Here is a 121,896-nt window from a genome sequence, read left to right on the forward strand (position 1 = left end):
AGGCTATAGCAAGAGCTAGTGAACGGACGCTTTGAAGGAAAGACCTTAGAAACAGGACAGCTCCAATCACACCCCCACCAGTGCGTGGCCAGAGGGGAAGCAGTGCTGGATTCATTATTTAGCATCCACAAGCACCAGTGGTATATTATAAAATTAGTGCTGCAATTTGAAGAAAATTCTAAATTTAAAAGATTAATTAATGCAGCATCACTATTATCACTTTTGGTCCTGTTCCTTAACCTCTTATTGGTTCCGAACACAACTAGAGAACTTAATTTTAAAAAATCTACATTGTTTTAAGGATGCTTCCTCTTTATCTAAACATTGACTGACACACAATATGCACCATCTTCTCTTCCCTTTTGCTTCAATGTAGCATGAGCACCACGCCGGGGACTAGCCTGAAGATCGGGTCTGCAGGGACCCGTAGATACTGTGAGGGCGGCAGTAACGGTGACTGAGGCCTCCATCAGCGGCCTGCCCCACCCAGCCCGAGGCATTCTTCTAGCGGAGCCAGGAAGCCAGGGGACGCAAGACATCTGCAGGAAGGAGGCCTTGGAGTCCTGGTCCCTGCAGAGTCTTAAAAATAAGGAAAGGAGTTTTCATTACCAAGATATAGACTGCAGTTATATCTTCCCCAAAAGAGGACGAAGTCCAGGCCTGGACGGCGTGGCTCCACGGTTGAGTGTTGACCTATGACCCAGGAGGTCACAGTTCAATTCTGGTCAAGGGCACATGTCCAGGTTGCTGGTTCGAGCACCAGTAGGGGATGTGCAGGAGGCAGCTGATTAATGATTCTCTCTCATCGTTGATGTTTCTATCTCTCTCTCATTCTCCCTTCCTCTCTGAAATCAATACATATATATTTATTTTATTTTATTTTATTAATATATTTTATTGATATTTTACAGAAAGGAAGGGAGAGGGATAGAGAGTTAGAAACATCGATGAGAGAGAAACATCGACCAGCTGCCTCCTGCACACCTCCTACTGAGGATGTGCCCACAACCCAGGTACATGCCCTTGACCAGAATCGAACCTGGGACTGTTCAGTCCGCAGACCAACGCTCTATCCACCAAGCCAAACTGGTTAGGGCAATATATTTTAAAAAAAAAAAAGAGGAAGAAGTCCAGGACCCAAAGAGTTAGATCCCATGGAGAACCTAGCCACGAGCCGTCTAAGCCGAGCCATGGGAACACAGGGTGGTCCCTACCGTCTCCGACAGGTACCGCTGATGAGACCACAGCACAGGCGACCAGCCTCTCGGTCCTCCTAGGGGTGTGTCCTCTCTGGGCACAGGAGGCAGGACCTGTGCACTAAGACCTTCAATCCGAGGCACACACGCAGGGTTCCCCCATTTGTGCTGCCGCTGGACACCTGCCACTCAGAGGGTCACCCACAGACCAGCATCATCACCTGGGAGCTTGTGCGATGCAGACTCAGACCAAACCATCAAAGCACAATTGCACGGGCAGAGCTGAAGGAGCAAGGAAGACTTGACTCGAGGCTGTTGCAACACAGGAGAGCGATTTAGTCCCTGCACGGAGAGTATTTGAGCCCTGGGGGAGGCGTTGGAGGATGTGTGGGGAAGGCTGGTCATGTCATGGGACCATCTGTGTTGGCTGATCAGCACTTGCTGAAAATAGGCTCCTCCCCTTTCACAGAGACTAGGAAATAGGGGCGTGTCTTTCCTTCTTTCTTTCTTTATTACTGTTTGGCTTTATTTTATTTTTTAACTTTCTTTTTATTGTTGACACTATCACAGATGCCTCCCATGCCCCCCCTTTGCCCACCTCCTCCCAGCACCCCCTTCCCTCTGGCCCTTCACACTGTTGTCTGTGTCTATGCGTCATGTATAGATGTTCTTTGGCTAATCCCTTCACCTTCTTTCATCCAGCGCCGCCCCCCTCCCACTCCAACAGCTGTCAGTCTGTTCCATGCTTCCGTGCCTGTTTCTATGTTGTTCGTCAGTTTATTTTGTTCATAGGCTCCACCTTTAACTGAGATCAGAAGGTATTTGTCTTTCTGTCACGGGCTTATTTCACTCAGGGCATGATCTCTCTCAATGATGGCATTTCAAAGGGGTGCCCTCAGCTCCTCGGGAAAGCTGGTCCTGGGCATAAAACCGGCACGGGGCTGGGAGACTCGCATCTCGAGGGGCAGAGAAGACTGGGCAGGGCAAGCTCTGAGGCGGGCGGCGCCCACGGTGAGGAGGAGCTGTCTGAGGCTCGGTTGAGCTGAAGGGAATGCCAAGGCCACGCTGTCACCACTCACACCTCCTGTCAGCTCCATGCGGTGGCCCAAGAATCTGTGGGTTTGTTTGTTTGTTTGTTTGTTTGTTTGTTTGTTTGTTTGTTTGTTTAAATATGTCTTTGTTGTTGTTAATCCTCACCCAAGGATATTTTTCCGTTGGTTTACAGGGAGAGTGGAAGAGAGAGGGAGAGACAGAGAGAAACATCGATGTGAGAGAAACACATCGCTTGATTGCCTCCTGCACAAGCCCCAACCATGGCCCGGGCTGGGAAGGAGCCTGCAACCGAGGTACATGCCATTGACCAGAATCGAACCTGGGCCCCTTTGGTCTGCAGGCCAACGCTCTATCCACTGAGCCAAACCGGCCAGGGCAGGAATCTGTGTTTTAACGGCCCCAATGTTTCCGAAAGGTACCAAACTTCCAATTCTTAGACCCAAGTTGCTGGGCACCTGGTTATAAATGCGCTTAGCTCACAGGCGTCACTTTGATGAACTGGCTTCCCTATAAGGCAGTCCAGGGGGAGCTCGGCGGTGAAGCTCCTTGTCAAAGAACAAAATTCCATCATCTTATTAAGCGGTCCGTGCATCGCAGCATCCCATCCAGCAACGAGAGGGTGCGCAGAGGGCTGTGCGGAATGAGGGATTTTCGGGGCAGAAGAGTGGGCAGGACGGTTTCGGTTTCGGGTCAGGAGGACACCGCCTGGGGAGGAACGGGACCCGCACGCCTTCGCCCTGCAGGCGGCCTCACTATGCCGATCAGGGCGCCTCCGCTCGGCTGTTTCAGAGTCACGTTCTCGGGAGAGGTTGCACGCTGCAGCTACCCCTCGGTTTGCTGTCCTCATGGGGGCTGTTAGTTCGTTTTTAACACCCTATTAGCCTTAAGGAGGCACCGCCCAGCCAGGAACTCAGAGGAGCCCTGGTTTTTGCGTGTTTTGTGTTGTTTCAGTGAGAACCCACCAAGAAAATGCACCATCCTTCCGACAGGAACTTCCCTTCCCACGGGAACCCTGGAGGCCGGGCTTTGATAAGGCTGTTGCAGAAGACCAAAGAAAAACCAAGCGACGCTTTAGAGAAAAGGAGGGACACTGTTTTTTTACGCCGGCGGACTCAGGGAATAACTTTCCAAATCTGAGTAAAGTAACATGCAGGGGGCTTCTCTGTATATCTCCCTGTGGTCTTTGTCCCGCAAATATGGATTGTGCTTCCGGTCCTTTTCGCGGGCCTTGCAAGAAGGCCCCCAGGTGTTGGGGGTCTCCAGGCCATATCTGATGGTCTGCCCTGGCGCTGCGTTAATAACCCTCCCTCCGGGGCAGTGCACTGTTCACACTTTCATGGCCTCTGTAACAGGTTCTGCAAGGCCAGTATCTGGGGAGGAGGCAGTGACTCACTTATAGGTTATCAGGAGCGCACTGAGCTCGCTGGCCTGGATTCAGGTCGCTAGCCCCCCAGAGATCAGGGTTACAGGAATTAGCCTGTTAGCCTCCTCAAGGTGATGTTTCCTCAGGAGTGTTCTCTGTCGCTTTCAGTACGTTAAGGGTGTTGCTTTCCAAATGCTACGGGGACATGTTCTTTAAAGGCGCAGTAAGTCACAGGATGAGAAATAATTGAAACTCGCTTGCTGTACCTGAGTGGGCCGAGTCTTACCACAGGAAAGCCATCGGCTGACCATTAAAATGCTAACACAGGGCTCGCCCCCGCTGGGCACTCTTGCCAAACCCAAGGAGCAGCTGCAGCAGAATCCCCACAGCCTGGGCCGGACTTAACATAGAGCCACCATGGATTGAGCAGGGCTGCAGGTAACGCCGCAGAGCCGGCTGCCGATGGAAAATAACAGCAACAATAACAAAGGAACTGACTGCTATGATGCAGACAAAAACTGCACTTAATGTAGAAGCCATCGATTCATCAGAGCTGCAAAGAACACTACAGAAAAGCGCTTTTTGTAACTGTAATGAGGAGAAGGATGGTAACTAAGCATTGTGGTAATCGTTTTACAATACATGTGTAAGAAGTCATTATGCTGCATAGGTTAAGCTTATGCAGAGCTGTATGTCAATTTATATCTCAGTAAAACAGGGGAGGAACCATAAGAGATGTTTTGCCAATGAAAAGTAGCAATAACAATAATGAAAGAATTGACGGTTATGACACAAACCAAATTATTCTCAATGATCTGAGTGCAGTCAGCTCCATTGTTTAGAACTTACTGCAAAGAAAACCAGCATCTCGCCCGGGCTGGGTAGCTCAGTTGATTAGAGCGTCGTCCTGATGCACTGAGGTTGTGGGTTCAATCCCCAGTCAGGGAATATACAAGAATCAACCAATGAATGCAGAAATAAGAGGAACAAAAGGCCAATGTTTCTCTCTTTCCCTTCCCCTCTCTAAAATTGGTAAATAAAAATGCTTTTAAAAACCAGCACTTTGCCCGGCCAGTTTGCTAAATGGTTGAGCATCGACCTATGAACCAGGAGGTCATGGTTCAATTCCTGGTCAGGGTACATGCCCAGGTTGCGGGCTCAGTCTCCAGTGTGGCACATGCAGGAGGCAGCCAATCAGTGATTCTCTCTCATCATTGTTGTTTCTATCTCTCTCTCCCTCTCCCTTCCTCTCTGAAATCAATAAAAATATTTTTTAAAAACCAGCATCTTGGGTTCAGTCCCCTAAGGTTTTCTTTCTCAGAACCAAGCCTACAGGAGAAGCTGCAGGCACCACATATGAAGACTTGGGAAACCAGGAACATGACTGAGGCACATTAGCGGACTGATCTTACGAACTCGGGAGCTAAACTGAGCCCACTTCATATCCCGATTCAGCCACATGCTGGCTCCAGACCTTTGGCAAGTTATTTCAGTACTACCTGCCTCAGTGTCCTCATCTGCACAATGCAGATGTGAACAATGCCTGCCTCATAAAGTTATTGTGAGAGTTAAATGTGGTAACTACAGCAGTTAAACAATGCATCCTCAGAATGATTTTATGTGATGAATTATTAGTACCACTGTTACCATTAATCTCTCCAGACTCTACCCCTCCCTGGCCTCAGGCCCTCATTTGTCCTGTAACCCTGTCTTGGTTGCTGTCCCTCTACTTTGAACCTACTCTTGGGTTTTCTCCCCAGAGCCCTCCATCCCTGTCCCATCAGGTATCTCAGCTCCCACCTCACAGCCATGGGCCAGACCCAAGTGACCCCACCCCCACCTTTCCCAGGCAGGAAGGTCGATGTCTTCCTGCCAAACCTTCCTCCTACTGAGGGGAACTTGGGAGCATGGACCAATGTAAATCCCAACTCAGTTAAAAAAAATAGACATCAGTGTGTGTCGTGGGTAAGGCACCCTGCGGGCACTGTGTTGCTGCTCTTACATAGTTCTCTGCTCTGATATTTGATGGGAAGCACATCGATTTCCCCCACAAAGATGCCCACACCCTTGTCCCTGGAGTCTGTCAATACGTCCCCTTGCATGGCTGAGGGTCATTGCAGATGTGATCGGGTTAAGATGAGGTCAGACTGGATTGGGGTGGGCCCTAAATCAATGACTGGTGACCTCATGAAGAAATAGAAACTAGGAGACAGACACACACACAAAGGAAAAGGCCACGTGACAACAGAGACAGAGATTAGAGTGACCTATAAGCCAGCGAACACCAAGGATTGATGGCCACCACCCAGAGCTGGAGGGCAGGAAGGACGCTCCCCTGGAGCCTTCAGAGAGCACGTGGCCATGCCAACACCTTGATCTCAAATTGCCAGGCCCAGAACTGAGAGAACAAAGGTCTGTTCTAAGCCGCTCAGGTTGTGGTACTTGGCTATGGCCACCCTAGGGAGAAGCCACTTACCAACTCAGGGCTTTAGAGGATGTAAGTCCCTTAAGCTGTTCCAGCCGCAGCTAATTCAGGAAGGCGGCTCCAATGTCCACGTCTCCATGACCAAGAACAGCAGCAGGAACAGCTGTCCAAGTGCCCAAGTCATCCTAGAGCTAAGAAGAACCAATCTCTCTCTCTCTCTCTCTCTCTCTCTCTCTCTCTCTCTCTCTCTCTCTCTCTCTCATCAACATAAAGATATTAGGTGGGGTCATGAAAAAGGATAACACAATCATGCCGGTAAGAGAGAATTATTGAAAACAAAGGACTAAGGGACAGACAGATGGAAAAGAAGCCTGAAAGAATAGGAGAGAGGCCAGAATGCGATCCAGCTGAGAGCGGTGTCACGGAAGCCAACACGGAGCTTGAATCATAAATGAGTCAAGTTGGACCAGATCCCACCACCAATGCTGCCGAGAGTTAACGGAGTAAGAAAAAGACTTCGGTGACCTTGGCTTAGTTCTTGGTAAGCATATGCGTGAGTGAATGAAGCAGATGGGCAAAACCAATCATATGCTACATCCCTGTGACCCTGAAGAACCTCGTCAAAGTGTAAGGATTTCTCCCGTAGTCATTAGGTCCAGCTCTCTGGATCCGGTGTCATTAGCAGAGCTAGAAACTGTTTTCCTCTCCACCCAACCTCCAAAAGTCCTGCCCTTCAGAAATGCTTCCCCGTCACCTGGTACCAGGAAAATCCCCAGCTTGGTCCATGGAGTTATCTAGCCAGAATGGAGTGGACCCTCCTCTGGGTGCCCCCCCACCCTCTCTACCCCACTGTTGGATAACCGACCCCCCACCCCGACCCCACCGCACTAAAACCCTTTGCCTCAGCTGCTGGTGAGCAATTATGCCAAGAGCAGGAACCCTGTCTTTTTCAAACTCGTCTTCCCAACCCCCACCCTATGCCAGTTACATGCTCTACGACGCTTGAGTAGACACCATGAAAATCATATCTTTGCGACATCTGTATTTGAGCCATGGAAGCCCCAAAATGACCAACGTCCTGGCTGAACGGTATCCTGTGACATCATCTCTCCTAAACGTCATGTAACTCAGTGCTTCCCAATAATGTGTGAGTCTCCTGCGAGTCAGGCACGTGGAGTCTATGTGGTCACAGGGGGACAGAGAAGCAGGACACCGCAGCTGAACCGTCCGCAGAGCTGAGCTCAGGCGCTCCCCCCCCCCCCCCCCCCACACACACACTCCCACTGCGCCAGGCCCAGGAGAGAACCCAGACACGGTCGCCATCCAACAAACGACCGCAGGCTAATTGAATCAATAGTCCCAGCAAATTAGGTTTTGAAACGAAAGTACTTAAAGACCTTTATAAAAAACCAGGATACACTCCTATTGGGGATGACATCTGAGGACAATTTAGCAAATCGGGGCGAGTGAAGGAAGGAAGCAGCATTCCCGTCAGCTCCTAAGAAGCCAGCTGCCATTTGAAAATGCTAAACTGAACAGGTGAAGACCCTGCTGTCCCCCTGAGCTTTCGCCGGCGCAAGTGCTTTCCAGGTGGCTACCGACAACCACAGCAAGAGCACGTGTCTTCCTCCACTAAATCTGAGGGCGCAGGTTTCTGTTTGTCAAAAACTGTTATGAATACCCTGCTGCAGAGCCTCCCAGCTCCACAAAAAGAACAAAGAGTAAGTCAGAGTGATTGCCCTGCTGATTTCGGGCCAATGTCCTTGACTGTGGCCAGCCCCTTTGCTTTCCAGCTGTTACTTATTCATAACAAGGCAAGTAATGACAGCTGCCGTCGGCAGCTCACGGGATGCTGGGCACAGATTTAAAACTGTACACTCTTAAGCAAAGGCAATAAACTCTAGCGATGCCAACGGGCACACTTTCTCCATGTTTTCACCACTCTGAGGTCAGAATTGCTCATAGTCCTCCAATCACTGCCCTCCCCCTCCCACCACACAGTGTGTGGTCCTGCAGCCACCGTCAGCTAAGCTGCCTGGAGCGTGGCTGCTCACCGTCCTCCCTGCCGGCGGGTAAAACGCATTCTCCATCCTACTCTCCAGAGTGTGACTGCTGGTTAAACTGTCTTCAGAACAATGGCATGTGGGAGGGGAGGGTGTTCTGATCTTTCTGCTCCATTTTTTTATAAACCTAGTATTGCTCTGACAAATAAAAGTCTACCAATAAATAAAATTAGTGCATTAAAAACAAAGATGGCATGGGGGGCTGGATGAGAAGGGTGAAGGGATTAAGCAAAGAAAAAAAAGAAAGGCTCATGGCCACAGACAGCAGTATGTTGATTGCTGGAGGGAAGGAGATTGGGGGGAGGTTGGAGCAGGTAAAGGAGGGGAAAAATGGTGATGGAAGTGAGGCAGGATAGTGAGAAGCTAGGAAATTTCCTGGGCAAGTAGGAAGGGAAAACTGAGACAAGAAAACTAAACAAGGCCAATCTGTTTGGGCGGCTTGCAGCCAGCTTGTGAATCACAAGGCCTTGTCTTCCCCAGCCAAGGGCACTTGAGAGCAAATGGTATATACTCTCCTCCCGAACCAGAGGACACATAGCTTGCATCACCCTGGTCTGGGAAGTGGAGCACAAAGACCCAGGTAAGGCCATTTGTGCCAGCTAAACCCAAGGGCAGATGAAGTCAGGGAACAAATAACAAAACCCATTAAAGCCAGACAGACCTCAGATAACAGTAAAATAGACCAAAAAATAATTCCACACTCCCCCATACACTCATTTTGATGCATCCGCATGTACAAATGCACCTGGGAAGCTGAGGAACATTTTGCTGAAACCCTCCCCTAAGATTCTCACCTGCAGGGGAAAAAGGATAGAGAGCCCTCAGGACACAGACTCCATGTGAGCTCGCTCTAGAGTAGGCCATGCCCCCGCCCGGACATGAACGTGTTATTTCTTCCTAAATGCTAAGGGTCCCCATGACAGACTGCAGCCAGCAGAGCAGTGGGCAGTGGCAGCTGCACCCAGGCTCAGCCCCTGATCCTGTCCCCAAGGCCCCCTTTTCCCTGACTTCCCAGGGAGCTGAAACAGCCCCGCTGGGCGCTCTGCGGTTGCCCCTTCCGCCCTACACCCTCCTTGCTTCACTGCCCCCAGCTTCAGTGAACGCCCTCTCACCATTACCGGGACTCGCGCTGTGAAGTCTTTCCTGCACCAAGTCAAGAGCCACTCACTGCAGGCCAGCCTGAGGTGGACCCGCCGCGGCCAGGTGCCTGTCTGGTAGCAGGAGGAGGCTTGACCTGGGGTGGTGAGCACACAGGATATTTATAGATGAATTGGAATTGTACACCTGAAACCTATATAATTTTATTAACCAATGTCACCCCAATCAATTCAATTTAAAAAAAAACACAGATGACAATTCTGATTTCAAACAGGAAGGAACAGCCAGAAGCAAATGTCATGTCAGCAAAGCAAAACTTCATCATCAGCAGAAGGCTCACAGCACCCAAACATGAAGTGGGCCCGGGAGCGGGACTTGGAGAAACTCACGGAACACGGGGTCGCCTCGATCCTCGCTGCGCCCCTGCCAATACGCTCCCGGCAAGAGGGCCTCCTGTGCAGGTAGTCACCCCGAGTCTGCAAGCGACTCACAGGTGTCAGGCCCCGGCTGAAATGTTCCCGGACTATCTCCGCCCACTTTGCTGAGGTTTTCTTTTTCAGAATGATAACTGGGGTGCGGGAGGGGGTTATCTAAATGAGGCTAAGATGTCTTCTCCATTCGTGTGGTAGAAAAAGTCCAGAGAGGAGTCGTGCTGTGTTTAGCAGGCTCGCCTCCCCTGTGAGACCGACGGAGGGGGCTCCAGATGGTGGCGGGGACGCGAATTCAGTGAAATGTCACCCCCACGGCCACAGGCGCAGAATGAAGCTCAGGGCTCTGTCGCCCCTCTCTGGGCAGGGCTCTGTCTGCATGTGTGAGTAGTTTATCTTCACCCCAAGTGTGAACAGACAGCCCTCGACCCCAGGGGGCCCTGCAGACATCGTGCGCTCATCACCAAAACCCAGTCTCCACGGTGACAGGGCTGCCAACTCTGAGGACATTCAAAGGCTCTGAGGGGGAACGTCTAACTAATATATGGCTGTCCAGCCACTATGCTGCACACTTGACTCTAATGCGAAATAATAGTGAATGTAAAATAAAATAAAACTTTAAAAAATGTTTAATAAAATCTAAATTTTTTCTAAGCAATGGTAGTCCCATTAGAGTTACTGCACAGCACCCCAAAGGGACACTGGGCAGGGCCAACGTGTGTTTGCACGCTTCAGTTTTGATCTTTAAAAAAGAAACGTCTGGAAAAGAATCCAAAATAAAAGGCTGATGATGTCATACGTCTCCCAAAATGGAGACCTGCCTTACCCACATCTCCTCCACCTCTCGTCCCCGCCTCTCACGTTATTAAAATCTAACAAGAGCACTGACAAGGGGACTGGAATGCTAGTCGCCAAGGATACCTGACTGCTGACAACTGAACAAATCCCAAAGCGAAGTCCTCAGTTACATGACAAGCATTTTCTGAAGGGCAGCTCCGTTCCTTACAGCGACGTCATAGACAGGGCTCCTGAGCCTGAATTCCTGCCCCGTCTCCGGGGTGGAGGTAACAAATTGCCACGGACCGGGGGCGCAAAGCAAATGCTCTCACAGCTCTGATGTCAGAGTCTCCGCTGGGCCTCGCGGGGCCACCATCTGTCCCCGCTCCCGGCTGCATTCCCCGTTCTGTCCGGCCCCTCCTCTGCCTCCAAAGCCAGCAGCATCGCTCCTGCCCTCACCTGGCTGCCTTCGCCCGCTGCACCTCTGTAAGGCCCCTGTGGTGACAGGCAGGGCCGCTCAGACACCCCGGGTAATCTCCCCCGGGCAGGATGCCTGCTGAGCCTTCCGCAGTATGACACTCACAGGACGGGAGCTCTGCGGGGCCATATGCCGCTGACCGCTCCCCTCCAAGACCATGAGCGCCTCAGGGGCAAGGCTGCCTTAGACTCTGCTTTGGGGCCTTCCAGTGCCTGCCTGTAGCATTAACCGTGCTCACAAGTTTGCTGAATGAATGAGTGGAGGACCTACCGGCTCTTCCAGTTACTGCGTTACGTCTGGGTTTCCATGGCTCCTGCTTGCTCACTTTTTTATGCAAATCTACAACTTGCTTTATACCCTGTTTTGCATAATAGCTTTTAAACGATGAGGCATTTATTTTATCTTAGAGTTGCTGTCAAACTCTGGCTTCCCATGGTTTCAGAATGAAGATTTACTTTTTTCTATTTTCATCCATCTTCTTTGTTTTCCCAATCATCCTATAAATTTTCCCAAAACACCTGTCCCAGGGTCACCAGGCCCTAGTGGAGAATATGTGTCCCGGTCGTATGGCTTCGTCCAATCAGAATTACTCGGCATCGTATTTCCATTGCGAGTCGGTTTAATCATCCCTTCTGCTGGGAAAGTTCGGCTTTGGATAAATCAAAGCAGCATTTCGATGAGTCAAGGACAGACTAACTACCTGGGAGGAAAATTTCACTCTGCAAATATATTGCTTTCTGAGTCATACATAAGGGCCACAGACAGTATCTCTCGCCTTAATGAGAAATTCAGAATTTCACAAGGAAAAATGGCCCTGCCGACAGGGGAATCTTAGCTCATCTCACAGAATCCCTTTCTGAATATAATATTTTTCGTCATAAATGTGTCCTGGTTAACCCAAGGAGACTTGTGGTTTTTTATTTGTATGACCAAACATCTTAAACCTCACTGTTAACTACAAGTCCCTAAATCTACCTGTTTCTGCTGACACGAGAAGGGAAGCTGGGAGGCCCAGAATTCACATTTTTCTTGGCTTGGGCATTTCCCACCAGTGGCTGTCAAGTTGACGTTGCCAACTTTGATCACTTTGTTTGGACATGAGAATCTAAAAAGGACAACAGATGGCATTAGCTCATCCATCCTGTGAGTCTGGGCCGTAGACAGCAATGCATGAGGGAGGAAGGGAGGACAGCAGGAGCCAGGAGCAAGAAGAGGCTGGGAACAGTTTCAGAGAATAATGGAGACCACAATATGCATGGGGCGGAATGCACCCTCCAGAGCTGCCCACGGCAATATAGCCAGTCCTTGGACCCCAGCCACCATATTTGTAGGAAGCCCAGACCACGTGGGGAGGCCACATGGAGAATGTTCCAGCCAAGTGTCCCAGGCAGGGTTTCAGCCAAATCCAGCATCAACAACCAGATATGTGAGTGAGTGAGCAGTGAATGTGTGGACCTCAGAAGATTCCAGCCCTTGGGCTTCAAGCCGCCCCAGCTGCTGTTGAACGGGGTAAACACCACTATCCCCAGCAAGCCCTGCACAAATTTCAGATTCATGGTCAAAATACATGTTCATTTTCTTAAGCCTTTACGTTTGTGGGTAATTTGTTCCAAGCCAGAGTGAAAGCTCCTCTTGGAGGGAAAAGGTGCCCCTGTGTGGGGCCTTCAGCCTGAGGACCGCCAGCAGCCTCAGATGGCTCTGCTGTAGGGAGCACACTTGACCATCGGGGCTGTCGAGCCTCAACCTAGACATCGAAGGGAAGTAGAGTCTGTCCTGAGAGGCCCAACGGGAAACTGGCTCACTAGCTATGCTGAGTACATTCTGGGGAAACGCTGTGGTGCTTCCGAATGATGTGGCGTGCTTATGTCCCACACTCACGGGAATCGGGCCAGAAGGGACCACAGGACGGACAATCCTCATCCTCTCTGCTTGATTCAAGGCCAGAGCTCACACTCAGAGGCCACAAATAAATGTTTCCTGAGTAAAGGGACAAAGGAATGCTGCATAAATAGGCCACCATGTTCTCTCTTTTTTGAAGAGTTAGCATTTACTGAGCACACACCACAGGCCAAGCCTGTTCAAAGGGCTTTTCATCCAGCGTCTCTGACACAGCAACTCAAAGAGGTGAATATCATTATCATTTTTTTACTTTTTATTGATTTTATTGGGGTGACATTGGTTAATAAAATTATATAGGTTTCAAATGTAGATTGCATTGTGTGTTCACCACCCCAAGCCTAGGCCACCATTTTCTCCAAGATTGTACCATTGACTAGTCCAGTGAAAGAAAGTGTGTCCCCTCTCTTTAGTTTTCTTAATTAAATCTAGCTCGACTGCAAACTAGAATGTAACTCAAAGAAGAAGTCAGATCAAGTCTAAGTCTGATCTTAACTCTCCTGTTTATAATGTCTATAACCTTGGAAAATCCACTAACATCCCACAGAATGTGAATAACAGTGGGTGTGGGTATGGAATGTATTTAGCCAAGTGCCTGACACACAGAAAAATTTCAATGCTCATCAGTTAGATCAAGTGTCCAGTTTTTGGTTTTTTGCTTGTTTTTAATATTTTTGTTGATTTTTTTTTTAGAGAGAGAAACATCAATGTGAGAGCAGAACATCAATCGGCTGCCTCCTGCACGCCCCCTACTGGAGATCAAGCTCACAACCCGAGCATGTGCCCTGACTGGGAATCAAACTGGCAACCTTCTGGTGCACAGATGACACCCAACCAACTGAGCCACACCAGCCAGGGCGAGTGTTCAGTTGTTTAGATAGCAAGCTGTTCTCCTGCATGCCTTCAGGAGTCTGGGTTCTTACAAATGGCAGTTAGACTCTTTCTCTAAGTAGCTATACTATTTCCCAGAAAAGAAATACCATGCTCACTCTATAATTATTATTACACTTACAAAGTATAAGGACATTATTCTGAGTTTTAAATATTATTTTATACTAGAGACCCAGGGCATGGATTTGTGCACCAGTGGGGTCCCTCAGCCTGGCCTGCGCCCTCTCACAATCTGGGGCTCCTCAGGGGATGTCAGACTGCCGGTTTTGGCCCCATCCCCACAGGCCAAGGAGCCTGTGGGGGTCAGGCCGAAGGCTTGGGAGGAGCCGGAGCCCAGGCCAGGCACCACGCCCCTCCTGCTCATCCTGGCCCTGCTGCGCTTGCCACCGCTGCTGCCCGCTCAGTAGTGCTGCCACAGAGGCAGGAGAGGCTTGCACCGTCGGTCAGCTGAGCAGTGCTCTGGCTGTGGGAGCGCACTGACCACCAGGGGGCAGCTCCTGCGTTGAGTGTCTGCCCCTGGTGGTCAGTGTGTGTCATAGCGACCAGTCGACCAGTCATTCAGCCGCTTAGGCTTTTATATATATAGACTAGAGGCCTGATACACAAAAATCTGTGCACTCGGGGGGAAGGGGGTCCCTCAGTCCGGCCTGTGCCCTCTCGCAGTCTGGGACCCCTCGGGAGATAACGACCTGCTGGCTTAGGCCTGCTCCCGGGTGGCAGAGGGCAGGCCCAATCCCTAGGTGCAGCCCCTGATTGGGCTCAGAGCGGGGCCGATTGGGGAGTTGGGGCGCCGCCCCTGTCATGCACAGAGCAGGGCGGATCGGGAGGTTGTGATGCCACCCTCAGTCACGCTCAGGGTAGGGCCGATTGGGGGGTTGGGGCACCACCCCGTCACACTCAAGGCAGGGTCAATGGGAGGTTGCGGTGCCACCCCCTGTCACTACAGAGCAGGGCCAATCAGGGGGTTGGGGAGCTGCCCCCTGTCACTCACGGAGCAGGGCCCATCAGGGGGGTTGGGGCTCTGTACCCTGTCATGCACAGAGTAGGGCCGATAGGGGAGTTGGGGCACCACCCCCGTCACACACAGAGCAGGACGGATCAGGGGGTTGGGGTGCCGCACCCTGTCACACTCAGGGCAGGGCCGATGGGGAGGTTATGGCTCTACCCCATCACACACAGAGCAGGGCCCGTGGGGGGGCAGGGGGGGTTAGGGCGCCACCCTCTATCACCCACAGAGCAGGGCCAATCAGGGGGTTGGGGTGCCGCACCCTGTCACACTCAGGGCAGGGCCGATGGGGAGGTTATGGCTCTACCCTGTCACACACAGAGCAGGGCCGATCAGGGGGTTGGGGCACCGCACCCTGTCACACACAGAGCCGTAGGGCAATCAGGGGGTTGGGGAGCTCCCCACTATCAGGCACAGAGCAGGGCTGATCAGGGGGTTGGGGCGCCTTCCCCTGTCACGAACAGAGCAGGGCGGATAGGGAAGTTGTGGCCTCACCCCCTGTCACACACAGAGCCGCAGGGCGATCAGGGGGTTTGGGCGCTGCCCCCTGTCACACTGATCCCGGTGCCAGGAGGCCTCGCGGCTCCACTGATCCCGGTGCTGGGAGGCATATTACCCTTTTACTATATAGAATAGAGGCCTGGTGCACTGGTGGGGGCCAGCTGGTTTGCCCTGAAGGGTGTCCTGGATCAGGGTGGGGGTCCCACTTGGGTGCCTGGCTAGCCTGGGTGAGGGGCTGATGGCTGTTTGCAACTGGTCACACACCCTTCAGGGTGGGGGTCCCCACTGGGGTGCCTGGCCAGTCTGGGTGAGGGGCTGAGGGTCGTTTTCAGGCTGGCGGGTGACTGAAGTTCCCAACCGCTCCTTTTTTTCTTTTTCTTTTTTTATTCTGGGCCAGCTTTAGCTCTGAGGCTCCAGCTCTGAGGCCTCGGCTGCTGAAAGCAGGTATCTGGTTTGTTTGGGTTCTATAATAGAAACACTGTTTCAACTCCAGCTCTGAGATCCCGGCTGACTGAAAGCAGGTTTCTGGGGTTTTGTTTACCTTCTATATTTGAAACAATGTTTCAAACTGCAAGCTCAGAGGCCGGCAGCGGCAGGCAGGGAATGTTGGCTTCCTCCGTCACTGAAGCAAGCAAGCCTCATGTTAGCTTCAAGCTGCCTGGCTTCCGGCCGCCATCTTGGCTGGCAGTTAATTTGCATATTGCCCTGATTAGCCAATGGGAAAGGTAGCAGAGGTATGGCTAATTACCATGTTTCTCTTTTATTAGATAGGATAGAGAGGAAGGGAGAGCGATAGATAGAAACATCCATAATGAGGTATTTTTAATCTTCCAAATAACCACAGGAGCTAAGTCTCATGTTCATCCTTAATTTACAGATGAGGAAAACTGAGACATTGAATAACTTGCAAGGTCACACAGCTGATAAGTAGCAAAGACTCATTCCCAGGCTATCCGACCATAGTGCTGCTCTCAACCCACACTGTCCAGCTCCTCCTCATGACTTCTGTGGCGATGCCACCTGGTGTGACCAGTTACCCCGCACAGAACACATCTGGATTGTGTTTTCATGACTCAGGAGAAGAAAACAAGGTGTACCATCTTCAGACACCGGCCAACCCATTAGAAATAACACTCCTCCCTCTGTGCCTCAATCCAGTCAGGAAATGCCCAAAAGAAATTCAAGAAAGGAAAAAAACATTTAAAATGTTTGATCGCCTAGAAGTCTACATGGTTTAAGCGAGCCTCCAACTAAAAGTAATTGTTGGATCTGATTTTCAATTTCAAAGGAGTACGTTAGTTCCCTCCCGGCTACAGCCAAACCCAAAACTGCCCCACACTGTCCTGTTATCTTCAAACCGTTCCACTGAAAACAAACCAAAAACCTGCAAGAAAACAACTCCAAATGCCCTGCTGCTGTGACTCTAACTGCACCGGAGCAAAACTGCTCTCATCTATTTCAGAAAAGCAGTCTCTTCCCTAAGCACACAAAGTGGGAACAGGGCGGGTGCCAGGTAGGCAGCACACACTGGGTGGAATGAGGTTCCCAGCACACATGCAAGTCAGGCCCTGCTGGTTCTGGGGATCCACATGCAGAAACTCTCAGACGGTCCACCCAGGAAAGTGATGCAGGAGCCAGGGCCAGGGACGTGGGGAGCACACGAAGCAGTGGTACTGGTGGTGGTTGTTGTGGCTATAGTAGTGATAGTAGTAGTGGTAGTAACTGTGGTAGTAATGCTAGTGGTGCTAGTGGTGGTGGTAACGGCGGTAGTAATACTAGTGGTACTAGTGGTAGCAGTGGTGGTGGTAATGGCGGTAATTGTACTGGTCGCACTAGTGGTGGTAGTGGTAGTGGTAAAGGCAGTAGCAATACCAGTGGCACTAGTGGTGGTGGTAACAGCGGTAGTAATACCCATGGTACTAGTGGTGGTAGAGGTAGTGGTAACGGTGGTAGTAATACCAGTGGTACTAGTGGTGGTGGCAACAGTGGTAGTAATACTAGTGGTACAAGTGGTGGTGGTGGTGGTGGTGGTGGTGGTAATGGCAGTAACAGTGGTAGTAGTATTAGTGATGGTAGTTGTGGCGCTAACAGTGGTAGTAGTACTAGTGGTGGTAGTTGTGGCGCTAACAGTGGTAGTAGTACTAGTGGTGGTAGTTGTGGCGGTAACCATGGTAGTAGTACTAGTTGTGGTAGTTGTGGCGGTAACCGTGGTAGTAGTACTAGTGGTACTAGTGGTGGTAGTTGTGGCAGTAACAGTGGTAGAAGTACTAGTGGTGGTGGTGGTAGTTGTGGCGGTAACAGTGGTAGTAGTACTAGTGGTGGTAGTTGTGGCGGTAACAGTCGCAGTAGTATTAGTGGTGGTAGTTGTGGCGGTAACTGTGGTAGTACTAGTGGTGGTAGTTGTGGCGGTAACAGTGGTAGTAGTACTAGTGGTGGTAGTTGTGGCAGTAACAGTGGTGGTAGTACTAGTGGTGGTAGTTGTGGCAGTAACAGTGGTGGTAGTACTAGTGGTGGTAGTTGTGGCGGTAACAGTGGTAGTAGTACTAGTGGTGGTAGTTGTGGCAGTAACAGTGGTGGTAGTACTAGTGGTGGTAGTTGTGGCAGTAACAGTGGTGGTAGTACTAGTGGTGGTAGTTGTGGCAGTAACAGTGGTGGTAGTACTAGTGGTGGTAGTTGTGGCGGTAACATAGTAGTACTAGTGGTACTAGTGGTGGTAGTTGTGGCGGTAACAGTGGTGGTAGTACTAGTGGTACTAGTGGTGGTAGTTGTGGCGGTAACAGTGGTAGTAGTACTAGTGGTGGTAATTGTGGCGGTAACAGTGGTAGTAGTACTAGTGGTGGTAGTTGTGGCGGTAACAGTGGTAGTAGTACTAGTGGTGGTAATTGTGGCGGTAACAGTCATAGTAGTACTAGTGGTGGTAGTTGTGGCGGTAACCGTGGTAGTAGTACTAGTGGTGGCAGTTGTGGCGGTAACCATGGTAGTAGTACTAGTGGTGGTAGTTGTGGCGGTAACCGTGGTAGTAGTACTAGTGGTGGCAGTTGTGGCGGTAACAGTCGTAGTAGCACTAGTGGTACAGGGTAGCAGTAGTGGTGGTGACAGTAATGGGAAGACCAGTCAGCGCAGTGGCCCCGAACCCTTATACAGGCACAGGCTCCGCCCACCCCAGCACTGCCGCCAGGCACTCCGGACCCTGGGGAACTGCCTCCTCTCGCTGACTCAGCTCTCAGTCGCCTGAGGATTTCTGAATCTTGCTGACTTTCTCTCCGTGTCTCTGCCGGGCTTGTGGGCTGAACTGTCTCCCGGCAGAGCCTAGAACACGATGCAGACTAACAAACGCCATTCTGCCCTAGCGCGTTTGGCCCAGTGGATAGAGTCGGCCTGCGGACTGAAGGGCTCCGGTTCAATTCCTGATCAACCCCAGGTTGTGGGTTCGATCTCCAGTGTGGGGCGTGCAGGAGGCAGCTGGTCAATGATCCCCTCTCCTCCTTGATGTTTCTATCTCTCTCTCCCTCTCCCATCCTCTCTGAAATCAACACAAATATAGAAAAATAAGAGAGAGAAACATTCTTTTTTAACACGCAGTCTCCATTGCACGTGGAGAGCCCTCTGACACTCCCCATCCTACACCCCGCCTGTATGACTCCTTCGCAGGCCTCCCGATGGCACCAGAGACAGACTGGGAGGACCAGAAAGAAAAAGGAAACACCGTAATTTCAAGCCCCAATAAAAAATATTTTTAAAGCAAAAGGGTATATAATTACTAGGCTGTGAAGAGGGAAGAGAGGTTTATCTTAAATAGGCTGTGTGTATATGACACCACAAAAGACCATGGAAACCAACCCACCAACAGAAGTGCCGCGGCCGGTGCGGCTCAGTTGCTGGAACGCCGTCCTGTACACCAACGGGGCACATGCGGGAGGCAGCGAATTGGTGTTTCTCTCCTTCTCTCCCTTCCTCGCTCTAAAAAGTCAGTAAAATCTTTATTTTGAAAAAGCAATGGTTTTGTTGGAGGCATTTCGGTCAGTGCCTCCGCTGAGTTGTCTCTTTGACTTCAGTTCCGGATCAAGCGGAATCTCCCCATGCTGAGTTCTTCAGTGAACCCCACCCCCACCCCGAACCCCACACCCCACACCACCCCGACACCGCCCCGTGGTTGGCGGTCAGGGTCAGCAACCAGGCTCCCGCCACGCTTCGCTCTGACAGCTTCCTCACCCAGGACACAGGCGGAGGCAGGGCTCAATTCAGCACCAACGAGCAGATCCCAGGACAAAAAGGGCACGAAGTGCTGGGGCGATGAAATGTCCGGGGAGCCCACGCCCCGGCACAAACCTGATGGAGGCACAGCCACGGGAGCTCACTGGGTCTTCATCCCACCTAGGGCTTGGTGCCCTCTAGTGGCCACTGTCCTTTGGGGATTAAGTTTAACAGGAACAGCCTCAGGTCCTGTGGCTGCTGCCACCTCCTGGACAGGAGCCATAATACAACCACCTTCCCTTTTTACTGCCTGATGCGTAGAACATGAGCACAAAAGTACTGGGGACGTAGGACTCACTCTTTGTGTCTCCACGTCCCAAACGGAAGTGATCTGTCTTTCCTCAGGTGTGGCCCACCTCTCTGTCCAGACAAAAATGACACAAAGGGGCCCGGCCGGTCGCTCAGTGCCAGGAGGTCACCAGTTGGATTCCTGGTCAGGGCACATGCCTGGGTTGCAGGCTCCATCCCCAGTAGGGGGCGTGCAGGAAGCAGCCAATCAATGTTTCTCATCATCAATGTTTCTATCTCCCTCTCCCTTCCTCTCTGAAGTCAATAAAAATATAGTTTTAAAAATTGCACAAAGTTAAACAGGCAAAGAAGACTTATTCAAAACCATTGCAATAGTGGAGAGAGACCAGAACTCCACCTGAGCTTAACTCCACTGAGCCAAAGGGCAGGAGGGCGTTTTGTTTTGTTTTGTTTTGTTTTTTATCTGCTTTTATGGAAATTTTTTTAGAGAGAGAGAGTAAGGAAGAGGGAGAGAGAGAGTAACATCAATCTGAGAGAGAAACATCGATTGGCTGCCTCCCTCACGCACCCTGATCGGGGATCAAGCCCACAACCCAGTTATGTGTCCTGATTGGGAATAGAACCAGTGACCTTTCGGTACATGGGATGATGCTTCAACAAACTGTGCCCCACCAGCCAGGGGAGGGCAGGAGGGTGTTGAGATGCAGCAAAGAGGTTGGGGGAGATAGTCCATCTGTTTGCCAATTACCTTTTCCCAAAAGAAAAGTGGCCTGTATCCTCAGGACAGGAGGCAGTCCTTACCTGGAGCCAGATGCCCTCAGAAGGCAGGCCCCCACCCCCTGGGAAATCAAGATGGGGTGCTGCTCCCCCTTCCTCCCATGTTACATTTCAAAGAGATGGCTCCAGGCCCTTAAGACAGTCCTGGCTTAGAAACCAGCAACAGGCTTTGAAAAGATTTACATCTCAATTTACATCTCAACGGACAGAGGAAGAACTGACAAGTTTCTAAGTAGATACTCTGTGAAAGGAAAGTCGGGGGAAGAAGCAGGAAGGGTTCTGTCCAAAGCTGCCCGTCTGGTCACCTCCGACCCCTCTCGCAGGCTTTCCCAGACCAGACCAGACGGACTTGCCGCAGCCCCCACCCCGGAACGCGTGGCCGAGCCTGCGAGGGAGAGCGGGTCGCATACGCCCAAATGTGTGCCGTCTCCGCACGTCTCCGCGGGGCGTCCTTCACTTGCTCCTCTCACCTTTGCCAGCACAGCTCCTGACCAAAAGGGTGGGGAGTCCACCGTTTTCTTCCCGGGTCTCTCCTCGCCGCCTCTCTCCGGGCCTGGCGCTGTCGCAGGGAGAGGGAGAGGGAGAGGGAGAGGCTGGGACCCAGGTGTCAGGGCTCGGGCAGGTGCCGAGGAGACGGGGCCCTTCCCTCCGGCTCCTCCCACTGCTGTGTCCACCCACATGCTCTCTCTGCTCTGAATTTACACTGTTTCCTCACTTCTCATCGTCCCGTAAATACTCCCCTGCTTTTGTGCAGGGTATGCCCCGCCCCAGCGACGATGCTCTGCCCCACCTCCTTCACCTGACCTTCCAGCACCCCAAGTCCCGCCGGACCGGAACCGGACCGGAACCCTGCCCACATGCACCCACTCGCACTCAGCTCCTGTTGTGCTCGCCTCCACACCCACACACACTGCACATGCAGCACACGCTCGCACATGCCACACACACACATCTGCCCAGGCCCATACACACCCACACACACTGCACATGCTTGCACATGCCACACACACGCACACACATCTGCCCAGGCCCATACACACCCACACACACTGCACATGCAGCACACGCTCGCACATGCCACACACACACATCTGCCCAGGCCCATACACACCCACACACACTGCACACACTCGCACATGCCACACACCTGCGACAGCGCCATGTGTGGTGTGCCGAGTAGTCCGGCCCCGACCAGAGAGCACCCCCTGGCTTGCCCAGTGCAGATCTGCCCCTCCTCTTGCTGCCAGACTCCAGGCCTTGCAGCAGCAGGAAGAAGGAAGGGTCCTTGTAGTGCCAGACACTTGACAGGGCTCCAGGGCAGCTCAGGAGGGTCCTCGGACCACGTCAGAGAGATCAGACACTCATGACAGTCTGAGCACATTGTGGTCAAGGAGGGAGTAAGTCAGGAGGCAGCAGACCAAAGAGTGAGTGAATGTGTGTGTGTGTGTGTGTGTGTACACGCACGCATGTGCACACTTAGGCATGGATTATGGGTGCACATGTACGTGTGTGTGTGTGAGGAATTGTCAGGAGTGTGTTATGTGCACAGCTATGCATGCATGCACATGGGAGGAATGTGCGTGCGTGTGGGTGGGCTTGGGTGTGGGTGCATACATCTGTGTCATGGCCATGGGTGCATGTGTGTGTGCATGAAAGGCCAGGAAGGCAAAACAGGTGAGCCTCCGGGAGCACTTATTTTGGCCAGAAAACAATTGTCTGCAAGCAGTTTGGCCCACGGGGAATTGGTCAACACGGCAAGACACGGGCGGTGGGGGCTGGCCCTCGGGGTGGGAATGGCTGGGGGGTGGGGGGTCAATGGGGAGAAAGGAGACATACGTAAAACTTAAGACAATTGTAAAGAAGTTAATAACCCAGCCTCTGCTTTGTTGTTGTTGTCCTCACCCGAGGATATTTTTCCATTTATTTTCAGAGAGTGGAAGGGAGGGAGGGGGAGAGAGAGAGAAACATTGATGTGAGAGAGACACATCAACTGGTTGCCTCCCACACATGCTCCAACCAGGGGCAGAGAACAACCCTGCAACCCAGGTATGTGCCTTGATCGGGAATCAACCCCAGGACCCTTCAGTGTGTGGACCAACGCTCCAGCCACTGGGCCACAGAGACAGGGCCCACTCTGGTTTTCCGAGTGTCTTGGCTGGGATGAAAACTTGCATGCTGGTAGTTAAGTCAGGAAGTGGTCGGGCGCAGGAGTGAAGGACCAGGAGAAGGAAGAACAGCCCACACCAGGGGGTGTTACCATGTTGACCAGCGCCGCCGGGGCTGGTGCTCCATCCTGCTGGAACTTTCTGGGGAGAAACTCAAACGAGCCAGAGCCTGTACCGGCACTTCCCATTGGCTAACGGCACCTCCGGAGTCCCAGATTCCCTCTCCCCTCTGCACAGACATGAGTGCTTCGTGCATGAAACTGTGAGAGGGTCCCCAGGGCAGGAAGGCAGGGCACAGGGGACCCTTCACCTGCCATTCGCCATCGCTGTACCCGGCCTCAGAGGCCAGGCCTGGCGTGAGGTGTGTGCTCGGGGGTCTCTGCGGTATGATACCCCTCAGTCCTGCACGGGGCCAGGGCAGGTGAGACAGGGCTGCAGGGGTCGAAGCAGGCAGGAGGCTGCAGAGATGAGGCAGGGCCAGGAGCTGGTGCAACGAAAACCTGAGGGAGACACAGAGCGGGTGCTGGTCTTCTCCGGCACTTCCAGTGCCTCCTTGGGGTGGGGGTGGCATGTCCCCAACCTCCAGAGCAAGGGCCTTGCCCGGGGCTGTGTTCAAGGCAGTCTGTCGGTTAAACGCACTTTAGGAAAATAGAGATTAAGTTCTGGAAGACGGTGCAGTGTAGGGGAGAAGACACACGCTTAGCACACACCCCATGAGGTAAGGTCTTTGTGTCAGTGAATACACCCCGGCCTAGGAGCCCTGTTTGCCAAAGAAGCCGTATTAAACATGAGGACCTGTTACACCATCCATACGAGGGGTCATGAGGCTGTGCAGGTCCGGTGACCAGTGGCCTCCTAGTGGTTATTGGAGACAGGAAATGGCTATAATAAGCATTTTTTTCTGTTAATTCTCCTCCATGAAATAATTGATAACATGTCAAGTTTTTCCTTTCAGACATTCATCCTATCCGTGTTCTTAATAGAAAGATATTCTCAGCCTGCTCAACTGTGGCTCGCAGCAAAGCAATTATTTATTTTAAAATTTGCATTTAAGCCAAGCGGCATTGGAATTCATCAAGGCACCATCTCTGATATTACAAAACTGAGGGCAACACTATCTCAGCCCAGATCTGCGGAGCGATGCCTCACACGGATGACAGCCAACTTTACTGCACTGGCCACTGAGATACGATCGCTGACAACATTAACCAAAGACACACTCCGCGTGTGGCCTTGTCACCAGCGAAGTCGGCCTCGGGCCACAGGGAGCCGTCTGGGCACGTGTCTGTCTTGTTAGGTCACGGGGTTGGGGATTCTAAATAAAGCAGCAACGTGCACTTCCGACAGCACGGCTTACAACACGCCGCGCCAGCCTCGCAGAGGTCAGCGGGGAGGCCCTCGCTCTCCTTCAGCAAAGCCACTGCTTCCAGAACCGGCCAGAGTCCAAGAGCTCTCTGTAGCCCAGGGCGCACTCCCTGGGTGACCTTTAGTTAGCGGTAAAACGGAAGCCGACAAGCCAGAGAGGACGCAATGTCGCTGCGGGGCTGGGATCGGCACGCGGAGCCTGCAGAGCTGCCAATCGCCTTTATTGTTCAGTCGCTTCTATTTCAGCCGCAGCGCCTGCTGGGAGGCAGTTTGGAAATAACTTGGCCGGTGCGTTACTTTGTCAGGTTCTGCCCCGGCCGCCCTGCTTTGGCGCAGGCGCTCATTACTGCCCATTACTGGCCATTACTGCCCTGCACTTGGTCCCCAGCCCGCACTCCCCTCCAGCAGGCGGGGCTAGCCTGGGAGAGCGAGGTGGAGGGATTTCATTAAGACCACTGCCGTGTGCCCTGGCCGGTTTGGCTCAGTGGATAGAGCGTCAGCCTGCGGACTGCAGGGTCCCAGGTTCAATTCCAGTCAAGGGCACATGCCCAGGTTGCCAGCTTGATCCCCAGTAGGGGGCATGCAGGAGGCAGCTGATCAATGATTCTCTCTCATCTTTGATGTTTCTATCTCCTTCTCCCTCTCCCTTCCTCTCTGAAATCAATAAAAATATTTTTTTAAAAGACCACTGCTGCTGTTTTCCCTGGTAGCCAGGGCTACAATGAGGCAGCCCCAGCAGGACAGGCCCTGCGGTCAGCCTTGATCCAGGTCTGTGCCACCTGGGACGCACCACGGAGTTCTGGCTCCTGCGAGGTCCCTTTGGCTCCATTTCCACTTGAACTCCGGGACCCAGAAGGCAGCCGAGCAGTCCTCAGTGTAGGAAGGAGGAATGGCCCTGGGGCGAGGTGCCTGACCCCACCCGGGGCTCCTGTTCCCAGAGCGGTAGCCGGGCATTCAGGCAGCCACTTCTCGGCCTCTCAGCAGAACCTGTGTCCACCAGCCTTAGTCTGGGCTGCAAAATGCTAACATTGATGTTAGAATTAAACTAGAGGCCTGGTGTACGAAATAGTGCAGGAAGGGCGGGGTCCCTCAGCCGGGCCTGCACCCTCTCACAATCCGGAACCACTGGTTCCTAACCGCTGGCCTGCCTGCCTGCCTGCCTGATGTCCCTAACCACTCTGCCTGCCTGCCTGATTGCCCCTAACCACTCTGCCTGCCTGCCTGATTGCCCCTAACCACTCTGCCTGCCTACCTGATTGCCCCTAACCACTCTGCCTGCCTACCTGATTGCCCCTAACCACTCTGCCTGCCTACCTGATCGCCCCTAACCACTCTGTTTGCCTGCCTGATCACCTGAACCACTCTGCCTGCCTGATCACCCCTAACCGCCTCTGCCTCGGCCCCTGCCGCCGCAGCTTCGTCCAGAAGGACGTCCGGAAGGTTGTTTGGCTGTCCAGGCTAATTAGCACATTACGCTTTTATTATTATAGACATAAAACAGCGCTGAGTTTTCTGAAAGTCGTAAGGAGGGTATAAATAAATGTAAAGTAAATAAGTTTGCTAAGAAAAGTGCAAGCTTGCAGGAGGCATGGGTAACCTAATGTCGGAACAAACAGTCTCTGCGCGCACAGAAGGACCGGTTAATACAGCACAGGCCGAAGGCACACAGTCACCATTGGCGCCCCGTCGCTCACTAACAGAGCCTTGCATGTGCATGAACAGACGGCCGCTCGCTAAGCTCACAGCGCTCTGTGCAGACTCAGAGATGATGCCACTGTGTGTATGGATCTAGAACTCGGCACACAGTCCTCTGGCTCCACCCCATTGGCCTGAATAGAGTCTCAACTCTATGTACACACACCTCTGTCCACGCGACCATGCCCCGAAGGAGCTCACAACCTAGCTCAGACATGCACGCACTCCGGGAAAGTCAGAAACAGTAGCAAAGTCTGTTACTGGCTCAAGAAGCCAAAGCTAGCCCTGGTCGGGTGACTCAGCTGGTTGGGGTGTCATCCCGTAAACCAAAAGACGGTGGGTTCAATTCCAGGTCAAGGCACACACCCAGGTTACAGGTTCTATGCCCGGTCTGGTTGGAGCATGTACAAGAGGCAACTGAGGAAGCCATAAAAATTCTAGAAAAATCCAAAGGCAACAAAATCTCAGACATATGCCGAAGCAATTTCTTCGCCGATACAGCTCCTAGGGCATTGGAAACTAAAGAGAAAATGAACAAATGGAACTACATCAAAATAAAAAGCTTCTGCACAGCAAAAGAAACCATCAACAAAACAACAAGAAAGCCCACTGCATGGAAAAACATATTTGCCAATGTTATATCTGCTAAGGGCCTAATCTCCAAAATTTATAGGGAACTCATACAACTTAACAAAAGGAAGATAAACAATCCAATCAAAAAATGGGCAAAGGATCTAAATAGACACCTTTCAAAAGAGGACATTCAGAAAGCCAAGAGACATATGAAAACATGCTCAAAGTCACTAATCATCTGAGAGATGCAAATCAAAACAACAATGAGGTACCATCTCACACCTGTCAGACTGGCTATCATCAACAAATCAACAAACGACAAGTGCTGGAGAGGATGTGGAGAAAAAGGAACACTCATGCACTGCTGGTGGGAATGCAGACTGGTGCAGCCACTATGGAAGACAGTATGGAGTTTCCTCAAAAAACTGAAAATGGAACTCCCATTTGACCCTGTGATCCCACTTCTAGGAATATATCCCAAGAAACCAGAAACACCAATCAGAAAGGATATATGCACCCATATGTTCACAGCAGCACAATTCACCATAGCTAAGATCTGAAAACAGCCTAAGTGCCCATCAGTAGATGAATGGATTAGAAAACTGTGGTACATCTACACGATGGAATACTATGCTGCTGTAAAAAAGAAGGAACTCTTACCATTTGCAACAGCATGGATGGAACTGGAGAGCATTATGCTAAGTGAAATAAGCCAGTCAATGAAGGAAAAATACCACATGATCTCACTCATTCATGGAAAATAAAGACCATTATAAACTTATGAACAAAAATAGATACAGAGGCAGAGCTGCCTCATACAGATTGTCAAACTGCAGCGGGAAGGCCGGGGAGGGTTGGGGGGCAGGAGGGAGGGGGTAAGAGATCAACCGAAGGACTTATATGCATGCATATAAGCATAACCAATGGACATAAGACACTGGGGGGTAGGGGAGGCCAGGGGATTGTCAAGGGCGGGGGAAAAAAGGAGACATATGTAATACCCTTTGTAATACTTTAAGCAATAAAACTAAAAAAATAAATAAATAAATGAATAAAGAGGCAACTGATTGATGTTTCTCTCCCTCTCTCTCTCTCTCTCTCTCTCTTCCTCATCTCTCTCTAAATCAATAAACATATCCTCAGATGAGGATTAAAGAAGGAGGAGGAGGAGGAGGAAGAGGAGGAAGATGGGAGGAGGACAAGGAGGCAAAGCTATCACAGAGCTACATGTGTCTGTGGGTCATGTGGGGCCGCAGAGCAAGTGCCCTTGTTTCCAGAGGCGGGACGGTCACTCGGTTGGCACGGTCACTCGGTTGGCACGGTCACTCGGCCGCAGAAGGAGGAAGCCTTTACTCGGATGAAACCTTGAGAAAAATGGGAGGAGTTAAAGGGAGCAGCTGGGATGAGCCGTCAGACAGGGTGAAGACTAAACAGCATCCTTGGACCAGTCGGGTGTCAGGGTGTCCATGTGTGAGACCCACACCCAAAAAGTTTTTGAGGTGCCTTTTAACAAAAGACATAAACACAATGAAAAGCATTAAAATCAGGGTACACACACACAACCCCCCACACACATATCTGCAACGCCAGAGGGAGATGTGTATTGTGTGTGGGAGTTTGTATATGTGTATGTGGTCTGTATGTGACATGATATATGTGTATGAGATGCTGTGTGTGTGAGTGTGTGACATGGCTTATGTGTGTAGGTGGTGTGTGAATGTGTGTGTATGTATGTGGTGTGTATGTGTGACATGGTGTGTATGTAGATGGTGTGTGTGTATAGGTAGTGTGTGTGTGTGTATGACATGATGTATGTGTATATAGGTGTGTGTGAGAGATGGTGTGTGTGTGATTTACTGTAGGCTTACTGACTGATGACCTTGAGCTGGGAGGTGAAGGGTGCAGAGCTGGAAGCTAGGGGCTGCAGGGGAGGAGCTGGAGGGAGCAGCTGGCATGGACACCTGTGGAGGGAGGGACATGGCAAGGGCAAAGGCGTGGTCATTGGAGCATCTTCAGGCTCCACAAAGCCTCTAAGGTCCGCACAGGAGCCTGGAGTACAGTGTCCGCAGAGGTGCCCACAGAGGTGCCTTCAGGGATGCCTGCAGGGGTGCCCACAGAGGTGCCTGCAGGGGTGCCCACAGAGGTGCCTGCAGGGGTGCCCACAGAGGTGCCTGCAGGGGTGCCCACAGAGGTACCCACAGGGGTGCCCACAGAGGTGCCCGCAGGGGTGCCCACAGAGGTGCCCGCAGGGATGCCCGCAGGGGTGCCCACAGAGGTGCCTGCAGGGGTGCCCACAGAGGTGCCTGCAGGGGTGCCCACAGAGGTGCCTGCAGGGGTGCCTGCAGGGTGCATATAGCCAGGCCTCTGTGTCCCTGCATCACTGCAGGGGCTGCCAAGAAAAGGAGTGAGTCTGCAGTTGAGACAAGTGCTGACAGCCCTCCTGGCATCTGGGGCAGCAGGCCCTCGTGCAGGGAATCGGGTGGCCACTCCACAACCCGTAAAATAGACAAGACACACACCACCACCCCCTGTAATGAGACTCTCACAGGAAGTTCCCAGCATGTCCGATGTCACTGACCTTTAACCTACAAAAGGCACTCAAATGCTGATCAAGGTCACACAGCCTCATGGTGGGGGGTGGATTTTCTTTTCTTTCTTTTTTTAATTGATTTGAGAGAGAAAGAGACACTGACCTGCTGGTCCACTTATTGATACATTCATTGGCTGATTCTTACATGGCCCTGGCCGGGGTCAAACCCTCAGCCGTGGAGTATCAGGCGATGCCCACCATCTGAGCCGCCGGTCGGGCTACCCTGAGTTCTGAATGTCAAATCCACCGCACGTCCCTGGGGTAAATCCCTGACCACGAAGAACTCCGAGTGTAGATACATTTTTAATTCAGATTGCTGACTCTTGTTAGATTATGTGCATCCAGGTTCATGACGGCTAGTGGTCGGTGCCTCCTGTGTTGTCTGTCTCGGCTGTGGGTGCCACGCAGAGCTGAAGTGGTGCTGTGTCTTCCTTAGATGTGGGCAGAATTCACCAATAAGGCGACACAGCTTTCTTCACGTGAAGGTTTGTAATTACAAATGCAATTTGTTTTTAATCGATGCAGGGACATTCACTGCCTCCTCCTCCCTGAGTGTGTTCTGATAGTCTTGCCAGGAATTTGCCCGTTTTATCAAAGTTGAGGCATTCAGGACATAAGCTGTTCCTAATGTCCTCAGACCCTCTGGATGCTGCTGACCCCGCCGGGAGTCCTCGCTCAGCCCCGTGCTGTAGTCAGGCCTCGTCTTTATTTCCCAACCAGCGCTGCTAAGGAGACTTGCCAAGGGGGCTGATCCCTGAGAACTGACTTCCCCATCATTGATTTCCTCTATTGTTTATCTGCCTTCTGCTCATTAATTTCTATATTATTGTCCCCTTTCTCCTGCTTCATTTGTGTTTCGTTTGCTTTTCGTTGTTGCTGTGGTTGTTCATCCTCACCTGCAGATATATTCCCATTGACTTTTAGAGACAGTGGGAGGGAGAGAGGGAGGAGAGAGAGACACATCGATTGGTTGCCTCCCGCACACACCCCCACTGGGGCCTGATCGAACCTGCAACCCAGGTACAAGACCTTGGCAGGAATCGGACCCACGACCCCTCAGTGCACCGGCCGAGGCTCCCACCGCATGGGCCAGGGCTCTCTTCTCTCACTGGCTCGTGTGCGCGGAAAAGCCTGATGGGACGTGATCGCCGTGTTACACTGGGAGCGTCCGTTTGCCGCGCATCCCTGCCTCGTTCACAGTCCTGCGGCAGAAAAAGCTATGGCCTCCCCAAGGGGACGTTCCCTCTCAGGCCCAGGCTAACACGCTCCGTGTCGATTACCACCATGCGTGCTCTACGGCATGCAGCCTGCGCCTCCTGCGCCTCCACTCCGAGGCGTGTCCTGGTGACCTGCCTGTCGCCTTCCACCCAGGACACCCAGGCTTCCCTTAAACGTTTGTTGTAGGCAACTGTACATGTGAGGATGTTTGTTACAGGAAATCATGCCCGTTCTCTCAGCATCATGAACATCTGCCACAAAAATAAAATTAGCTGACTGCCTTGTTATAATTAACCCAGGCCCTTCGACCTAACCAATGTTTTAAAGAAATCACCTCTGAACGCGCTGAATACATTCCCTTGCGAGCTTGCAAAATATCTCGGCGGACGGGTCCTGAGCTCTCTTCTTGCCGCCTGGACAGTGAAGTTAACATGGAGGCTGAAGCGTTCGTTTCTGAAAGCCACGGATCTCCTTCCTCTCAGCCCAGCCTAGCGAACAGGCACCGGGGAAAGCACCTTGGCCGAGGGCCGCGACCCCTGTGGTGGGAGCTGTAGGTGCCCCGGGAGCTGCAGGCACTCCGGGAGCTACAGGGCTTTAGGACACACCGGCCATGTCCGTGTTCTCTGGTCTCTGCCGGGCTCGCCGGGGCGCACAGTGGGGCTGGCCTCTCTCCCTCCGTGCTGCTTGCCTGGCAGCGTCAGAAAGTCTTCTGGTGCCAAAAACCCCGAGGTTTCCTCTTTGCCATTAAGGGTGGCGTCCCAGGGATACTGAGCCTGGAGACAGCAGGCAGGCCCTGCTCGTGGAGATGAGAGGTTAGCTGGACACGCAGGCAGACAGGGCAAGGTCCAGTGGGAAACAAAGCCAGGTGGCACACAGGCAGGGCAGACACGTCAGTTTGAAAAGCCTAATCACAGGACCCAACCAAGCAGAAATAATCAAATGTTTCTGGACTCAAAGCCAGAGGCATGGGAAACCAAGGGAGGGCCTGCAGCAACAAGGTGTAGGAATACATAGGAACAGGGAGAGTCCCGCACAGGAACAGGAAAGGACACATAGACACAGGGAGAGTCCCGCACAGGAACAGAGAAAGGACACATAGACACAGGGAGAGTCCCGCACAGGAACAGAGACAGGACACATAGACACAGGGAGAGTCCCGCACAGGAACAGAGAAAGGACACATAGACACAGGGAGAGTCCCGCACAGGAACAGAGAAAGGACACATAGACACAGGGAGAGTCCCGCACAGGAACAGAGACAGGACACATAGACACAGGGAGAGTCCCGCACAGGAACAGAGAAAGGACACATAGACACAGGGAGAGTCCCGCACAGGAACAGGGAAAGGACACATAGACACAGGGAGAGTCCCGCACAGGAACAGGGAAAGGACACATAGACACAGGGAGAGTCCCGCACAGGAACAGAGACAGGACACATAGACACAGGGAGAGTCCCGCACAGGAACAGGAAAGGACACATAGACACAGGGAGAGTCCCGCACAGGAACAGAGACAGGACACATAGACACAGGGAGAGTCCCGCACAGGAACAGGGAAAGGACACATAGACACAGGGAGAGTCCCGCACAGGAACAGAGAAAGGACACATAGACACAGGGAGAGTCCCGCACAGGAACAGGAAAGGACACATAGACACAGGGAGAGTCCCGCACAGGAACAGAGAAAGGACACATAGACACAGGGAGAGTCCCACACAGGAACAGAGACAGGACACATAGACACAGGGAGAGTCCCGCACAGGAACAGGGAAAGGACACATAGACACAGGGAGAGTCCCGCACAGGAACAGGAAAGGACACATAGACACAGGGAGAGTCCCGCACAGGAACAGGGACAGGACACATAGACACAGGGAGAGTCCCGCACAGGAACAGGGAAAGGACACATAGACACAGGGAGAGTCCCGCACAGGAACAGGAAAGGACACATAGACACAGGGAGAGTCCCGCACAGGAACAGAGAAAGGACACATAGACACAGGGAGAGTCCCGCACAGGAACAGAGACAGGACACATAGACACAGGGAGAGTCCCGCACAGGAACAGGAAAGGACACATAGACACAGGGAGAGTTCAGGTCCATTGCTGGGTAAGAACAATTGAGGAAATCGATCAGGTGATGACAGGGATAGATATAGAGCAGACTTGTAGCAAATATCTGTCCCTAGACCGCAAGGCCTCACAGGCCGCCCATTACAGGGCACCCTCCCCGTGTGGGGAGTCCGAACCTGCTTGTAGGAAACTTTCCACACTTTTGCTTAAATCTTCTGGCTCTCAGAGCTCATTCTTCAGCGTCGAGAGACACCACCCCAGGAAAAGCCCTCAGCTCACCGCTCAGGTTATCAGAGAGGCGAGGGGCGGCATGAGGAGAAGCCTGCACCCCCTCTCTGCTCTCTGGGCGCCTTTGAGCTTCGAGAAGTCCCAGTACCTCGCCTTTTGCAGCCCCTTCTCGACGATGTCACAGGATGTGGTCGTGATGTGTTGCTTGTCACGGTGGCCCTTCTCGCTTCTGTTCCTCCTGCCTTTCTCGCTGCCTTTTCCTTCATCCACCATCAAGACCCACCCTGTGCTCGCAGGGCCCCGAAGTCTCTCCAGAGAGCCCCCCAGCTGACGGGTGTTTCTCTCCGCGTCCCTGCAGAGGGAGCATCTCCATCCACCTGGAGTTACTGGGCACCCCGAGGAGGCAGGCGCTGTCCAGCAGGCAGCTCGCTGAATCTCAAACAACCTTATCCAGTAGGCCTGTCACCGTCTCCATTCCACAGTGAAGAACGCGAGGCACCGAGCAGGGGAGACCGCACCCGGCCCAGGCCACACTGACACATGCCCATGGCCACCTGGTGCCGGCTGTTAGCACACGCGATTGTTGAAAACACTGCATTGACTGACAGGAGACGACAGGGGCGTGTGATGCTGCCTCGCCGCCACTCGTTTTCCTGGGACACTGTCACACGTGGGTTCCAGAGGCGCATCCGTCCTGTGGAGCAAGAACGGCTGCCCGCATTTCAGGCCTGCTGACGGCCTGCAGGCCAGCAGCCGGGTCCCGGTGCCTCAGGCTTCCTGTTACAGCGACAGGCCGTAGCGACAGGGACTTCGTTGTAGCCACGCACATGCTGACAGCTCACAGCTACTGAAATAGAGTAGCAAGGCCCTTCAGCCAGGCTGCTGACAGAGGTCACTGCCCGTCTGTCGGGGCACCGGCCTCGTGTGGTTAGAGTCGCTCAGAGTGTCCGACTGGCTACCCTGCCTCGTGAGTCCTGAGAACAGGGGACAGGCAGGTGTGGAAGAAAAAGTGCTGGAGAGGAGGGGGCAGCATGGGGCCAGAGGCAGGATGTCAGAATTGCTAATGGCACGAGGTTCAACACACTGCCTGTTACTCAGAATGGGCCAGAACTCGAGTTTTGGGGAATGATCACTCCCTGAAAGCGATGGTGTCCATGAGCTCTATTCCAGCTGGAGGCCCACGCCTGATCCGAGCCAGGCCTCCCGGAACCACCAGCACCTGAAGGAGGCCAGGCCCGGAGGCCCAGGAACCACCCATGGCCACCCCGCTCTGCGGGCAGCAAGGCTGTGCCCAGTGCCCAGCACCCAGCACTGGGTCCTCGGGCAAGGGCAAGCTGGGGAAACCCTCCCCCTTTCTCTACCACATCACCACAGCCCCCAGCCTGTCCTTCCAAGCCCTTTACCATGCTGCCCACAAGTTCTCCAAGTTCCTTCCTCCCCCCCCGACCCTGGCCACAGAGGGTGAGCCTGGCTCTCCTAGGGCCTGCCCAGCCCCCACCAATCCTCAGGAGCACTCAGGGCTCTGCACCACCTGAGTACCCGCCCCCCCTCCCCTCCATCCCACACCCACCTCCACCAGCTGGAAAGCCTCACTCAGCTGCCTGGGACAGGTCCCCCAGCCCCTAGGAGACACCCACACCTTCTCCGTCCTCCCGTCCCCACTTTCAGGTGCAGCAGCACAGAAGCCCCGTTCCCTGCCCCCACCACCTCTGCTCCCGCCCGCCCCTGTCCCTTGCTCTGTCCCTCCCCCAGAGTAGAAGTGGAAAGTCACTGAGACTCTGGTGGCCCTTTTTAGGGACATCGAGGAGATGCCCCGTGGGAACCACCCCTAAGGTGACCACAGGAGAGGGACACAGGTGATCTTTCTTTCACTCCCGACACACTCCACGGTGAGACGGGAAAGAACTGGCTGGTGGGACCCTGTGCACCTGGAAGCTGTGCGTGCTCAGAACCTCACCAGGTTTCCAGTGGAAACTCCGGACGCACCAAATTCCCGAGAGCTGCCAGGCGTCTTGTCTGGGAGCTGAATGTGCAGGTCCGTCTGGTCAGAGACTCAGACGTGCACCCTCCTCCACAGAGAGGCTGCTCCTTCCCTCGCTAGTGCCGGCTGCCAACCCCACCTCCCCCCACGGTCTGTCACAGCGGGGCGAGCCACGCCCTTCCCCTGGGCAGCTCTGGGTGCTCAGGCCAGGCTGGGAGGTCACAGCGTGTGTGAGAAATGGCAGCCTCAGCGGGCTCCGTGCCTCCCAGCATGAGGGCTCTGAGCTCAGAGCAGCTGGGCTGCTTCCCAGCGAGGCTGCTGGGTGGACTCGGGCTTTGCATCTGCCTCTCAGCTCTTGTTCCAAGAGGGTTTGACAGGCACACTCACTCTGAAGGTCAAATTGCAAAGGTTTGCTGTCACGGAATGCCATTTGCTCCTTACCACTCAGTGCAATGACAAGCTCTTACAACCCCTGACAGGGCCGATGCAGGTGACTGGCCCTCCGTTGCTTCAGATTTCAGCTCAGAACTGACCTCTGAGGGTTGGCAACGAGCCTTTGCAATCACACGGTGCTCCGTGTCACCCAGAGCCAGGGCGGTGGGCGGTGCTGGCGCGCCCTCTGGTGTCCGCCGCTGGGACAGGCGGCCTGCAAGCCTCCAGACACAGCCGCCCCTCCCTGGAAACCTAAGGAGTCAGAGTACAGGGAGGAGAGAGCAGGGAGGACCCACCATGGGGAGAGGTCGCATCTCAGCACTGGCGCTTTCCTTCCTCCTTTCCACTTCCCGCCACCCCAACAGCTCAGTTTACATCAGTGGTTCTCAACCTTCCTAATGCCGCGGCCCTTTAATACAGTTCCTCATGTTGTGGTGACCCCAACCATAAAATTATTTTCGTTGCTACTTCATAACTGTATTTTGCTACTGTTATGAATCGTCATGTAAATATCTGATATGCAGGATGTATTTTCATTGTTACCAATTGAACATAATTAAAGCATAGTGATTAATCACAAAAACAATATGTAATTATATATGTGTTTTCCGTTGGTCTTAGGCGACTCCTGTGAAAGGGTCGTTGGACTCCAAAGGGGTCGTGACCCACAGGTTGAGAACCGCTGGTTTACATCCTCCCTTTGGGGGGCAGGAAACTGGGGGGTCAGAGGTGAGGAAATACACTGAGGTTCGAACGGTTAACAAATGAGAACCCAGGACTTCAATCCCGGCCTCCAGCTCCTCAGCTCAGGGCTTTAACGCCTCTGGAACCGATGGGTGGAGGGGGCAGGCGTGAGCGGGTGGAGGGCAGAGTGCAGAGGGCCTTCCCGTGTGCTTACTGATGAAGGCAGCAGCACGCCTCCCGGTGAGCTGTGAACTCAGTGCCTGACCCGCCGTGTTTCTTTTTTTCTTTTTTAACATGTTTTATTGATTTTTAGAGAGAGGGGAAAGGAGGGGAAGAGAGAGAGAGAGAGTGAAACATCAATGTGAGAAACACCGACTGTCTGGCTCATCACACAACCCGTGGCATGTGCCTAGCCGGGGCCAGGCATCGCACCTGCAGCCTCTGAGAGCACAGGACGCTGCTCCCCCACCTGACGTGTGTTTCCATCGTCACTCCTGGACTGGCGTGGGGTGGGGAGGGGGGACCCCACTCCCTGCTGCACTTCCCTCAGCTGCTTCGGTTCACACAGGAGCCACCAGTGCCCTTAATGAAGACCTCACGCCTGGCCGGCTGACTTGCCACTGGCCCTGCCTCTGGCAATGGGCTCTTCTCTTCTCGCAAGGTCTTCATTTCTTCCTCATTGTCGGGATGTATTTGCTTCATTTGTCTTGTGAGGAAACATTTTAGGAAAGTAATCTCCAATCTTGGGCTGCAGTTAATTTAAAAGCTCCTCCTGGTTTATTAACGACATCATTTGTAACTTCAGTCATCCCCGCTCAGGCCAGCACGCGGGAGAGCACGCGCACACACACACACATCACTCAAGTCCCCCCTTGCTCTCTGCCTTCTGGTTAAAGACAATTCTTTCATCGCTGTCACTGTAACATCAGTTGACTTGAACAGCTCACCTGATAAACATCAGGATTCAAAACAGCAGGTGGTGGGCATGTCCATGTCCGTGAACTCCAGGCTGCACTGACTTTCGGCTCACAGGTGCTGGGAGACCCTCCCCCTGGCCCCAGCGGCTGCTGCCCCACCTCCTCCTGTCCACCTTCCCCAGGAGCTCCCAGCAGGTGTGTGACCAGAAATGCTCAGCCCAGCCCTAGCTAGTGCTCAGTGGTTAGAGCATCGGCCTGCAGACTGAGGGTCCCAGGTTCGATTCCAGTCAAGGGCATGTACCTTGGTTGCAGACTCGATCCTAGCCCCGGGGCACGTGCAGCAGTCAACCAATCGATGTATCTCTCTCACATCAATGTTTCTCTCTCTGTCTCTCCCCCTCCCTTCCCTTTCTCTTGAAATAAAATCAATGGAAAAGATATCCTCTGGTGAGGATTTTTTAATTTTAAAAATAAGGAAATACTCAGCCCCATTCTCCGCTGCTGTGTCTGGTCCCTCTTGTACCCCCTGAATACTAACCACAGGGCTGGGGCTCAAGCCCGCAAACACTGGCTGGAAATTAACTCTATGGCACTTAGCATGAAACGCTCATTTGTGTTATTAGCCAACATCCACAGAGTGTCCCCTAGGACTAGAACAACACTCTGGTCCCTCTCTGGTGCCGACTCCCAATCAGGGCCACAGCCTCCTTCAGATGATCCCGAGGCTGATCTGGGCTCAGCAATTACCCAGAACTCCCCGGTCCAGGCTAAGCCGAGAGGGAAGGTGGTCCGTCACGTGTTGTCAGTCAGAGATAGATGCAATCAGGGGTGTGCAGTAGGTGGGGTGGGGCCTGAGAGGGTTATTTTAAGGAACTGGCTCACGTGCGTGTGAGGACTGGCCAGTCTGAACCGTGAGGGTTGGGGGCGGTCGGAAACGCAGGAAGAGTTGATGTTTGGGTCTTGCGTGTGAAATCTGCATGGGAGGCTGGCAGGCTGGAGACTCAGGTGCATTCCATGTCAGTCTTGAGGCAGAATTCCTTTTCCCTCTTAAAAGTCTTCAACTGATTGGCTGAGGCCCAGCCACGTGCTCTCCTTCACTTAAAGTCAACGGGTGGCAGACGTTAACCACCTCCACAGAATACCTTCACCCTGACATCCTGGTGAGTGTCTGACCAAGTGCCTGGGCACCATCGCCGGGCCACAGGGACACGTGGACTCTGCCAGCACAGGTACCAGGGATGCTCCCCCGTTTTAGAAAGGCCGCCTCATCGAAGGTGCCAACCCCTCCCGTCACCCTCAGAGCACACTCAGGCCACTTCCCTCACAGGTTCCCGTGATGCCACTTCCTAACAGAACACAGAAGTAACAAGCTGATGCCCCATCATAGACTGTACAAGCCTTCGGGAATTTCCTAATTCCATCGGAAAGCTCCTTGGGGGCTACCTCTGCTTCCGGGGGGGGGGGGGGGGGGGGGGCTCCAGTCACCACTCTCACATTCTCAAGTGTCCCTGCCCCAATGCCTGAGAAAGGAGAGGTGGGAGGGGGACTTAAAGCAAAGGTGGAGGTTAATATCCAACAGGCACTATGAGTGGGATAAGCCGAAATCAATTGCTTTTCCATTAAAAGCCACAAGGCAACAGTCTAAGCAGGCCTTCCCCCGGGGCTGTGCACACAGCAACACCGAGCAAGAAGGCTTCAGGGGCGGTGTGGAGTCTGCACAGAAGAAAACGTTACAGAGTCCAACGCTACCACCAATTAGAATGGCAGAGAGCACCGGGTAAACGCAGATCGCCCACTTCCTCCACGCTCTCATCGTCTTAATCAGATGCACGCGCCCAGCCTCTCTAGTTAGTCCCTCGAACATCCGTTCTTAAGTCTTCATCGGATCCGGGTCAGTAGGACCCCCTTAGACACCCACAGGTGTCCCGTCCGGGCTGACCAGCTGGGAGCATCACCAAGCATCTCCATCTGCTTAGCTTTGTCGCTTGAACTCACAAACGTCGCCTAGAGTCTCATTTGCTCCATCAAGACTGCCCTGACCACTGGAGCCCACACAATCTCTGGTGGCATTGGCCCTGGGACCCCAGACCCAGGGCACCCCTGGGCACCTACACATCACTTTGTGTGGTGGAGCAAGTCTTCTCTCTGCATCAGAATTGCCCATGATTATAGCAGCAGCTGGGCCTTCCCATCATTCGGGTCAGAAAGTGCTCCAAGAACAGCCCACCATCATACAGACATCGACCAGGTCGGAAAGTCATGTCTCAGGCCCTGACCAGTTTGGCTCAGTGGATAGAGCGTCAGCCTGCGGACTGAAGGGTCCCAGGTTCGATTCCAGTCAAGGGCATGTACCTTGGTTGTTGGCACATCCCCAGTAGAGGGTGTGCAGGAGGCAGCAGCTGATCGATGTTTCTAACTCTCTATCCCTCTCTCTTCCTCTCTGTAAAAAATCAATAAAAAAAATGTTTTTTTAAAGAAAGTCATGTCTCAGCATGTGACTTGCAGGGAGGTGACAGAGCACGTTGAGGTAGGAGCCGATGGTCCCCCAGCGCCCGGGGTGATAGCTGAGTGTCAGCCCTAAGCTCTCCATGAGCAGGCATCTCGCCGCCCTGCTCGCCGTGTCCTCCTGGGGAAAGGATGGCGTCCTTCTCTCTGCTGTCCACCCCTTCAACACGCCACCGGGCTCGGTGAGAGTTTGCATGTGGTGGGCTATTCTAAGTGTAAAACTTAACACTTGGACCTATTAGACCTGCAATCAGAAGTAGGTTTGTGCCCTGCCAGTGTGGCTCAGTGGTTGCTGAGTGTTGACTCACGCACCAAGAGGTCACCGTTCGATTCCTGGTCAGGGCACATGGCCAGTAGGGGGCCTGCTTCTCTTCGTCCATGCTTCTCTCTACTCCTCTCCCTTCCTCTCTCTCTAAAATCAATAAAAACATTTTTTTAAAAGTAGGTTGTGTTGTATACCTTAAATGTATACAATGCTATTTGTCAATTATATCTCAACGAAGCTGGGGTCAGAAAGAAAGGCGGTAGTAAAATTTGGGGGGTGTCGGTTTGTGAGAATTGCAGGGCCCCGTCCAGCATCCTCTCGGGCTTGTTCTTGACTCCCTAGCCCTCTCCCGGCCCCTCCTGGGGCAGCCTGTCCCCACACCTCCCTCTATCAATCTCCCCACCCCGAATGCAACTCTGCCACAAAGGGGCTGCCAGTGCCCTCAGCCTCTGCACCTCGGGGAGGGCCACCTTGGGGCCTTAGGGGAGCACACGGCTCCGTCCCTGATGAGCCCACAGCTTAGCCTTCTCCCAGGGGCTGTCGGGAGAACTTCTCAGCCAGGACACCTCCAGCCTCTGGATTTAGCCAGGGATTTAGCCAGTACTCGGACGTTGCTAGAGTTATCAGAACACGTTGCCCTGGCCAGATGCTCTGCTGGGTAGGTTGGAGTGTCGGCCGGGCAGGGCACATACCCAGGTTGCAGGTTTGATCCCTGGTTGGGGTGCATGTGGGAGGCAACCAATCAATGTTTCTATGTTTCTTTCCCACATGGATGTTTCTCTCTCTCTCCCCAACCTTTCCCCTCTCTCTAAAATTAATAAACATATCCCGGATGAGTATTTCAAAAAAAACAACTTGAGGCAAGAAGGGCCAATCGCACAAACCCAGAGGGTGCGGCTTCTGCAGACCAGACTGAAGGGCTCCCCTGGGGTCTCCATGAGAGCTGTCTGCCCTCACACCCAGAGCCTTCATCTTGCAGCCTCCTCCGTCACCCCCACCGCTCATCTGCCCGCCAAACTCTACGTTGGGTCCTATGGCCCCCGACTCCCCTGGCTCACGCACCCTCATCTCACCAGGTGAAGAGAAGGAAAGGAGACGAAGAGACAGCCGAGAGCAACAGCACCGAGAGCCAGCAAAGGCAGTGACGTCCCTGCTTCACCCCCAAACTCCGCTTCACGGTGATGAGCAAATGGCATGAAGTGAACCTCACTGGAAACCGTATCGTCTGGTCACCCCACCAATCACAAACGGGAAGCAGGAGGAAAGGTCAGTCGAGGCCAGGGGATGTCTGCGGAGAAACTAGTCAGAATGCATCTGCGGGGAGCGCTAATGCAGCCAGCAGGCAACTAGGTCAACGGTGAGGGCCGATCCATCTGACCGGTTAATATTGAAAAGATAGCCAGCACCATGTTATTTAAATTTTCCTCATCCATCCTTAGGTTTATCAGTATTAATTTTTTTTTTAAATATATTTTATTGATTTTTTACAGAGAGGAAGGGAGAGAGATAGAGAGTTAGAAACATCGATGAGAGAGAAACATCGATCAGCTGCCTCCTGCACATCCCCTATGGGGATATGCCCGCAACCCAGGTACATGCCCTTGACCAGAATCGAACCCGGGACCCTTCAGCCCGCAGGCCGACGCCCTATCCACTGAGCCAAACCGGCTTCGGCGAGGTTTATCAGTATTAATTTTTTAACAGTAATTTAAAGCTATCAAATCAATTACCAATCAACCTTCTTTAACCAATTAAAAAATTTTCAATTTCTTAGTAGCAAACACTATTTCTTTCAATATGTTTTTATTATTTTTTAGAGAAAGAGGAAGTGAGAGGGAGAGAAACCTGACTGGCTGCCCCCTGCAGGCCTCCGACTGGGGATCGAGCCCGCAACCCAGACATGTGCCCTGACTGAGAATTGAATTGGTGACCTCTTGGTGCATGGGACGATGCCCAACCAACTGAGCCACACCGGCCAGGCTAGCCAATACTATTAATACATATATATATATGACTGTACACACACAAAGCCAGAAATAACCTGCACCCCAAGCTGAAAACAAGGGTAACCTGAATGCCAGCCTGCGGGAGTATACCTGCCTGCTTTGAGACATAGTGCAGGATAGAAAGAACTAGTATTTATTATTATTATTATTGATTTCAGAGAGGAAGGGAGAGAGATAGAAACATCAATGATGAGAGAGAATCATTGATCAGCTGCCTCCTGCATGCCCTCAGCTGGGGATCGAACCCACAACCTGGACATGTGCCCTTGACTGGAATCGAACCCGGGACTACTCAGTCCGAAGACCGACACTCTATCCATTGAGCCAAACCAGCCAGGGCAAGAACTAGTATTTTAACACAAGAACAATCCCTCCGTGACACCAATATCAAGCTATCATTTCTCTCCTCTCTTTTTTAAAATGTATTCCATCTGACCAAGTGGAATTGATGTAATTGCCAATTAAAGCCTCACGCAATTATTTTGCCAATCTATTTCTATTTAACAAGCCTGACAGTTACTTTTAAAGGAAACATTATGAAATATCCTTCATTTAAGCAAAGACTTTTTTCCCAGTAGATCTCCACTTGGGGTGTCACAGAAGCTGTGCACGCGATCACTCTCACAAGACTGTCTGGCACCATCGTCATGTTCACAGATTAGATAGAAGGAGGGACCGTAAAGAAGGATTTCATCGCGAAAGGCCTGCTGCTTCAGTCGAAAGGGGCTCATCATTCACCTCAGGGAGCTGCAGGTGCCGGCTGCTGCTCGGCAGCCCAGGCCCGCACGGCTTCTGCGGGCGTTTCTGCCACCAGCTCTGCTGTGGCCACACAAGGACGGGCACCACGTGGAGGGGCCCGCACACCAGGAGCAGGCGGACGGGAAGCCCACTGTCACCTCAAGTGCTGGGCTTCACACCATTAAAACTCTTACGGTCACGCTAGCGAGCACCCCAAGCGTGCAAACACCAGCCTCATCGGAGGCTACCCACACTCTGCACAGCACGCCCAGCCTGGGGAACCGGGCGGAGTCTCCTGTGACAGGAATGGAGTCCAGCGTTTGCTGGGCACCTACCATGGGCCGGGCACTGCGGAGATCAGTCCCCGGGTTCAAGGACCTCGTCCGTGAGGGACACAGGGCAGGACTGGGGAGGAGAGGCTGACTGTGGGAGGTGGGGCTGGGGGCGAGGGCGCAGGTGAGAGCGCTCGGGTGCAGGGAGCCCTTCGGGGGCTGGTCACTCGGGCGCTGCCCCCATCCTGCCCCGGAAACCACACAGGGACACTGAGAGAGCTTCTCACATCCCAGCGCGTTCGGCTGCAGGCTGGCTGCGGGGCGCGCGGGCCTGAGCCGGACGGTCTCGGGCCTGAGAGGATGGTTGGCAGCTCGCAGCTCGGGGGAGGCAGGTGCGGTGCGGGGCGGGGCTCTAACTCATGGATGATAAACGATTCCATCATGTCCGCAATGTGACAGGAAGAAAGGCCTAGTGATGTTTAGACTCTGCAACTACAGACTGATGCCTTTTTAAATATTTTCTTACTGGAAGCCCTGAAGACCCGTTAGCTCATGGACCTAACATCCTCTTTCCCCACGAAAACTATTTTTTAAAGCAGTTTTCACAAGTAGGCTCTCAGGACACAGTCGCTTTTTAACAAAGTGATAACGGCTGAAACTCCCCGCACACTCGCTGTGCCCCGTGTGGCTCTCGGCTCTCGCACTGACGACTCTTCCGCCTCGTTTGCCTTATCACATACGATGGAGTCAATGCACAGCGCAAACACATATTGGCAAAGCATCGTGAACAAAAATAATTCAACATAAAAACACCGACAGCAGCTCCCTACAAGACATTACATGCCAGGGGTTTGGGTGGAGGAGGACCTTTTACACCTTTCCCACCTGGCCACGCGCTGTCAGGAAATCACTTGACTCACGCCTCAGATGTGCCCCGCCCCCCCACGCGGGCTGTCGCCCACCTACTTCTCCAGGACAGGGGGGGCGGATGCGCCCCTGAGACCACACAGAGCCTCCTCCCCCCTCACTGTGTGCTTGAGCATGTCAGCCTGGAAGATGGGGATCGTGGCAGCACCCATTTCACAGGGGTGCTGCTAAGCTCAAACAAGGCCATGTGCAGCCGGCACGTCGTGAGCTCCCACAGGCGATGCTCAGGTTCTGGCCGTTCTGCACCTGCGTCTCTGGGTCACAGTTTTGCTCTCATCTCCAAGGCCCCATTCCACCCAGATGGTGCCCACCCCCAACTAGACCATCTGTCCAACGCCCTGAATTCTCCGTTTTCCAGTGGATTCAACCTCTACCGATGTCCACCTTGGTGACACAGTGATCGCTGAGAAGGGCTTCGTCTCTGTGACCACAGTCTCCCGACCTTGGGGCTTGAACCTCCAGTCCTCAGTCCCTCCACTCCCAGCCTCTCACTCCCTGTCCTCCCCACCCTCCTGGGCTTCAGGGGTTTTACCCAGAGAACCCGGCACCTGCCCTGCCCCCACCCACAGAGAACCCCACATCCCCCCTGCCCCCACCCACAGAGAACCCCACATCCCCCCTGCCCCCACCCACAGAGAACCCCACATCCCCCCTGCCCCCACCCACAGAGAACCCCACACCCTCCCTGCCCCCACCCACAGAGAACCCCACACCCTCCCTGCCCCCACCCACAGAGAACCCCACACCCTCCCTGCCCCCACCCACAGAGAACCCCACATCCCCCCTGCCCCCACCCACAGAGAACCCCACATCCCCCCTGCCCCCACCCACAGAGAACCCCACACCCTCCCTGCCCCCACCCACGGAGAACTCCACACCCTCCCTGCCCCCACCCACAGAGAACCCCACATCCCCCCTGCCCCCACCCACAGAGAACCCCACATCCCCCCTGCCCCCACCCACAGAGAACCCCACATCCCCCCTGCCCCCACCCACAGAGAACCCCACATCCCCCCTGCCCCCACCCACGGAGAACCCGGCACCTGCCCTGCCGCCACACCTGCTGGCAAACCCCAGCCCCAAGGTCAACTCACACTCCTCCCCTTCCCTTTGGAAGCTGGACAGGGAGAACCCCTGCCTGGTGGATCTGTCCCCTGTGAGCCCCTGGGGCCTCAGAGCTCCCCGTGCTCCAGGTGAGCCACCTCGCACCTCCTCGAAGACCCGGATGGAGGGCCAGCTACCCTGTCAGGAGCCTCCATCTCTCCCACTTGCAGTTTCCCCCGATGCTCCACACGTGCAGGAGCAAAATCCTAAGCCGCCTGCTCTCCCATCTGGTCCTGAGTAGAAATTCAATAAAGACAGAAGCTGATGCCCGGGGACCGATGCTGAGGGGTGTCCCCCAGGTGCCCGTGGAGAGCCCTGAGCGGCCCCACCTGCCGGCGGAAAGACTGACCGGCGACCAGGTGTGCAGTGAAAGCGCCGGTGACATTCTGGGCCCAGAGCCGAGTTTATGTCCACGTCTGTTAAGTAGCGCCCAGCAACTGCCACACCGTTAAGACGTGCAATGTTCTAAAAACCACTGGCTGACCATTTCAGAATGCTAACGTGTGCATTTGTTGAGTTATTTTTACAGAAAACTGTTCAGGGAGGCATTTTATTGCAGAAGGTGGATTTTACTCATTGACGTCGTCACATTATGATCTAATTCAATCTGGAGAAAAAGCATGTGCGGATTTCCTTAAGATTACCAGCCTGACTGGCATTCTTCCTTCTTACCGAGTGGCCAACCCCAGCCCCTCCCGCAGACAGTACCCGGCAGGCCGGTTGAAAGAAGCGACACATTAGCCTGGCAGGTACCTCAGCGGCGAGAGCGCCCTCCGGATGCACCGAGCAGCGGGTTCGACCCGGTCAGGGCACATACTAGAAGCAACCAAGGAGCGCATCAATAAGCAGAGCGACAAGTCAATGTCTCTCCCTTTCTCCTTTTCTCGCTCTCAAACCAATAAATAAAATCTCTGCCCGGCCGGCGTGGCTCAGGGGTCAAGCGTCGACCTAGGAACCAGGAGGTCACGGCTCGGTTCCCAGGCAGCGCACATGCCCAGGTCTCGGGCTCCATCCCCAGTGTGGGCCGTGCAGGAGGCAGCCGATCCGTGATTCTCTCTCCTCATAGTTGTTTCTATCGCTCTCTGACTTTTTCTTCCTCTCTGAAATCAATAAAAGTATATTTTAAAAAATAAACGAAATATTTTTAAAATGTACAACTCCAACCTGCTACCAGCAATAGGACCACTGCAGTCTTAGATAAGGAAACAGAGGGTAAGCAGTCACTTGCTTAAGGAGCCACCAGCACCCACACTTGGATCACCTACAGGCTGGCATCCCCTAGGGCCGTGGTCGGCAAACTGGCCCCTTGAGTGTGGCTCTTCCACAAAGTACCACGTGCGGGCGCGCACGTACAGTGAGATTGAAACTTCGTGGCCCATGCACATAAGTCGGTATTTTGTGGAAGAGCCACACTCAAGGGGCCAAAGAGCCGCATGTGGCTCGCGAGTCGCGGTTTGCGGAGCGGCAGTTTGCCGACAACTGCCCTAGGAGCTTTGAAAAACAGCTGCCTCCCTCCTCCTGCCTCATCTGACTCGCCTGGTCCCGGGGGACCAGCCAGGGCTGAGAGCCTGCACTGTGGTCACGTTCTAATCCCTCCACCAATCAATGTCATGTTTAGAACCAAATGCCCTGCTCAGCATCTGTAAGTTGGACAAACGTGAGTACAATCTCAGAGATAACCTTGTCCCCAACTTCAAGGGAAGCCTACAAGTCCTGTGGCCTAAGAACGCGTACGTCAGGTTCTACCTCAACCACTGCTGGTGGCACGGCCTCCTGAGCAGCGCCAAGGAGGAGCTGCCGGAGCTGGGAGGGGGGCGATGCCTCGGAGGCCGTGGCAGCTGCCGTCCACCGTGCATCAGCCAGGGCCTGGGGACAGGCACCCCACAAGGCACCTGAACAAGGAACACAGCACAGGGGTGGAAACGGTGAGAACGCAAAGGCTGGGGAGGCAAAGAGCCCCAAGGGCCCAGGGGCAGGCCTGGTCGCTGAACAGGACAGGATGTGGGGTGCACGTGGGTACCTGAGGCAGACAGCCCCACCCAGACCTCCTGTGACCAAGTGGCTGGAGGACCGTGAGAGACGAACAGCGGACAGCGCAGCGAGCCCAGAAGGAGCCAGGCCAGAGGGAAAGCAGGGGCTTGGTCTGTGTGGCCCAAGGAGGACCCCGTGGCTGAGACACCCCGGTGGGGGGCACAGGTGTGGGCGCTGACCCTTAGGAGGCGGTGGCCGGACCTCCTTCGGCGTGGGAAACCCGACCTCCCGTGCTCGGCGGAGAGCTGGCTGCACGAGTCCCCAACTTGTTCCTAAACGTCAGTAAAAAGCCCAATGCTTCTTTCCAAATGTTGAGAGAATAAAACATACTTCGTGTCTTGGAAGAAACACCATAAACACCAGTTTAAAAGTAAGGTAAATACTCTATGAACGGAATAAAACTAAACCTGTTAATTTAACAAATCCCTTTCAAGCCAGCTTGCTCCTGAGTACTGCTTACTGCAAGCGTAGTCATGGAAACCGCAGGTCCCTGCCCTACCCTGACCTCTGCCGGTGACCGTGCCCGTCCACGGCCGGCAGCCACCAGGGCGACATCCACATCGTTTAGATTTCCTTCCGCAAACTTGGTATCAACATCAGACCCCACAGACATGAAGCAAATCTCGGATGTTTAAGAAAAACATGGGTGAAGGAGAGCCAGGGGCGCCCAGCGCAGCGGGTACTTCACCGCGGCTTCCTTCAGGGCGCAGCGGTGTGGCGTCCCCTCCACAGCACAGCCCGAGGATCCCCGCGAGGACGTGAGCAGGTACGTTTTCTGGAGCAATTCTCACAGCACTCTAAGCTCCACGGCACTCCACTAGAGTGAGGTCAGCTCCTAGCAGACACGTGGCTACCTTCCATCTGGTGAGGTTAATGCCTGAGGCCAGGATGTGCCTCAGGGAACATGGATGACCACACTCCAGGGCACCAGCACCTGCCCAGGCCCAGGACCCGGCACCGCCCAGGCCCGGGACCCCAACACCTGCCCAGGCCCGGGACCCCAACACCCGCCCAGGCCCGGGACCCCAACACCCGCCCAGGCCCGGGACCTGGCACCGCCCAGGCCCGGGACCCCAACACCCACCCAGGCCTGGGGACCCGGCACCGCTCAGGCCCGGGACCCCAACACCCACCCAGGCCGGGGACCAGCCAGTTGTACCAAATACATAAAGGGCGAAGTGATAGGAAATAAAACACCGATTTGTATTTCAAGTTTATAATATTTATTTACAAAAATAGGCTGGGGGGGGGGGGCGGGGTTGAGGCCCCTGGGGAGGAGGCTGCTCTGTGCCACATTCTGGCTATTTTCCTAATGGTGAGTAGTCGCAGTTAAGCTCCTTCCAACATTCCCGCATCCCCAGAAGCTGGCTGGAGTGCAGGGCGTGAGGAGGGGGGGCACCGCGGCACGGGGGCTCCGCCTGGCGCAGGTGCCTTATGCCCCCCAACATCGGCATCACCGCTGACCCCGCTCTGCAGGGCCTGAAGGACAGCGGGCTGGCGAGGTGACCCACAGGCCAAGGGCCAGGCTGACGCTAGGACAGGACTCCGAACACGGGGCTGTGGCGGCAGATGCTGGGGCCGCGCTCCTCGTAGTCCCTCTTGGTGTGGCAGGCCTGCAGGAACGCGGGCTGTGCGGCCGAGAGTGAGTGTCCGAGGCCAACACAGCCCAAGTGCCCCTCTCCTCGCTGCCCTCCCCCCCACCCCCCACCCCCCCCACCTCGCCCCCCAACACCCCCCCCCACAGGCCTGCCCCTCCCGCATCCCCCCACCACAGGCCTGCCCCTCCCTCCACCTCTCCTCACCACCCTCCCTCCCCCACAGGCCTGCCCCTCCACCTCTCCTGGCCTGAGCAGCCACAGGGATCCTTTGTTAAAAGCCCCTCACAGCCTCTGTTTGGGACCAGCTGTGTGCTGCCCTGGGTTTAGCGACTCGTGACCTGTTCCGTGCTGACGAGGAAAGGCACTCAGGACTCGGACAGTCACGGAAAGGACGATGAACGCATGTGGGTTCCCTGACCACACAGCCCGTCACCCCCAATCACTGAGAACTGAAAGGACCGCACATTTCTGTCCCACAGGATTAGGGGGCGACAGTCTAGAGCAGACACACCAGCTGGCCTTCAGGACACGGGGGGGAGCAGTGCCGGCCGGCAGGGACTTACGGTGGAGGCGAGCATGGAGCCGCCGAACCACACGGCGAAGCGCTGCATGTGGTGCGTGATCACCTGCACCTCCACCGGCCTGGGCTGCAGGGAAGGGACACGGTCACCCGGGCACCAGCCTCTCCACAGACGGGCATGTGCCCCCCTCCCGTGGCACGGACCCTATGGTCAATCCCTCTGTGAGGCAGCAGCCACAGCTGCCTCAGAAAGGAGGTTCTCAGCCACTCCTGCTGTACCCCTCAAGCCCCCTCCGCCTCCTAGGCCAGTGATGGCGAACCTATGACACGCGTGTCAGAGGTAACATGCAAACTCATTTTTTTGGTTGATTTTTCTTTGTTAAATGGCATTTAAATATATAAAATAAATATTAAAAAAAAATATTTGTTTTATTATGGTTGCAAATATCAAAAAATTTCTATATGTGACACGGCAGAGTTAAGTTAGGGTTTTACAAAATGCTGACATGCCGAGCTCAAAAGGTTCCCCATCACTGTCCTAGGCCACTGCCCCCCAACCTCCGCCCCACACTCCGCTCACCCCCAGCCCAGCCCCCAGCCCAGGGTGGTACGGAGAACACAGCAGGCAAGTCTCTCAGAACACTAAGGGCATTTATAAAAGCAAACCATCGGCCCTGGCCGGTATGGATCAACGGTTAGAGCGTCGGCCCACAACCCGAAAGGTTTTGGGTTCAATTTCTGGTCAAGGGCATACAAGTACCTGTGTTGCAGGTTAGATAGGTCCCCAGCCCTGGCCGGGATGGTGCAGGAGGCAACCAATCAGTATGTCTCTCTCACACTGATGTGTCTCTCCCCTCCCCGCCCCCCTTGCGCCCCCCGCCCCAAAAGCAATAGAAAAATATCCTCAGGTGAGGATTTTTTAAAAGGCAAAAAACCCAAGCAACTAACTCAGTTCATTTTTTTACTGAACAAATTAGCTGTTCGAGTTTTGTAGGAATAATTCCAAGTAACACTAAGAGTCCCCAAAATGCTCTGAGGAATGACATTTGCCAACAATGACTCAGCAGGTGACATCTCCCATTCACCCTCCGCCCAAGCCCCTGTGACCCGCTGCTGGCTGTCCAGTGGAGGCGAAGGGCGTGGAGCGGCGCTAACTCCCTGCTCAGGGCCCACGTCAGGGCGCCAAGGCCCTCGGTGAAGAGAGCCCGTCGGACACGGGATGCCGGGGCTACGGGGGGCAGAGCTGCTAGCCACCGCGGCCCGGTCAGTCTGCTCACACTTGGAGTGAGTTCAGCAACAACCTCTACCCGTAACTTCCCAGTGTGGCTCAAAGGGGACTCGGACACCCTCTACCCGTAACTTCCCAGTGTGGCTCCGGGGGCACTCGGACAACCTCTACCCGTAACTTCCCAGTGTGGCTCAGGGGGGACTCGGACAACCTCTACCCGTAACTTCCCAGTGTGGCTCAGGGAGGACTCGGACAACCTCTACCCGTAACTTCCCAGTGTGGCTCAGGGGGGACTCGGACAACCTCTACCCGTAACTTCCCAGTGTGGCTCCGGGGGACTCGGGCAACCTCTACCCGTAACTTCCCAGTGTGGCTCAGGGGGGATTCGGACAACCTCTACCCGTAACTTCCCAGTGTGGCTCCGGGGGCACTCGGACAACCTCTACCCGTAACTTCCCAGTGTGGCTCAGGGAGGACTCGGACAACCTCTACCCGTAACTTCCCAGTGTGGCTCAGGGGGGATTCGGACAACCTCTACCCGTAACTTCCCAGTGTGTTTCAGGGGGGACTCGGACAACCTCTACCCGTAACTTCCCAGTGTGGCTCAGGGGGACTCGGACAACCTCTACCCGTAACTTCCCAGTGTGTTTCAGGGGGGACTCGGACAACCTCTACCATTAACTTCCCAGTGTGGCTCCGGGGGACTCGGACAACCTCTACCCGTAACTTACCAGTGTGGCTCAGGGGGACTCGGACAACCTCTACCCGTAACTTCCCAGTGTGGCTCAGGGGGACTCGGACAACCTCTACCCGTAACTTCCCAGTGTGGCTCAGGGGGACTCGGACAACCTCTACCATTAACTTCCCAGTGTGGCTCCGGGGGACTCGGACAACCTCTACCCGTAACTTCCCAGTGTGGCTCAGGGGGACTCGGACAACCTCTACCCGTAACTTCCCAGTGTGGCTCAGGGGGGATTCGGACAACCTCTACCCGTAACTTCCCAGTGTGGCTCAGGGGGACTCGGACAACCTCTACCCGTAACTTCCCAGTGTGGCTCAGGGGGACTCGGACAACCTCTACCCGTAACTTCCCAGTGTGGCTCAGGGGGACTCGGACAACCTCTACCCGTAACTTACCAGTGTGGCTCAGGGGGACTCAGACAACCTCTACCCGTAACTTCCCAGTGTGGCTCCGGGGGACTCGGACAACCTCTACCCGTAACTTCCCAGTGTGGCTCAGGGGGACTCGGACAACCTCTACCCGTAACTTCCCAGTGTGGCTCAGGGGGACTCAGACAACCTCTACCCGTAACTTCCCAGTGTGGCTCAGGGGGACTCGGACAACCTCTACCCATAACTTCCCAGTGTGACTCCGGGGGACTCGGGCAACCTCTACCCGTAACTTCCCAGTGTGGCTCCGGGGGACTCGGGCAACCTCTACCCGTAACTTCCCAGTGTGGCTCAGGGGGGATTCGGACAACCTCTACCCGTAACTTCCCAGTGTGGCTCCGGGGGCACTCGGACAACCTCTACCCGTAACTTCCCAGTGTGGCTCAGGGGGACTCGGACAACCTCTACCCGTAACTTCCCAGTGTGGCTCAGGGGGGGATTCGGACAACCTCTACCCGTAACTTCCCAGTGTGGCTCAGGGGGGATTCGGACACCTTTCACTTCCCGCTCCCCAGACAGCTGAGTCCTAGGCTCCGTGTGGTGGAGAGCCGAGTCAGCTGGGGCAGAATCGCCCTTCATCCCACGCCCGCCTGTCCCGGTCCCCACCTTTATTCTGCCGCCGCTGAGCTCTTGGCTGAGTCGCAGTCTGGCATCCACCACCCTTTTCAAGTCTCTCTGCAGCCGCCGTCCAAAGTCTCTGAACATTGTCGAACCTCCTGAAAGAACGACGTTCTAGAGGCAAAGCAGAGGTTTCCCGGGGTGAGTGGCCACCCACAAAAACCGCCAGGGGGACCAACAACTGGCAATGACAAGGCAGGGAAATGTGGACTGACTGGGCATCTGATAATTCTGTGGGATTAGCATCAATGCTTTTAGGTGCGATCATGGTATTACGGTTCTGGTTTTCTTAACGTGTCCTTATCTGCTAGACTAGAGACACTTTCTGAAATACTTTATGGATGGAATACAATGTCTGGGATGAGCTTAACAATAATCCATGAAGAAGGAATGTGTGGGTGACAGGTACTGGGGGGTCTATCAATGTCCTATTTTTATGTTTAAAAGTTTCCATAATAAACTAATATATTACTGTTAAAAAAAAAAAAAAAAACTGCCAGGGGCCCGACGACGGTGTGACCAACACATTTCAGCTGACGTGAGAAGACAAGCAGCGACCCAGGTCAATGCATACAAAGCGCCACTGCATCTCCCTCCTGCCACCCCTCCTGTCATTCCTCCGTCCTGACCCAGGGAAGCAGGAGGCAGCTCTGCCCCGCACCCACCCGCCCGCCGTGCACACGTGGAAGCTAGACAAGGACCAGGAGGGCAAAGCAACTGTGCACATCACCCGACTGCTGGTTGTCATGAAAACCTACGGCAAGTCGCACTGGGCCTAGTTTATCTGCCTTAATAATCACTGGGAAACAGGTCTTAAACACTCGTCCGATCAGGAGGGCGCTATGGAGAACGGTGTTTTCGGGTGAGACACCCTTGTGCCCGTGTCCCCTCTGTCACCCTGAGACTCCGCTAAGTAGTCACAACAGGACTCTCCCCAGAACCCTCCCAGGACCCTCCCCAGGACCCCCCCGGAACCCCCCCGGGGACCCTCCCCAGGACCCCCCCCCCGGGACCCTCCCCGGGACCCCCCCCCCCGGGACCCTCCACAAGGACCCTCCACAGGACCCTCCCCAGGACCCTCCCCAAGACCCTCACCAGGACCCTCCCCAGGGCCCTCCCCAGGACCCCCTCTGGAACTCCCCCCGGGACCCCCCCCGGGGCCCTCCCCAGGACCCTCCCCGGGACCCTCCCCAAGACTCTCCCCGGGACCCTCCCCAGGACCCTCCCCGGGACCCTCCCCAAGACTCTCTCCGGGACCCTCCCCAGGACCCTCCCCGGGACCCTCCCCAAGACTCTCCCCGGGACCCTCCCCAGGACCCTCCCCGGGACCCTCCCCAAGACTCTCTCCGGTACCCTCCCCAGGACCCTCCCCGGGACCCTCCCCGGGACCCTCCCCAAGACTCTCCCCGGGACCCTCCCCAGGACCCTCCCCAAGACTCTCTCCGGGACCCTCCCCAGGACCCTCCCCGGGACCCTCCCCGGGACCCTCCCCAAGACTCTCCCCGGGACCCTCCCCAGGACCCTCCCCGGGACCCTCCCCAAGACTCTCTCCGGGACCCTCCCCAGGACCCTCCCCAGGACCCTCCCCAAGACTCTCCCCGGGACCCTCCCCAGGACCCTCCCCGGGACCGTCCCCAAGACTGTCTCCGGGACCCTCCCCAGGACTCTCCCCGGGACCCTCCCCAGGACCCTCCCCGGGACCCTCCCCAGGACTCTCCCCGGGACTCTCCCCGGGGCCCTTCCCAGGACCCGCCCAGGGGGCAACCCCTCCTCAGAGAACATTAATAACAAACACACGCGACGCAGTGCCCAGGGATGGTGTTGCCACCAGGATGGTGATGCCCCAGGACCCTCCCCAGGGCCCTCCCCAGGACCTCCACAAGCACCCTCCCCAGGACCCTCCCGGGGGCGACCCCTCCTCAGAGAACATTAATAACAAACACACGCGACGCAGTGCCCAGGGATGGTGTCGCCACCAGGATGGTGATGGCCAGCCCTCCCGTGGGCACCAACGTCCAAACCTCGCTTGCTCTCTGGACACCGCAGGCACGGGCTGCTGCCTCGTCCATTTCTCGAGGGGCAGCCGTCTACAGACACCCCTCCCCACACAGACTGCCGCAGCTCCTTTGCGTGACAAACCGCACATGGAGGTCTTACCCGCAACACCCACCCAGGAGGGAGGTCACGGACAAGCGCTGCGGCACTCTGCTCCTCCCAGAGACAGCGCTAAGCAACAGCAGGAGGCTGCCCCCGCCCCCGCCAGCCCAGGGCCACCTGGCTACCCACGCTCACTGGCCGTGTGGCCGAAGGTGAGACCGCAGGGCCGAGTCCCTGACCGCCAGGGTGGCAATCGTTAATACAGGGGTGTCCTCACCCCGCCCCTTCTCAGGCCTCACCTGGGAACTCACACAAACTGCCATGCTTTTCCCACTACGAATCGCGAATGAAAAGCATCCTCGCTATTCTGGTCACTGTCCCTTAGGACAAGCCTCAACTGACATCCGCCCCCGCCCTAACTGCCGGTCAGACGGGCCTACTGTCTTCTGGGGGAGAGACCTCGGCTTACATCCAAGACCGGATCCAGAGCCCAGGAGGCAGGACGGCACCGGCCTGACATCAGCCATTTCTAAGGGTGCTTTGCTGAAATACTAGCTTTTATTTTCATTTCTTATATTGCACAGCAGACAACGCCTCCGAAACTTCTTTTCAGGCTAAAAAGACCAGGTCCCTGCTGCACAGCACTGAACAGAGGCCTGGGCCTCCTGACAGCCATGCGTCACGGCAGGAAGCCGGCTCTGCCCCCGAGCTCCCCTCCCTGTGACTGAGCGTCTTCCTCCCTAAATGACTGTCCCAGATACGGGGCTGCTTTTCACCGAAACCCTGAAAACCAAAACCATCACTGAGAATCTCAAAGCTGGCTGCTGTCGTTCGGAAGGGGGCCTGCAATTGTGGGGGCCTTAGTCAGGTAGAAAGGAAACATAAAGGTTTTAATTTTGCTGGCAAAGGTGTAATTTACTAAAGTGCTATAGGTCATTGGTAGCTTAGGGGGACATTTTTCTTCAGTTAATGGGTTTTACCTTATTGTACCTATTTTTACAGGTTTTTACCTATTTCAACTGTTATAAATTAAATCAATTTTTATCTTTTATGGCTCATAGTTTTTATGTCTTATGAAACTTTTGCCTAGATCAGTCATAAAAATATATATATATTTTCTTCTAGAGTTCTTTAGTTTTAGGCCTGACATTTAAATCTGTGATCCATTTTAGTCAGAAAAAAGGGCCCGCATGACTCCAAGATTCTCACAACCAGAGCAACCATGCCGTGTGGCTGGTGCCTGTGCTGGAGGCTCCCCCTGAACCCGCCGTGCGGCGGGTGCACCTGCTGGAGGCTCCCCCTGAACCCCATGCTGTGCGGCTGGTGCACCTGCTGGAGGCTCCCCCAGAACCCCATGCCGTACGGCTGGTGCACCTGCTGGAAGCTCCCCCTGAACCCCAAGCCGTGCGGCTGGTGCCTGTGCTGGAGGCTCCCCCTGAACCCCATGCCATGCGGCTGGTGCCTGTACTGGAGGCTCCCCCTGAACCCCATGCTGTGCGGCTGGTGCACCTGCTGGAGGCTCCCCCTGAACCCCATGCTGTGCGGCTGGTGCACCTGCTGGAGGCTCCCCCTGAACCTCATGCTGTGCGGCTGGTGCACCTGTTTGAGGCTCCCCCTGAACCCCATACTGTGCGGCTGGTGCACCTGCTGGAGGCTCCCCCTGAACCTCATACTGTGCGGCTGGTGCACCTGCTGGAGGCTCACCCTGAATCCCACTTGACAGACACGCAGGGCCCCCCACCGACCTCCTGGTGCCACTAACAAATCCCTGTGCTCACTGCAGAAACCACGTCCCCTGCCCACGGAGCGGGCTCCCCCTGACCAGCAGACCAAACGCTACCCGGGAAGAAGACAGCTCGCCCGACGCTCCTAGCAGCTGCCCCTGTATCGTGCTGTGAAAGGCTGTCTCTCTTTAGGGACAAGGCTTTCCTGCTCTGGAACTGAACCTGAAGACTGGGACTCAGCAAAGCCAGGGCAGCCGTTTCTAGGATGTGGTGCCAAGTCCTAGAGACGGGTGAGTCTCGGCTGCCTCCAAGCAGCCTGGCTGCAGGGGTGAGACTGTCCGCACGGCTCCTCTCCCCGACTGCGGGGACCTGGCTCTGCCCACCTCCCCTCACAGGCTGCTCACCTCCTCACCCAACAGCCACGGCCAGGTCTCAACCTCCCCTGCGTGACCTCTCGCATCGCCAGACGGGGCTGCGAACAACCTTCCATTGGCTTCTGGAGTTTTCTCTCTTTCTTCACTACTTCTTGGCTTCTGTGATGGTTCATTTTACACGTCAGCTTGGCCTGGCTATGGCCCCCAATTTAACTAACACGGCTCCAGGCGCTGCCGGGGTCTCTGTGGATGTGGTTAACATGAGTGTCCCTCCACAGCATCCGTGGGCCTCGGCCGAGAGCAGAGTTCCCGGGGCAGAAGGGATGGGCCTCAGACTGCGGTCGGCTCCTGCCCAAGTGCCGGCAGCCGCCTGCCCTGCGATTCAGGCCTGAGCAGGCTGACAGCGGGCCAGAGACGTACTAACCCTGAGACAGACACGGAGCAGAGGAGGGAGGAGGAGACGGAGACAGTGCGACGACCTCTGCCGCTGTGTCTCTGGAGAACCCACTGACGGTCTCTTCTCTGCCCGTTCCTAAAACCTGACCTTTCAGTCGGCACCACCGTCTTCCTGTCCTGTCCCTGTGACAGCCGCCGGCAGCCCTCCTTCCTGCAGCACGAGGAGGACCCAGACCTTCCTCCTCAACTCCGTCATGGCCAGACCTCGCGCCCAGGGATCCTCAATGGGCTCCTTTCTCTGCATGTCCTCGTTAGTGGCACCCCTCCTAGACGTGCGTGTAAGAACCCTGAACTTTCCCCCTATCAGCACATCACAAACACTGCCCAGCCTCTCCACATCTTCCTCCGAGTCTGCCGCCACCTCCCTCGTGGGCACTGTCCTGGGCCGCCCACAGAACTTGCTCCTGCCACTCTGGCTCCCACCCACTTCCGTGGTGCAGCTCACACACTTTCCTAGCCCTAAGTAGGATGTCACCTCCCTGCAAAAAACCCCGATGCCCTCAGTTTGGTAAAACCCAACTGCACGCAAGGCCCTCCCGGTGCACCCACCGCAGCTCTCTCTGAGTCCCACTGAGTACACGCAGCTGCCAGCACCCTCCTGTGCACACAGCCAGGCCCCACCCCACCATGCCCACTGAATGGAAGGCCCGCGGAGGCCATACTCCTTCCAGACCCACATGCTCTCCTCCCCTTCACCCAGGGGCGGAGACAGAGCCTTCCCTTTGACCAGGAAGCCCCACCGGCCGCCAGGACTCAGTGGATCTGAGCTGTCCCAATAGCCAGCAGCCACACATGGCCACTTCCGTTTAAATGTAAACAGCCCTGGCCAGGTAGCTCAGTTGGTTGGAGCATCACCTCCAGGCGCCAAGTTTGCAAGTTCGATCCTCAGTCAGGGCACATACAAAAATCAGCCAGTGCCCTGGCCGGTGTGGCTCAGTGACTAGAGCAGCCATGGGCAAACTACGGCCCGTTTGAAATGAATAAAACTAAAAAAAAAAAAAGACCGTACCCTTTTATGTAATGATGTTTACTTTGAATTTATATTATTTCACACAAACACTCCATCCATGCTTTTGTTCCGGCCCTCCGGTCCAGTTTAAGAACCCATTGTGGCCCTCGAGTCAAAAAGTTTGCCCACCCCTGGACTAGAGGGTCAGCCTGCATGCTGAAGGGTCTCAGGTTTGGTTCCCAGTGAAGCGCAAGTACCTGGGTTACAGGCCTAGTCACAGCGTGTGCAAGAGGCAACCAATCAATGTGCCTCTCTCACATCCATGTTTCTCTCTCTCTCTCTCTCTCTCTCTCTCTCCCCCCTACTCTAAAAATCAATGGAAAAAATATCCTCAGATGAGGGTTAACAAAAAAAAAAGAATTCACCAATGAATGCATACATAAGCAAAACAACAAATTGATGTTTCTCTGTATCTCTCTCTATATAAAAATCAATTTAAAACATTTTAAATACAAAAATTAAAAAAAACATAAAAGATTTTTAAATAAAATTTTAAAAATAAATTTAAAGTAAACAAAATTTTACAAGCAGTCCTGCAGTCACATGAGCCCCGTTCTGAGGGCTCAATGCCACGTGTGATCGTGGTGACGTAGTAACCAATAGAAGCACTGCATCACCGCCAGCACTGACCCGACGGCCTGCCCAGGCAGAGGAGACGCCACCTGCAGTCCCCCGTGCCATGTGGGCGCTGCCCGTGCCCTGGTGCCCACGGTGAGGCCAGCCTGGGCAGGTGTTCAGGAGCCTTTATTCAGTGTGGTCAATGGAACGCCATCAAGCCCTTCATCACTCCCTACAATGACCTTCTCCGCGCGGCAAGTCCCCATCGGCTGTTAGCGCCACTCTTCCCTCCCCAGAAACACACAGCCCTGCTGTGCGTGATGCTCCGCAGGAATAGTGGGGACAGGCGTGGAGGCGGCCTGGCACTGGGCCCGCCCCCCAGTGGTTCCTGCCTCCCGTGCCTGGCTCCACCAGAACAGACTTCTGAAACCTCTGCCTGCTCGCCTGCTCTGTCTGGGTTAAGGCCCCTCCCCCAGGCCCAGGCCCCTCCCCCTCTGCAGGCCAAGCCCGCAGACTCAGCTCAGTCTGCCCTTCTCTCGATTATCACACTTTGCATGGCTCACTTGAGTGACATGTGGCCGGTAGTGATTCCCATGAGAATTATTTCAGTATTATTTTTAGCTTTTTTTAAGGTCTAGAGGACAAGGACTATCTCTCCTACACACGTAAATCCTCTGCTTTGGCTATGATCGTGCTGTGGTCTGTCAGGTGCGCGGATATCTGAGGACCAGAACTCAGGAATGAAGACATGCAATTTGTCAGGGCCAGCCTGACAGGGTTGAGCCAGGCTGAGGCAGGGAGGTGGGAATTGAGAAAAGAAAAAAAAACAGGAAAGTGGGGTCGGGAAGACCCCAGTTCTCTTGATGAACTGAAGCGAGTTTATTAGCTATACAATCCTATTTATACACAACACACTGAATCGGGGGTCTGTCAAGAGGAATGTATTCTTTGTTCCTCTTAATCTCTAAGGGAGAGATATAGCAGAAGGACAAGTTCTCAGTACAGCATTATCTCAGTAAATAGTTACAGACTTCTTGGCAAGCTATGAAAGGCTGTTCTCATTCTACAAATGTTGCTCTCATTCTACTGATAACCGCCATCCAAACAAGTCTGGGAAAACTGTGTGGGTAAGGGTACCGGGCTTGCTAGCCCCTGCAGGTGCAAGGACCTTGCCAGCTTACATCTGGCCCCCAACAGCAATTCCACAACAAAGCAACGCAAAACTGGCCCTGCCGGCAAGTACAGCAGTAAAGCGACAACACCAAGACGAAGCCAGCTGCTACCAGTGCCGCCAGTTTAGCTGCACCTCACAGTCACCCGGAAGCTCCAAACACTGGGGTCCAGGCCCAGCCCGACCACACCAGCATCTCTGGGGGTGGGACCAGGCATGTGTCCACTCTGACACTCCTGAGGGTGATGCCCACAGGCAGCCAGGGCTCAAGCAGCACCTGCTCCTGGCAATGTCTTGGCCTTTGGGGATGTCATAGGCCTGTCACACACGAGCCCCTCCAGGCCCCGACCTCCCTACAAAGAGGCTGTAGGCAGCCTTCTTATCTATAGTCCAGAATGAAATGAAAATTAGGGTATGACTACTTTCTTTGAAAAATAAACTTCTGCTTTTCTCCAGATTCTAAAGTTCAAAGCCACCTTTTATTCTCACTCCTCCACCACCAGCCTGGGCAAGGTGCTAATTCACAACGAGGCATCAGCTGCCACCACAGGGCCCACCATGAGCCTCCTCTGACTCCCCAACCCTGACAACCCACACAAGGGTCCGGACGAGTCTGCAGATAGGAAGTCCTTGCTGGCCGGTCTCCCAAACAGCAGACCTAGGCACCATGGCGCTGGTCCGGAACTCCCCCCTGCTGGGTCTCCGGGGTCCCACTACAACCAATTTGGACACCACAGCTGCCGTAAGAGGCTGTGGGGACCACAGGGCAGCACGTGATGACAGGGGCAGGAACCAGTGCCCGCTCTCGTGGAGGGTGCCTCACCTGGCTGGTCAGGGCTCAGCAGGTATGCTGCGTCCCCTTGGCACTCATAACTTCCTCTGGGTCTGGACCATACTTCCTACTTCCTCCCTGATCCACTGAGTGCTTTGTCTTTGTTTTGTTTTGTTTTTATGCTTTTTTTATTGATTTAAGAGAGGAAGGGAGAGAGAGAGGGAGGGAGGGAGGGAGGAAGAGAGGGAGGGAGGGGGGAGAGAGAGAGAGAGAAAGAGAGAGAGAGAGAGAGAGAGAGAGAGAAACATCAATGATGAGAAAGAATCCTTGATTGGCTGCCTCCTGCACACACGCCCTCCACCCACTGGGGATAAAACTAGCAACCTGGGCATGTGCCTTGACCAGCAATCCAGCCATGACCTCCTGGTTCATAGGTCGATGCTCAACCACTGTATCACACCAGCCAGACCACTGAATGCTTTGTAAGCCCAGGCAGGTACCTGTGCCACAGACAAGCGTAGGCCTGGCAGGAAGAAGAACATCAGTAGCAGAGAAAGGAATGACAGTACCAGAGTGACAGGAGAGGGAGGGCAGGCCCTAGGACAGGTGAAGGCGCCACTCAGAGCAGAGGGCAGCGTGTTCTGCAGGACAGTGTCTCCCACAAGAAGAGGGTTCTAAACTCTAAAAATCCACCACCCCGAACACCTGTGCACGTCACAGAGGATCAGGTGGAGGTTCTTTCCATGACAGGCTCACACCCACTGGGAAGAGGAAGGCCATCCATCCACCTGTCAAAGGAGAAAACGCTCACCCCATCCTGAGCAACTCATAGCCACTGACAGAAATCCATGTCCAGGAGGACACAGGGAAGACCCTGGAGCGCACCTGCTCCTCACTCTCACGAACAAGAAGGCCCAGAGACCCACACCTGCTCCTCACTCTCACCAACAAGAAGGCCCAGAGACCCACACCTGCTCCTCGCTCTCACAGACAAGAAGACCCAGAGACCCACACCTGCTCCTCGCTCTCACAGACAAGAAGACCCAGAGGCCTACACCTGCTCCTCGCTCTCACAGACAAGAAGACCCAGAGGCCCACACCTGCTCCTCGCTCTCACAGACAAGAAGACCAGGAACCCACACCTGCTCCTCGCTCTCACAGACAAGAAGACCAGGAGCCCACACCTGCTCCTCGCTCTCACAGACAAGAAGGCCCAGAGACCCACACCTGCTCCTCGCTCTCACAGACAAGAAGGCCCAGAGACCCACACCTGCTCCTCGCTCTCACAGACAAGAAGGCCCAGAGACCCACACCTGCTCCTCGCTCTCACAGACAAGAAGACCAGGAACCCACACCTGCTCCTCGCTCTCACAGACAAGAAGACCCAGAGGCCTACACCTGCTCCTCACTCTCACAGACAAGAAGACCCAGAGGCCCACACCTGCTCCTCACTCTCACAGACAAGAAGACCCAGAGGCCTACACCTGCTCCTCACTCTCACGGACAAGAAGACCAGGAACCCACACCTGCTCCTCGCTCTCACAGACAAGAAGACCCAGAGGCCTACACCTGCTCCTCACTCTCACGGACAAGAAGACCCAGAGGCCCACACCTGCTCCTCGCTCTCACAGACAAGAAGACCCAGAGGCCTACACCTGCTCCTCACTCTCACGGACAAGAAGACCAGGAGCCCACACCTGCTCCTCGCTCTCACAGACAAGAAGACCCAGAGGCCTACACCTGCTCCTCACTCTCACGGACAAGAAGACCCAGAGGCCCACACCTGCTCCTCGCTCTCACGGACAAGAAGACCCAGAGGCCCACACCTGCTCCTCGCTCTCACGGACAAGAAGACCCAGAGGTCCACACCTGCTCCTCACTCTCATGGACAAGAAGACCCAGAGGTCCACACCTGCTCCTCGCTCTCACAGACAAGAAGACCCAGAGGCCCACACCTGCTCCTCGCTCTCACAGACAAGAAGACCAGGAGCCCACACCTGCTCCTCGCTCTCACAGACAAGAAGACCCAGAGGCCTACACCTGCTCCTCACTCTCACGGACAAGAAGACCCAGAGGCCTACACCTGCTCCTCACTCTCACGGACAAGAAGACCCAGAGGTCCACACCTGCTCCTCGCTCTCACAGACAAGAAGACCAGGAGCCCACACCTGCTCCTCACTCTCACAAACAAGAAGACCAGGAGCCCACACCTGCTCCTCACTCTCACGGACAAGAAGACCCAGAGGTCCACACCTGCTCCTCGCTCTCACGGACAAGAAGACCCAGAGGTCCACACCTGCTCCTCGCTCTCACAGACAAGAAGACCAGGAGCCCACACCTGCTCCTCGCTCTCATGGACAAGAAGACCCAGAGGCCCACACCTGCTCCTCACTCTCACGGACAAGAAGACCCAGAGGTCCACACCTGCTCCTCGCTCTCACAGACAAGACCCAGAGGCCCACACCTGCTCCTCGCTCTCACGGACAAGAAGACCAGGAACCCACACCTGCTCCTCTCTCTCACGGACAAGAAGACCCAGAGGCCCACACCTGCTCCTCGCTCTCACGCACAAGAAGACCCAGAGGCCCACACCTGCTCCTCGCTCTCACGGACAAGAAGACCAGGAACCCACACCTGCTCCTCTCTCTCACGGACAAGAAGACCAGGAGCCCACACCTGCTCCTCGCTCTCACGGACAAAAAGACCAGGAGCCCACACCTGCTCCTCGCTCTCACGGACAAGAAGACCAGGAGCCCACACCTGCTCTTCGCTCTCACGCACAAGAAGGCCAGGGGCCCACACCTGCTCCTCGCTCTCACGGACAAGAAGGCCAGGGGCCCACACCTGCTCCTCGCTCTCACGGACAAGAAGACCAGGAGCCCACACCTGCTCCTCGCTCTCACGGACAAAAAGACCAGGAGCCCACACCTGCTCCTCGCTCTCACGGACAAGAAGACCAGGAACCCACACCTGCTCCTCACTCTCACGGACAAGAAGACCAGGAGCCCACACCTGCTCCTCGCTCTCACGCACAAGAAGACCAGGGGCCCACACCTGCTCCTCGCTCTCACGGACAAGAAGACCCAGGGGCCCACACCTGCTCCTCGCTCTCACGGACAAGAAGACCAGGGGCCCACACCTGCTCCTCGCTCTCACGGACAAGAAGACCCAGAGGCCCACACCTGCTCCTCGCTCTCACGCACAAGAAGACCAGGGGCCCACACCTGCTCCTCGCTCTCACGGACAAGAAGACCCAGAGGCCCACACCTGCTCCTCACTCTCACGGACAAGAAAACTCAGCTAATGCTGAGACTTAGAAGTGGGGAAAACAAGGTGGACGGTTTTACTAAACCTCAATATCCAGTCTGTCTTCAGTTTTCCTTTCTTGTGGATATTGCTGGAGGACATTCAAGGATATGCAATAAACAAAAAAAGAATTATAATTATTTTCACCATAAATAGCTGTCTATATAGAAAAAATTTTTCCACTAATAAAAATAACAGTTTTTAACTATAAAACTTCAAACAATTTTAAAAGACAAAAAGTAGAAAGTAAAAGTTATCCATCTGCCACTCCCAAAGACATTTTATTTAAGAGGTTGGCATATGAAGAATCTGGTCAAGATGGCAGCATAGGTAAAGGTGGTACTCGTATCCTCGCACCACCACATCAAAATTGCAACTAAGTTACAGAACAACCATCATTGAAAACCACCTGAAATCTAGGTGAACAGAGTCCTATAACTAAGAATATAAAGAGGAAGCCACATCAAGTCTGGGGGTCACTGGTGGAACAGATGAAGCAGAGGATCAAATCAGCAATTTGGAAGATAAGAAAGCAGAAAATACCCAATCAGAACAGCAAAAGAAAAAAGAAGCAAAAAAAAATTAGGATAGTACAAAAAGCCTCTGGGATAACTTCAAGCAACCAACATTCCCATCATAGGAGTGCGAGGAGAAGAGCAAGTAACTAAAACCCCATGTGAAAAAAATGATGAGAAAAACTCCCCCTTCCTGGTGAAAGAAATAGACTTACAAGTCCAGGAAGCACAGAGAGTCCCAAACAAGATGAACCCAATGAGGTCCACACTAAGACATCTTAATTAAAATGCCAAAGGTTAAGGACAAAGAGAGAAACTTAAAAGCAGCAAGAGAAAAGCAGTTAATTATATACAAGGGAGCACCCATACAACTCTCAGCTGATTTCTCAATAGAAAGTTTGCACACCAGAAAGAATTGGCAAGAAATATTCAAAGTGATGAATAGCAAAATCACTCTACCCAGCAAAGCTATCACTGAAAATTGAAGGACAGATAAAGAGCTTCCCAGACAAAAAGAAAAGAGAAAAAAAACTAAAGGAGTTTCTCAACACAAAACCAGTATTACAAGAAATGTTAATAGGTCTTCTTTAAGAAGAAAAAAAGACCCAACATATGAATAATAAAATGACAATAAATACATGTCGATCAACAATTACTTTAAAAGCAAATGGATTAAATGCTCCAATCAAATGATATATGGAGGCTGAATGGATAAGAAAACAAGACCCTTATATATGCTGTCTATAAGAGACCCATTTCACATTAAAAGACACATACAACTAAAAGTAAAGGAATGGAAAAAATTATTTCATGAAAATGGAAACAAACAAAAGCTGGGGGGAGAACCAAGATGGCGGCATAGGTTAACACCGGAGTTTGCTGCTTTGAACAACTACTTCAAAAGTGAAACCAAAAAACGGAAGGGACATCACCCAGAACCACAGGAACGCTGGCTGAGTGGAAGTCCTACAACTAGGAGGAAAGAGAAACGCATACGGACACTCAGAGGAGGCGCAGAGCTGAAGTCAGATTCTGAGGTGCGGAGTGCGCGGAGCGGGCTGGCGACGGAGGGCGCGGTTGGCGTTTTCAATCGGGAGGGAGTCGCAGACTCTGAGCTCCAGATCCGGGCGAGTCTTTAGGGACCCAGACTCAAACGGGAGAAGCGGGACTGTCTGGCTTCGGTCAGAGCGAGTGCAGCTTTCTCTCTGAGCTTTGCAGCGGGTGCTGGGACTCAGAGAGGCAGAGCCCCTGGGGACAGGACTGAGAGCCGCCATAACTGCTCCCTCCGGCCCACCCTGTTGATCCTGTGCGACCCGCCCCGCCCAAGCCCTGCACACAGGCATTTGCCGGATAGCCTCAGGCAAACGCCAGATTAGCACCTCCCTAGAGGACAGAAGTTCTCTCACTGCTGACACAGCTGATTCTCATAGCCACTTGGCCTGGAGGTCAAACCCTCCCTGGAATTAGCTACAACAAACAAGATTTAACTATAAGACTGCGAACAAAGACCACTAGGGGGTGCACCAAGGAAGCATAACAAAATGCGGAGACAAAGAAACAGGACAAAATTGTCAATGGAAGATATAGAGTTCAGAACCACACTTTTAAGGTCTCTCAAGAACTGTTTAGAAGCCGCCAATAAACTTAATGAGATCTACAAGAAAACTAATAAGACCCTCGATCTTATATTGGGGAACCAACTAGAAATTAAGCATACACGGACTGAAATAACGAATATTATACAGACTCCCGACAGCAGACCAGAGGAGCGCAAGAATCAAGTCAATGATTTGAAATGCGAGGAAGCAAAAAACACCCAACCGGAAAAGCAAAATGAAAAAAGAATCCAAAAATGCGAGGATAGTGTAAGGAGCCTCTGGGACAGCTTCAAGCGTACCAACATCAGAATTATAGGGGTGCCAGAAGATGAGAGAGAGCAAGATATTGAAAACCTATTTGAAGAAATAATGACAGAAAACTTCCCCCACCTGGTGAAAGAAATGGACTTACAGGTCCAAGAAGCGCGGAGAACCCCAAACAAAAGGAATCCAAAGAGGACCACACCAAGACACATCATCATTAAAATGCCAAGAGCAAAAGATAAAGAGAGAATCTTAAAAACAGCAAGAGAAAGAAACTCAGTTACCTACAAGGGAATACCCATACGACTGTCAGCTGATTTCTCAACAGAAACTTTGCAGGCCAGAAGGGAGTGGCAAGAAATATTCAAAGTGATGAATACCAAGAACCTACAACCAAGATTACTTTATCCAGCAAAGCTATCATTCAGAATTGAAGGTCAGAGAAAGAGCTTCACAGATAAGGAAAAGCTAAAGGAGTTCATCACCACCAAACCAGGATTATATGAAATGCTGAAAGGTATCCTTTAAGAAGAGGAAGAGGAAGAAAAAGGTAAAGATACAAATTATGAACAACAAATATGCATCTATCAACAAGGGAATCTAAGAATCAAGTGAATAAATAATCTGATGAACAGAATGAACTGTTGATTATAATAGAATCAGGGACATAGAAAGGGAATGGACTGACTATTCCTGGGGGGGAAAGGGGTGTGGGAGATACGGGAAGAGACTGGACAAAAATCGTGCACCTATGGATGAGGACAGTGGGTGGGGAGTGAGGGCGGAGGGTGGGGCGGGAACTGGGAGGAGGGGAGTTATGGGGGGAAAAAAAAGAGGAACAAATGTAATAATCTGAACAATAAAGATTTAATTAAAAAAAAAAAAAAAAAAAAAAAAGCTGGGTAGCAATACTTATACCAGACAAAATAGACTAAAACAAAGCCTATATGACAAGAGACAAAGAAGGACCTAGTAATTCTACTTCTGGTTATTTATCCAAAGAAATCCAAAACACTAAATCCAAAAAACATGTGTCCATATGTTCACTGCAGCATTCTTTACAATAATCACATAGTTTGGAAGAAACTTAAATGTCCATCAGTAAATGAAAGAATAAAGAAGTAGTGCATATATATAATGGAATGAGACTCAGCCATAAGAAAGAACAAAATCTTACCATATGTGATGGCATGGATGGACCTAGAGCAGCCGTGGGCAAACTACGGCCCATGGGCCAGATCCGGCCCGTTTGAAATGAATAAAACTAAAAAAAAAAAAAAAAAAAAGACCATACCCTTTTATGTAATGATGTTTACTTTGAATTTATATTAGTTCACACAAACACTCCATCCATGCTTTTGTTCCAGCCCTCCGGTCCAGTTTAAGAACCCATTGTGGCCCTCGAGTCAAAAAGTTTGCCCACCCCTGACCTAGAGGGTATTACGCTAAGTAAAATAAGTCAGAGGAAGACAAAGGCCATATGATTTCACTTATATGTGGAATCTAAAAAAAAAACAAAATAAACGAACAAGCAGAAAAGAAACAAACTCATAGATACAGAGAATACTTTGACAGTTGCCAGGTGGGAGGGGGGCTGCAGGGATGGATGAAAAGGAAAAGGACTAAAAAAAAAAAAAAATCAAAGAATTGATATAATAAAAAAGTTTAACATATATCATTCAGAACCTTTGCTTCTATAAATATGCAAACTATATTTCTATATGAAGTGAAATACTATGTGCAAATTTTACAACCTGCTTTTCTAGCTATCAGTATATTCTCACAACTTTTCATTTGCATTTACACTGATTTACCTATTTCTTTTTAAAGGCTGTATAGTATTCCATCTTATAGATCAGGAGTGGGCAACGTCCGGCTCACGGGCTGCATAAGGCCTGCAAAATCAATCGGTCTGGTCCTGCCAAGGCATTAGGGGCAAGTTAATTAAATGTTTAACCAAATATGATAGGTTGATTTTTAAGTGGATAATTTTGTATGGCTCGTGAATTATGTTATAAATATCCAAATGGCCCCGGGCAGAAAAAAGGTTCCCTACCCATTATAGATGAAAAAATGTATTGGGCCCTCTTTACTGAGCCTGAGTCCCTCCTCTGTAAAATGCGGCTGCCTAGACCTGAGTAAGGGGAGACGCAGTCCTGAGGCTGGGATGAGGCATGACCCCCTCACGCAGAGGTTTAAATGCTCCAACGGCGGCTAACTGACCATCCCTTTCTGCTCTCAATATTTGGCAGTCAGCAATATTTCCTTTTATCCTGTAATTACATGGATTAGCATTTTCTCAAGTTCAAAAGTCCCTCCAAAGACTTTGGAAAAAAATATTACACGAGCATTTTCTAGTTGGTTGCTCTATCTGCTTCTGGCAACACCACACTGGCACTAAACCTAAATACGCATCAAACAAAAGCAGTAGAATTCATGGAAATCAGGGAGGAAGTACCACTTTTCTCTCAATCAACACATACAGTTAAAAGGGTCCAATTTAAAATAGCATAGCTTGCCAGATGAGAATTAAAGACACTAGAACTAATACTTCTGGTTTACTGAGTCATTCTTCCAAACATCTAAGGCATCCCCACTCCAAGAGAAAAAATTTGCCATTCCACTGGCCTTTAACAAATCCTGTAAGACAGGAGGTGGAACAGGAAAGTCTGCATATCGACGTTAATGACCTATCCTGAGGGTGGCAGCCAGTAGCTGTGGAATGAGCTCGGAGCTTACCCCAGCAGCTCCTACCTTGTACAGCGGACGGCGCACATCGATGGGACAGTTCTGTATCACTTCGTCAACAACATCCGAGATGGACTCCATGAAGTCTGGGTTGGCAAACTACATTTCACATAAACACAAAGGAAACATTACACACTTCTCTCAACAGGACAAAACAAGAGCACTTTTTAAAAAGTAACTTTAACAAATACAGAATTTACTATACCTTTAAGCACTTCACATGGGAATGAACAACACGTCAAGTGAATCCCATGTGACTGTGTGCACGGACTGATGACAACATACGTCCCCTCAAGAGATGAAATGTGGGGTTTGGTGAAGGAAAAATATGAAACAGTAACAAAAGCAGACCAGCCCTGCATCACAAATACAGTGAAACGTGTGGTAAGAGACTGTAAAAAGCACGTACATGATGTATGTGAAATAATGAAACACTATGAATATGAATGAGTACATCACTTATGAATACTAACTTATGAAAAAATTATCCAAGATACAGAAAATAAAAAAAAACATGGCCAATGAAAGGCCACTGTATGGTGGCTTTAAAATGTAACAACTGCCCTGGCCAGTGTGGCTCAGTGGTTGGTATGTCCTCCCATGTGATTCCCAGTCAGGGCACATGCCAAGTTGTGGGTCTGATCCCCAGTCAGGACACGCACAGGAAGCAACCAATCAATGTTTCTCTCTCACATTGATGTTTCTCTTTCTCTCTCTCTCTCTCTCTCTCTCTCCCTCTCTCTCTCTCTCTCTCCTCCCCTCCCTCCCTCCCTCTCCTTTCCTCTCTCTCTAGAGTCAATGAAAAACATATCCTTGGGTGAGGATTTTTTTTTTCTTAATGTAACAATGCCCTGGTTGTTTGGCTCAGTGGATAGTGTGTCGGCCTGCAGACTGAAAGGTCCCAGGTTCAATTCTGGTCAAGGGCACGTACCTCAGTTGCAGGCTCGATCCCCGGCCCTGGGTCTGTGCAGGAGGCAACCAGTCAATGCTTCTCTCTCTCTGTCTCACCCCCTCCTTTCCACTCTCTCTAAAAAATCAATGGGAAAATATCCTTGGGTGAGGATTAACCAAGGATAAAAAATTTTTAGCTTATTTAACTTAGGGAATTTAATCTGAGGAAACAGCATTGACATTCCATTTGAAACATGTGTTAAAAGTCGAAGGAAAGCCTAAATGTACACTATTGCTGGGAGGAAGTCACATCCAGCTGCTCACCAGCTGTTCCCTGGGCATGGGCAGCTTTATGTCTATTTCAATCACTGATATCAAGGGCATGAGTGGAGGAGTATGATATTATTAGATTACAATACTGGACACGTTTTGTGCCATTTCCCAATACAAAACAGTTTTATGCACATCTAAAAAAACAAGTAGCAGTTTGCAATCTTCCTAATAAATACAAACTGAATCAGGCAGGAAAATATACCAAAATATTTTAAGTGCATTTTATTTAGATTTTAAAATGCTGCCCCTTAATTACTGCTTCCACAAAAGTAATAATTTGTGACTCCCAGCTAAAATGACGATAGCTGTGATTCTTACAGACAGCCCTCAGACACAAGCCTTAACTAAGCACCAGCGGGGCCGCGGCAGGCAGGTGTCCTGGTTAGAAACTGGGTTAGGAAGGGCGATCACAAAAGATGGAAAGGAAACAGTTACATCATCCACTCTGATAGAGGCAACTTGCATGCGGTCCTGAGAGTAACTCATTTTCATATTAGTGTGCGATTCCTTTCAATTCCATTATCTCCTACTGCTCTTCAAACTTCTTCCGAACCACTCGTGGCATAATCAATGGTTCGCTATTTACAGATAATCAAGCCTATGGAGAGCAAGGGGCACAGTCAGTCACGCAGACAGACGGCCCAGGGGCTGTGACCGTCACAGGGCCTGTGCGCACCAGTGTCCTCACTTAGCCGCAGTCAGTGGCTGAGAATCAGCTTTACACACACGAGGTGGCAGTGTTCCTCCACATATGAAGTGCTTCAACGCCACAGGCAAGCACCTCACCTCGGGGTGGAAGAAAATCTCGGGGCCCAGGAACCGTTCGTAGCCCACATCCACCACGAACTTCTTCTGGTTGATGGCATTGATGCCTGTGTACTGCTTGATCCACTTCCGGGGGTCCAGGTCGTACTTGGCAAATTCCTTGACGATGTCAGGGCAAATGTAACAGTATTTCTCCTGCATGCACACACACAAAGACGTCACCAGGCATTAACAACCAACCCAGAGCCTCAGACAAACACCCAGTAACCCCAGCATTGAACACGCCCCTGGACTGAGTCCTGCCCACACCCCTAATGCCAAGCCTCACAGTCGTCATCCTTCACACAAGACATGACTACGCTTTGATGCTGGACCTGTGAAGCTGCTTGTTTCAAGGTGTCTACTAAGTATGTTGTCTCCATCACCTCTTTCTTTATTTCTCTTAGGCGCCCACACGGCACCTGCCCCGGGTACCCACTACCATGGCCCTGGACCAGCTGGCCTGCACTGCAGCCCCGCCCGCTGAATAAGGCAGACAACATGATGCCCGCCACAGCCACCGCCTCCTGTTACCCTCTGTGTAGTCTGACAGGACAGCGCGGCCATCAGCTGCACGGAGAGTCTTCACGCTGAGGCACGAGTGAACAGACACACAGATCCCGGCCCTGGGGCATGCGCTCTGGCCGAGAGTCCATAACAAGCAGGTGACACAGCAGGTTATGGGTGGTAGGGGCCATGGAAAAAGAAGAGGCAGACTTAGGCAGGACTGGACTATGGCTGCTGCTGCTGCACAAACGTGCCCGTGGCTTTCACCTTGAACCACGAGCCTAGACGTGCAATGTTTCCTCTGAATCTGGCGATGCTCAACTGGGCTCCTTGGGTGGGCACGTGTCCTTAGAGCTAACCTCTGTCAAGCTGCAGGTGGCACATAAGTACCAGCTTCCAAAAGTCAGCTTCCTGTGGGCAGACAGCAGAGGGGGGCACCATGTACACAAGGAGCGAGACTGACAGAGCGGCTATAGATCACCACGGAGACACTCAAGCCATGCCCACTCAGGAATACGCAGGGACCCAGAATGGCTTCGGTGTCTCCAGGTGATCTGCACCTGCTGGGTCCGTCCTACTCCCTGCATAGATGGTGCCCCCAACCCCAGGTGGGAAGGCAGCACATGGGCACTCGTACACATTTTGGAAGAACCTCTGAAGGTGTTTTCTGCTATGAAGTTTGAAGTTTCCTAGACTCCCTGAAACATATTCCAGTTTCATCCTTGACACTCTAACAGAATTGTGAGACTGGTGGGCAGGGTTTGTTTATACAAACTGTGTTCCCTGACAACAGAGAGTGAGCCATTCGACACAGTTAAATCTACCAAATGGAGACAGAAGCATCGAGCTGTCCTCAGAGGCCTGCTCAATTTCCAACGGCACCTCAACTGGCCTAGTGACAGCACGAAAGGCTTCAAGGGAAGGTGGGTGGCGTGTGCAGACCTAGACTCGAGTTCTGGACTCACGCTATGAGAACGGCGTGCCACAGTCCACACAGCCTCAGGCCTGCTCATGCCCGTAGGCCACGGCCATGGCAGTAACACGAGGCAGGCACTTCTGCTCCACACTCCCCAGGGCCTCTGCCTTCACAGAAACAAGTGAGGCGGGAACCAACGGCAGGGCCCACCGCCACCCAGCAGGGCCAGTGCAGCTGATGTCGAGAGCGTCACCAAAGGAGTCTCTTTTCTCCTGACCTCTGCAGTCTCGACAGCCAGCTCTAATTCAAGGTCAGGATAGGACCCCAGAAAGCCAGTGAGTAAAGCAAATGCCACTGTGAGGACCAGAACGCAACCTCCTGAGCCATGCCACTCAGGAATCTTGACTGAGAAAGGGAACACTCACGCTCACCAGCTCGACCCCTGAGTGTCAGAAACAAGAGGTTCCATTCTGATTGACATTTGTCACAGATATGGGGTGGCAAGAGAGCTTGGGTCAAATCTCCAATTTTTTTTTTTTTTTTTTCACTTAAAAAGGCAAGGAAAGGAAGAGGGGAATTCTTGGGAAGCATTTTAGTCTAAAAAGAAAGTCTATGATTCTTGGGTAAACTCTCCCCAGCTAGAAAGGGCTAAGTGTCCCGGTCTGCCCGGGGCTGTGCTGTGCAGTTAAGCGTGCCCATCCCGGGAAACCGTGGTCCAGGACAGCAGGGCAGCTGGCCACCTGGCTTGCCGGAGCCCTGACCTACACCAGTGCACCCTGTTGCTACCCAGAGTGCCATGCAAATGTGGGGCCATCTCTGATGCTTCCTGTCCTTCAACCAGCAGGGTTCCTGGGAACTAAGCCAAGGAAAGCAGTGGGGGAACGCCCCTCACTCCCCCTCAAGCTCAAAATGACAGGAGATGCTCAAGCTCATGGCACACCCACGCGAAATTCTTCTTCAAAAACAAACTAAATCCTTCTCTCTTCATCTACATCAGTGATGGCGAACCTTTTGAGCTCGGCATGTCAGCATTTTGAAAAACCCTAACTTAACTCGGGTGCCGTGTCACATATGGAAATTTTTTGATATTTGCAACCATAGTAAAACAAAGACTTATATTTTTTATATTTATTTTATATATTTAAATGCCATTTAACAAAGAAAAATCAACCAAAAAAATGGGTCATAGGTTCGCCATCACTGATCTACATAATAGTTATCCTTGCATTCCTAAGAATCTCTTGCATTTTTACTAGAAAAGTTCCCTTAAAAGGGTTTGTCAACTGAAATGGACACGGTAACAGACTAAACTGGTCAAGTGAACACTTAAATATGTCCTGACAAGCCATGCTCCTTCTTATCGAATTGATTTCATTTTAAAACTTCCTGTAACTTTTTTTAGCATGGTAACTAGAGTCCAGAAAATACAAGTGGACTGTGTTTCATGACTCTAGAGCCTGGAATGACTTGTTCTGAACGGCAGTTAAGAGGGTGCAAACCACACACAACAGGGATGGGAAACGAGTTTGACATTGGCCGATACCCAGGACCCCGGGCGTCACTGCTGCTGCTGCTAGTGCCTTGTCCAACCGTCCAACCGTCCAACCGTCCAACCGTGGAGGGAGCTGCAGGCGATCAGGTAACTGGAGGCCCTACCTAATCAGGCTCCAATTAAGTGAGGCTGCATCCGTAGCACAGGCTCAGTCTGGCCATCAAGCCATTCTCATCTACACTGGAGCCTCCACGGCTGATGTCCGAGGAAGGGCCTGAGCTGTCAGTCTTTCAGCCCTCAATGAACTCAGCGGTAAACAGATGAAGACCCACATTCACGGAGAGGAAGCAGGGAGAGGAAGCAGGTGGGCGCAGGGTGACGGCAGCGGGGAAGCGTGCAGCCCCATTTCTCCTCCACCCAAACCAGCCCATTCCCCGTCCGTTTTTACCTTAATGGCTTTTGCGGTCTCCAGTGACTGCTCAGGAGGGATTCCCACCTCCCTCTCCCTTAGCAGCTGTTGAATGAAATACGTAATATCTCTACCTGCAATCGGGATGTGTTTGATGCAGCTTCCGATTACATAACCTTCCGCCTGGGAAGAGAGGAGGCAGAAGACTGTGAGCAATCCCAGGGGCTCCTGCCCTGGCGGCCCTGACACACAATTACAGATCCCAACATGGCTCCGTGGGCGAGGTCCTTAAAGTGACTGCACTCCCAATCCCGTTACCATGACCTGGCCCCCCCATAAGCAGCCAGAACGGTGCTTTCATCAGGAACGTGCTCGGAAAACCACATTCCAAAAACAGATGCTGCGTGTCGGAACCGTGAATCCAACCTAACTGTTCCTTAACAGAAAGCGTTTTACCTGTAAGCTGCTAAGCCAACTATAAATCTACTTGTATTTAAGGATCTTAACATGCTTCACGCCAGGACCTCTGCCCACAGTACGGGGCAAATGACCCCTTGGGGTACAATACAGAGTCAGTGCAGTACGCAGCCCAGCACTAGCACTGTGAGGCCATTTACTAAGCACCCAATAGACAGCCCCAAGTGTGGGGCTAGGAGTGATTCTGTGGTTCCCTTAACACTGTGTGTCTCAGACCTGCTCACTGGGGGCCTTCCTGGACCATGGCACTGTCTGCTGGTGACAGGAACGGGCCATAGCCCAGCACCAGCCCCTCCCCAACCTTCCAGGGAAGCCACAGGCTGTGGCACACCCAGCTCGCCCGACAGGGACCGACAGTCAGAGTGTCCCTCCTACCACAGTGTCACAGACAAGGACGTGACACGCCAGTCCCCAGGACAGCCCTGCTTCCGTGCCCCACGCCTGGGAAACAGAGGGCCCGGCAGGGGGCCGCTGACTGCACTCTGTGGTGAGAGCCACCAGGCAGAGCCACGTGAAGGCGAGGACACGCTGCTGACCCCTCAGGTTTCTTCCTGATGTGCCTAACGTCTGGAAGTAAGAGAAGATGTGGCCTTCCCACAGTCTAAGTTATTTATAAAATATTTTAAGAAAGAGGAAAAAAGAGGGAGATAAAAGATATGTCCAAATTATTAAAATAGTAAAGATCAACTTACAGTCATAAGAATATCAGCTAACACAAACTATTCACAATTATTATACTCCATGCATCACATCTAACACTTTCTAGAAGTAATCCAGCCAGTGTTTACTAACATGAGCTTCGTCTCAGATTCAGAACACTCGACACCCCCGTCCAAGGACAGGCAGACAAGTGAATTAGGCTAGTCTCCAGGATGCGCTATTATATAGCTACTGTTTTCACAGAATACTCAGCCATAAGAAACACTATTAGGGGTAAGTCGGTAGGCAAGCTGTAAAGTTAGGGTTGTATTGTACAATCAGGACACAGAACCGGACACAGGACGCTCCAATTTCGCTGAGAACGTCGCACGTTGTGTCTAGGAAACGAGCTCAGGAGACTCCAAAGGCAACCAAAGCCACGGCGCGCCCTCTGGCTCAGCTCGCGGGCATCCCACTTCCTACTTTACATCTCTCCATTTCACCCTAATTCTGTGCAACACGTAATTTTCTGGGAAAACACTGAATTATGATACAGACAAAAATGTTAAAGCGACTTTCTCTGTGGTCCTCGACACCGAGAGAACCAGTTTTCCTTTCTCCTCCTCAACCGGAAACACGGGAGAGAGGGCAGCAGGCCCACGCGCCCAGCGGGTCCGTCTGCACTGGCCTCCGAGGGGAGGGCCTGGGAAGGGGCAGGCGCCGGGACCCTCGGTCAGCACTGCTCTCACGGCCAGGGCAGCAGCGCGGGCACGCCTCAGCAGCCCTACAGGAGCAAGGGGTGAGGCCAGCTGCGGGGCTGCCAGCACAGAGAACACCGGGAGGGCGCGTGCAGTCCTGCCCGTCCCTCCGGACCCTGCTGCGGAGGGCACCCGGCTGGGGGCACGTCCACCCTTTACCCTGTTCCTGGCGTTCTGACCCGGAAGGAATTAAAGCATGTGAGCATATCCTAGCTGCGACCTCCTGAAACGAAATGCTATTTCTCAATGAAAGTAAATGATTTGTTTTTTAAAAGCCCTAGTTTGTCTTTCCCAAAGGTGTTATACACACAGACACCTGTATATACAAACAGCGTGCTTGTAACAAACGTGGATAACCGGTAACGGGCTGCATCTGGGAGGAGGGCCTGGCGATCAGGAATGAGAGCCAGGCGACTCTCCCCTGGACACCCTCTCCAGAGAGTTTCCATTTCTTTTCAAAAACAACTTTAAACAATTCGTTTAAATAGTTTATGGAGGGTGGGGGGAGAAACAGAAGTCTCTTAGAGCCCCAATTAGGAATCACTGCTCTAATATTCTGAAATGTAAAACCAAAAAGCGGCACTGCAGACCACTCTGCAGACTGAAAGGTGCAACCCCTCCTCTCAGCTCTCACATAAACTCTCAAACCCCAGCAGCGCCTTGTCCGGAGCAGGAGCTGGTTAAAGCCACCCACGTCTTGTCCCGGAACAGAGAGATCCTCTGGGTGGCCCAGGCTCGGAAGGCGAGCAGGAAAAGCCCCCAGGGACCATGACCTCATGACCCCAGGGGCAAGGCAGAGTCCTGCTGACCCCACCCAATGGCTGCCGTTCGACAGCAGAAGCTGCCCCTGCACATTTAAAACTGCGACGGCCACGGATTTTTTTCTCCTCTTATTCCCTTGTCTAAATACAGCTACGACTTTAAAAGTGGTATTTTAAGCAGAAAAGCTTTTTTCCCTTTAATTGTTCCCTTACCTCCAATCAGGTGAGTCCTGCAAAGAGAAGCACTGACCAGTCTGCTTACCACTGGGATGGCGTGGGTGACCCCGTCCCCGCTGTCGATGATGATGCCTGTCAGCGTGCGCTCACCGACCTGCCGAGACGTCCACGACGCGGCCAAGGCCAGCACTGCCTGGACAGGACACGAGCCGTCAGCACGGGGAGCGGCCTCAGGTCCTCTGCGCGCTCATGCTCAGGTCAAGCAATCGGTCCTTCTCCCCGACTGCGGCTAACTCTCCCTCTCCCTCCTTCACCTCCCCCCAAAATTCAAATCCCAACCTGGACAAGGACCATGTGTACTTAAACTGGAGGACTCAAGTTTTCAATAAAATAAATCAATTTTTACCCCCAAAAAGCCAGTGAGGTCGGGATTTTACTATGGAGTCCGGGGGGGGTGTTTCTCACCCACCGTTCCCGGTGTGGGTCCACAGACAGCTGCAGTTCACTGGCCTCACACCGGATACTGGTTCCCCACCAGAGCCGTCTGCCCCCGGGACACTGGGGAGGCCTGGTGCCGTGTCTGTCACACTTGGGGAGACAAGGCGGGTGCTATTTCTAGGGGGTCAAGGCCAGAGGCTGCTAACCGTTCTGCTCTACACGGGAAGCCCCCGCACAGAGAACTGCCCGTCCTACCCTGAGCTGGGAACCCTGGTCTGAGATGAATGCGGAGTAGGGTGTGTGTAAGTATGTGTGTCTGTCCCTCTGTGTGTGTGTCTGTGTGTCTGTGAATGTGTGTGTGTCTGCGAATGTGTCTGTCCTGTGTCTGTGTGTCTGTGAATGTGTGTGTCTGTCCTTCTGTGTGTCTGTGTCTCCATGTGTTGTGTGTGTGTTGAGGGAAAGGAAAAAGGAAGAACACACAGCCCCATCTTGTAACAGAGAGCCTCTGGAATCACCATGCCGTCCTGTGGGAATCATAAAAATAACTTTGCTTTTACCTGAACTGCAATGTAGAGTCCTGGTACATTAAAAGATTCAAACATAATTTCTGCAAGATATTCTCTATTTTCTGGTGTGTTCAGCGGAGGTTCTGTCTGTAAGAAAGCAGTCACTGTGTTCAGTATTCGCCCAGATTTCATGTGATTGCATGATCATCAGGATGCTGTAGGTCCCTCCCTTTGCAGATGGCGAAACCAATGTGGTTCCTTAAGAAACCTGGCCCGGCCGGTGTGGCTCAGTGGTTGAGCTTCGACCTATGAACCTGGGGGTCGGGGCACATGCCCGGGTTGCAGGCCCAATCCCCAGCAGAGGGTGTGCAGGAGGCAGTAGATCCACGATTCTCTCTCATCATTGATGTTTCTGTCTCTCCCTCTCCCTTCCTCTCTGAAATCAATAAAAACGTATTTTTTTAAAAAAAGAAAGAAGAAACCTGACTGTGGGGCTCAGAACCTGGAAGATGCAAAGTAAAGACCTCTCTAAACAATGCTGCCCTTTGTGACCACCCAGACCAAGAACGAGTCAGTTAGGGAGAAGAAAGCTTGATCTTTGATAACATAACACCTGAACCGCCTGAGACTAACCTGCAGCAAGTTGCCACAGGCAAGAAACACTCAACCAAGACAGTGAGGCACCGGGAGATCACCAGGGACTTCAGATCTCAGAGGAAGGGCAGAGTTCTCCAGAGCACAGGCAGGCAGCCCTGCTTAGAGCAAGAGCCGATTAAGCGGGACAGCCGCAGACCTGCCAAACCCCCTGCCACCAGAGCCCAGAGCAAGCTCAGACAAACGCCTTTGCCTCCAGCTGCGAGGCAGAACCCCAGAGAGAAGCCGCTTCACCCACACTGCCCCCTTCCCCCTACCCCGGCCAAAACCACACACACAGCTAGTCCAGGAAGAACTCTCCTCATTCAAAGATGAGGAAAGAAACTAGGCAAAGATATAAAAAAAACTAAAGAAAAGGAGAAAAGTCACAGGAAAAACAAATGGCAGACAAAAGGCTCTTCCCCAGAAAAATATAAAAATAAAGCAGATAAAGATCAAAGACATTTCAAAAAATTCAAATATCTATCTATAATAATAAAAGCATAATATGCTAATTAGACCGGACATCCTTCTGGGCGTCCTTCCTTCCAGACAAAGCAGCAGAGGGTGGGGGCTGAGGCAGCGGCACCAGAGGCCCCCAGCTGTGGTGGCGGCGGGCGGGGGCCGGGGCCTAGGCCCGTGCATGAATTTCGTGCATCAGGTCTCTAGTTTTAAAATAATAGCCATGACCAAATAGGAGGAAATGACAGGATTACGGAAAGATAAAAAGAATAGCCTGGCCAGTATGGCTCAATGGTTCCTGGTCAGGGTACATGCCTGGGTTGAGGGTTCGATCCCCAGTAGGGTGTGTGCAGGAGGGAGCCGATCAATGATTCTCTCTCATCACTGATGTGGTTTTTTTTGGTTTTTTTAATCCTCACCCAGAGATACTTTTCCACTGATTTTTAGAGAGTGGAAGAGAGAAGGAAAGACAGAGAGAAATATCCATGTGAGAGAAACACATTGATTGGTTGCCTCCTGCATGTGCCCCAACCACAGGCTGGGGAGGAGCCTGCAACCGAGGTACATGCCCTTGACTGGAATTAAATCCGGAACCCTTCAATCCTCAGGCTGACACTCTATCCACTGACCCAAACCAGCTAGGGCATCGCTGATGTTTTTATCTCTCTCCCTCTCCTTCCCTCTCTGAAATCAATAAAAATATTTTTTTAAAAAATAATAAACCTGCTTTTTGCCATTCAGTGGTATGATGTGAATTTTTCCATGTCAATAAGTATGGGTATACATCACATATTTAAAGCTGCAAAAGAAAAAAAAAACAATAAATAAAAATTATCCAGGCCTTTTGGCCAAAAAAAAAAAGAAACTCACATCACCCTTTGTTATGGACTGGACTATGTCCCCAAAAATTCACATGTTGAACCCCCAAACCCAAGTGTGACTGTATTTGGAGATGGGGTTTCTAGGAAAGTAACTGAGGTTAACTGGTCACAGGATGGGGCCCTAATTGAACAGGATAATGTCTATTAGAAAAGGAAGACACCAGGCAGCTCTCTCTCACGTGAACAGAAGAAAGACCATGTGAGGCACAGAGGGAAGGTGGCCACCTACAAGCTGGGAAGACAGGCCTCTAGCAGCCAACCCTCACGGCACCTTGACCTTGGGCCTTAAGCCTCCAAGTTGAGAAAACAAGCGTGTGTGTGGAAGCCACGAGCTGGTGGTGCTTGTTATGGCAGTTCCAGCAGACACCTTAAAGTGGGAAAAGCACACCAGCCTTGGCCATTAGCATACCTACGTTTACCACCGAGACATAAGGGCTCACTCACAGTCTATACAGCAGGAAGCTACGACCCAAGAATTCTATATCTGACCACATTGTCAATCGAGTATGTTGCAAAAACAAGTCTCTTTAAACATTTGAGAACTTGGAGAAGTGGTTCCCATGAGCCCTGCATGAAGGAACTATTAGAAGATCAACGTGAGCCAAACAAGAAGAGTGCAGAAGTACAGAAAAAACTGACAATGCGCATGTAATCCAGTTAAGGTGTAAGTTTTTTCTTTTCTGAGAATCACAGTTACTGGACAGAATGCAAATGTCGTCAATTTAAACAGCAATAATATCAAATTGAGAGATGTAGACAAAAAAGAGGGAATATAAAGACACTGATATCCTCTTATGATGGAATCAAAAGGTTCTGCTTTAACCTAACAAAGTATCAGAGGCACTAACATACAGAAAGTCACCAATGTTAGTTTTAGAGTAAGTTCAGTGACAAACTCAATCACAAGCGGGTGGCAGAGGCAAGGACAAGGGACGAAACTGTGAGGATGAGCCAGTCTGGTCACTGATCACGGCAGGAAGTAATCATCGCTAAACAAACACAGGTCAATGTATTACTTGAAATTTGAGTTACATTTAAAAACAAATTATTAGTTATGCATATATGCATACAAGTTCTTTGATCTCTCCCCATCCCCACCTTCCCTCTGAGATTGGTCTGGAGTGGGGGGAAGGGGAAGGTGTGGGGGCAGGCTAGAAGGGGTCAATGGGGGGGAAAGTGGGACATATGTAATACTTTCAATAATAAAGATTTTTTAAAAACACAAGTTATTAGAAAGAATACACACCCAATGCAATGCAAAGAGAACACCAAGCCTGAGTGTTAACAAATTAATACATAAACAAAACACACTAAAAACAGAAAGCGTAACATAAAGCAAGTGGCTAAACTAAGAGCAGCCATAGCTGTCACAGCAGCACGCAGACCAATGGGTTGACTGGGGTCCGAAGACAGTGATCTCCTCTCTCCACCCCGGTTAGCTGGAAAGATGAAAAGAGTCTAAGTACTTACAGAGCACCTGGCGTTCAATGAAAGTGAGTTATTAGTACCAAAATCATCGCAAAGACCAGTGAGCAACTCTCCCACCACAGAGGAAGTTTCTCAACAAAGATCATGAAACAAAATCAAATCACACTACAAGCCAGAGACCCACCTAATCAAGGTGCCCACAGAGGTCAAAGTCAGCCCCTCCGGTCAGTAGGACAAGATCAGAAATGATCTAAAGCCCATCATGAGGAAGTAATTACATAAATTATGCCACTTCCATAAAACACAACACTTTACAGCAATGAAAAGGGTGAGCCCCATATATGCTGATATGAAACAAGCTCTGTGATAAACCGTTAAACAAGAGAAAGGTGTCTCCATACATTCCTTTTATAAGTTATTTTTAATTGATTTGAGAGAGAGAAACACTGATGTGAGAAACATTTATCAGTTGCTCCCTCCCACCACACCTTGATTGAACCCGCAACCTAGGCATGTGCCCTGACTGGGAATCGAACCACCTTTCAGTGACCTTTCAGTGCACGGGATGACGCCCAACCAACTGAGACACACCGGCCAGGGCTACTACATACATTCTTAAATATTCTTTTGGTGACAATTTTTAATTAAAACTTTTTCTAAATATAAGGGGGAAGGGGAGGGGCACTGTTGAGTAAGTACACGGTTTCGGTTTACACAGTGGAAAATTCCTGGACATCTGTTCCACAGCAATGTAAATACAGGTAATATGGCTGGACTTAAAAATGGAAGGAAGGAAAATTTCCTATTACTCTTTTTATCATGATTTTTTACCTATCTATATATATAAAAGCCTAAGTGACCGTCGCAACCCAAACAACCAAACGGACTACCAAACAGGCTGCATGGGGCGACCTGGCTGGCAGGGGGGGTTAGTGAGGGCTGACCAAAAGACTGAGCAGCAGGCTGTGTGGGGCGACCAGGCTGGCGGGGGGGCAGTGAGGAGCGACCAAACGACTGAACAGCAGGCTGTGTGGGGCGACCAAGCCGGCAAGAGGGGCAGTTGGGGGTGACCAGGCCAGTAGAGGGGGGCACTGAAGGGCAACCAGGCTGGTGGGGGGGGGCAGTTAGGGGTAACCAGGCTGCCGGGGTGGCAGTTGGGGGTGACCTGGCCGGCAGGGGGGAAGGTTGGGGGTGACCAGGCCAGCAGTGGGGGCAGTTAGGGGCGAACAGGCAGGCAGGCAGGTGAGCAGTTAGGAACCTATGGTCCCAGATTGTAAGAGGGATGTCCGACTGTCGGACATTCCCCGAGGGGTCCCGGATTGGAGAGGGTGCAGGCTGGGCTGAGGGGACCCCCGCCCCCTGCATGAATTTCAATGACCAGGCCTCTAGTTTTAAATAAAAAGTCAAGGTGTTCAATAGTATGTGCATTTTGTTACCATTTGTATAAAACAAAAGTATATGCGAAATCCATGTGCCTGCACACAATTATCTCTGCAAAGACCAACCATGAAGTGGTTAAGGGCTGGTAGCAGGGTGGGCAGGAGGCGTCAGAGCTGGGAACCCTTCTGCATCCTGCTCTGTGTGCTCATCTCAGCTGGCTATCACCTCACCGGGTGCTTTCGTTTAGGCTCTGTGTAGTAACTAAAGCAAAGTTCACAGTGCCCCACATAAGATTTGATCACTGTAATTAGAATCAGTCTATTCCCTGGATGGGTGAGAGAAAGCAGTCTTAAAACCTGGGGGAGAAATAAATGAAGTCGTACTCAAAAACAGGTTATAAATAAGGGGCCTCAAAGTCACATTACTCCCTTTAACGTGCCTCCTCAAGGGGTGAAACTGATGCCTGTGAAGTGCCCAGCACCTAGTTTGCACTATAAATGTTAGAAATCATTAGTTTAGATTTCTTTCATTTAAAATACATGTACTGGTCACAGTGTGTCTCTTAAGGTACCGCCTACCAATCTGGAAAATGGGCCTAGTAACTACCTCCCTCGGGGTCACTGGTGGGATGAAATAAACGAGTTAATGCATGTCAGGGGGGAGACGGTCGCACAGCAAATGCTCAATAAAAGCAAGCTGCAATGATCAATAATGAGTCTCAGACCAGAAGAAATAACCTGTATGAACTAAAGAAATCTACAAAGTTTTTTCTCACCTTAAATAAGAATCCAAGCACCTTAATAAGTTACCTTTATAAGCAAAGCATTTCAACTGAGTAGAGGGGGAAAGTAGCAAGAGGGAAAGGTTACAAAGGTATGAAAAGTATAGGTAGGTCTTGGCCGGGTGGCTCAGTTGAGTGTCATCCTGTGCGCCAAAAGGTTGAGGGTTCAATTCCCGGTCAGGGCACATACCTAGGTTGTGGGTTCAATCATACCTGTGGTCACACAGTATGGCAGGCACTACCCATTGCCTACCCCTGTCCATTCTCCCATCTGCCTTCCTGACTGACCACTGATCAGTCATAGGAGGCAGCGACAGGCCAGAAGATGAGCATATCCCTGAACTCCCTGTGGACAGGGATGGCTAAAGGACTAAGTTCTGGCCAGTAAGAAGCAAAAGCTGATGGATACGCCTTCTAGGAAAGCTCCTTCAAGGTCAAGGGCAGACTCAAGCAGTAGTCTCCTTTCTGCCCTTAACCCGCCCTTTCTTGGAACACAGCAGTGCTGACAGGAGCTGCAGCAGCCACCCTGTGATGATGAGACCCTTGGAATGGAAGCCTCATGCTAATCTCCACTGGCTATCACCGAGCCCGGTGCTGGCAGGAGCACAAGGTCCCTAACGACACTGGGAGTGCCAGACCAGCACTGGCCCCTACTACAAATTTAACAACAATAAAAGCCCTAACCATTTAAACTACTATTCTTTTTTTTTTTCTTTTTCTTTTTTTCAGAAAAGAAGAGAGAGGGAGAGAGAGGTAGAAACATCAATGATGATAGAGAATCATTGATTGGCTGCCTCCTGCACACCCCCAACTGGGGATCGAGCCCGCAACCCAGGCATATGCCCTTGACCGTAATCAAACCCGCAACCCTTGAGTCCACAGGCCGACGCTCTATCCACTGAGCCAAGCCGGCTAGGGCAAAACTACTATTCTTTATACTTCTATTACTTGCTACCAAAACACTCACCATCTGTGGAGATTCTACATTAAAATCCATATACTTCCATTTAAGGAATGCTTACAATATAATTAGGCTACCCTGCTTCTTGAATCAAAATCAGCATTATTAAGGGCATATCTTCATGGGTTCTGAGAACTTTAATCATAAATCCATTTCTTCCTCAATCCTCCACTTCTTCTATGTTTACTACCAGTAATTGTTCTTTTAGGATACCAACTTAAATAAAACTTCCCTAAACCATTATTTATGACAAACTCTAAATTGCAGGTATCATGTTTTCAAACATATTAAAACATCACAGGAACGCAAGCTGCATAAACATTTTTATTCATAAGAATGGTAAAATAGCCCTTGCTGGTTTGACTCCGTGGATAGAGTGTCAGCTTGCGGACTGAAGGGTCCCAGGTTCGATTCCAATAAAGGGTACATGCCCAGGTTGCAGCTCAATCCCCAGTAGGGGGCATGCAAGAGGCAGCCAATCAATGATTCTCTCGCATCATGTTTCTATCTCCCTCTCCCTTCCTCTCTGAAATCAATAAAAATATACACTTTTTTAAAATAATGGTAGAATATCATCTGGTATTGATTCTAAAATGAATAATGAGTCACTGTCATAAAAACCAATCCATAGTTCTGGGTTAAGCCAGCAAAATGTACACATGGACCTAATACTGCCCCACCTCAATCTCCTTTGTAACTGCAGCAAAGAAACCTTTTTAAAAACTATAGGCCTTGGGGTGGAGGAGGGGTGAGGGGCGAGCTGGAGAGGATCAATGGAGGAAAAAGGGGGACATATGTAATACTTTCAACAATAAAGAATTAAAATAAAAAGGAGAAGTGCTTTGTAATTGGGAAAGCTTTATGAATATACTAGACGCCTGGTGCACAAAATTCATGCATGGGTAGGGTCCCTAGGCCTGGCCGGAGATCAGAGCTGATCTGTGGGGCAACTAGCAGGGCGATCAGGGGGCCTCCACTGTCACCCACCTTGGCCGGCCTGTCGCCACCCACTTGCTGCCCCCCCCCCCCACCATCGCCAATCACAACCCTCTGCAGGAGGCAATTGGGGCATTGCCAGCCTGCTCGCTGCCCCCCAATCGCGCCACTGCCGCCAGTTGCCTCCCTCTGTGGAGTAATGGACAGGGCGATCAGGGGGCCCCCGCTGGCACCCACCTTGGCTGGCCTGGGGCCTGCGGGCTGGGGGCACCTCCTGCATTTAGCGTCTGCCCCCCGGTGGTCAGTGTGCATCATAGCAACCAGTTGTTCCACTGGTCGTTCCACCATTCAGTCGATCTGCATATTAAGCTTTTATTATATAGGATGATATGATCATGCCCCACATGGTAGAAAGAAAAAACAACCATACATCCTTGCCCGACCGGCATGGCTCAGTGGTTGAGTGTTGGCCCATGAACCAGGAGGTCATGATTTGATTCCCAGTCAAAGCACATGCCCAGGTTGCAGGCCCGATCCCCAGTGTGGGGTGTGCAGGAGGCAGCCGGTCAATGATTCTCTCTCATCATTGATGTTTCTATCTCTCTATCCCTCTCCCTTCCTCTCTGAAATCAATAAAAATGTATTTAAAAAAAAACAAAACTATAAATCCTCAAGGAAGGGAAGACAGGGAGGAGATGACAACACACTCAAGCAGCGGTTCTCAACCTGTGGGTCGCGACCCTTTTGAGGGTCAAACGACCCTTTCACAGGGGTCGCCTAAGACCATCGAAAAACACATATATAATTACATATTGTTTTGTGATTAATCACTATGCTTTAATTATGTTCAATTTGTAACCATGAAAATACATCCTGCATATCAGATATTTACATTATGATTCATAACAGTAGCAAAATTACAGTTATGAAGTAGCAACGAAAATAATTTTATGGTTGGGGGTCACCACAACCTGAGGAACTGTATTAAAGGGTCGCGGCATTAGGAAGGTTGAGGACCACTGCCCTAGAGGCTGGAAAGCACGCAGGCCACCAGAAACTAACTGAGCAAACCCAAGAAGTAGCCTTGGCTCGCTGGCCGCAACTAGACCGAGCAGGGCTGCACCCTCTCGAGAAGCAGCGAAGGACCATCCCTACATCAGGACACAATGCATGGAAGGTCCATTGTGCTGTGCACCTGACGGCACCGGATGTGCCCACATAACTAGCAGAACGTTGGTCCTGGGTGCGTCTGGGGTGCATCTGGTGAGCAGAGCATCCAGCAAACCTAGTGAAGAGCTGTCCCTTCACACGGGCGGCATCAGCCCCCAACTCACCAAGGACCGACTGGAACAAAAAGATGGAAGAAGGCTGATATTCCCTCTCTTTCTTCTTCTTTCTTGCTCGACTCATAGTCAAAATTTCCAAATCTCTTTTGAAGTTAAAACTCAATTTCTAAATTGGGGGGGGGGGGGGGGGAGATCGAGCAAAACAAAAGAAAAAAAGAGAGAAGACATGGACAACAGTGTGGTGATTGGGCGGGGGGTGGGGGGAAGTGGGCATAGAGGGAATAAATGGTGATGGAAAAAATAAAGAAAAATAAAACTCAATTTCTGTTCCCCAGCCCCACAATTCTCTGAAATCCGTTATTCTGGTTTAGACGTGGGCAATCCAGTGGCAGAGTGGTTCCCATTTGCTCTGCTCAGTCCACACAACCAATGTGAGCTGAGTCTCTGGACTGTGTGAAAAATGTGAGGCATGAGGAGCACCCCATTTGCTCTGATGTCTGTCACAGCAGTCAGAACGGACACCCTGTGGCTGTGAGGGGCACAGAATTTAGAACTCAGACTCATATGGAGAAGCCCTCATCTGACGCAGCAGTTTAGTAAATATCTTCAATGAACTTCAATGACTCGGCTGTAAATCTCTACACCGCTTTACTCCTGTCACTGCTGCAGTAGCCGGTGATAAGGGCAGACACCTGAGAGAAATGTATGTCTCTTGCCGAAATCGGTTTGGCTCAGTGGATAGAGCGTCGGCCTGCGGACTGAAGGGTCCCAGGTTCGATTCCGGTCAAGGGCATGTACCAGGGTTGCCGGCACATCCCCAGTAGGGGGTGTGCAGGAGGCAGCATATTGATATTTCTCTCTCATCGATGTTTCTAACTCTCTATTCCTCTCCTTTCTTCTCTGTAAAAAATCAATAAAATATATTTAAAAAAAAAAAAAAGAAATGTACGTCTCCACACTCCCTCAATCACACCACGCATTGAACCAACCTGCAGAATCCAAAACGCAACATATATAACTCAGTATTTTCTTATCTTTAATAAACTTGATTATTTTTGAACATTCACCGCAGATGTTCATTTTTAGCAAATGGACTTTAGCTTTTCCACATTCACACCAAACACTTCCAATTCTTTCCTGGCAAGTGATTTTAGCTACTGGCCTACATACGCCAGCTAAACCAGAAAAAAAAAAAGAATTAGGAGACACTTCCTGTGCATCTGCTCCACAGGCCTAGTGGATGATGTCCCTCAAGATGGAGTAAGAGGGACAACTCCTGGCACATGAGCAGAGCAGACAGAAGGAAGCAGATGGGCATGGTGCCCGCTCCTAAAATCCTGTCCAACAGGTAGCCATGTGATGCACTAGAGAAGGAAAAGTGCCAAACCTGACAGGTGGGAGTCTATGATTTGTTTTGGCTACAAAGACAAAGCCACTCAGACACACTGTCACTTCCTGGCTCCATTTACTTTACAGGAACCATTGGAGGGACACGGGAGGGACACACGGCAGCCTGGAAAGCACAGTGCTCAGCCTGGGCAGCCAAATGATGTAGGTTTTAATAGGCAGCTTATGTTACATGCAATTGCTCTCTATAAAGCATGAGTTTTGTACATGTAATTAATTTTAACTTAAAAAGAATATATCATGGAAGAAAACACATAATATTGAGTATAACAATTAGAACAGAATCCATAATCAAGACATAATTCTTCTCATTTCTCTGTAATTGTTTATTTTGTTTGAATAAGATTAAGTGGCATAATCAGGGCCCATAACCCTACTCAATTTTATTTTGCAGTAAGACTTAAACCACAGCAAAATAACATCTTGCCTCGGTTTCCTCTGTTGTAAGAAGCAAAAAATCACAGCCACCCAGTTACTTCACGGGGCTATCTAAGTACACAGCTAACTGTTTCCTTACCCAACCAATCCCTCCCTCCACCTCCCAGGCTGTTGGAGGCCTGTTTAGGTCCCTACCCTCCCAGGCCAGGTGATCAGAGAGGGTCCTCTCCCAGCCCCAGGGAGAGAATCCTGATTACTCTAAACCTGTCAAGGTAATTCCATCCCCAGGTTGGAATGGATGGTGGGCCAATCTGCTGGAAAGGTTTCTGGGAATCTTAAAAGGTGAGCCTCTCTGTGAAAGTACAGATACCAAGACATGGGAACCTGGCAGGCTGGGCCTCAGGGGAACCACACAGGAGGCCCAGCTGGCGCACTGGGTCGGCCCTCGCTTCTGTCACTGAGCGGCTGAGATGATCTGCCCTGGAACCACCCGACTCTAGGCTGCCTGTTTAGTGAGAAAATGAGCCCTTTCTGGCATTAGACATTTTTGCTGACCCTTCCATTATTTGCCCAAAAGAGCACCCTGATTCATATAAGTGGCTTTAGCAGAAATAAAGACTCCCCAGGGAAGACTATCTTGAGTTTAACCATTTGTACGCCATGAGTGTCGTACAGACGCAAGCAGCAGACGTTTATTAGTTAAATTCAAAATACCGTGGTGTGTGGGGATGGTTTCTGTTTTGGAGGCATGGCCATTAACTGGTTAAATGCAAGCACTTGGGAATTATCCCTCTTAGTTCCAGTTACTCACCATTAGGAAATAATGATCCTCAGGTTCAGCTCGAAGATATTTAAAAATCACATGTTCCATGAACCTTTCCATAAGATCCCAGTCTTCGATTATTCCGTGTCTTATTGGCCACTAACCCAAGAGAAACCAAGCATGTCAAGCCTCGGTTCACATCAGTGAGAGCAATTCTAACGACAAGGCTGGGGGAGACTGAGCAACTACAGAATCAAGGTCCCCTTTGCATGAAGTGAATGTTAGTCCCATAGAGAAAAGACAGACACCTTAACAGAAAGACTGTTATGTAATTGTTTATACTCTAACTCCACCCATTTCCAACGACAAAGAACGTCTTAACAGTGGAGTGGCAGGTGCAAAGTGCAGCTAATCCACCATACCATTCGACTGGGAGGTTTTGTTTTTTGGGGTTTTTTAGAACAAACGTCTAATTAAATAATTTTAGTGCTTCTCTTTAATTAATCAATCTGCAACTTTCCATATCTGACAGGTCATTTAGTCAACCTGGGATTTTCCATCTCAGCAGAACCTGCCTTCACATGCAATCCTGAGTCCAGATTGCGACCCAGGGCTCTGAAAATCCACCCGCTTCCCCACATCCAAAATAACAAAACCTCTTTGCAAACGTAAGGATAAAAACACATTCAACTCACAAGCACACTTTCTAGATAACCTGCCCTTCTGCGTGGTTCATTCTGCAGCTCGTCCTGGCTACTCCCTAAAGCCATTCCCGTCTGGGCTCACCTTGGTGGCGTATGTGGGTTTATCGATGGCTTCATCCCCAATGAAAAAGTCCAGGTCATCCACGCCCCTCAACACCTTCCTTTGTGCTTGGTCAACTACCTTTGCCGACTCTCTGATGGCAATACCTTAAAAAAAGCACAAATATTTCCATCACTATCCACATTTATTTAAATAATTAAGAAAGGGGTTCCAAATTTAGGGGGAGAACCAAGATGGCAGGGTAGGTAAACATTGGTACTTGTTGCCTCCCACAATCAAAATTACAACTAAAATACAGAACCATCATTCAGAACCACCTGAAATCTGGCTGAATGGAAGTCCTACAACTAGAAAAGTAAGGAAGAAAGCACACTGAGGCTGGAGGGCAAAGATGCAGAATTGGTCTGGTCCGACGCCCCATTTTTTTAATCGGGAGAGGTAGTGTGGCTGCAGAGGCCTCCCGTGAAGAGCAAGAGATCCCAGCCCTATACCAGACCCTCAATCCAGGTTCCAGAACTGGGAAGAGAAGTCCTCATAACTTCAGGCTGTAAAAACCAGCGGGGATTATGGCTAAGGAGACACAGGTGTTCCTCTTAACGGCACACAGACTTACACAGTCCACTTTCTCTGAGCTCCAGCACTGGGCATCGGCATTGGCGGAACCAGGGAAATATGGGAAGGTACTAGACTCTCTGGCATTGGGGCAGGAACTCAGGGGGTGGCTTTCTCCCAGATGGGGGTGCTTGCAGGGGTCATTGTTCCTGTGCTGGTACCTTCCCCTGTCCCAGAGCTAACTGGAAGCCATATCTAAGTTTCCATCAGCTTGGCTCACACTGTTCACCAGTTTCTGGTGATTCCCTGAGACCCCACCCCATCCAATTTGCAGCCCTACCCAAGATGTTTGCAGCAGCTTATCCATATGAATGGGCTCTCCTGGGTCAGGCTTGAGACTTTCCTAAAATCTCTAAAACAAGCAGCAGCTGGTGTCAGCCTGCCCCATACTACCAATAAGTGGCCCAACACTCCGCACTAGTACCAGCCTGCCTTGCTTCACACCTGGGCCTCACCTGGTCACTTGCAAGCCCAATACAAGTAGCAGCCACCTGCAGATCGTTCTGTAGCTCCTGCTGAGTGGCTCTAGGCCAGTGATGGCGAACCTTTTGAGCTCGGCATGCCAGCATTTTGAAAAACCCTAACTTAACTCTGGTGCCGTGTCACATATAGAAATTTTTTGATATTTGCAACTATAGTAAAACAAAGACTTATATTTTTGATATTTATCTTATATATTTAAATGCCATTTAACAAAGAAAAATCAACCAAAAAAATGAGTTCGTGTGTCACCTCTGACACGCGTGTCATAGGTTCGCCATCACTGCTCCAGGCAGTCACTGACTTTGCACCTCCCAGAGGCAGTGCACCCGGTGAACAGCTTCAGACCATACCAGATTACAACGCGACACATCCACAAGCAACACATCCACATTCAAGGGACAGACTCAGTGAGCACCAAAGCCCCAGTGAAGCAAGTCCTGCTTCACAGGAGCGTCTCCTGCACAGTAGCTCTTCCAGTATAGTCACAGCTGGTTCTCACAGCCAATTGGCCTGAAGGTCAATTCCTCCCAGTGATGCCAACAGCAATCAAGGCTCAACGACAAGAAGACTGTGCACACAGCCCACACAAGGGCCCACCTAGAGTGCCCAGCTCAGGTGACTGGGGAGGCTGAGCTACTGGACGCTATAAGACACCAACTACACAAAGCCACTCCACCAATTCCAGGAGACATAGCAGCTCTACCTAATACATAGAAACAAACACAGGGAAGTGGCCAAAATGCAGAGACAAAGAAACATGTCACAAATGGAAAAACAGAAGAAATCTCGAAAAAGAACTAAATGAAACAGAAGCAAGCAAACTACGAGATACAGAGTTCAAAACCATGGTTATAAGGTTACTCAAGGATCTTAATGAAGGCTTCAAGGATCTTGGTGAGAATTTCAAGGATCTTAGTGAGAATTTCAAGAACCTTAGTGAGAACATCAAAGACATGAAAAGGGACCAGTCAGAAATTAAGCATATACTACTTGAAATAAAGACTAATTCAAAGAATAATTTACAGGGATTCAACAGTAGAATAGAGGATTCCGAAAATCAAATCAATGATTTGGAATATGAGGAAGCAAAAAAACACCCAATCAGAAGAACAAAAATAAAAAAGAATCCAAAAATATGAAGACAGTGTAAGGAGCCTCTGGGACAACTTCAAGCAGACCAACATTTGCATTATGGGGGTTCCTGAAGGAGAAGAGGTAGAGCTAGATATTGAAAACCTATTTAAAGAAATAATGACAGACAACTTCCCCTACCTGGTGAAAGAAATAGACTTACAAGTCCAGGAAGCACAGAGAACCCCAAACAAGCGGAACCCAAAGAGGTCCACACCAAGACACAGCATAATTAAAATGCCAAGGATTAAGGACAAAGAGATCATCTTAAAAGCAGCAAGAGAAACACAGTTAGTTACCTACAAGGGAGCATCCATGCGACAGTCAGTTGATTTCTCAACAGAAACTTTGCAGGCCAGAAGGGAGTGGCAAGAAATACTCAAAGTGATGAATAGCAAGGACCTACAATCAAAATTACTCTACCCAGCAAAGCTATCATTTAGAATTGAAGGTCAGATAAAGAGCTTCACAGACAAGAAAAAGCTAAAGGAGTTCATCATCACCAAACCTGTATTACATGAAATGTTAAGGGGTATTCTTTAAGAAGAGGAAGAGAAGGAGGATGGGGAGGGGGAGGGAGTGGAGAAGGGGGGGAGGAGGAGGAGGAGGAGGAGGAGGAGGGGAGGAGGAAGAGGAAGAGGAAGAAGGAGGAGGAGGAGGAGGAGGAGGAGGAGGAGAAGAAGAAGAAAGGAAGAGGAGGAGGGAGAGGAGAAGGATGAGGGAAAAAAGAAAAATGTGTACAATAAAATGGCAATAAATACATATCTATCAACAACTGAATCTAAAAATCAAAATAAATGAACAAGGAATCTAATGAACAAAATCAACTGATGAATAAATAGAACCAGAGGCATGGAAACATGGAACAGACTGACAAATCTCAGAGGGAAGGAGGGCGGAAGAGATTAACTAAAGATCTTCTATTCGTATATGCATTACCTATGGACACAGGCAATAGGGTGGTGAAGACCTAGGGGGGTGACAGGAACCAGGTGGAGGCGGGCAACAGGGGGTTAAAGGGGAGACATCTGTAATACTCTCAACAATAAAGATTTTTTTAAAAATAAAAAAATTTTAAAAACATAAATAATTAAGAAAGGGTAATATAATCCCTATATATATGCAGTAAATATTTCTGCATAATATTTAGGGAGGATAGAGGGTATTCCCAAAAAAGACGCTATCAAAGAGCATGTAAAGTACTATAGGACCGGTTCTATGTTCGGGTATTCTTTTCAGGAGGGCACAGGGGACTTAACTGCTCTGCTTTTAGTGCTGACAGAAGCTACACCACTCCATTTCTCAGTTCCATCTGAAAAAAAATCCCACAAGACAGTGAAATGCACCTGAAGTATATATCAGTAGGTCCCAAAATTTTAAAATACAAAACAGAAGGAGACAAAATTAAAAACATAATACAAGAGAGGAGAATTAACTGGGAAAAAATTGCCTGTATGCTCTTTTTTGGTTTTGTTTTTGTTAATCCTCACCGGAGGATATTTTTACATTGCTGGTTTTTTTTGTTTGTTTGTTTGTTTTTCAGAGAGAGCAAATGAGAGGGGAGAGACAGAGAGAGAAACATCAGTGTGAGAGAGACACACATCGATTGGCTGCCTCCCATATGCTCGAGCCTGCAAGCTTGAGCGTGAAACCAAGGCATACGTCCTTGACCTGAATCAAATCTGGTCCCTTCAGTCCAGAGGCCGATGCTCTATCCACTGAGCCAAATCGGCCAGGACAGCCAGTATGCTCCTTCACATTTTAATAACACTCTACATCAGATAAACTTAAAATACTTCTTGTTTTGTTACAGAAGAAAAAGAATTGACTTCCCATTAAAAGAAAAACTAGGAGGATGCCAGCTAATATCTATCACAAAAAGTACAGTAATCAAACAGCACTATATGAAAATGTTAAAGGCTTTTGATATACTATTTTAATAAGAGCTTCGCCTTGCCCGGTAGGGGCGGCTCTGTGTTTGAGTGTGGACCCATGATCCAGGAGGTCTCATTTCGATTCCCGGTCAGGGCACATGCCTGGGTTGCAGATTCGGTCCCCAGTAGGGGCCATGCAAGAGGCAGATGATGGATGATCCTCTTTCATCATTGATGTTTCCCTCTCACTCTTCCCCTCTCCCTTCCTCTCTCCAAAATCAATAAAAACATTTTTTTAAAAAGCTTAGCCTTGATATTTGGGAATACACTTAGTAGTAAATAATTGTATCAAACTTCCCTCCAGAACTTAACAGCTGATGAAATGTGGAAAGCTTCGCAAAGATTCAATTTTCCATTCAAATTCTTAATCCATGGTTACACAAGATCAAGGGAAAAAATAAAGTACTGGGGCTGGAAGAGACAAAATATCTATTATTTGCAGTTAGTACAATATTCTGCATAGAAAACTAATAGAATCTGTGGGATATTAGAACAAATCAGATAGGTCAGAAAGGTTACTAGATTCAAAAACAACTTAAAAATCTCAGCAGCATTCCTCCTATGTGCTGGCAATAACTAATTAGAAAATTTAATTCTAACAAAATTCATGAAAAAACAACAAAAACAGAAAGTTACCTTACTAGTATTCAAAAATGCACTTATAAAATGAGACATCATCATTTTACATTCATTAGACTGGCAGAAATTTAAGTCCAGCGGTATCAACTGTGGTCAGGACGTGTAGAAACATACACTCGTCCGCTGCTAATGGGAGTTTAGGTCAGTACAGCCTCGGAAGAGCGATCTGACAGTGCCTGACATGGGGGAAGAGGGGCACACCTGGATGAAGAAACCACCATTTCTCATTGCTTTCTCTTGGGAAACCAGCACACATGAATAAGGAGGTATTCACTGCACCATTTTGTACAGCAGAGAAAGCTGGGAAATGCCTAAGTTTAAAAGCAAACTGTTGTAGATGCACGTGTTAGAATGCCAACCTAGGTCTGTGTACACCAACAAAGAAATACACCTTAGAATCAAAACTTTGAGAGGTTTTCAAAAGAGCAATAACAGAAAGTTACTCGCAGTATGGCACCATCGTGGAAATGTTTAGACTCACAAAACAATGCTACATGTTGTTCATGGATCCTGGAGCCTGTCACCTAAGGATCACATACGGACTGGATACAGGAAACAGCCATCAGAGGAGGGCAGCAGCGCCAGGGGAAGGACAGGGGAAGGACAGGGAAGGACAGGGGAAGGACGGGGGTAGGACAGGGGGAGGACAGGGGGAGGACAGGGAGAGGACAGGGGGAAGACAGGGGGAGGACAGGGAAGGACAGGGAAGGACAGGGAAGGACAGGGAAGGACAGGGGAAGGACAGGGGAAGGACAGGGAAGGACAGCGGGAAGACAGGGGAAGGACAGGGGAAGGACAGTGGAAGGATAGGGGGAAGACAGGGGAAGGACAGGGGAAGGACAGGGGAAGGACAGGGGGAAGACAGGGGAAGGACAGGGGAAGGGCAGGGGGAAGACAGGGGAAGGACAGGGGAAGGACAGGGGGAAGACAGGGGAAGGACAGGGGAAGGACAGGGGGAAGACAGGGGAAGGACAGGGAAGGACAGGGGGAGGACAGGGGAAGGACAGGGGGAGGACAGGGGGAAGACAGGGGAAGGACATGGGAAGGACAGGGGAAGGACAGGGGGAAGACAGGGGGAGACAGGGAAGGACAGGGGAAGGACAGGGAAGGACAGGGAAGGACAGGGGAAGGACAGGGGGAAGACAGGGGGAGGACAGGGAAGGACAGGGAAGGACAGGGGAAGGACAGGAGAAGGACAGGGGAAGGACAGGGAAGGACAGGAGAAGGACAGGGGAAGGACAGGGGAAGGACAGGGGAAGGACAGGGGAAGGACAGGGAAGGACAGGGGAAGGACAGGAGAAGGACAGGGGGAAGACAGGGGGAGGACAGGGGAAGGACAGTGGAAGGAAGGGGGAAGACAGGGGAAGGACAGGGGAAGGACAGGGGAAGGATAGGGGGAAGACAGGGGAAGGACATGGGAAGGACAGGGGAAGGACAGGGGGAAGACAGGGGGAGGACAGGGAAGGACAGGGAAGGACAGGGAAGGACAGGGAAGGACAGGGAAGGACAGGGGAAGGACAGGAGAAGGACAGGGGAAGGACAGGGAAGGACAGGGGGAAGACAGGGGAAGGACAGGGGAAGGACAGTGGAAGGACAGGGGGAAGACAGGGGGAGGACAGGGAATGACAGGGAAGGACAGGGGAAGGACAGGGAAGGACAGGGGGAAGACAGGGGAAGGACAGGGAAGGACAGGGGAAGGACAGGGGGAAGACAGGGGGAGGACAGGGAAGGACAGGGAAGGACAGGGGAAGGACAGGAGAAGGACAGGGAAGGACAGGGGAAGGACAGGGAAGGACAGGGGGAAGACAGGGGGAAGGACAGGGGAAGGACAGTGGAAGGAAGGGGGAAGACAGGGGAAGGACAGGGGAAGGACAGGGGAAGGATAGGGGGAAGACAGGGGAAGGACATGGGAAGGACAGGGGAAGGACAGGGGGAAGACAGGGGGAGGACAGGGAAGGACAGGGAAGGACAGGGAAGGACAGGGGAAGGACAGGGGAAGGACAGGGAAGAACAGGGGGAAGACAGGGGAAGGACAGGGGAAGGACAGTGGAAGGATAGGGGGAAGACAGGGGAAGGACAGGGGAAGGACAGGGGAAGGACAGGGGGAAGACAGGGGAAGGACAGGGGAAGGGCAGGGGGAAGACAGGGGAAGGACAGGGGAAGGACAGGGGGAAGACAGGGGAAGGACAGGGGAAGGACAGGGGAAGGACAGGGGGAAGACAGGGGAAGGACAGGGAAGGACAGGGGGAGGATAGGGGAAGGACAGGGGGAGGACAGGGGGAGGACAGGGGAAGGACAGGGGAAGGACAGGGGGAGGACAGGGGAAGGACAGGGGGAGGACAGGGGGAGGACAGGGGAAGGACAGGGAAGGACAGGGGGAAGACAGGGGAAGGACAGGGGAAGGACAGGGGGAGGACAGGGAAGGACAGGGAAGGACAGGGAAGGACAGGGGAAGGACAGGGGGAGGACAGGGAAGGACAGGGAAGGACGGGGAAGGACAGGGAAGGACAGGGGGTGGACAGGGGGAGGACAGGGGAAGGACAGGGGAAGGACAGGGGGAGGACAGGGGAAGGACAGGGAAGGACGGGGGAGGACAGGGGAAGGACAGGGGAAGGACAGGGGAAGGACAGGGGAAGGACAGGGAAGGACAGGGAAGGACAGGGGGAAGACAGGGGAAGGACAGGGAAGGACAGGGAAGGATAGGGGGAAGACAGGGGAAGGACAGGGAAGGACAGGGGGAAGACAGGGGAAGGACAGGGAAGGATAGGGGAAGGACAGGGGAAGGACAGGGGAAGGACAGGGGAAGGACAGGGAAGGAAAGGTGAAAGACAGGGGAAGGACAGGGGGAGGGCAGGGGAAGGACAGGGGAAGGACGGGGGAAGACAGGGGAAGGACAGGGGAAGGACAGGGAAGGACAGGGGGAAGACAGGGGAAGGACAGGGGGAGGACAGGAGGAGGACAGGGGAAGGACAGGGAAGGACAGGGAAGGACAGGGGAAGGACAGGGAAGGACAGGGGAAGGACAGGGGAAGGACAGGGGAAGGACAGGGGAAGGACAGGGGGAAGACAGGGAAGGACAGGGAAGGACAGGGAAGGACAGAGGAAGGACAGGGGAAGGACAGGGAAGGACAGGGGGAAGGCAGGGGAAGGACAGGGGGAGGGCAGGGAAGGACAGGGGGAAGACAGGGGAAGGACAGGGGGAGGACAGGGGGAGGACAGGGGAAGGTCAGGGGGAGACAGGGGAAGGACAGGGGAAGGACATGGGAAGGACAGGGGGAGAACAGGGGGAGGACAGGGAAGGCGGGAAGGACAGGGGAAGGACAGGGAAGGACAGGGGAAGGACAGGGAAGGACGGGGGACGACAGGGGGAGGACAGGGAGAAGGACAGGGAGGACACAGGGGGAGGACAGGGGGAGGACAGGGAAGGACAAGGGGGAGGACAGGGAGGACAGGAGGACAGGGGAAGGGGACAGGGTAAGGACATGGAAGGACAGGCGGGCAAGGACAGGTGAATGACAGGGTAAGGACAGTGGAGGATAGGGGAAGGACAGGGGACAGGGAGTCAGGGGGAGGACAGTGGAATGACAGGGGGAAGACGGGGGAGGACAGTGGAAGGGCCGGGGAGGGACAGGGGAGGACAGGGGAAGGACATGGGGAGGACAGGGGAAGGACAGGGGAATGACAGGGGAAGGACAGGTGAGGACAGGTGAATGACAGTGGAGGACAGGGTAAGGACAGGGGGAGGACAGGGGGAGAGACAGGGGAAGGACAGGGGGAAGGACAGGGGGAAGACAGGGGAAGGACAGGGGAAGGACAGGGGAGGACAGGGGGAAGGACAGGGGAAGGACAGGGGAAGGACAGGGGGAAGGACAGGGAAGGACAGGGAATGACAGGGGAAGGACAGGGGGAAGACAGGGGGAGACAGGGAAAGGACAGGGGAAGGACAGGGGAAGGACAGGGAAGGACCGGGGAGGACAGGGGAGACAGGGGAGGACAGGTTAGGAAGGACAGGGAAGGACAGGGGAAGGACAGGGGAAGGACAGGGGAAGGACAGGGAAGGACAGGGGGAAGGACAGGGGAAGGACAGGGGAAGGACAGGGGAAGGACAGGGAAGGACAGGGGAAGGACAGGGAAGGACAGGGGAAGGACAGGGAAGGACAGGAGAAGGACAGGGGAAGGACAGGGGAAGGACAGGGGAAGGACAGGGGAAGGACAGGGGAAGGACAGGGGAAGGACAGGGGAAGGACAGGGGGAGGACAGGGGAGGACAGGGGAAGGACAGTGGAAGGAAGGGGGAAGACAGGGGAAGGACAGGGGAAGGACAGGGGAAGGATAGGGGGAAGACAGGGAAGGACATGGAAGGATAGGGGAAGACAGGGGGAGGACAGGGAAGACAGGGAAGGACAGGGAAGGACAGGGAAGGACAGGGAAGGACAGGGGAAGGACAGGAGAAGGACAGGGGAAGGACAGGGAAGGACAGGGGGAAGACAGGGGAAGGACAGGGGAAGGACAGTGGAAGGACAGGGGGAAGACAGGGGGAGGACAGGGAATGACAGGGAAGGACAGGGGAAGGACAGGGAAGGACAGGGGGAAGACAGGGGAAGGACAGGGAAGGACAGGGGAAGGACAGGGGGAAGACAGGGGGAGGACAGGGAAGGACAGGGAAGGACAGGGGAAGGACAGGAGAAGGACAGGGAAGGACAGGGGAAAGGACAGGGAAGGACAGGGGGAAGACAGGGGAAGGACAGGGGAAGGACAGTGGAAGGAAGGGGGAAGACAGGGGAAGGACAGGGGAAGGACAGGGGAAGGATAGGGGGAAGACAGGGGAAGGACATGGGAAGGACAGGGGAAGGACAGGGGAAGGACAGGGGAAGGACAGTGGAAGGATAGGGGGAAGACAGGGGAAGGACAGGGGAAGGACAGGGGAAGGACAGGGGGAAGACAGGGGAAGGACAGGGGAAGGGCAGGGGGAAGACAGGGGAAGGACAGGGGAAGGACAGGGGGAAGACAGGGGAAGGACAGGGGAAGGACAGGGGAAGGACAGGGGGAAGACAGGGGAAGGACAGGGAAGGACAGGGGGGAGGATAGGGGAAGGACAGGGGGAGGACAGGGGGGGACAGGGGAAGGACAGGGGAAGGACAGGGGGAGGACAGGGGAAGGACAGGGGGAGGACAGGGGAGGACAGGGGAAGGACAGGGAAGGACAGGGGAAGACAGGGGAAGGACAGGGGAAGGACAGGGGGAGGACAGGGAAGGACAGGGAAGGACAGGGAAGGACAGGGGAAGGACAGGGGGAGGACAGGGAAGGACAGGGAAGGACGGGGAAGGACAGGGAAGGACAGGGGAAGGACAGGGGGTGGACAGGGGGAGGACAGGGGAAGGACAGGGGAAGGACAGGGGGAGGACAGGGGAAGGACAGGGAAGGACGGGGGAGGACAGGGGAAGGACAGGGGAAGGACAGGGGAAGGACAGGGGAAGGACAGGGAAGGACAGGGAAGGACAGGGGGAAGACAGGGGAAGGACAGGGAAGGACAGGGAAGGATAGGGGGAAGACAGGGGAAGGACAGGGAAGGACAGGGGGAAGACAGGGGAAGGACAGGGAAGGATAGGGGAAGGACAGGGGAAGGACAGGGGAAGGACAGGGGAAGGACAGGGAAGGAAAGGGGAAAGACAGGGGAAGGACAGGGGGAGGGCAGGGGAAGGACAGGGGAAGGACGGGGGAAGACAGGGGAAGGACAGGGGAAGGACAGGGAAGGACAGGGGAAGACAGGGGAAGGACAGGGGGAGGACAGGAGGAGGACAGGGGAAGGACAGGGAAGGACAGGGAAGGACAGGGGAAGGACAGGGAAGGACAGGGGAAGGACAGGGGAAGGACAGGGGAAGGACAGGGGAAGGACAGGGGGAAGACAGGGAAGGACAGGGAAGGACAGGGAAGGACAGGGGAAGGACAGGGGAAGGACAGGGAAGGACAGGGGGAAGGCAGGGGAAGGACAGGGGGAGGGCAGGGAAGGACAGGGGGAAGACAGGGGAAGGACAGGGGGAGGACAGGGGGAGGACAGGGGAAGGTCAGGGGGAGGACAGGGGAAGGACAGGGGAAGGACATGGGAAGGACAGGGAAGGACAGGGGGAGAACAGGGGGAGGACAGGGGAAGGACAGGGAAGGACAGGGGGAGGACAGGGGGAGGACAGGGGAATGACAGGGAAGGACAGGGGGACGACAGGGGGAGGACAGGAGAAGGACAGGGAAGGACAGGGGGAGGACAGGGGAAGGACAGGGAAGGACAGGGGGAGTACAGGGGAAGGACAGGGAAGGACAGGGAAGGACAGGGGAAGGACAGGGAAGGACAGGGGAAGGACAGGGGAAGGACAGGGGGAAGACAGGGGAAGGACAGGGGAAGGACAGGGGGAAGACAGGGGAAGGACAGGGGAAGGACAGGGGGAAGACAGGGGAAGGACAGGGGAAGGACAGGGGGAAGACAGGGGAAGGACAGGGGAAGGTTAGGGGGAAGACAGGGGAAGGACAGGGGAAGGACAGGGGAAGGACAGGGGGAAGACAGGGGAAGGACAGGGGAAGGACAGGGGGAAGACAGGGGAAGGACAGGGAAGGACAGGGGAAGGACAGGGGGAGGACAGGGGAAGGACAGGGGAGGACAGGGGAGGGACAGGGGAAGGACAGGGGGAGGACAGGGGGAGGACAGGGGGAGGACAGGGAAGGACAGGGAAGGACAGGGAAGGACAGGGGAAGGACAGGGGAAGGACAGGGGAAGACAGGGGAAGGACAGGGGAAGGACAGTGGAAGGATAGGGGGAAGACAGGGGAAGGACAGGGGAAGGACAGGGGAAGGACAGGGGCAGGAGAGGGGAAGGACAGGGGGAGGACAGGGGGAGGACAGGGAAGTACAGGGGGAGGACAGGGGAAGGACAGGGGAAGGACAGGGAAGGACAGGGGAAGGATAGGGGAAGGATAGGGGGAAGACAGGGAAGGACAGGGAAGGACAGGGGAGGACAGGGGAAGGACAGGGGAAGGACAGGGGGAGGACAGGGGAAGGACAGGGGGAGGACAGGGAAGTACAGGGGGAGGACAGGGGAAGGACAGGGGGAGGACAGGGGGAGGACAGGGGAAGGACAGGGGGAGGACAGGGGGGAGGACAGGGAAGGACAGGGGGAGGACAGGGGAAGGACAGGGGAAGGACAGGGGAAGGACAGGGAAGGACAGGGGAAGGACAGGTGAAGGACAGGGAAGGACAGGGGAAGGACAGGGGGAGGACAGGGGAAGGACAGGGGGAGGACAGGGGAGGGACAGGGGAAGGACAGGGGGAGGACAGGGGAAGGACAGGGGGAGGACAGGGGAAGGACAGGGGGAGGACAGGGGAAGGACAGGGGGAGGACAGGGAAGGACAGGGGGAGGACAGGGAAGTACAGAGGAAGGACAGGGAAGGACGGGGAGGACAGGGGAAGGACAGGGGAAGGACAGGGGGAGGACAGGGGAAGGACAGGGGGAGGACAGGGGAAGGACAAGGGGGAGGACAGGGGAAGGACAGGGGAGGACAGGGGGAGGACAGGGGGAGGACAGGGAAGGACAGGGGAAGGACAGGGGAAGGACAGGGGGAGGACAGGGGAAGGACAGGGAAGGACAGGGGAAGGACAGGGGGAAGACAGGGGAAGGACAGTGAAGGACAGGGGAAGGACAGGGGAAGGACAGGGGGAGGACAGCGGGAAGACAGGGAAGGACAGGGAAGGACAGGGAAGGACAGGGGAAGGACAGGGGAGGACAGGGGGAGGACAGGGGGAGGACAGGGGAGGACAGGGAAGGACAGGCAAGGACAGGTGAAGGACAGGGGAAGGACAGGGGGAGGACAGGGGAAGGACAGGGAAGGACGGGGGAAGACAGGGGAAGGACAGTGAAGGACAGGGGAAGGACAGGGGAAGGACAGGGAAGGACAGGGGAAGGACAGGGGAAGGACAGGGAAGGACAGGGAGGACAGGGGAAGGACAGGGGGAGGACAGGGGGAGGACAGGGGGAAGGACAGGGGAAGGACAGGGGAAGGACAGGGAAGGACAGGGGAAGGACAGGGGGAGGACAGGGGGAGGACAGCGGGAGGACAGGGGAAGGACAGGGGAAGGACAGGGGGAGGACAGGGAAGGACAGGGGAAGGACAGGGAAGGACAGGGGAAGGACAGGGGGAGGACAGGGGGAGGACAGGGGAAGGACAGGGAAGGACAGGGGAAGGACAGGGGAAGGACAGGGGAGGACAGGGGGAGGACAGGGGAAGGACAGGGGTAGGACGGGGAAGGACAGGGAAGGACAGGGGAAGGACAGGGAAGGACAGGGAAGGACAGGGGAAGGACAGGGGAAGGACAGGGAAGGACAGGGGAAGGACAGGGGAAGGACAGGGGAAGGACAGGGAAGGACAGGGGATGGACAGGGAAGGACAGGGAAGGACAGGGGAAGGACAGGGAAGGACAGGGGAGGACAGGGGAAGGACAGGGGGAGGACAGGGGGAGGACAGGGGAAGGACAGGGGAAGGACAGGGGAAGGACAGGGAAGGACAGGGGAAGGACAGGGGGAGGACAGGGGGAGGACAGCGGGAGGACAGGGGAAGGACAGGGGAAGGACAGGGGGAGGACAGGGAAGGACAGGGGAAGGACAGGGAAGGACAGGGGAAGGACAGGGGGAGGACAGGGGGAGGACAGGGGAAGGACAGGGGAAGGACAGGGGAAGGACAGGGGAAGGACAGGGGAAGGACAGGGGGAGGACAGGGGGAGGACAGGGGAAGGACAGGGGTAGGACAGGGGAAGGACAGGGAAGGACAGGGGAAGGACAGGGAAGGACAGGGAAGGACAGGGGAAGGACAGGGGAAGGACAGGGAAGGACAGGGGAAGGACAGGGGAAGGACAGGGGAAGGACAGGGAAGGACAGGGGATGGACAGGGAAGGACAGGGGAAGGACAGGGGAAGGACAGGGGAACAGGAGAGGCTGGCACTCGCACTGACGCGTGCTTGTGTTCCGGTGTTCACAAGGTGAAATCCCACTAACATTTATTCATTCGGGGTTCCGGTACATGGGTGGGTTTTTGTTTGTTTTTTTGTCAAAATAAGGACTTTAAAGACCTCTAAATTTTTAAATAGAAAACCATCTCTGGGCTCCGCCTCTGTCTCGAGTCCAGGCTTCCCCCAGAGCACCTACCCTGTCCCCAGTGCTGACTGGACCTTTACACCGAACTCTTCAGACACCAAATGTCTGAGCTGCACTTTTTCTCCCGCCCCGCCCTGCCTTCTATGCTTGTGATCGCCACACACACACACACACACACACACACACACGCACACGCACATGCACACACACGCACACACACACTCACACACGCGCGCGCACACGCACATGCACACACACACACACACACACACGCCCTCTCTTGTCAGTGATTCCCAATATTCTCCGACAACTTAAAGTTCTGCACAGAGGCTCAGGCAAGCCAGACCTCGCAGAGCCAATCTGAAAATCCCTGGTATACAAATGAAAACTCCTTCCGAAGGCGGTTCGAAATCCTTCATCACCTGGGCCCTCTCTGTGGTTCCACATCCTCCATCGTCCACTCGGAGTTGTGATTTCAGAAACTATCGGAGTGCTGCCATCCCCCCCACACCAGGGCCTCGCCTGTGCACCCCTGGTCAGAAAGCCTGGTCCCGGCACTCTCCACACACCCGCACACCCACTCCACCCTTCTCTCTGCATGCACTTCAGCACATGGGTCTTGGCCTTGGTCTGTGGACAGAGCCTCTGGAACCAGAACAGTTCAGCTCCAGCACTAACACAGCAGTGGGCCACGGCCCAAGTAAGCAAGGCCCCTCCCTACCTGCCCCAGCACCTTCACTGTCCAAACACCTACCTGCCTCCTATGCTGCTCTCTCTGGCAACAGTTCAGCCAACAGGATAGCTCTTCTTTCATTCCCACTCCTGACGTTTTAGCCTCTCTCCAGCTTCTGCCACTGCAAACGCTCTGCAGCACCAATCTGAGAGTCCCCGCCTCCTGACAGTGAGCAAAATCCCTCTAACAACAGGATTCAGGTCCCCTCCCCACCAATGATGACAGGTTACATGGCACCCACAACAAAATGCTGCACTCAAGGCCAAAGCTTTAGCACTAGCTGGTTTGGCTCAGTGGATAGAGCGTCAGCCTGCAGACTGAAGGGTCCCAGGTTCGATTCCGATCAAGGGCACGTGCCCAGGTTGCGGGCTTGATCCCCAGTAGAGGGTGTGCAAGAGTCAGCCAATCAATGATTCTCTCTCATCATTGATGTTTCTATCTTTCTCCCTCTCCCTTCCTCTCTGAAATCAATTTTAAAAGAAGGAAGGAAGGGAGGGAGGGAGGAGGGAGGGAGGGAGGGAGGGAGGGAGGGAGGGAGGGAGGGAGGGAGGGAGGGAGGGAGACATGTGACAAAAAATAAAACAAAGACCAAAGCTTTAAAGCACAGGTGTGAGGTCAGCCTTTCAAAGCTGCTGTACTTACCAAGGTTCAAATCTAATCTGCTCTAAAAAGCCAGAAAGGCCAATTTATCAATCTGGCATGACATGGTCAAGTTCTGAGGCATTCACAGTAACAACATTCACAAAAGACTGATATATCCTGCACAGTGCCAACTGCTCTGACTGAACTGTCCCCTCAAATGCTGTATGCTGAAGCCCTGACCCCCAATGTGACAGCATTCGAAGGTGAGGCCTATAAGGAGGTAACACAGTCACATGAGCTCATGAGGTTGGGGCCCTGATCCGATAGGACTGGTGTCCTTATAAGAAGAGGAAGAGCCCAGCCGGTGTGGCCAAGTGACTGAGCTTCGACCTATGAACCAGGAGGTCAGGGCATATGCCTGGGTTGCAGGCTCAATCCCCTAGTAGGGGGCATGCAGGAGGCAGCTGAATGATGATTCTCTCTCATCACTGATGTTTCTCATCATTGATCTCTCTCCCTCTCCCTTCTTCTCTGAAATCAATAAAAATATTTTTAAGAAAAGAAGAAGAAGAGAGTCCTGGCCAGTGTGGCTCAGTTGGTTGGAGTGTCATCCCCACACTGAAAAGTCACAGATACAATTCCCAGTCAGGGTTCACACCCAGGTGCTGCTTCGATCCCCCGTCAGGGCAATCAATGTTCATTCTCACATCGATTTTTTTTCTCTCTCTCCCCCTAACCCTCTTTCTCTCTCTAAATACAGTAAAAGCATGTCCTGTGCTGGTGGGGATGTGGAGAAAAGGGAACCCTAGTACACTGCTGGTGGGAATGCAGACTGGTGCAGCCATTATGGAAAACAGTATGGAGTTTCCTCAAAAAATTAAACATGGAACTGCCATTGACCCAGTGATCCCACTTCTAGGAACATATCCTAAAAACCCGAAATGCCAATCAGAGAGGATATATGCACCCCTATGTTCATAGCAGCACAATTTACAATAGCTAAGATCTGGAAACAGCCCAAGTACCCATCATTAGACGAGTGGATAAAAAAAGTTATGGTACCATGGAATATTATGCAGGGGTAGAAAGAAGGCTCTCTTACCCTTTGAGGCATCATGGAGGGACCTGGAGAGTATTATGCTGAACGAAATAAGCCAGTCAGAGAAAGACAATCATCACCTGATCTCACTCATGTGTGGAATCTAATGAACAAAATAAACTGATGAACGGAGTGGATCCAGAGGCATGGGAGCACACAACAGAGTGAGGACTCTCAGAGGGAAGATGGGGGAGGGTGGGAGGTGATCAACCAAAGACCTTGTATGCACATATGCGTAACCCATGGACACAGACAATAGGGTGCTGAAGGCCTGGGGTGGGGGGTGGGGGAGGAGGGGCAGGCTGGAGGGGGGGAAAAGGGACCTATGTAATATTTTCAACAATAAAGATTTAAATAAATAAATAAAATAATGATTAAAAAATAAAAATAAAAAATAAAAGCATGTCCTCGGGTGAGGATTTAAAAAAAAAAAAAAAAGGAAGAGGAAGAGACACCAGAGCTCTGTCAGCCATGGAGAGAGAAAAGGTCACACAAGAACACAATGAGAAGACACCTCACCAGAAACCATCCCTGATGGCACTGACCTTGGACTTGGAGACCCCATTCTGGGATATAAACTATACACCAAATTGTGGATTTAAAATGAGGGCGCAGCAGACCTGTTGTCGAGGACATGCCGTCACGGAATGGGGTGAAGAAAATGTTCTCAAGGGCCCATGTTCACCAGAACGTCTTTGGTCTTCCCTTGAGTAAACACTCAGCCGGCTCCTTCTCCCGCCTCCTCAGCTGTCCATGCCCCACACGGGTCAGGAGAGCCTGTCATCACCATGTCACCGGCCCCAGAGCAGCTCAGATTCTAAGGTCGCAGCTTCTCGTACCAGAGCCACACTTAGGAGGCAGAGTTTCACTTCACTGACACACCTCACTCTTTTTTTTTTTTTTAACATATTTTTAATGATTTCAGAGAGGAAGGGTGAGGGAGAGAGGTGGAAACATCAAAGATGAGAGAGAACCACTGATCGGCCGCCTCTTGCACACCCCACACTGGGGATGGAGCCCGCAACCCAAGCATGTGCCCTGACTGGGAATCGAACCATGACCTCCTGGTTCATAGGTCGGCGCTCAACCACTGAGCCACACCAGCTGGGTTACACTTCACTCTTTGGTAAACTATCTCCAGAATTTAAATCATTTCGGAGACTAATTCTACCCTCTCACAACCAACCCAAGCCTGGAGACTCCCATGGGAAATGGAGAGGGGGTGGGAGGCACTGCTGCCAAACTGTGAGAGCATGCCCTTTTCAGTCTACCATTCTCTACTGACTAAAATTTAAACAAAAGAAGAACACTTCTGAACACAGTAAAACAGTCATCAGGCCTCTCATTTCAAAAAAAAGTCTTTCAATAGAGTGAACAGCGAGTACAATGGATATTCAGCCCACAACGTGGCTAAGTTAATAACACTGCACTGACTTAAAAATTACAAATTATTCTTCAAGCGACACATACACTTCTAAATAATTCAGACATTTAGAATTGCACAGCCCCTACCAACCACCCTAGCTGAAACTTCAATGACAATGACAAAGGACTGTCAGAAAGTTGGGGGGAGGGGGGTGGTGTTAGGTCACACCTGCAGCCAATAGCAATATTCAGGAACTAGGTGTCAAAATAAATAACCCTCCCCAGGAACCAGGACAAGTTCTACATGAAGATGGCAGGTATACCTTACAAAACAGAATCAGAACACTTAGAACAATTCTGAGAAACAATCTATTATGCGCTCAAAAGAGGAGCTTTACTTACATGAAGGAACAATGAACTGGGGCTCAGTGTTGCCTGCGTAGCCAAGCTTGGTATACCTAAAAGCACAAAGACACGTTTAGAAAACGATACTCTCTTCTACATCCCACTTACTATAAGCTCTCCAAGTCCTAGAATACCGTGGCTCAAAATATTCCCTTGAAATTAAAAAAATTTATGACTGAGAATCACACTAATTTTGGACAAGCGAGCAGTTACAAAAACGTAAAATAGTATGCTTGTTTCTGTTGGAAAGACTCTGTATGCATATATTTATAAACTAGAGGCCTGGTGCACAAAATTCATGCAGGGGGGGTGTCCCTCAGCCCGATCTGCACCCTCTCCAATTCGGGAGCCCTCAGGGGATGTCCTACTGACGGCTTGGGCCCACTCCCCGTGGTTCTCTGCTCTCTGCGGGGCCTGCCTGCTCCACACCACAGGGATGGGCAAGCAGGTCGTGCTGGGTGCTGCCTTCGGGCCCCCACTTGCCTGCTCCAGGGTCGCCACGGTGACCGCCAAGCAGGCCCTGCTGGGTGCTGCCTGAGGGCGCACTTGCCTGCTGGGCTCACCTTGCCAGGGTGATGCTGCCAGCATCCTGCCCCGGCCGCTATGGGCACCACCATCTTTGTCGCAGAGTGAGGGTTAATTTGCATATTACTCTTTTATTAAGTAGGATTACATTTATGTGTCCCTAATAACTTTAAGAGTGCTTTTACCCTCTTTCAGTCTTTACAAAAAAAACCCTGTGAAGAAAGTAAATATTATCACTATTTTGCAGATGAGAAAACTGAGGCACTAATGAGTTTATTAAGCTGCCCAAAGCCCAACAGCCAGTGAGCAGGAAAAAGCCCAAATCTCAATATGCGGCCCCTGCTCCCGTCCTGATCAGGCTGCTGTATGAATGTGGGGTCTGGGCAGTGACCTCCATTCTGTAGTGATGCATATGAGTAAAACACTTGATGGCAGTGCTGAAAGTGACTTTATTAATTCATTCCATTTTACAAATTCTTTCAAGATGCTTGATACTAATTTTTTGATATAGTAATACATTCCAAATTCTAATAAATTAATGATTTTTAAATATATTTTTAATATATGTTATGTGGACGAAAGGGGCCACATGCTAACCTGACAAGCTCAGGGCAGGCCTGCATGGCGGTCTTGCAAACTCAGAGACCTTAACTAAGGATGGTCTGAAATTAAACTTTAACTAAAAGCTGTTATGGTGGGTAGTTATGTCCTAGGCCAGTATCTTCACTGACAAGGTCAACCTTTACCTTAACTGAGCCTATACTGGCATATCTTTTTGCATCTATAATAACATGCCCTTGAAATGTCTGGGTAACTTGTAACTTCCCTTTTCCAGACCCCTTGGGGCACAACCTAATGTGCTGGGTGCCAAGACAGATACCACAAGTTCCTTCATTATTATCATGTTAATTGTTCCTGTACCCACCTAAATATTTGTCTATCATTTTACTTTTTATCCAGTCACTGGGGTTTCCCTGCTTTGCTTTCTCCCGCCTCTCTAGTCTATCACCAATGAATTTCATGTAACCCACCTATGTCCCTTCCTTTGATTGCAATATATAAATACAGATGTAACCCGCCATTCTCCGAAGCATTATCTCAATTCGTTGAGGTTCTGCTTCCCGGCATATGTCAACAGTTTGGCTCAAATAAACTCACAAAAATTCTTTACAGGTTTCAATGGTTTTTTTTACGTTAACAGCTAATTTTACTATTTTCAAAACAGAGTGAAGATGAAAAAATAAAAAAAGCAAGTCAGCTCCACTTAAATCACACCTTACTGTTCAGTATCCCAGGATCAGAGGGCTTGGTGTCACAACAGCTTGGCCCAGGCCCTGAGACCCACCTGAGGGTCCTTCCAATTTCCATGAATTACCCAAGTACACGTGTACCCACCAGTTCCTCATCCCATGGCCCACAAGACCCACAGGGTGGATTCAAAGCCAATACAGAGCCGAGGGCTTTCCAGAAGGAAGTCAACACATACTGAACTGCAACAATTCTAGACCATATCCAATTCAACCATCTCGCTGGAGTTTACTGCAGACAATAAATATAAATAAACGAAATTACTGACCCAGGGCTAAGGAAGCCTACAGGGTCTAACAAGCAGGCCAGCAAACACTAAAATCAGCGCTTCCAAGCCTGTGTTTTGAACAACCCCTTGCACTAAAGTAAGTCCACATTTCCATGCTGTTAAGATCCTGACTTGTATCATGACCAAAACAGGGCCTTTTTCTTGACTGTGTCTCCACCCTGCACAGTGCCTGGCCTTGGGCCTAAAAGTGCTCTGGCCCACTGCTGCAGTCTGACCCTTTGCTGATGGTTTCAGGGCACAAAACTTTGGGATGGCGATGAGACCCAGTTGTGGAAGGGCATTGGTGTCACACCACTTGGTTCACCACTTGTCCATTGAATTTCTACCACTACACACATTGGCGTGTCCATTGAATTTCTACCACTGCACAGATATTCCAAAAATGCCTGCTGAATGAGTGCTTACCAGACAGAAGAAAAAGTAATCACGTCACAGTGCTGAGGGAGGGCGGTGTAGGAAAGGGCAATGCTGAAAAGCAATCTGATGGGTCCGGAAAAGACCAAAGATAGTGTCTAGAGCAGTGGCTCTCAACTTTCCTAATGCCGTGACCCTTTAATACAGTTCCTCATGTTGTGGTGACCCCCAACCATAAAATTATTTTCGTTGACTGTTATGAATTGTAATGTAAATATCTGAAAGGCAGGATGTATTTTCATTGTTACAAATTGAACATAATTAAAGCATAGTGATTAATCACAAAAACAATATGTAAATTATATATGTGTTTTCCTATGGTCTTAGGTGACCCCTGTGAAAGGGTCGTTCCACCCCAAAGGGGTCGCGGCCCACAGGTTAAGAACCGCTGGTCTAATACAATTCCTCAAGGATGAGAAAACACTTGTTTTTTTGCAATGGGGTTTTTTTTAACTGAAAACAAATATAGTAAAATGTTAACATTTGTTAAAATTAGGTGCTAAATATCATCCATGTATATGATAATACTTTTTGTATTTCTGAAAGGCAACAGAGTGTATTGTATTAGTTAAGACCATGTACTCTGGCACCAGACTGCCTGGGTTCAAATCCCAGCTGTGATTTGCCAAAATGTAACTTTAGGCAAGTTACTTAACTACCTATAATCTCAGTTTCTTTGTCTGTAAAATAAGGATAATACAATCTATCTGCTGGAATTAGTGAGTTAATATATAAAAATACATAAATAGAGGGAAAGAGCACTCAAACTGTGCTATCTATATGTTATTGTTTTTATTATTATTTTTCTGTATGTTTGAAATATTTCAGTTAAATTTGGGGGGAGGGGAGTCATTTTAAGTTTGTTCTGTGTCCCGAGTCACACACCACTCTGCAAACCACTCTACACCACAGACACGCCAATGTGTGTAGTGGTAGAAATTCGATGGACACGTGGTGAACCAAGTGGTGTGACACCAATGCCCTTCCACAACTGGGTCTCATCTCCATCCCAAAGTTTTGTGCCCTGAAACCATCAGTAAAGGGTCAGACCGCAGCAGTGGGCCAGAGCACTTTTAGGCCCACATTTAAAATGTTAATAAAATCTTCATCAGCACAGGCTCATCTCAAACTTCCATGAGAAGCTATTAACTGGAACACTGCAAACATACCTGACAAGTGTGCATTCTAATAACTCCTAGGAGGGCAGCCCCATGCGAGCCTGGCACACCCAGTAGAGATGACCCGACAACAAAGTGGCTCAGCTATACACAGAACAGGACACAAAACGACAAGAAAAACACAACTCAAACACCGAGTGTGTTCAAGGCACCATTTATGGAAACAAGACACCATTTATTGCAACCATTAGTAGTAAAAAACTTAAAATTAAAAAAACAGGCTCAAATAATAGTGAAAAACTAGAATCATCCCTATTAAAATCAGAATTAAGCCAAGGAGACCCACTATCATTGCTCTCATTTAACACTGTTTGGGGGGAAGTAGATAATACAAATCAGAAACTAAATAAAAGAAATAATATTGGGAAGGAGACAAAAACTTATTTGTAAGTCATAATTATAGACCTGAAATATATAAGGAATTAAATGAAAAAACTAAAAACAATAGGAACTCAGTAAGATGACCAGGTACTTAATAAAGGGACAAAAGTCCACGGTTTTCCTACCTAAGCAACAGATCAGAATACACACTGGGTCAGAATCCCATTCACAATAGAAACACCGAATAACACTGTCCTTACAAATAAACTGTATAGTGTACAAGTAGGCAAATAGATGGAGACATATCTTAAATAGGAAGAGTCAATAGTTTTCTTTTTTTTAACTTTTTTTTATATATTTTTATTATTGATTTTAGAGAGGAAGGGAGAGGGAGAAAGAGATAGAAACATATATATATATATATATATATATATATATATATATATATATATATGGCTAAGTTGACTTGTGCATGTGCAATACATATAAAGCTCTCACTGGCGTCAATCGCATGCGTGTGTTTCCATCAGTCATTGTCGATCGTGAATTTGGTTGACACTTCTATTATAGAGAAAGGGTGAACAGCAATATTAAAATAATTCTTCTAATTACTTTCCTTTCAATGTGCACGAATCCATGCACCGGAACACTAGTCAACAAGAGACAATCACTGTTTGGCTGGCTCCTGCACACCCCACACTGGGGATTGAGCACACAACCCGGGCATGTGCCCTGACCAGGAATCAAACCCTGACCTCCTGGTTCATAGGTTGACACTCAACCACTGTGCCACACCAGCCAAGCGAGAGTCAATAGTTTTAAAAGAAACATCAAATATCACTAAATTCACCTACCACTAAGTTTAATGCAAAACCATTAAAAATCTGGCCAATTCTGAAGAAGATAGTAGTAAATTATACCTGGGCATAGTAAAGGTTGAAGAGTCATTACAAAAGGAAGCTTCATTCTACCAGTTAAAATTTTAAATGCATGTACCATATGGTCCAAATAGTTTATATGCATACTGGAAGCCCAGTGCATGAGATTCTTGCACTGGGGACGAGGGGGGTGTCCCTCAGCCCAGCCTGAGCCCTCTCGCAGTCCAGGAGCCCTCGGGGGATGTCCACCTGCTGGCTTGGGAGCGGGCCTAAGCCAGCAGGCGGACATCCCTCTCGCAGTCCAGGAGCCCTCAGGCCATCAGTCAGACATCCTTAGCACTGCCATGGAGGCAGGAGAGGATCCTGCCACCACCACTGCGCTCACCAGCCTTGAGCTGGCTTCTGGCTGAGCTCTCCAGCTTTGAGCTGGCTTCCTGCATTAAGCGTTTTCCCCCTGGTGGTCAGTGTGTGTCATAGCAACCAGTCGTTCCACCGTTTGGTCAATTTGCATATTACCTTTTATTACATAGGATGCCCTAGGTCCAAATAGCATGTTTCTAGGAATTTACCTCACAGAAGCACTTTTACATGTGTACAAAGATATGCACAAGAATGGTCACTACAGTATTACAATAACAAAAGAACAACAACAACAAAACTGGGTACACTCAAATGCCATCAAATAGAGGACATATTAAATAAATAGAATCATTCACTAAAATGTTACACAATCATCAAAAATGAAGCAAGCCCTGGCCAGGTGGCTTCGTTGGTTGAAGCATCATTCCATACACCAAAAAATGAAGCAGATTTATGTTACTGCCATATACAGATGTATAATATGGTTTGAAAATAGTTGCAAAACAGTACACACATTGCTGTGGCTCCACCAGCACACTGCTGAGTGGGATTTGACACTGTCAGGCAAAATTACATTATGCATTTACTCTTTGATCCAGAAATCCCACTTCTGAAAGTATAACCCAGAGATACTCCAGCAAAAAATACAAGATGTATGCATTGCACAGGCAATCACGCAGTCTTTTGATAATAGCAAAATGCTCAAAATACATATATATGGACATGTCTAAAGAACCAGAAAAGGTTGAATGGGTCTCTGTTGGCCAAATCTGAAACAATTTAAGCATCAAAAAATAATGGCAACAACAGATAATAATCCATTGAATATATAAGAATTACATAATGGATTATAACCTTATGAATAAAATAATAAGCCATGCAGATGATAAATTAATAAATGGGGGTGCCCGGACAGTGTGGCTCAGCAATTGAGCATCGACCCAGGAACCAAGAGATCACCAGTGTGACTCCCGGTCAGGGCACATGCTCAGATTGCGGACTGGATCCCCAATAGCGGTGCGTGCCGGAAGCAGCTGATCAATGATTCTTTCAGTGATGTTTCTATCGCTCTATTCCTCTCCCTTCCTCTCTCTAATAATCAATAAAATCATTTTTAAAAATAATAGAAAATGGGGGCTATGAAGTGCTTCCTTATAGTAAAAGGTTAACAAATGTAGGTAATACTAGAGTTTTGTGTGTGTGTGTGTTTTTAATCACAATTTTGCAATCATCACTGTAATAATCACTTAGGACAGCGGTTCTCAACCTGTGGGTCGCGACCCCTTTGGGGGTCAAACGACCCTTTCACAGGGGTCGCCTAAGACCATCGAAAAACACATATATAATTACATATTGTTTTGTGATTAATCACTATGCTTTAATTATGTTCAATTTGTAACCATGAAAATACATCCTGCATATCAGATATTTACATTACGATTCATAACAGTAGCAAAATTACAGTTATGAAGTAGCAACAAAAATAATTTTATGGTTGGGGGTCACCACAACATGAGGAACTGTATTAAAGGGTTGCGGCATTAGGAAGGTTGAGAACCACTGACTTAGGGCAAGAATCACCAATGGATATTGAAACAGTGGGTGAAAGTTTAAGGAAGAACCAAGGTATCTCTCCATGAATGACATTAACAACAAAGGGGAAATAGCAACCAGACAGTGAAGAAATCCAGTGGACATCACCGTATCCAAATAATCCAAGTGAACCTATCAAGAACAAGGCAAATCACTATCTTAGGCCTTCTGATTAGACCAATGAGTTCTGGAAATCTAATGGACAGCACAGTGATTGTAGTTAACGACACTGTCTTATATACTTGAAAGTTGCTAAGAAAGTAGATCTTAAATGCTCTCATCACAGAAAACAAATGGTAATTATGTGTCATGATGGAGGTGTTAGCTAACACTATGGTGATAACCACTTTGCAAATATATTTACAATATCAAATCAACATATTGTACACCTTAAACTTACACGTTTTGTGTCAATTACATCGCAATAGAACTGAGGGGAGGAAAAGCCTTCTGATGGGATACACTAAGAACTGGGCCCCAAAAGTGTCAATGTCTTGAAAGACAGAAAAAGGCTAAGCAACTGGTCCAGTTAAACCAGACTAAAACGACAAGAGACTAAAAAGTCAAGATGATAACCGAACAGAATGTATGATGCTAGACGAAGGAGAGGTGAGGATCCATGAGACAGACATGGAGTCATGCCCGTTGAACCCAGACTGCCTATTAGATAACAAGTAGATAATGTTAAACTTTCTGATTCTGGCCATTAGTCTATGCTAATATAAGTTCCTTGTTCTCAGAAAGTATACCTTGAAGCATTTTGGTATAAAACCACTGGGTTATCTGTACTTTACACTCAATAGTTCAGAAAAATAATAATATAGATAGAAATACAGAGAATGAAAAGCAACTGTTAATAGTTGGTACAATTGGATGAAGAACAGGCAGTTTTTTTATATACTTTTTGCAGTTTTTCATTAGATCAGAAATTTTTTCAAAATAGGTTTAAAAAATACAAAAATCTTCATTAAAAAAGTCTGGTTATGAGAAGTGAGACTAGTATTTGTGGATATTCTCTGAAAACTTTGCCTCCTAGTAATTCCTTTAAATCAGGGGTGGGAATGTCGGGCCATATAAGGCCCTCAAAATCATTTGGTCTGGCCCTGCCAAGGCATTAGGGTGAGTTAATTGTCTGACCACATAAAGCAGGCTAATTTTTAAGCTGATAATTTTTGTATGCCCTGTGAGTGATAGGATAAATACCCAAATAGCCCTTGGCAGAAAACAAAGTTCCCCATCCCTGCTAAACGACGCTTTACCTTTAGATGGAGCAGACCCCTGGTCCATACTATTCCTGGCCCCCAGTACACTTGTGCTCAGCAGGTTTGTCTCAGGGTTTATTAGAAGATTCTAGGCTACCAGTGTGAAATTTATTTGCTATAAAAATACTATATAAAGAAAATATTATATAGTACACTGCCCACTAAATCATTGGTGTCCACCATGTATAAGTCAATGTGAATTCTTCTTTTAGAATTTAGCACTAGCCCTAACTGGTTTGGCTCAGTGGATAGAGCGTCAGCCTGCAGACTCAAGGGTCCTGGGTTTGATTCCGGTCAAGGGCATGTACCTTGGTTGTGGGCACATCCCAGTGGGGAGTGCGCAGGAGGCAGCTGATCGATGTTTCGCTCTCATTGTTGTTTCTAACTCTCTATCCCTCTCCCTTCCTCTCTGTAAAAAATCAATAAAATATATTTTTAAAAAAATAGAATTTAGCACTAGAAAAAGCTTTCACCTGAGAAGCAGGTATTTCTCTTCCTTCCTGATGACAGGAATTACGTAATAACAATGACTCTTACCATTATGTCAGACAGGAAAGTGAGGCTTGACTACAACAGCCACAGGCCTACACCTTACGGTGACTCAAGAGGCCCATTCTTTTCTTAATTTTTAAAAATATTTTTTTATTGATTTCAGAGAGGAAAGGATAGAAATATCAATGATGAGAGAATTACCGGCTGCTTCCTGCACACCCCCTACTGGGGATGGAGCCTGAAACCTGGGCATCTGGCCTGACTGGGAATCGAACCGTGACCTCCTGGGTCTTAGGTCGATACTATACCACTGAGCCACACTGGCCGGGCACCCGGCCCATTCTTTTCCTTGGTCCTGGTTTACTTTCATCTGCATTTACCCCTTCTTATACTATTTCGAAGTAAAAAGCAATCCAAAAACCATTTTAGCTCTCTGGAAATATAAGAACTACTAATATGGTTTAAGTAAATGTAGGCTCTTACGGGCTGCTCCTTCTGGCCAGACCCTGGCCACTGGGCATTTATAGTGACCAGTCACTTCCACGACTGACTACGTGAGACCCACTGGGAAGATTCCCTGCCACTGTTTCTAAGTCTCGAGGCCAAAGCCTATGACAGTCTGAAGACAATGACATGACTTGGGGCCATAAAATAATAATATCCTGAAGTTATAGCTCCAAAGGGGCCAAGTTCCACTGATCACTTAACCTCAGAAGGTCAACACTGTACACACATTGCAGGTATTTCGAGCAAGAATGATGAGTACAGTCCCCAGTTTACTAATAGTAAAGGTGGCAAGCCCTGTGAGCATTATTTGTATTGCCAAGAAATGCTCTGGATTTCAACAAGACTAGAAATACAAAAGCAAAAATCGCACATGCAAATGTGGAAATGAAAAATATTTTTACCTGCTGCCTTCCCTCTTGATACCACCAGACCTCAGGTGGGCATGGGTGAACACTGGGTTGTGGGAGGAGGGAATGTTTGTGAGGGGAGCAGATGCCTCAGGGAGCTGACAGTTGAGGGGGTGTTAATACCAATATTGACTTTGGCCTGTGTTTTGGCAGCAAAATGACCTCTAACATAAAGGGCCACAATACTTCTGGTATAACGTGTATGTCAAAAATAATTAGTACAGCCCTAGCCAGTTTGGCTCAGTGCATAGAGCATTGGCCTGCAGACTGAAGGGTCACAGGTTCGATTCTGGTCAAGGGCACATGCCTGGGTTGCGAGCTCCATCCCCAGTAGGAGGGATGCGGCAGGCAGCCAATCAATGATTCTCTCTCTCTGATGCTTCTATCTCTCTCTCCCTCTCCATTCCTCTCTGAAATCAGTAAAAATATATTATTAAAAAAAAAAGAATAAGTACAGGAAAAAAGGCAGTTTTTTCCCAGATGGCTGGTGCCTTTAGCAGAGGGAAAAAAGAGATCAGTAGATGGACTGCAGCAAATTAAAGACACCCCCACAGGGTTGTCATGGAAACTAAACCTGTTTTTGTACAGAAAAGAAATCAAGGCAAAGGTAAACATGCCATGGGCTATTTCATGACAAAAAAAAATTATTAGAATCCTGTCTTGAAATACTTTAAGAGGCTACATTTCCTCCCAGGTCATTTTAATAAGTACTTCATCTATAAAGCAAGCAAGCAACCTGGAATTCCTAAACCACCAGCTGGCCGTATTCAGCAGCACCTTCGTAACATCAGGACGCTTGGGCCACCGAGAGCGAGCTCCGGAAATGTCCCAGAAGGCTCTTGCATACCTTAACGACATGAAAAGAAGCAATCCCACCCAAAAATAGAGGAGGAAAAAGAAAAAAGACCTATACCACAACCTGGCTTTCCCAAATCTAGACTTTCTATTTTTCAAAATCGGGCCTTTTTCATTTTTTAAGCGAAGAGGCAAGTCTACGCAAACTACAGCAAGAGCTTAGTAGCCTAGTGAGCCACTGGATACTGGGGAGAGCAGATCAGGTGCCCGGTGATGGGTGGTTGATGGGTGGATGGATGTAACCACCGCCAGGGTGAGCGGCGAAGATCCCGCAGGCGCAATGGTTGCACCAGGGCCCAAAGAGGGCCGGGTTTAAGGGCCGGGAGGTCGGGGCACCGTTAGGTGGGTAGAAAGCCAGGACGCCGGCGGGCCTGCAGCCACCGCCTGGAAGCTGTCCGGCCGGGGAGGCCCGCCGGGCGGAGAGGGGGCGGCGAGCGAGCCGGGCCGGCTTCAGCCCCGCAGCCCTCCCCGCCACGGTGAGCGGGCTCCGCGCGTGGCGCTTCCCGGCCCGGGGAGCGTGCGGGGCGAGCCGCCGCTGCCACCGGCACGGGGGTGGGCGGGACCCAGGACCCGGCGCAGGTGAGAGCGGGCGGACGCGGGGCAGGTGCTCAGCGCCGGCGGCTCTTACCCGGTGCCGCAGTCCACCACGCAGGGAGGCAGGGAGCCCGCCATGCCCGGCAGCGCGCCGCTCGGCCACGCGAGAGCCCCCGGAGGACCCGCCGCCCTCCTCGCGCCGCGCTCGCCCCGAGCCTCCCGCTCCCGGGAGCCGCCGCAGCGCCGCCGCGGGAGCCCAGACGGTCGGTACCGCCCACGTGACGCCAGCCAATCACGGCGCGGGCACGCATACGTCACGACAGGCCACGCCCACCCGCCATCTCTAGTGCTGGCGGCGAGGCCTCCTGGACCACAACTGCAGCTTCCGGCTCTGGAGATTGGGGGCTATTTTTAGCTAACTTAACAGTGAATGTGACCTGGTTTCCGTGGCCTGGCTCCAATGTCACCTTCTCAGAGAACTTGTCCCCTCCCCGCACCTTACTCTCTATCTCAACAATCTATTGCTTTCGTTCACAACACTTGAAGCAAGTTGTTTTGGTTTTTTTAAATATATTTTATAGATACAGAGGCAGAGCTGCCTCAAACAGATTGTCAAACTGCAGCGGGAAGGCCGGGGAGGGTTGGGGGGCAGGAGGTAGGGGGGTAAGAGATCAACTAAAGGACTTGTATGCATGCATATAAGCATAACCAATGGACATAAGACACTGGGGGATAGGGGCGGCTAGGGGACTGTCTAGGGCGGGGGGATAAAATGGACACATATGTAATACCCTTTGTAATACTTTAAGCAATAAATTAAAAATATATATATATTTTATTGATTTTTTACAGAGAGGAAGGGAGAGAGATAGTTAGAAACATCGATGAGAGAGAAACATCGATCAGCCGCCTCCTGCACATCTCCTACTGGGGATGTGCCCGCAACCCAGGTACATGCCCTTGACTGGAATCGAACCTAGGACCTTTCAGTCCGCAGGCCGACGCTCTATCCACTGAGCCAAACCGGTTTCGGCTTGAAGCAAGTTTTTATATACGTTTATTTGTAGTCTGTTCCCCCCACTCAGATAGGGATCCTGTTTTACCCATTATTGCATGCATGTGCACAGAACTTGCTGCACCCACGAAAAGGACCCAAATGTCTGCTGGGTGAATGAATAACCTTCATCATAAAGAATATATATCTATATATATAAAAGCCTAAGTGACCATTATGACCACGACCAGTCGCTATGACGTGCGCTGACCACTAGGGGGCAGACGCTCAACACAGGAGCTGCCCCCTGGTGGTCAGTGCACTCCCACAGCCAACCTCTCTCGGGCATCCCTCCTCCAGACCAGCTGGCCCAAATCAGCCCTGATCAGGACTGGGTGAGACAGCTCTGATCAGCCCGATCACCAGCCAGGCCAAGGGACCACACCTGTGCACGAATTCATGCACCGGGCCTCTGGTGTATATATAGACTTATGATACCTAGCAGAACACTGCACAATTCCTTCTCTAGTAGAAAAATAACCAAAAAAATGCAGGCCAGCCTTAAGGAACCAATGACCTTAGACTGAGTTAACACCACACCCAGATTATTACAGGAAAATGTTCCCAAGTATCAAAGATGGAATCATCCAAAAGTTCTCATGGAAACCAGGGACCAGACAGGCAAGCTCCTACCACATTTCATTATAAAGGTACTGACGGTCCCACCGGCTTTCTGCTTCCTGCCCTGTTGCAAACTCTTGACATTAATTTTTATGAGCTACATGGAGACATAGTTCCATGTAGCTTAGCTAGTATTTAAAGCATTGTGTTTTCCCCTAGGGAAAATAATAGATGAGTTGGTCATTCTAGGTAACCCATGTTCATTACCTTTTTTTTTTTTTCTTAATTTGCCTGTTAAGGTCAAATAAGCCTCAGAGCTAGAAAACCCATTCCCAGAAGTCCCTAGCTGCTTTCCCTCAATTTCATTAACCAGTTCCATTAGTGTCCTGGGGCTGCCATAACAAAGCACCTCATACTGGGCAGCTTAAAACAACAGACATTTATTGTCTCACAGTTCTGGAGGTTAGAGGCAAAAATCAAGGTCTGAAGGCTCTAGGGCAGGAACTGTTCCGTGCCTTTTTCCCAGCTTCTGGTGTTGCCATCAGTCCTGATGTCCCTTGGCTTGTAGGTGTATCACTCCAGTCTCTGCCTCCATGCCATATGGTATTCTCGCTGTGTGTGTCTGCATTTCACACGGCATGCCTTCTCTTTTTTAATGTTTTTTATTGATTGATTTTTTGAGAGAGAGAACCATCAATTTGTTGTTCCAATTACGTATACATTCATTGTTTGCTTCTTATATGTGCCCTCACTGGGGCTAAAACCTGAAACATTAGTGTATCAAGATGATGCTCTAACCTGGCCAGGGTGGCATTCTCTTCTTATAAGGCTACTAGTCATACTGGATTAAGGTCTACCTTAATGACCTTATCTTAACTTGATTACTGCAAAGGCCTTGTTTCCAGAGAAGGTCACATTCCCTGTACCAGGAGTTAAGACTTCAACATGTCTTTTTGGGGGACACAGCCTGTGCCAAAGCAGCCACCCATGAGGGGAAGTAATATACAGTGATTGACTTAGACCAGGGTGGTAACGTGAAATAAGGCCCATGAAATCATTTGGTCTGGTCCTGCCAAGGCATTAGGAGTGACTTAATTAAATGTTTGATCAAAAACAGCAGGTTAATTTTTAAGTTGATAATTTTGTATGGCCCTCAAATCCTATCTAATAAAAGAGAAACATGGTAATTAGCCATACATCCGCTACCCTTCCCATTGGCTAATCAGGGAGATATGCAAATTAACTGTCAGCCAAGATGGTGGCCGGCAGCCAGGCAGCTTGAAGTTAACATGAGGCTTGCTTGCTTCAATGACGGAGGAAGCCAACGTTCCCCGCCTGCCGCTGCGGCCTCTGAGCTTGCAGTTTGAAACACTGTTACAAATATAGAAGCTAAACAAAACCCCAGAAACCTGCTTTCAGCCCGCCGGGATCTCAGAGCTGGAGTTGATACAGTTTTTCGATTATAGAACACAAACAAACCAGATACCTGCTTTCAGCAGCAGAGGCCTCAGAGCTGGAGCCAGAGCTAAAGCTGGCCCAGAATAAAAAAATAAATAAAAAATAAAAAAAAAAGGAGCAGTTGGGAGCTTCAGTCACCTGCCAGCCTGAAAACAGCCATCAGCCCCTCACCCAGACTGGCCAGGCACCCCAGTGGGGACCCCCACCCTGAAGGGTGTGTGACCAGCTGCAAACAGCCATCATCCCCTCATCCAAGCTGGCCAGGCACCCCAGTGAGGACCCCCACCCTGATCCAGGACACGCTTCAGGGCAAACCAGCCGGCCCCCACCCGTGCACCAGGCCTCTATCCTATATAGTAAAAGGGTAATATGCCTCCCAGCACCGGGATCAGCATGACAGGGGGCAGTGCCCAAACCCCCTGATCGCCCTGCGGCTCTGTGTGTGACAGAGGGTGGGGCCACAACCTCCCTATCTGCCCTGTTCTGTTCAGGACAGGGGAAGGCGCCCCAACCCCCTGATCAGCCCTGCTCTGTGCCTGAGAGGGGGGAGCTCCCCAACCCCCTGATTGCCCTGCGGCTCTGTGTGTGACAGGCTGTGGCGCCCCAACCCCCTGATCGGCCCTGCTCTGTGTGTGACAGGGTGCGGCGCCCCAACCCCCCCCAC

General features: G+C 51.4%; 2 protein-coding genes across 14 annotated transcripts; both read right to left on the reverse strand.

Moving 5' to 3' along the window:
* Positions 1-28,251: 28,251 nt before the first annotated feature.
* LOC118679463 (uncharacterized membrane protein YFL067W-like) lies at positions 28,252-32,637 on the reverse strand. Its single transcript, XM_036356242.1, has 2 exons — positions 32,513-32,637; positions 28,252-28,642 (listed from the first exon to the last, which is right to left on the reverse strand). The coding sequence occupies exons 1-2, from the start codon at positions 32,635-32,637 to the stop codon at positions 28,252-28,254; spliced, it is 516 nt and encodes a 171-aa protein (XP_036212135.1).
* Positions 32,638-47,535: 14,898 nt separating this feature from the next.
* On the reverse strand, positions 47,536-118,409 carry ACTR3B (actin related protein 3B). 13 transcript variants are annotated; one of them, XM_036356161.1, is made up of 13 exons: positions 118,254-118,408; positions 107,234-107,289; positions 89,143-89,267; positions 88,405-88,515; positions 77,112-77,207; positions 76,202-76,309; positions 73,344-73,487; positions 69,963-70,136; positions 67,959-68,051; positions 62,874-62,918; positions 51,349-51,474; positions 48,388-48,471; positions 47,536-47,839 (listed from the first exon to the last, which is right to left on the reverse strand). In XM_036356161.1, the coding sequence occupies exons 1-13, from the start codon at positions 118,295-118,297 to the stop codon at positions 47,759-47,761; spliced, it is 1,287 nt and encodes a 428-aa protein (XP_036212054.1). In that variant the 5' UTR covers positions 118,298-118,408; the 3' UTR covers positions 47,536-47,758. The 13 variants fall into 13 exon arrangements, 12 of the variants coding, with proteins under 12 accessions (XP_036212054.1, XP_036212053.1, XP_036212064.1 ...); XM_036356160.1 differs by having other exon boundaries at positions 47,536-47,854; XM_036356162.1 differs by lacking the exon at positions 47,536-47,839 and adding an exon at positions 48,050-48,172.
* Positions 118,410-121,896: the final 3,487 nt, after the last annotated feature.

This window comes from Myotis myotis, unplaced genomic scaffold, assembly GCF_014108235.1.
Source record: "Myotis myotis isolate mMyoMyo1 unplaced genomic scaffold, mMyoMyo1.p scaffold_m19_p_25, whole genome shotgun sequence".
Taxonomy (NCBI): Eukaryota; Metazoa; Chordata; class Mammalia; order Chiroptera; family Vespertilionidae; genus Myotis; species Myotis myotis.

What these genes read in the sequence shown, in the direction of transcription:
- LOC118679463 (XM_036356242.1), bottom strand. Translation starts at nt 32,637, where the DNA reads ATGGTGGATGAAGGAAAAGGCAGCGAGAAAGGCAGGAGGAACAGAAGC. An exon ending in AAGGGGCTGCAAAAGGCGAG is followed by an intron (nt 28,643 to 32,512) that starts GTACTGGGACTT and finishes TTTTCTTGGCAG; the next exon opens with CCCCTGCAGTGATGCAGGGA.
- ACTR3B (XM_036356160.1), bottom strand. Translation starts at nt 118,297, where the DNA reads ATGGCGGGCTCCCTGCCTCCCTGCGTGGTGGACTGCGGCACCGG. An exon ending in TGCGCCGTCCGCTGTACAAG is followed by an intron (nt 62,919 to 67,958) that starts GTAGGAGCTGCT and finishes AATGTCCTCCAG; the next exon opens with CAATATCCACAAGAAAGGAA. An exon ending in TCAGCGGCGGCAGAATAAAG is followed by an intron (nt 48,472 to 51,348) that starts GTGGGGACCGGG and finishes CCTTCCCTGCAG; the next exon opens with CCCAGGCCGGTGGAGGTGCA.